Genomic DNA, 116,980 nt, shown 5'->3' on the forward strand with positions numbered 1-116,980 from the left:
GGAAAATTGGTGGGGTGGGGCTAGCGTGTGCTGTGCGGTATAGAAACCGCAGGCTGGGCCAATAGTTTCCATTTCTCTCCGCGCATTACTTACAGGCGCATCCCTATCACACACAGTCGTCTTGTCACTGCAAGTCCCTGCCTCATTCCTCACACAGAATCCCGTGGCTCTATAAATTAGTACTGGGACTAGCACGCGCCTTGTAACTGGTGTTTTAGTTTTGTGCCTGGGACCTACTGTAGGTTATACATTTTATATTGGAGCCTAGGACCCAGAATGTATCATTGAAAGAAGTTTTCAGAATCACACCTTATTATACTATGTATTATACTCTGAATATTGCACTTCATTAAAAAAAAATACGCTGGCTGCAGCCTACTACATTCATTTCACTATCCACTAATAGGCCTGTAACTTCTGACAGTGAAGAAAATCCAGAGGTAAAACCGCCTTTTACAAAGTTACAGTACAAATTAGTAGCCTGCGTCATGTATCTGGACTCCTCAATGCCAACCAAGGCAGATATTCCACGTGGAAGTTCTTGCCCAGACCCAACACCAGAGAGCCAGCAACTGCCACCCAATCTCCTTAAACAATCCCTCCCTCCGCGTTTCCCAGTTCTGACCACCAGAAGGGAAGGGAAAAACCACCCCTAGGACGCATAAGAAATTTACAAACTAAAACAATAAGCATCGAATCCACAACCCCAAGATTGTTCAAAGTGTCTGAGGCATTATATGAAAGAGGCAATCTCTTATCAGTTTAGTACGTAATAACAATTCTGAAAAAGTAGCAAAAACTGTAAGCAAATAATGTTTATTTTTATATTGATGATACACTTAGTATATACGTGAATTCAAGATACAAAATTCATTTACAAGAGTTCACACCTGATGAATGTAGTCACATTCCTAGAGAACATTAATGCAAAAATGTCTTCAATACGCTGACAACAAAAATCAAATATTCTGTAATCTTGTTATTCAATAAACATCAAAACAACGTTTAACTTTCCATCCTCTAGTATTTAAGCGTCCTCAAGGTGGTAGGTGCCATAAAACAGAAGAGAACATTGGAAAGACAAGGGCCTACTGAATCTGCTCTGCAGAATCACAGTGTTTACGCTGAAGTTCATTTAGTGAAGTAGTGAAAGGCTTACTATCCTTTATGACAAATCACACGCCACACAAGAGTCAAAAGTGATGATCAAGAAAATAAAGTATTTCAATAACTTCTCAATTTCTAAAATCTATTAAGTATTAACCATAACAGACAAAGCAGAAAAAGGAACACAATAGGAAAACATCCTTAAGAATATGTATGGCTTAAGCAATTTAGGAACACAACAGATAAGACTTTTACAATACCACAATTGTTCAAGTGATATTGACAATATAATTTCCCCCTTAGTCATTGGTATTAAATAGCCCCTTCAAAATTTATTCTACTAAGAACACATAAAACTAATGAATCCAAATGGTTTGTCTCAGAGCTGAGTTGATGGATTTTGTTCTAAAGTATTAACCCACAATACCCAAAATTTAATACAAATGAACAATAAGATTACGTCTCAAGGATTACAGTGATTTGTGAATAGCTAGATAGGCAACCAAATAGCTTAATTATTTGCACAACAGATTAGCAGCACTTGGATAAGAACTGTTACATGAAAGTTATTGTGCTTCAATCTCTCGAAGAGAGCTAATAAATATAACTCTATAATCCCTATAGTGTTACAATTCTATAACAGTTCAGTTACAGACAAGCACAATTTTTAAAAAGTATTTCACACCACTAGAAAATCAAGTAATTATATTCTCCAAATTTAATTTATGCTATGATTGAAACAAGTGCATTTCTGCCTAATATTCATAATATAGACAAATAGATTCACCATTATTTTCAGGGAAAAAAGATCAAATATAACTTATTTAAACTCCTATTTGATTATCTTAACCTTTAGTGATGATTTGAATAAAGAAAAAGGTATTCAATCTTACAATGGTAACTTCTCAGGGAAAATAATAATGTGGCCTGAAATGACAAAATTCTTTAAGAGTAAAGTAAGAAATAATTTAAAACTGCTTCATCAGATTCAATGATTAATGAAACCACTATTTCTACTGGTGCTACAAAATGAAGATAACCTATTTGGATAAATTCCTTCACTTGTAAGCTCTACTATGAAAATGTTAGGACATTGTGCCTGCCTTTTCTAATACCTAAGACCTTTCTACCTCGACTAGATGAAGCCTCCAAAAAATGTCTTTCTGATTGTTGAATGGTAAGGTTTATGAAAAAACAACAAACAAAAAACAGCTGGAGAACTAGCCATATGATCCATGTGACAAGAGGAATGTAACCAAAGAACTACAAAAAGCACAAACACAAAGTCCTAAAATATTTTACCAATCCATTAAGTAATTTTTAATAAAAAATAAACAAGTTTAAAAAAGCTCATTCTGCAAGAAATAGTAATAAAAATTCTTATTGCCCTAAAACATTTTTCCTGCAGACTTTTAGTGCACTACAACACGTAAGCTGGAAAAAAGTCAGTAACATGTAAAGGAGGGTAGGAATAAGATTTTTTTTAAATAGAATGGTTGGTTATTCCTATATAGTTTGGAAATCTTTACTTTGCAATGATCATAAATGATCATTTCACATTTTACAATGGTCGATCTTACTGATTCGTTGTTTTGAGAAAACCTATGGGTCAATCTGTAATGTTTACAAGTCTTAATTTTCAATCATGGACAAGTGGAGATTCACAACAGTTTCAAAAGATAAAAGAATATTAGTGATATAATATAAAACTTTAAGTATTGTTTACTGCAGACCTATAGGAAGGCTAGCTATAATTCCCTATCTCATTCTGAAAAGTGATATAAACACTCAGTGTATTAACTTTCATTCCATAAAGCCTATCAGAAAACCAAAAAAAAATTCTGAACCTGAAATTACCAATGTCTCAACAGACAATACTACACCTAAAAAGATGATTGTCTTGGGATACAGACTGGAATCATCCACCAAAAATAGGAAAATATTCCCAATGTATAGTTTTTTTCTATGACCAAATTCAGGCTTTATGGTTAAATGAATCTAGAGTGCAGAATTAATATACCTCCAACTGCTTTAAAAAAAAAATCTGAAAGTCCTGTTCAAATGTTTTAAAAAATCATACTGCTCAGAATAGTTGATAATTAATTTAAAAAATAACTTAAAAACACAAAAGAAATTAACAAAAGCATTTTAAAATTAAGAAATGGTGCTTTAATCAGTGATTAAGTAACAATGTTATGCAGAAATGGAATTCTCAAAAGTCAGTATTACACCAAACTAGTAAATGAAAAAATACCAATTTTTAGCTTAAGAAAATATTTCATATCTACAGAATTCCAAAGGAAATATTTTTATGGCACCAGCAAACTAGGTATACTTAATTTAATACATTTATCTTTACCCAATTAAGGGTATGTCCCCCTACATCATTCTGATACCCCTCCCTTCAATAGGTGATTGATTCCATTCACACATCAATTCTTTTTCTTTAAACACAGGGTATGCTCAATAAGTCTCTGTGTTCAAAAATTCAGTGATGCTGGGATATAGTATAATATTATGTTTTGAAATTCTAGTTTAAGGAAAATGAATTGCCTTAAAATTTTTTTTCTTCAGTAAAGTGGTCACAGTATCCAGGAAAGGACTGGAGGTACAGCACGAACAGGTATAAAGTGTCATTTAAGATGACAGGAGAATAGGGGGAAAGGGATGGTTTTCTAACCAATTCTTATTTTACTGCAAAGTAACAAGTTTTACAACTGTTAAAGAGCCAGAGGTCATAGTCACAATGTCAATCTCATCTACTAACTTTTTATTGCTGCTGCTCTCCTCAAATCAATGACTATACTAAGTGTGAATCAGTTCCATGGCTTTTAAATAGCACAACATCTGCTCTGCTACTCACCAGCTGCAATGAATGATTTGGTTACTAAAACAACACAACAGCAGACATTATGGATGCTTTCACTGATTTTTTTCAGAAATAGTACATTACCAAATTTTAATATTTATTTAAGAAAAAGGCTATTATAACTACTTAAATTTAACACTGTAATTGAGAAGTGTTATGAATAATTGGCTGTTACATTAAAAATACAATAAATAGGCAAATGTAACATTTTGGAGGACAGTAAAATTGACTTCTGACTTCTCTCTTTAAGATAATGTAATATTGGATCAGATAGATTTAATCTTCTGAAAAATAATGGGGTAAACAGTTGCTTTGCAGTTATATTTTTATCATGCAAAAAAACCTCTACTTAATTTCTGTGGTAAATGTACTCAAGTGTATCAAGTGTATATTAAACATCTTCTACACTCTTCCATGCAAATAAACATGCCCAGTGAGGGCAGGAATAACCAAACATTGATCTCTGTGATATTCCGTAGGTTCACAAATTGGCACTGCACATATTTACTGTCCTCTTATCCCCCCCTACCTGTCATCCTTGGTAGAAGTTTGAAGGCCCCAATTTTACAGCACACCATGCACCCAATATTAAAAATCCTACTTCATGTGTGAATATATCAATTTGCAGAACACAGTGGTCTCATAGAGACAAAGAAATACAACCGGAGGCATTTTATTCATTGGAAGCATTTTCTCAGATGAGCATACTCATCTGATAAGCAACTCCAATAAGAAAAATCTATAGTTAGAAATGCCAAAACAGGACTAAATAATCATAGCTGCTGCAAATATACAGATTATCAACCTCCTGTTCCTCATTAAATTCCATCCTACCTAGGTAAAGCCTTTCCCTAGCTAATGCCCCTTTTTCTGCCTCACAGAGACAGATATAAAATGAGACACACTGGCGAAAAAAATTATTCCAAAATTAAAATCTGGTATCTGATATTGAAATCGCAACTAGGAACACATTTCCCTATTTAAAGGACATTTTCCTATTTTGAAATGTGACCAAAGTAATTTTTTCCACTGCCCCTTGATTCTCAATGTAAATACATACTTTACTAGTCGGTAATAATACTCAATTATGGTCAAGAAAATAAAGGACTAATATAGCTTAAAAACCTGCTGGTGTCTCAGTTTCACATACTTCAGTTTTTCAGGTTTATATCACTAATTTACCATCAGTTTAAAATGGAAACTGGCAGATGATTTTAAAGCTAAGAATATCCAGCTTTCTGTTAAGATCTTCGTATCCTAATTTCAATTCCAAATTAGCCCACTTTACCCAAACACAAGCCCCTCAAAACAGAGGCTCATGAATGAGATACAGCCACAACCTAATTACAGCAGCATGAACAATGCCACTATGATGTCCTCACAGAACTTAAATAAATTCAGCCCACAATGGGTATGGGTATATAATATACACATACTGTATCATTGCATACCAATATATTTACAAATATGTACATATATACAAAAAGTATACACAGAGATTGCATTTAGCATCACAAAAATATATACATGCCATTGCAAATAAAAAATTTCAAATAAATAAGGACAACAAAAGAGCCCTCAATGTAAATACCCTTAATACTCTCCAAACATACAGGAACATATACACCCAAAATATCACCAGGAGATTCATACCATTCATATTCATATCAAATCTTTTTACTCACTTAGGGTGGGGAGGTGGTTCTGAATCACAGGCAGTAGCCAAGTTTGCAGACCTTCGTACCCAACTATATTTCCTGTCCAGAATGTCCTCTGCACATAAGGCTGATTACAAGTCTCAGTGGCTGACTACAAATCTCTGTGGATAACTAAGTAGAAGATTTTTCAACTGAGTCCAAAACCCTTCAAAGAGACAGAAATTAAATTAAACACAATTAATTAAAACACAGGTCAGAGATTAAATTTGGAGAAGAATGCTAAAGAAAGCTCTATGATTGATATATAAATCAGATTTGTTGCTTTTCCCTTTATCTCAATGAAATTCAGTTCAATCACCACTTAATCTGTTTCAGGGAATTCTACTGCAAGAAGAAAACAGAGTAGCCGTAAGTATGGAAAAGATAAAACCCAGATCTTTACCAGGAAAATTTCAGTCATGACTCTAGATTGCACTTTGCTTTTATAATCTCAAAACATTTCAACTTGGTAAAAACAAAAAGGGTACAATAAATTCTATGTGCTTTGAGAGGTTTTGAGAGCACCACTTCCTAGGAAGAAAACACACACACACACACACACACACACACACACACACACACACACACACAAAGAATATATCCTGGCTAAAATCAAAGATTAAAATGTCTGACTTGTGGATTTTTTGTAATTAATAAATAAAAATTTGCTACGGCTGATTGATTTACTGGTTTTAATATTTGATATGTTAAAAAAATACCATAACCTTTGTGCCAAAATATAAATCTCTAATTATTTCTTTCTTGTTCATTATAGAAAGCAACCTGAGCTCCTGGAAAGACTGGGCGGAGATTAGGAGATCTGAGTTTTAGTTCCAGCTGTACTTTTATGAATAAACTGAAGTTTTTTCGGGGTGGGGGGGAGGTCTTAGCTTTCTCTTCTGTAAAATTGGGAAGACAGTTGCATTACCAACTTCAGAACTACAAGGATAAAGAAAGAGAAAATAATCCCATTGTGCTTAATTTTGTTTAGTACATAACTGACTTCTTGCACTGTTATACTATTTTGTTTACAGTGATTCTTAAACGAGGTGAGAGACTGTATCAGAATCTCCAGGGGGAGTTTGTGCAATTTGAAAATAAAGAAGTGCTCTTTCCTATTGCTTGCTTTGTTCTTAGTCCCCAAATTTAAATCTTTGTGAATTCTAAAGATAAATAAATGAAGGGTTTAACATTTTTATATTCATAAAGGGGAGCAGTATTATTGAGAAATGAGATTCTTTGCCATTGCCATCTTGATCCCAGTGAGTGTCCGTTTTCATTTCCCCTTCCTTGATTAAAGTAAGGTCTTAAAATGTAGAAGCTGGGTAATGGGCCCAAGAGGGTTATTAAATTCTGTGTATGTTTAAAACTTTCATAATGAAAAGTAAAAAAAAAAAAAAAAAGACAAAGAAATATGAAGTGTTTGCACCAATGTAACCTTCTCAATAAGGCCTACCCTGACCACTCATTTAAACATTATTCTCTGCCTAAAAACAAATGAAAAATTTCCCTTACCATGTTCTAAATTTTCTTCATACTACTTAACCTTCTGACATAAATTTACACATTTATTATGTTTATTGCCTGACTCCTCCTACTAGAATGTAAGCTTCCTGAAGACAAGGATTTTTAAGTCTATTTTGTCTGCTTCCCCGATGCCTAAACAAAATCTAGAGTATAGTCGTTGTTCAATACACATATTTTGAAGGCATGAATAAAATAATAATTTAGAATTTTCTAGGTCAGTTTTCTTCTCAAGATCACTTCAGATCTTTAACCACCAGTAAGGAATTACACTACTATTAGCTTAAGGAGCAATGTCATTCTGTAAGTCCCAGCTGTGATTTCTAAGACCCCTTGTTCTTAGATAAACATGTTTCTAGTAACAAAAGCTCTGATTTCTTCAGGAGATTGTCTCTCTGAACCGTTTCCACAACAACTAAGTGGGACCCAGATATTTTCTTGAACAAAAACAAGGTAAACATGATCTAGAAAAGAAAATGTTGTGTATACAAAAATAAGGGAAACTAGCTTTCCAGGTAGCAGGGGTGGGGAAAATCAGTGTCTTTTGGAATGAAGAGTTCAAATTATGGAACCATAGGATTGGATAGAACCTTGGACCAACACCTTCATTTTGCAGATGAGAGTGCTAAAAAGCAGAGACATGAAGACACTTGTCAAAGGGCATAAAGCTAGTTATCAGGAAAGCCAGAATTAGAACTCAGGTCTCCCAGTCCTCAGACCAGTGTTCTTTATGTTAATCAGGTGAGGATAAAGCTCAGGACGATAAATATTGTATTAAGCATCAGAGAACAGACGAATAAGTGTTGTTTGGAACATTACTGGCACAGAACTTCAAGGGAATTGAAACAGGAGGTCAGAAGACTAAGGACAGTCTACTGCTCTAGTCCGGGTGAATACTGCTATGAAAGGAAAGCTATGAAGTTTACTAATGTACTGAGGGAAAAAAGAAAGAAAGAAAGCAGTCTTTATCTGATAAAGACAACCCGCTAGCAAAGGAACTCTCTCTCTGGGGTAACTTTTCCAAAGCTTTCTGAAATAGTGTTTAAAAGAACAAACAAAAAATAATTTTTAAAAATTAACAAAACCCTACAACATCCCCCAAGCCCAAGATGAGTAACTTCAAGAGTTCAGATGAAAAATCAGCAAATTGGAACAAGTTTATGAATAACTTAGACCCAAATAATTCTCAGTGTCAGAAACAAAAACCAAGTTAAAAATGTTACAGTAAAATTTCCCTAGGGACACACGAAAGAGGTACCAAAAGCCATCATCTCATTTCCCCTGGGGCTACCAGAGGCAGAATGTGAGCCTGTACAGAAAATCAGGCAGAAGGACATTTTGATTCATGGATTTATAAGCTTGAATCCTGTGGAGTCAAAAAAAAGGGGAAAAAAGTCACAGCTAGTGCCTGTGAAATTATGAAGGGGATGGTAGGGAATAAAAATACAAAAATCTTTATATTATACACTGGGCCCTATTTGAAATAATTAAAAAAACTTGTGCATGAATATAAAATATTAAAGATAAGGAATTTTAAAAAATCCTATTTCCAAATTGTCAATGCAAAAGCAACTTCCATTTTAGGTTAAATAACAATTCAGTTACCCTCAACTAAAATTAATAACATTTCTGACTTTGAAGTCTCATAAATCTGAACTAGACAAAAGATTATGTATCAACTCTGTACTGTATGCCACAGACTTCCATCTAGACAGTGTCTGAACTTGATCTCCTTAAATAATAAGGGCTTAAATAGGATTCCTATGGAAACACTGTATTATGAAACCAACAATCTGATTTTTTGAATGAAATATTTAAAAGTTGTTCTTTTTCATTTCCAGCATTCAAAGACTACAAAGAAATCAAAATATGCAAACATATCTCATGACAATACAAGACTCACACATTCCAAATAATACATATGAAGACCCCAATTAAAGATTCAGCTTCTCAGATGCAAATCAATCCTACAGTTTCTGAAATTTTGACAGTATTTAAATGAATTAAATGATTTCAAGAACTATCTTGATTATGCTTCAAAGAAACACATTTTTCTACCTACTAAATGGAATGAAAAGAAATATTATGGAAGGGCTCTGTTCTTGATTTTTAGTAGTCCATGCTGGCTAGTTTCATCTTTGTGAACAATTACATATTTTTCAAATCCACACTTTTAATGTCCAAGTATAAGAGCTGGATTTTCCTCATTATACAAAAATAAATGATTTACTCTTCTCAGGGTCAGAATAGTGACTATTTGAACGTAGGATTAGATGTTGGAGGTAAGTATTCATACCTCAAAACCCAAAAATAAAAATTCCAAGATTAATCGAGTTTTTAAAAGACCTGAAATATTGTATTTTAAAACAGTTACCCTAAAAGTTTGAACATTTTTTTCCATTTGTTTTTAAAATGGTGGTCCTAAATTGAAAAATAAAAACTAAGTAACACCACTATGTGTCTCTCATCACATTAGAAAACTGCACCATTTAAAATCTGTGGCAAATGAAAACTTGTTTCAACAAGAGGATTTTTGTTTCAATAGTCATCTATGGTATTCTCAAGGAACACGTTTCGCACATCCAGAATGGATGCTAATTCCAAAATGTGCTTCTGGAGATGAGGGTTCTCCACTGTTTCATCCCTTGGCAGCTGTGGATATGATTCTGGATAATTTCGTGTTTCCTGGTAGGCAAAGAAGAGAAAAGTCAAGTATTACAGTTTAATGAAATAAAATTATACACATTAATAGTATTACTGTTCACATTAACAATATTAAGGAGTAACTTAATACATATTTTTCTCATTTATATTGGTAATAGATTTGTTGAACATATGAAATTGTTGACATTTGACCATTTTGACCCTAAAAAATGATAATTTCATATGGTTCAACCCAATATCTTCATTTAGTGAGTTATTTCACAAATATTTAAAGGTGCCTATCATTTCTGGGCACTATGCTATATTATGGAAACCATATAATTCCTACTTGCTGGGGAGGGAAATCCTAACATATATAGAATTTCAACAAGTATCTCTTAAATGAATAAATAAATAAATATATTGCAGTGGAAATTAAAATGAGACAAAAGACATCATAAGCACAGAAAAGGTAAAAAAAATGGGCTTCGGCAATTAATTATAGGAGAAGGAGGTGTCAAAAATGACTGTAAGATTTCAGGAATGGACAACTTGAAAGAAGAGTTGAGAGCTACCCAGAGAAAAAGAGATGTAAAGGAGGAGATAATTTGGTGACAGTATAAAGCTTCAGGTTTTAGGCATATTTTGTTTGAGGTAAAGGGCTGTACCAATAGGACTGCCCCTCAAGTAGAATTTGAAAATTCAGGGCTGTGTCTGAGAAGACAGGTTTGAGCAGTTTATGTCATATTATATACTGTATACATATACCTATATAACATATACCCTGATATAACCTGCATGGAGATAAATATTAAAGCCAGGAAAATAGATAAGATTTCTGAGAATATTAGCAAAGAGAGTGAAAAAGAGTCTCTAAAAGGAGAGATGAATGATCAGGGGAAAAAACAAAAAAGTAGGACAGAAAAGGAATAAAAGAAAAAAGAAAATAGTTTTTGTAATTACATGGAAGCAAAAGGAAACAATTTCAAGAATCAAGTGATTTTCATTTGGAAATTCTTTTTCATCTGGTCATGTCTATAGACTACAATTTTGCCATGTATTTAAAATTTTCTGAAAAAATAAGTTACTACTTTTCTATGTATCTAACAAGACAGTCCATATATTCAAATGCTGTTTCTATCTCTCTCCTGCCTGTAGGCCTCAATCATTACACATTACAAAGACCAAATTTTTGTTTTATCACACTAAATACTATAAGGAGTGACAATAATAAAATGTTCAAAAATCCAAAAAATAGAGAAAAAAAAATCAAAACCAGAAACCACTAGAGGACTATTTTAAACTGAACAATTCTCTCAGCTCACACAGGGCTGGGAGATGTCTGAATTCTGAGCTAACACCTCCCAGAGTGGAGAATATGTTTTAAAACAGGCAACATATGAAAGACACCCCAGAAAAATCATGCTTCTTAGTATTAGGCTGAAATAAGTCTACATCTGAATGCTACCCTAATAAATCTACCCCTAAAAATTTAAAAACAAGCCATGAAAAGGTCAAAGAGATGTTCAAGTAATTTAACTCCTGCCAGAACAAAGCCCAACACTCTTTAAAGAAAAACAACAAAATCCAGAATTCAGAATCAGAAAATTCACAATGCTCATGGTCTAACAGAAAAGTATTAGACATACAAAGAATTAGGACTATGAGACCCCTACCCAGTATGAAAAACTTTTTAAAAAACCCTATAAATGATAGAGAATATAGTATTAGCAGATAAGGACTTTAGGTATTATTATTCATTCAAGGGCACAAAAGAAAACATAAATATAATGAGAAGAGAAATGGAAAATGTTAAAACAACCCAAAGGAACTTCTATGGATGAGAAAAGTGCAATTCCTGAAATGAAAAATTAAATGGATATAGGATTAAGAGCATATTAGCCACTGCAGAAAAAAAATCAGTAAATTTGAAGACAGCAATAGAAACTGAAACACAGGGAGAAAAAAAATTTTTTTTTTTAAATGAAGACACATCAGTGACCTGTGGGACAATATTAGATTGTTTAATATATACGTAATGAATGTTCCAGAGCAGGAGAAAAAGAGGAGAGATGAAAAAAATATTTAAAGATACAATGGCTGAAAATACTCCAAAATATTTTAGATATCTTGATATTTAGATAGATCCAAAATGCTCAATAAACCCCAAGCAGGAAAAAACAACAACAACAATAACAACAACAAAGAAAACTGTACCAAGGTAGTACATCATAATCAAATTGTAGGAAACCAATATAAAGAGAAAATCTTTAAAACAGTCACAGGAAAATGAAAAGACACGTTATGCACTGCAATAATAGAACACATATTCAGAAAACCAGTAAAGCAATGAAGAAGTTGAACATTATAAACCAACATGATCTAACAGGCACTCATAGAATTCCTCATCCAATAGTCGCAGCATATACATTCACTTCAAGTACCCATAGAACATTTACCATTATAGAACACATTCTGGAAAATAAAGCAAGTCTCAATAAATTAAAAGGACTCATATCACACAAAATATATTATTTGACCACAAAGAAATTAGAAATCAAGAAGATACTTTGAAAATTCCCAATTTTAGATACTAAATAATATATTTCTAAATAACCCATGGTTCACACACACACACACAAATCAGAGTGAAATAAAGCCTGTTTCAGAAAAATAAGGAGAAAATTAATCACCACCAGATATACACTATAAGAAATGATAAAAAATTTTCTGTACTAAGAGAAATTCTCTTACAGATGGAAAATTGACTCTAAATAAATAAATTAAAAGTGCCAGAAATTATAAACATATAAGGTTTTTCCTCCTCATTAAACATTTTTAAAAAAAGATAACTGACTATATACCGCTATGATAACCCAAAATATCTAACAGCATATATCATACATAAAAGTCAAATGAATGATGATCATAGAGATGAAGAGTGAGAAAATGGAAGTATACTCTCATAAGATAATTACATTAACTGTAAAGAGGTGCTAAAAAAGCGAAACAAGATACAGCATAAATCAAGTGTTGTTAAAATAAAATTCTAAAGCAAAACAAAACAAAACCATTCAAATGAAGACGACAGCAGGAAAGAAAGAAGGCACAAACCCCAGACAGGACAAATAGAAAACAAAGAATAGTATATTTAAATAAAACTTTATTAAAATTACATTTAATTGAAATGTAATTTAAAACTAAAAATGTCATGTAAAAGGTAGAGATGGTCAAACTAGATTTTAAAAAGCAGGTCCTAACTAATGCTGTTGAAAAGAAGTCCACTTTAAATACTAAGATGGGGAGGAGTGGGCGGTGGAGGGTAATAAACAGCTCAGTGGTAGTGCGCATGTTTAGCATGCATGAGGTTCTGGGTTAAATCCCAAGTACCTTCATTTTTTAAAAATGGAAAAGAAAAAGGAACAAAACCCTCAGGATCTCAAGAATGACTGCTTGGAAAAGCACCTTGTAAACAAACAAAAATGTACTTGATTCCTTCTGTAAACGAATAAATATTAAGACAGACATAGGTTAAAAGTAAAAGGATAAGACAAGATTTGCCATGCAAACACAAACCAGAAAACAGGCATAGCTATATTAATATTGAACAAAGTAGACTGCAAGTCAAGGACTACTGCCACACATAAAGACAGACATATCCTAATGACGAGTAGGTAACTTCAACAAGAATACATAACAACTCTAAGTATGTATGAACTCAATAACAGCTTCAAACTGCACAATGAAAAAATAGCACGAAACTAACCAATTCACAATTATAATTAGAGGTTTAGATAGTCCTCTATCAGAGAGAGAAAAATCAGACAGAAAATCAGTAAGGATATAGAAGACTTGAAGAACATTATTTAAAATAATTGAACATCAAACTGAATTGCCAATATACATCACTCCATCTAATAATAGCAGAATACACATTCTTTTCAAGTGCAGAAAGAACCTTCATCAAGATAATCCATATGCTGTGTCACAAAACAAGTCTCAATAAATTTAAAACTATTAAAATCAGATAACTAAGGCAGTGCTTAAAAAGGAGGGGCTTGTATTAGAAGAGAAAAGTTTTGGAACCAAGTTTTAAAATACAGGAATTAAAAAAGCAAATTAAAATCAAAGTAATTAAAAAGAAGAAAAACAATAAAGTATGAATGGAAATAAATAGAAAAGAGACAACAGTAGTAAAAAAAAATCAATGAAAGCAAAAGCTATTTACTTGGAAAGATAATTAACATTAATAAACCTTCAGCTAGGCTGAAAAAGAAAAAAAAAGACAGGAAGCATTACCAATATGAGGCATGAAAGATCACCAGAGAGTCCATAGAGATTAAAAGGATAATGGAATACTATCGATGATTTTTTGGCAATAAATTAGACAAATGACTTTCAAGTGATTAAAACTGACTAAGGAAAAAAAATGAATAGCCTTTGACATTGAATGTATAATTTAAAACATCCCAAAAAGAAAACCCCAGGTTGAGATGGCTTCACTGAAGAATTCTTTCAACCATTCAAGGAGTAATGCCAGTCTTAAAGAAATTCTTTAAGAAATACAAGAGAATGAAACACAAGCCAGCTCAATTTATGAAGTCAGCATTACCCTGATAACAAAGCCACATGAAGACATTACAAGAAAAGAAAATTAAATGCCATAATCATTCATAAAAACAGGTGTAAAAATCCATAATGAAATACTAGCAAATTGAATCCAGCAAATGCAAAAGGATAATACATGACCACAAAGTGTGTTTAGCCCAGATATACAAGGTTGACTTACTATTAGAAAATCAATCAATGCTGGTCACCATATTAACAGAATTAATATATATCAAAATCAATTAATGCAGGAAAAAAGTATCTGACTATCTTTCATACTCATTCCTGATAAAAACCCTCAGCAGATTAGGAATAGACAGGAGCTGAGACAACCTGAAAAAAGGTATCTATGAAAAACTAACAATTAACATTGTAATTTTTGGTAAATAATTAATTATTCCCTTAAAACCAGGAACAAAGCAAGGATATTCATTCTTATTACTTCCATTCACCATTTTGCTGGAAGACCTAGCCCTGAAATAAAGCATGTGTGCGCATGTGCGCGCTCACGCTCACGCTCACGCTCACACTCACACTCACACACATACACACACACACACACACACACACACACACACACACACACAATAAAAGGCATACAGATTGCAAAGCAGGAAGTAAAACTATTCTTGTCTGAAGATGACATGATCATGTACATAGGAAATCTTAAAGAATACATAAAGAAAGCTAATAGAATTAATACTTCAATTTAGCAAGAATGCAGGCTATAAGGTTAACTTTAAAAATATCAGTTTTTCTATGTTTAGCAACAAATAATTAGAAAATAAAATAAAAAATATAATTCTATTTACAATCATCCCCAAATTTGAAATACTTTGGAATAAATTTAATAAGACATATGTAAGACCTGTATGATGAGAACCACAAAAAAATTGCTGCGAGAAACTAAAGAAGACCTAAATAAATGGGGAGATATACCATATTAATTGATGACTCAATATTATTAAAATATAACTCTCCACAGATTGATTACATAGATTAAGTGCAATATCAATCAAAATGTAAAGTTGATGATAAAATTCATGTAGATCTGCAAAGGATCTAGAACAATTAAAAGATTTAAAACATTTTGGGGAGGGAGACACACTACAAGGATTTCAAGACTTAATATAAAGCTACAATCATCAAGCAGTAGTATATTGGAGAAAAATGGCATAATTCAATAGAATAGAACAGAGTCCAGAAATAACTCTACACATATATGGTTGACTGTTTTTTTTAAAAAAAGCAGCAAAAATAATTCAATGAAAAAAGTACAATCTTTTCAACAAGGAATACTACAACAATTTTACATTCATATTGGAAAAAAACTTTAACCTATACTTCACACTGTACACAAAAATTAATTCATATCATAGACCTAAACGTAAAAGCTAAAACCATAAAATTCCTAGAAGAAAACATAGGAGAAATCCTTGTGACTTTGGGATAGGTAAAGATTTCTTAGATAAAACATACAACAAAAGAAAAAAATTGATTAGTTGAAACTTTATCAAGATTTCAAAAGTTTAGTTTTCAAAAGCCATTGTTAAGAAAACAAGCTACAGAATGGGGTAAAACACAGCTAATAAGCACATGAAAAGATGTTCAATATCCTTACACATCAGATTTAAACTACAAGATACTACTATAAATCCACCAGAATGGTTAAAATATAAGACTGACAACACCATGTGTTGAAAAGGATGTACAGCAACTTTTATATGCAGCTGCTGAGAATATAAAATGGTACAACTACTTTAAGAAAAAGTGGCGGTTTCTTAAAAAACTAAATATACACCTACTCTATGATCAAGAAAATTCAAGACATGTCTTTGCAAAAGATTTGTACAAGAATGTTCACAGCTGTTTTATTTATAATAGTCAAAAAATTTTAAGTTGCCCAGGTGTTCATCAAAAGGAGAAGCCCTAAATATACTGTGCTATATTCAGGCAATGAACCTACTCAAAAAGAATGAGCTACTTATGCATGAAACAACGTAGATGAAGCTGAACAACAATGTGCTTGACCAAAGAAGATTTACACTGGGTAATTCAAACTCATGAACAGGTGACACTAATCTGTAGTCAAAGTAATAAAACAAGCATTGTCTTTGGGGTAATGGGTGGTGCACTGATCAGAAAGGGGTGTGGAGAGAACTTTCTGGAATGAAGCTGTGTTGTATAACTTGATTAGGCTTTGAGTTACACAGGTGTATGCATTTGTCAAAATTCATCAAATGGTACACTTTAGTTCTGTGCTTTTCACTGCATGTAAACTTTACATTTAAAGAGGAAGTAAATAAATAAATAGTAAATATAAATTCCATTTATTTATATGCATGATGAAGTTTTGGGCAGTGAAATCCACAATTTACTTCAAAATGTATCAAAAACTGAGATGATGAATGAAAAGAGAGATGGATAAATGGACAAATATGTGAGAAAGCAAATACACCTAAATGTTAGCTGCAGAATCTAGTTAGTGTCTACATGGGTATTCACTGCACAATTCTCTCACATTCTAAAATTATAATAATAAAATGGAAAAAAATTGTATTTTAAAACTAAAAGTTGCAGAAGACTTTTAAAAATATTCAAGCATATTTGAAAAAGAACCAAATGTTACTTATAAGAAGTGAAAAATATAATGACTAAACTTTTTAAAACCTCAATGAACAGTGTGACATAGCTACATGAATACACAGAAGAAACAAACTACTTAGAGCAAAACAGACCTGAGACTTGAACACAATCTTCACAAAGAAGAACACAGAATAACGCATATGAAAATTCGCTCAGCCTCAATAGTAATCCCAGAGATGACAATTAAAACCACAGGGAGCTACTGCTTACACCCACCAGATTCACATGAAACACAAAGAATGACAGCAGCAAGTGTTAGCAAGGACTAGAGCAATGGCAACCCTTACACCTGCAGGGCAAGAGTACACTGGTACAACCATGGCTTCAACTATGAAGGCTGAATACACCTATACTGTCGGACCTTGCAGTCTACCTCTAGGTATGTTACCCAGAGAAAATCTTATATATGTGTGCCAGGAAACAATGGAAGATTTTACAATGGCATCGTTTACAATCATAACAAACTTGAAACAACCCAATGGCCATTATCAGTAGAACAGATGAGTAATTTGTGATGTATAGTCAAATAATGGAATCCTACATGGCAGTGAAAATGGATGCATGGATGAATGGATGAGTGACAGTCAGTTATCAACATGGCTCAATCTCAGGAATATAATAGTGAGTGAAAAAAAAGCAAGCTGTAGAAGAATATATACAATATGGATCCAATATGTTGTGTAGGAACAAAGAAATATGTGTCAAAACTATAAAGAAAAGAAAACGATAATGATAAAATTCAGGATTTCAGATTCATTTGAGATGGAGATAGGATCAGGGAGGACCCAGAGGGGCCTCAAAGGTAATGAAAACCTACTTCTTAAAGCAGGCAGTAGGCACTCAGATGTGCCTTATATTGTTCATCTTTATACCTTACGTATTGATTTGTGAATATTATTTTAGATCTATTCAAACTTTATTTAGTATAGGTAAACTGTAACACATGATTCTTAAATGCCTAAAATGGCACAATTGATCTTTAATAATATTCTTGACCTACCCGAAAAATCTTGTGCATCCTCATGGTGGCTGAACAAAAGATAAATCTCGTGAGAAGCAAGCGAAGAAATTCATCTCCAAAAAACTGGAGAAATGCCTGATCTGCAAAGAGGAGAAAAGTGACAGCAAAAGGATATTTAAGTGAAAGATACATTTCAAAAGGGAAGTAAAGTTCAGGAAAACCTTCTTAACTTCCCTGCCTTCAACAAATACCTTAAAAAGTTCAAACATTCGAACAATTGTAAGCAATTGTTAACCATTATAGTACATTCTGTTAAGTGTGCAGTTAGATTAGTAGGGTACCTATTGAACGTGAATGGGTCAATAGCTGGGCAATATCGCGGTTGATTTTTCGAAGATATTCTTGACACTTTTCCCATAGGCCTCTACGCATGCTTGACAATCCAGAGACAAATAGGAAGGCCATTAGAGGATTGTTCAAAAAGAGAGTGAAGAGGCTACCTCGTTGAGATTGATCTGTAATAACAAACAGGTTATATATATATAGAATACAGTTTTGCAAAAGATAGCATTTGAGGAACATTTTAATATACTGACAATGTATAAAATTAAAGTTATATCATTAAGTTGAATTCAACAAAGTAGATTCTTCTTGGAACTACAAAAACATATTCCAAGTATGCTGCTTTCTGCTGAACGTAAACTTAGGAGAAGTAGAAAATGAACATACTCCTTTGCTTTCTCCCCTCCAACTAACAACTTTCACGTAAACATGGCAAGTGTGGGTCATGGGCAGGAGGCCCCCAATGGAACTCTGAGCACCAGAATTGCTAGCCTCTTTCACTCTCCTCTGTTAGTTGCTCTCTCTTTTCCTATCCCTTAAATGTCAGTATTTTCTTTCTGCACATTGCTGATCTCACCTACATCCATCATTTTGATTACCACTTATAAGCCTACTAATTCCCAGTTCTCTATCTGCAGCCTAATGAGCTCCTTAGGTCTAGAGTGGTGCTGTCCTACAGTAGCCACCAGATACTTAAGAGGTGATAGTCCAAACAGAGACACACTATGAAGTATAAAATATCCATGGGATTTCAAAGCCTCAGTACAAAAAGATGTATCGTTCACATTCATTTCACCTGTTTGTTTCTACTTTTTTAAAAATGTGGCTACCAGAAAACTTACAATCACATGTGTGACCTCCATTATGTTTCTATTGGACAGAGTAGCTCCAGACTACTAGATTCAACCTAATTCTCAAAGGTAACCTCAAACTCAACACGTCAAAACTTGAAAGGAGATTCTTTCCCTTGTTGTCTTACAATCCGGTTCTTACCTGGTATCACCATTTCTACCAGCACCTCAGCCAGAAACCTAGAAATCCATCCCTGCCTCCTCCGGCTCCCTCCCTGCCTCTCCTCCAGCCCATCACCAAGTCCTGTTGGTTCTCTGGGATTATTATCTTTTGGAGCCAGCTAACCAGCCATTGTTCTTGCTCTGACCACCATCACCTCCCCATTTCCACCAATACTCCTCTCCAATTCATTCTTCACAAGGTTAACTGAATGCTCTTTTGTGTTACTCCTCTGTTTAAAATCTGATGGCACCCCACTGTCCTCCATTTAAATCTCCTAACAAATCTTAGTCACATGATCTCAAGCTCTACCCTTTAAAACTAGCAGGAACTACTTTCGCTTCTCTAAATGCTCCATAAACTCTCTCATGCCAGAGCTCTTATCTCAGAGCTCACGTGCTGCTTCTCTGCTAGGACACTTGTTCAGCCATTTCCCACCCCTGTCTAATTCTACATGTCCTTCAACTCCACTTTAGACTTCACTTCACCCACTTTCTTCATCCTCAAGGGCTGGTTGGTTGTTAATCTTACTTGTTCCACGTGCTTCCTCCTATGAAACACTAAGAGCACCTATGGTAATCGCCTGTTAGGTTGTCTATACCTTCTACCAGACATCTGGCTCTGTGAGGAACGTTAACTGTGTTTGGTCAGAGTGTGATCACCAGTGCCTAGCACAGTACCTGATAAATAAATGTTGAGTAAGAGCTTGTTGAACCAATGAAGTAACTGTTGGTTAAAGAGAGAACTGTAGACTTGAGTATCAGAGGTGTAGAAATCTGATTTGACACTTCAAATACTTAGGTAATTGCTAGTTTTGTGCCCAGAAGAGGCACATATAAGGGATTGGTCTAAGTTTTATAGCATAAAAGATGGGATACTGGACTAAGACATGTTAAGGACATATATTATAACTAAGCATATTAACAGTAATGATAATTAGCACATATTGAATACTTACTGTGTACCCAGAATTATTTAATGAGGTAGGTACTATTATTATCTCCATTTGATAGGAAAGAAACTGAGGCACAGAATGGCTAAGTAGCTTCCCAAGGCCACACAGCTAGTAAGTGGCTGAGTTGGGATTCAAATACAATCAGTTTGCCTCCAGAGTTTGTGTGTTTTCCCTCTATATAATAAAACCTTTCAGACCAAACAATCTTGGTATTAACCCATTAGTTCATGCGATTTAAAATAAAGCTACATCTTGACAGGAAAAACTGACAGCAAACAGTACTTTCAAATCATCAGAAGGGGTCACACTTCTCCAGAAATGATAAAATGCAGGTTTAACGAAGTCCTCAAAGCAGGAGAATTTTACCGTTGTTTGAAGGTAAGTTCTAACCCTTAGTAATTTGCCTTTTAGATACATGAACTTAGTATTTCGACATGTTTTTCCCTGTTAAATAGCAGAACTTACCTTAAAACAAAAAAGTCTCCAGCTTCTCTTGGGCATTCAAATGCTGACCATCACTTCCTGTGTCAAACTATGTCAGCAGACAGGCCTTCTGGGTGGAAGTAGCAGTAAAATGCCATCTCCCACAGAGACACCAGCACTATTCACAGTTAGGAGATAGTGAAACAGTGACAAGTACTTCCAGAACAGAATTCAGGTTTGTTTAGTATTTTACCTAACATAATGACTGGGAGTTAGAATCAGATTGTATGTGTTGCTTATTGAGGCAAATTATTAAAGACAAAAAGGTTTTCACTTCTTAGCCATCTGAGAAGTAGCAAAACACTGACCTGTCTCTCTGGCACACTGAGAAGAGGTTCTTTTATTTTAAAAATACAAGGTCAAAATGTGAATAAAAGAAACCCTGTAAGTTGTGCCAGCTGGCTTATCCTAACTCTTAGGCATAGACTGAGAAGTGCCAGAAAGCTTCCAGTCTTAAGAGATACCTAAAATATGTCGCCAGAGATGCAGGGAATCATGTTATATACATGAAACAAGCACACCTGCAAAACAGATTTTAAAAGTCACAGATCATGAGTTCCCCAACAGCAAGGGCCCCAAATCATTCCTTTCTCAAGGATGATTTATAATTTCTTTTAGAATTATCTCAAGCCCAGTAAAGAAGTCTGGTTGTTGGCAAGACTTCTGGGTTATTTCAGATTGACATCTGCCACATTAAGCACTATAAATCCACAACTGATCATTACAGGTGGGAGAAACAAAGATCAGGTCAGTATTATTCAAAATGTTGACATAAGTTTATTTGCAACCTATGGATATAGCAGGTAATGACAGAACATACCTTGTAAAGCTTTTGGATATGCTGTAGGAGAAAGCAAGCAGACTAGTGGCTGTCCAAATAAGTTTGTGAAATTCTGTAATATACAAGAATTTAAAACTTTCATTAAAGATTTGACCAATGACACTAATCAGTAACTTTCCGAAGCGTATCATTAGCTCATAGATCAGGCCCTTTTACTCATAAGCAGATGCAGAAACACCAGCTGAAGAGACGGTCATTCACGTATAAATACCCTGCATAACAGACCTTCTTACCATGCTGAAGTTTACTAAGTGAACCACTGATTTTTAAAATAAAGGCATATACTTGGTTGCAGTGTTACAGGGACAGGTTGTCTAGCTGTCTACCAAGAGGCCACTCAATTGGGCAACAAACACTAGGATTTACAAGGGTGAACTTTCCAAGATCTAGGATCTGGCTCTCAGTCTCACAGGCTCTAAAACCTGACTTACTGGCATGTGAAGACTGGATCCATCTCTCATTGTGAATCACGTTAATTGCTCATACAGGATGATGTATAAAACAAGAATGTCAACGTGTTAATTTACAGTGAGAATTAAACTGACATTCACTACTCTTTGCATGATTAAGGATATTTCTTCCCTAAAGGCAGATCTACCTGTGAAGTAAAATCATAAACTGTTTGGTGAAAAAATGAAAGATAAAACTCCTAGGAGTGAACTTACTAAGAAGTAAAAAAAACAAAAATAACTAAAATATATTCCTAAATGATAAAAATGAAGACTTGAACAAATGGAAAGATATACTATGTTCTTAGAGAGAAACCCATTCTAAAGATGTCATTACATTAATTTATTAAAATTTAAACCAACCTCAATAAAAAAGGCCATAGATTTTTTTCCCTCGCAACTGAAAGAAATTCTAAAGTGCATATGGATAAAGTACGTTAGTCAGGAAAACTCTGAAAAAGAAGTGAAAAGAGGGGAAACTAGACTTATTAGATATTAAAACATACTTTAAACGTCAGTAATTAAAAGTATGTGGCACTGGCATATGGGGAGGCAGAAAACCAATGGACAAAAATGAAGATTCCAGAATTAGACCCTGAAATAGACAGGACTTAAGTATATATAATAATGATGACAGTTGGAATTGGTAGGAAAAACTGGATAGCTATCTAGAAAAAAAGTTGACTCCATATTTCACATCAAATCCTAGGATGAATTCCAAATATATCAGATAAATGTAAAAAATTAAACAATAACAGTACTGAAGGAAAATACAAGAAAACAAGGGTTATTTTTGTGATCTAGATCTTCCTAACTATTATGATTAAGACCAATAAACCCAGGTACAAAAATCAAAGGCTCGTGCATAGTAAAATACAGCATAAACTCGCTCAAAACCCAAACGATGAACTGGGGGAAATACCTGCAACTCCCACTACAAAGGATTAATCTCCTTAATATAGAAAGAACTTTTGGGGGTGGAGGGTGGGAAGGGATAGACTGGGATTTCAAAATTGTAGAATAGACTACACTGTATAGCACAGGGAAATATACACAAAATGTTATGATAACTCACAGAGAAAAAAGTGTGACAATGAGTGTGTATATGTCCATGAATAACTGAAAAATTGTGCTGAACACTGGAATTTGACACAACATTGTAAAATGATTATAAATCAATAAAAAATGTTAAAAAAAAAAAGAAAGAACTTTTCCAGATCCATAGGAAAAAGATCACTGACCCAACAGGAAAACGTGTGGACAGTAACAGGGAATTCACAGAAAAGGGGAATACATTTGGGTCAAAAAATGAAAAGATGCTCAACGTTGCTGATAACAAGAGAAATAAAATCAAAGCTACATTAAATGCCATTTAAAAAACCATCAGTTTAGCAAAATTTCCAAAAGTTTGAGAATATACACTATTGACAAGAACATGGGGAAACACTCATACATAGACAGTAGGAGTATACATTGATGCAAATTCTTTAGAAGATAATTTGACAGTATCTATTAGATTCAAATGCATATTCCATCAACACAGCAATTCTACAACTGGGAATTCACCCACCAGTATAGGGCTCTTAAACTTGTGAAATAAGTCGTAAGTTATTCCTTGCAGCATTGTTAGTAATAGTAAAGGACTTGAAACAACCAAGTGATCAGCAATAAGGGATTGGTGGAATAAACTGTGGTACAACCATACAATGGAATACTAAGCAGCTATAAAAAGAAAAAAGAAAAAAGAAGTTCTTTATCAGCGGATATGGAAAATTGCTAACATGTCTTATTAAGTGAAAAATAGTAGATACAGAACAGTTGTGTATAGCATGTTACTACCATTTACACAGCTAAGAAGACTATAAAGACTATGCATTTGTTTGGCTTATATACACATTTAAAAAAATTTCTAGATGGATAAACAAGAAACAGACAACAATGGTTACCTACCAGGGAGAGACAGAAACTGAGTGGATTGGGGCTGGGCGGGATAGAGAATTCACCATATGCCTTTTTGACATTTTTAATTTTGTGATTTTGTGAGTATAATATCAATATAAAAAATAAACAGATTAAAATTTTCTAGTAATCAAAACAAAGGAGTAAAATGAAGATATTAAGGAGCACTCTTCAGATAAGGCAGCTTGAGACATTCTCCCACACTGCAGACAGCCTTCTGGATCCTTGACCATGACATGCTTGCTCTTGCATTGCTGTTATTTATGTCCCAAGGTCTCCTTTTCTTTGCTTCCCTTGCTGACCAACCTTTCCTGACCTTTTTTTTTTTTTTTTTTGTCCTTATTGTGTAGAAAGAGTTAGCAAAACAAGCCTGACTGCTATCCCTTAAAAGACCTGTTTACAAGGTTGGCCACTGGCTGGCTTCTGGGAACTTAGATTTGGGGAGGGTTCCCACCATGCAGAATTGTTAAGAGTGGCTCACTTTACTTAGACTGCAAACAAGATGGTTTATGCTGAACAGCAGCTTTCCTTCTGGGAGAATGGCATTTTGGCACGTGTCAGGCAGAGGCTGCCTACGTGATTATTCCTCAGTAAAAACCCTGGGCACTGAGTCCCTGCTGAACTTCCCTGGTAGATATTTCACCTCTGTTGTCTCACTTGTTGTTGGGGAATTAAGTACATCCTGTATGACTCTTCTGTGAATAGGCTCTCAGAAGTTTGCACCTGCTCTTCTTTGAACATCATCCTATGTGCCTTTTCCGTTGCTGATCTTTTTTTTTTAATGGCTTAGGTGCATTTTATTGGTTTTCTTTCAGATCCTTTGCTGATTTTGCTCTGTATCTCTTCACTGTAATAAATCTTAGCAGTGAATATAACTACATGCTGAGAACCATGAGTCCTCTTAGTGAATCATTGAACCTGGGGGTGACCTTGGGGAGTGCTTATTCCCTTCTGTCAGATTACAGTTAGGTTCTAGGCCTGGGAAATAGTTTCTATAAAGATGCTTCACATGTCTCTGTTTTAACCCATTCAGTAATTAATTTTATAGTTTGATCCCCCACAGGATAACCTTATTTTCTTTATTTGCATGCTTTTGGGACTGTCTCATTATTGCCCCCATATATGGATTATATGATTCAATGTTATTATGTTTAAGAAAAATTATGGCAAATGTTATGTACATGGAACATATATTGAAGAAATTTTAAATTTTTATAGCTCATAAAGATTGCTATTGATTTTTGTATGTTTATCCCATAGCTAACTACTTTGCTGAATTTGTATTCATAGTAATGGTTTTTCTGTGATTCCTTTGGATTTTCTAAATATAAAATCATATCATCTACAGTTAATGATTTTGATCTTTCTTTCCAATATTTACATCTTTTACTAGTTTGGACAGCTTTTTAAAATTGTTTTATTTGGGGCATGTTACAAAATTCTGGTTAGGACTGAGACAAGAATAATCACACGATAGTAGCAGACATTCTCTTTTTCTTGCTTATTTTAATTAAGAATACTTTAAGCGTTTCTCCCGTCTAAGAACAAAGTTGGCTACTTAATATAGAATCTCTTCATCAGAGGCTGAGTTTTCCTTTTTTATTAGGAATGGATACTGAATTTTATTAGATTTTACAAGATGATCATTGAGATAGCATATAATTTTCCTTATTTATCCTATTGACACAGTACCCAATATAGATTAATTTTCATATATGTAACTTTCATGCATCAGTCAGGTAAACTCTTTTGGGAGATTTTTCTATTAATAAGTCTATTTACTAGTATCTTATTTAAAATTTTCTAATCTATAATTATACACTAATCTGGGGTAGAGTTTTTTGTATGCGCTACTTTTGTCTTGAAACAGCATCATTGTCATGATTCCTATCTTTTACTGAATGCTAACTATTTTCCAGGGACTAACCTAGGATTCTTAGCTCCTAACCTGTAATCTTAACAATCCTGCAGAATCAGTATAGAGATGGAAAAAGAGGCTCAGAAAAGACCAAAAGACTTGTATGCTCAAGGTCATACAAGTGTCTTGCGGCCTGTTAGAGAATAAATTACATATTTCTGATCTTTTCCATTGCTCTGGAATTGTGTAGACTCTAAAAGTTTAAAAGAACTTATTGGTGAACTCAGAAGGACTAGAGCCTTTTTTATGGAGAGAAGGGAGATAACTATGATCACTTTCCTCATACTGTTTCATACCCTGTGATTGGGTTTTTCAGATTCCCTTTCTTGCGGCCATTAGATTTTTTTTTTCTCCAGAAATTATCTATTTAACTGAGACTTCAAAACATCTTACAATTTTAAAATAATACTTAGTGCTCTTTTGAAAGATCTCTTTTCTTCAACAGATACTCATTGAATCTAAAGACTAGACACTGTTCTAGGTGCTAGGGATCAAACAAACCTGTCTTCCTGGAGCTGACATTTAAATGGGGGTAGAGGTGGCAGGTAGAGACCCACAGTAAACAAAGTAAAGAATATAACATTGTAGAAGTGCTACGTATGGAAAGACAGCATAGGGTGCAGCGCAGCAAAGACTTTATGATCAGATTGTGCTTAAATCCCACCTATTAGTTCTGTGTGTGTGACCTTTGGCAAATTACTTAACCTTTCTGAGCCTTGGTTTTATCAGTAAAATGGGGTTAATAAAAGTAACATATTGAGTTGTGTGAGGATTAAATGTGTTAATATGTGTTAAGTGCTTAGAATAGTGCATGGCACTATATAGAAGCTAACTATTATGATTATAAGAAAAATGAAGTGAGAAAGGTGGGTAAAGAGTGCTGGAGAGGCATATAATATTAAATAGGGCAATTAGGAAAGACTCTATTAAAAGGCTTCAGTTGATCAAACACTTGGAAAACAACGTGGGTATCTTTGGAAGAGGATTCAAGGCAGGGGAATAGAACACAAAGATCCTAAGCAGATGACTGCCAGGTATGTTTGAGGAACAGCAAGGTCAGTGTGGCTTAAGAGAACTGAGTGATAGACCAGTAAGAGATGATCAGAGATGCATTTGAGGGGAAGGAGGAGGTGTATGAGGGCAGAAAACATAAAGCCTTTACTCAGAGTGAGGTGAGGAACCTTTAGAGATTCTGAGTAGATAAGTGACATCATCAGACTTACAGGCACACGCTGCAGGGGAGCAAGTGCAGAAGAAGGAAGCCTGGTTAGGAAGCTACCACAATAATTCAGCAGAGAGATGATGGTGGCATGGAACAGGATGATGGCAGTGCAGTGGGTAGGATTCTGGATATATCCATTTATAACCAAGAGAATATCCTGAAATGGATGTGGGTGTGAGGGAAAGAAAAGTCCAGCATGAAACCAAGGATTTGGGCTAGGACAACTGTAAAAACATAATAGTCATTAACTGATATGGGGAAAGCTGAATGTGGAAGAGGTCTAGAAATTCTGTCTTGCGCATGTTAGGTTTGTAATCTCTATTAGAATTACCAATCCATCTAGAGAGGTGGAATAAGTATATTATATTCAAGTCTGGAGTAACTGAGAAAGGTCTGGGCTGAAGATATAAATGCGGAAGTTATCAGCATAGAGATAATAATTAAAGCCATGAAACTACATAAGGGCATCGAGGGAGTCAGTTGTAGCTGGAAAAGAAGAGGAACAAGGATGGAGCCCAGGGGCATGCCAGTGATAGGTCAGAGAGGTGAGGAAAACCCACCTCTGAGAAACTGAGAAAGTAAGCTGACACGAGACCTCCTTTGTCCTGAGTCAATCAAACAACTTGAATTTAGGTTTTGAAGGCATTATACAGAGAAGGCAACAGAAGTCAGAGCTCAGAGTCTAATAGAAAACCAGCCTTGTTAAACTGGAATCCTGAAGGGCTACACTCACATAGTACAAGGATGAACCAAACCAAATTTCACAACTTCCTGGCCCCCACAACCACTCCTCATGGGACTGCAAGAAGAATTCTCTTGGTGCTGAGCAGAGCAGAGACAAAGCAAACAAACAAACCAAATAGTTCTGAGGGTTGTAACTATGAGCCAGCCCTCTTGCATGTTTCTAGCCCAAATTCATACCATCTAGCTAATCCCCAAAACCTGGTCTCCAAATGGCAGTGCCTCCAGGTATCTAGCAGAAGCAAATGCAGACCCTCTCTGGATGAAAGTACCATCATTCTAGAGCTCAGTGAATTTCCCACACATAATTTCAAGGATAACAAGAAGAATCTAGTCAAAGATAATCAAGCATACAAGGATATAAAAACAGCAAAGGGTGTCTTGAAGAAGCAAAAGCAGATTTCAGGTATAAGAATTACCAGATAGATAATAAATAATATAGTAAGTATGCTTATTAAGTTTAAAGAAATGAAGAACAAAACTGAAAATAGAAAATAGGGAACTATAAAAAGGGCCATGAATTATTTGAAAAAGAACCAAATAGAACTTCCTGAATGAAAAATATCACAACTAATACAAAACTGAATAAATGGCTTTAATAGCAAGTTAGTTACAGCTGAAAAACTCTGTGAATTGAAAGCTAGATCAGAAGAAATTACCCAAATCTCAATCAGAGAAACAAAAGGATGGAAAATATAGAAGTCAAGAGACGCAGAAGACATACTGAGAATTATACACAAACACACACACACACACACATATACTTATCTCAATATATTTATATTTATATATATATAAAATTAGAGTTCCAGAAAGAGATGAGAGAGGAGCTGGGGCACAGCCAAGATCTGCACAGATAATGGCTTAGAATTTTCCAGCAATAATGAAATCTCCAACCTACAAATTCAAGAAGTCCAGCAAACCCCAACAGGCTACATACAAAGAAACAAAACCTAGATATATTACAGTATAACTGCAGAATGCCAAAAACAAAGAGACGGTCTTTCAAATTAGCCAGAAAGAAACGGATTAAGGCTGACTGTTAGAGGAGCGCTTACATAATCTGCAGACATCAGTCAACACTTTGAGACAAGGCTGTTTAGAGAAATATGACTGTTTTGACAAATGTGTAAGTCATGTTTATTGGCAGGGATCCAGCTCTGTCATAAATCATAAATAACTGAATACTCAAAGGATTTTCTTCTTCCAAAGAAAAGAAAGCAGAACTGAAAGAAGTGTTGCTCAAAATGACAGGGATTTTTTTCCTAATCCCACCAGTACTGTATTACTACAGATAAGGCCTATTCCCTGATGGAAATTTGAGAACCAAAATGTGGGTCATATCTGTTATGTTACAGATCTTGGCATTTCAATCCCTCTCCTCTGAAATGAGGCTCAGACTGGTGTGGAAAGCTCCTCTTTTTCTAAATGTGGAAAGAGCTCGGGCTTAAAAATGAGAAAGACTGCTGGAATCAATTAGGCATGATACTTAACCTCCATGGGCAGTTTCCTCAACTATAAAATAAGGATAATAGTGTCTATCTTCATTTAATCCTTCAACATACAACTATTAAGTATCTTTTAAGCAGGGATATAGCTCAGTGGCGGAGTGCATGCTTGGCATGCACAAGGTCCTGGGTTCATTCTCGCAGTACCTCCATTAAAAATAAGTAAGTAAATAAATAAACCTAATTACCTCCCCCCAAAACAAAAACAAACAGTAAGAATCTTTTAAGTATGAGGAACTGGGTACAGAAAGATACACATATATGCAATTATAAACACACACAGACTTTAGGGAAAACACAGCATAATGCTGATAGAACTTTACATTCCAGGCAGAAGAGCTGAGTCTCCCCCAATGAAAATGACCAGACCACAAAGAAAGGCCTAAAGATACCGGCATCCAAGATGACCCAACTGAATGGCCCGGCAAGGTGGTCACATTGAGCAGCTCACTGTGACAAGCTCTACCCACAACCTCAGAGATTCCAATCATTTTGATAGCCTCCACTCATCAGTCTGAGCAGACAAGCAAAAAGTTTCAGACTCTGAAGAAAACTCTCTAATATGAAATAAACAGGAAAAACACCAGAAACAAATCATCATAGAGGGGAGATACCATGCAGGGAGAATTCTTAAAATGATCATTGATGTTCTCAAAGGTAAGAGAAGATATTTCAACCAGGCTAAAAACCAACTATATATGTGTATGTATATATGTTTTACATACATACACATACATCTATATCTTTATGAAAGAAACATCTGGAGAATAAATGAAACATCTCAATAAAAAGCTTAGAAGATAAAGGCAAGGGAATTTCCTAAGGAGCAATAAGATTGGAAGATGGAAAATAAAGAGGAACAAAAATCAGAGGACTAGACCAGAAGGTCAAATATATAAAAGACAAAAATTCCCAAAATAAAGAATGAAGAAAATGAAAATCATTGAAACAACTCAAGAAAATGGGCAGAATTTCCAGATTGAAAGGATTCACCAAGTACATGCCAAATACAATGATTAAAAGTAAACCCAGACCAGGACACTCTGTTAAGAAGTTGAAAAACACTGGAGGCAAAGAGAAGATCCTATAAGTTTTCAGGGACTGAAAACAGGTGACATGAAAGAATCCAAAATTAAAATGCTTTGTACTTCTTAAGAAATACTGGAAGCTAGAAAGCAGTGCAAAAATGCCTTCCAAATTCTGGAGTGAAATAATTTCTAATCGATACTAAAACCACCAATTAAGTATGAGGGTAAATCAAAGACATTTGTAAAAGTGCAAGACTTCAAATATTTTACCTCATATTCACCCTTTCTCTGAAAGCTACTATAGGAGATGCTGCATCAAAATGAAAGAACAAACTAAAACGAGAGCCTAATGAGAGTGTCCAAGAGGAAGACACGGATACAGGAAACAGGGGATCCAACAGAGAAGAGAGGATATTATTATTCTCAGAATAATAATGAAAAGAGATCCTGGGATGAGAGCTGCACAGTACATGGAGAGGGCATCGGTCCAGAGGCTCTGAGAGATAATTCATCCCAAAGATAAAATTAAGGGAATGATGTATCTGAACAATCTGAAAGAAGATTTAGATAATTGGTAAGGAGGCTGGCATTGAATTAGTGATAAGTTCATAAAAAAACAAGGAGCAAAGAAAAACAATCATTTGCTCCAGGGAAAGCAAAAAGTTGTACAGGAATGAAAAAGGTTACTATGTGGCTTAGCTGTTAAAAGCATTGTATAGTCATAATAATATAAGCACTAAATATTAAGGGAATCAAAATTATGATACAATTCTATTGTGTGACTAAAAGGGTATAAAAGGTATGAATGTGAATTGGAGATCGTAAGAGGAGAGATAGACAGCTAACTCTCTCTTCCATAATGGGGTATCAATACATAATGCTCCAAACTGAAGAATCAAGAAATATCAATACCAGCATGTGATTTTAGAAAAATAATGGTTAAATACTAAAAAAATCAACTGAAAAAGATGTAAATGGTACCCTCTGGGAAGAGGCAAACAGGGGTAGGGTAAGAGAGCAGGAGACTTCTGTTTCTAGTAACAATTCCCGGTGGAGTTGTTGGCTGAGTAGTTCTCCCCCTAGGCACACAAGGGAATTACAGTGACATCTGAGACCCACTCCAGGGTCAAGAGAATCAGAATCACAGGAGCTGCGTCCCAGGTACAAGCGTTTCAAAAAGGACTCTGTTTCTGATACACAGAAAGAGTTGTGAACTGTAGCTTTAAATTATATGTATGAGTTGCTTTCATAAAAAAAAAAGTAATATTTAAATGAAGAAAAAACATACATAAAATGTTTGTATTTATATGAAGGAATATTTAGAAAACACATATATGCTAATAAAACATTCTTATGTATGAAATGTGAATAACAAAGTATGTACTCCAGAAATAATACATCAGTCATCCAGTTCTTTTTCATTAGAAACTTGCAAAACGGTAGTTTAAGACTTTTCATGTGCTTCGTGGGAAAAGTAAATATCAGATACTTCCATATGTTAACAGAGAACTGCACACTTGATTCAGAGGCATCCAATAGTTTTTTAAAAGATCACATGGGTCTGTGTCATGCTCTGATTTGCCTCCTGCATATGGGCTCCCCATTTCATTTTTAGAGATCAATATGTTCTCGACAATTTAATTTTTTAGAGGAGTAGTTACTGCATGTGCCATCAAAAGCAAACAAATACAAAAATCTTTCTATTATTCCACTATAATTCTGGGTGTCAGATACTGAAATCTAGAATTAAATCATGATATATAATTCCAATTATGCACAATGGTGTTTTTTAGAAGTCAGCATCCAACACTCATTCTATATCCAAATACCACTCTGGAAATGGCAAGCATATAACACGAATGATATTCTTGACACTATAAAAGATGGTATCAAATAATGTTCAATTAAATTAAGAGAAATTAACAGCTTGTTAAAATACTCTAAATGCATGCTAGAGCATAGTAAGCAATAGACTTGACCTGGTGCATCAATGTATTGTTACAACATTAAACTGTAACAAACGATTCCTTTTCTATTTATTTATTTTTTAAATGTCAAAATATTTATTTATTAAATAAATTAATAATGATGATAGTATAATTACAAGTTAACATAAATAACATATATTCATGAACAATAACTGTATTTTCCAAAACAACAAACGATTCCTGTTCATTGACAAAGGCACAGAATGCTTGTTCTGAATTCTGGTAAGACACAGAATACCTGGGCTTTCCTGGTTTTATATGTTTAAATGGGGTAGCCAATAAACCTTTTCCTCCCACCCTCTCAAAAAGATTAAAAAATAACAATGCACACAGTTTAATAAAGTACACAACTAATTTTCTTAAAAATCAGAAGTTGCAATGTTAAACTTGATAAAATGGGTAGAGGAAACATGCTGAACAATTCAGGGTGAGCCGGATACTCTTGGAATTCAGACTTTAAAAAGTGAAACTAATCATGAAAATTAGATGGAAAACATATGCTTGGGGTCAGCTCTCTTGGCTACCAGACATCTCTATTGCTCCCCTGAAATAAACCTATTAATGTTTGCTTCTCCATCTAATTCTATATACACCCACAACAGAAATAGTTTTAATTGGCAGATCTGTGTTCCCAGCGTATTTCTGAACATATTGTCCACTAATGAAATATTCCTACCACATACAAACGACTCCAAAAATTGTTTTCATTTTCCTGTAAATTACTATAGTTTGCATTCTAACAATCTTAAAGTGCCTCGCTGCTGCCATTCTTTATATAACCATTGAAAACTACTGCTTCAACAGCAAAATATAAAGCAAAGGATTTTCATGTTAGATCCCCGTTACTTCAGCACTCAGGGTCATCTTTTTTTTTACTTATTGTCACAAATTTTTTAAAAATTAAGTGCAACTAAAACCATTTATGTTGATATTCAATGACTGTCACTATATAGCATGGGATAGACATTTCACTTAAATTATAGCAGCTCTGTGTGCAGAGGGGAAGAAGCTTGAAAACTAGAAAATAAAATTTGCCCATATACTTCTACCTCTGTAAAAGAAAATTATTCTGGGTTATATAACAAAAATAAACCTCCCACCAGAGATCTTGGAAATCTTGAATTTTTTTTTTCCTGCGGGAGGATTTATTATTTTCCACTGAGTGTCCATTCATGCGTTTTCTTCTTGTTTCTATTCATAGCACCAGATCCTGACTAGCATGCACAACCTCAAAAGAAAAGAAAGACTAAATACAAACCGTGTAAAATTAAATAAAATGAAGCAAAATAAAAAGGCACGTGTTCAGACTGGTTACCCCGGGGCGGTGCCATAATGTCTAACACGGGCACTAGCGCTCATGGAACTCACCTTATATGCAACACTGTTGGATGAATCCACAATAATGAACAGGGGCTTCCTTGTGAAGGGATAGAGATCTCCAGGGTGAAGGCTGGGGAAACAACAACAGTCACAGTGAATGGCTGTATAACGCTCAGAAATCTTACTCTTCAGTCTGGACTGCTCACATCTCCTTCTCGCCATAGCACTGAGAGAAAAACAAAGATTAATGAAGCAAAAGACAGAAAAAGTCTGTATTTAATGGGATAGACAAGGTAGCAGTTTTATGTGGAAAAAAAATTCAGACATAATTATTATTCAAGAATATTCAAGGGGGAGGGTATAGGTCAAGTGGTAGAGTGCATGCTTAGCATACACAGGTCCTGGGTTCAATCCCCAGTACCCCCTCTAAACATAAATAAGAAAATGTAATTACCTCCCCCCCAAAATAAAAGAAACAATTTAAAAAAAAGAAAGAATATTCAAACTAAAAAGAAGTCCATATATTTAAAGATGGACTAAATGCACAATATGAAAACCTCAGAAGTCAGCATTTAGGGATTTATTAAGTATTTAAATCTCCTCCTGAGAACATGTTCTGAAAACAAGACGTAATAACACAACCAGATTTGTATTTCAATGAGTCTTTCAAAGTCTACATCAATTTTGAAGACTTTTAATATTTCAAGCTGTATCTTAATATTGCAGACAATAAGCAGGGGATCCCCTTTTACTATTTTTTACATTTCCTCTGGACATCTGCATCAGAATCTCATGGGGTGCTTGTTAAACATATAGATTCACTGGTCCTCAGAACGCAAAGGCTGAAGTCCAGTAATCTGCATTTATTTGAGAGCCACTGCTTAAGGTTGCAAATTTGGGGTGCATGCTCTTTCCTATGGCCTAGTGGACAATGTGTGCATGTTTATAAACATTAATGCAAATGTAGATATAAATATATTAAATGATGTGTCAATGAGCAATATTATCAAACTTCAATATCTTTCAAACACGGGTTTCTCTAATATAAATAATTTACAAAGAAGGTTAACCAAAGCACCAACTATGGCTTAGGGGACTGTTAGCTATCATAATGTAACTTGAATAATTTCTCTCTCTGCTCTCCTTTCCCCATTCTTTAATATGAACAGTTAACATTTTTATGTAAAGTGTTATTAGAAATGCAGTTTCAAGAAAGTCCAGTTTTCTCTATAATCACGTTGCTCTCTCTCAATTAGAAAAATTCTAATGGCTCTAAGCAGTGAATGTGTTGAACAAACTTTCATGGATGAAATCTACCTGAAATCATACAGCTAACTTCATTTATGCTATATCACACCAACAGAATCTTGTAAAAAGTTTACACTGGAGGAACGGTATAGCTCAGTGGTAGAGTGCATACTTAGCATGCTTGAGGTCCTGGGTTCACTCCCCAGTAGCTCCATTAAAAAATTAGTAAATAAATCAACTTCATTACCCCCCACCCAAAAAAAGTTTATACTGATATTAACATGTATCATGTCCTGGCATATTCTTTATTTACGGATATATTTAGTCTCCTCCAACTTGAATGAACATACCTCCAGTGACTGAGTCATGTCTGACATATGATACTCAATGAAAAATTTAAAAATAAATATCAGCCCAAAATTCTAATTGCCTAGGATAGTCAGAGCCTGAAATACTGCTAGAATCCAAGTAAGTGTTATAAATAGTAGTCTCTGGGAACATTTCTAGTATACGAGAAAAAGTCCCCATTTAGTCCTTAACATTTAGAGAGAACTATAATTTTTATAATAGGGGAAGACACCAGAATACATACCAGTGCATTTCCTTGTGGGATTGATTTCGTTTGTGGATGGCATCTCCATTTATAATATCCCGGTTACTATTAGTAAGTACCCCTCCAAAATCATAAGGACCTATAAAAACAAAGGGAAGAATCCTAGACTTCAGTTGGAGAATAATGTTGATCTGATGCTCAAATACAAAGGTATTGTGTGAATTTCTCATTGATACAAGTGGAAAATAATTGCACAACATTTTTATTATTTTAAAATTTAACATTTCTAGTTTAACGTAGCATTTAAACGATTTCAGCTTGTTGCCTGCTTCAACATTTTAAAAGATCACTTAATTATTCATCAGTTCTTTAAACAGATTATAATGAGAAAACAAGAATCTACTGCATCCAATTATTCTGAGTAAAAAAGGAATGGAGATACGGGATGCTCAAAATGATGTTTTCATTTCAAGCAAAATTAAAATCTCAGGTTTAACAAAATTATGTGAGAAAGTTGCAGAACGAAGTCTGCAATAATTTATAATTTCTTAAATATAATTTTAAGTGATCCACTAATTGTAAACTGTAGGGAAATTTTTGAATGGAACTTGAAAATTCTCATTGACAAAAACTTTATTTTTAAGAAAAAAACTGCCAAATAGCAGTGCATGAAAAAAATCCATTATCATTACTATTATATCAACCATTCTAGCTCCAGTTTGGGAATTAGCCTTTCCCAGAAATTCTTTCAATTAATTAAACTCTCATTTTAAATGGAACAGCAACTGTGGGATCTCTCCCAAAGGATCATTCAGTTAGTACCTATTGTATTTTGGAAAAAGTAAAACAAGAGGTTAATAAAGTAGGAAGGGGCCCAGAAAGTCTGATTCAATGGCATATGTTATAAGACATGGAAATAATCATTCATAAATACATTACTAACTTTATTACAAAAAATCAGTTTATGATTTTACATCACTTTTAATGCTAAGTGGTATATTTTATCCCTTAAAACAATCACTGCAATGAAAAGACAGATTTATTTTATTTTGTTTTCATTGTAACACTTTAAGAGGCTCTACAGGTCATGCAAGGAAGATGGCAGGGACATGCATTGTATAAAGGAATGCAAATTTCAACAAACAAATGAGTAGGAAAATGTTAAGGATGTTAAGAAAAACTTTTTTGTCCAGATAAAAATTAAATTGTTTTATTTACATCCAAGTTACTCATCGATTCTGACCAATTTCATATATTCTGGACTCATGTCGTCTGGACAGTTTTAAGTTTTTATTCTGAAATAGCATCCCAATATTCTACAGGTTGAATCCATTAAACCAAAGGAAGGACACAAAACAAAATCATGTCTAGGACTTGAACTTTCACAGTTACAAAAGGCACTGATTTCTACAAGACTTTCAGCCACAATGAAGCCGCTGACCAGATTTCCCCAATGTACTAAAGGATCAGAAAAATTCAATAATGTGAAGCAGATAATTAGGCTTGGTAATAATAATAATAATAACAATAATAATTTGGTTATTCCACATACATATATGTGTGTGTGCTTTTTTAGCAAATCTGTTAGTGAAGCATGCATGTAGTATGCGAATTTGCTGATGATTTTTGAACTTTACGGTATAATATTTCAGCAAATAAAATAGATTGGGGTATCTACAAGATTGCTAAGTCAGCAAATAGACCAGGCTTCAAATTTGGAAGCTTCTCTAGAAAGCTTGAGATGGTCTGTGGGCTAAGGGCCATCGCCTTGTAGAAAATAAAGAGAATTCAAGCCCTGCTCACGACAGGGAGCATTCCTTTATTGTACCTTCACTGTCAGAACGACCTGTGGGGAAAACGCCAGTGGCTGACAGGTAAATCAGAAGCACACTATTGGCAGGCAGCTCCTGAAATTAAAGAAAATCACATATACAAAACAACAAACAGAAAACAACAGTTTTATTGCAAGTTCATGATATTGTAAAGTTGTGGGGAAGACAAGAACCTAATTTAACGTATTACGGTTTTCTCCAAGAGGAAAAGTCACTCTTGCTGGTTCTAACTTACAACTGTCTACACAGCAAAGATTCGTTATTAATCTATAACTACTGCCAAAAGTTTTGAAGACATTCTTTGCTTCAAAAACCCCGTCATTCAGAGAATGCACTCTGAAAAACTTAAAAAGGAGAAGTAAGGATCCTGACAGTAGGTCTAAAAGACAAACTCCCTCTGTGCCTTTGTCTATACAAATTCTGGGAGGAATTCCTGAATCATGGCTCTTTCAGATGACCAAAATGTTTCCCAGAGCTGCCTGAATATAGAACATGCCTGTGTGATCTGCTCCTGTCTTTCAGTTCTGCATTGTTATACCTAAAACAGTATAGTAATAAAAACCTGGAGGAAGGAGAATGAGAATTAATCAGTATTCTCATGAATTAATGGTGGGAAACGTACATAACATCATGAGCAATTTCCATGCTAAAAATAGCTATGATTAGGCTATTCTAAAGGCAGTATTCTTTTTCATATTTTTCCTAAATTCTTGACTCTTAAGAGAAGAGGGACTCTCAGATTTCATTTAAGGCACACTTTCTCCATACAGTAAAAAGTACTGGATGATATATACCTTAAAAGATGCTGCTAAGAATGTGTACAGTTGGCTGAACGTTGGTTTGTAGAGTAGATACTTGTGGGGGTTTTCTCGTCTGGTAGGCTTATCAGCTGATTCCTATATTTACACACAGAAAAGAAGGCACATTCAGTTGGTCCTGTGTACCCATGGGTTCAGCATCCATCGATTCACCCAACCATGAAACAAAAATATCTGGGGAAAAAATTCCAGAAAGTTCCAAAAAGCAAAACTTGAATTTGTGGTATACCAGCAACTATTTATATAACATTGACATTGTATTTACAACTATTTATCTATCATTTACATTCTTTTAGGTATTATAAGTAATCTAGAGATGAGTCAAGATACAGGAGGATGTGCATAGGTTGTATGTAAACAGTACACATTTCATATAAGGAACTTGAGCATCTGTGGGTGTTGGTATCCACGGGGGTCCGGAACCAATCCCTGGTGGATACAGAGGGATGTCTATACAAACTGTACTTGACAGACGAATTATCAATGCCTATTTTCACTACTTTCTTCATCAGATACCTTTCTGTACTACCATTATGCTTATTTATTTCTCCTGTGTCTCATCAGGAGAATTCTTTATTCACATTCATGGCATTTAATGCATAATAGCATTAATGAGGAGCAGAAGCAGCAAGAAGCAGCAAGAAGTAGCAAAATTGCAAATGCAGGTACATCACCTGCATTCCTGGCTTATTCATCTGGGACGCTAAATTCATCGGCTCCCTTTCCAGGGCTTGTAACATCCGGAACATGTCAACAGTTAGTTCACTGAACTTAACCTGCAAGGAAAACAAACCTGACCATTAATGTGGTGTGTAGACCTTGAAGTGTTTAATCACATTGTTACTTCTGACTTTCATGTATACCTAACGCCATTGGATATTTTATTCTCTAGCATTTTATTATGAAAAATTTCAGAAGACAGAAAATTAGAAGAATTATACAGTGACATCCATACGCTCAACATCTAGATCCTGTAACACTAACATTTTTCTATATTTGCTTTATCACATCTCTCTCCATCTATCAATACTTCAATCAATCCATCAATTTCCACAGGAATTTTTAAAAGAAAAAGTAATCATGTAAACACAGAGACCTAGATCCCATAAAACATGCTAACTTTTGGCAAAACAGCCAGGCTGAAATATTGCTGAGGCCTATTTTAAAACTGCTTCAGTACACTTTGGTACTGTATATAATGTTTAAGACTGAATCTTTTTCTATTTTGAATAACACTTCTACAGAACTTCATGCAGGTAGTGTTTTAATTTAGAAATTTGCAAATTAATGCCTATAAAAGCCAAAATTGGAGAATTACACAAAAAAGTTAAAACAAAAATGATAGATGTAAGGGAAGGATCCAAAATTAAAATTTATATAAATAATGCATATCAAAAAATGTATTCACTGGTGACTTTTCCAATATCCCATTATTTCCAGTAAATTACATTTCTAGTATATTAAATCCTCCTCATCATAGGATTATTCTGTCATGAAAAAAAATCTTTGAAAGTTGCTTTTGACAAATGTACTTAAAAATAATTCCTCCTCCATTTTTGCCTGATTGTAAAAGTAATATACAGAAAATAAAAATCACTTAAAATTCTATTTAAACTTTTTATGATATTGGTAAATTTCTTGTCTTTTTCTTGTGCATATATATATGTAGACATTTTAACATATATGAAATAATTCTGCTTATACAGGTCCATAACTGGTTTATTTTCACTTGCCATATCATAAGTATTTTCCTTTGTGATTAAAAACTCTTTCTAAACCATTGAAACGTCTGTAATATAGTCCATATGTAGACACAATGTAATTTAACCATCTGCTCGAGAATGGATGTTAGGATATTTACAAAGAAACAATTCTGTAATAATCAAAAGCACTGTTTTTCCAGAAGCACTGTTTTTCAAAGTGAATTTTAACCATAATTCCTTCCCAATTCTTTACCTGGTTATTACAATTACCAATAATGAGTGCATCAGCCAGAGACAACTGTCCCACAATCATGCCCTGTTCCAGCAGCGGGGCTCCTGTTTCAGCAAGGCGATTAGATGTGATAACAATGGTATTATCATCATTTAGTACCATAACAGGGTCCGCCTGGAGAAAAAAGCAGTAAGTATTGGATGGCCAAGACAAAACACCAACATAAGAAGTTATTCCTTCTTGACATATACACACAATAAAAATGTATACCACTTAGATGTTTACTTAAATAATTATGACAACCTTTCTTGTCAAAAACTGACCTCAATGAAAGCTGCTACCTCTTGAAGTACCAGGTTCCATTCCACTTGATCTTCAGTATTAAAGCGGTGAGTATAATCTTCAATTTCATCTGACAATTCCTGATTTTACAATATCACACACAAAAGTGGTTAATTAAAAAAATAAAATAGATCGCTATAGTATAACGTATTTCTGACATAAACTGATATAGTTTGATTATTATCAACACACACTTTCAATAACCAAAACAAAGAATGAAAATTACATGGTCTTGCTTCAAAATCAAAAACTCCAGAATGATGCATATCAACAGACCCACGGAGATCCAGAGTGATCCATACTCAGTGCTACATCAGCAGTAACTTATGTAACAGGAAATTCTTAAAGGTAAAACCCCAAATTTTTAACATTAAAAAAATGAATACTGTCTAGCTGATTTTTTTGTTTTTGGATTTATATCCTACTGTTTCTTTTGGAAACAATCTTATCAGCATTTGGGATGTGAAGGAGGACAGAATAAGACTTGACAAAACTAGTTTGTTATACTGAATCACTTTGAAAATAATACAAAATTGTAAGTCAACTATACTTCAATTTAAAAAAATAACATGTTATACTTAAGCACTAAAAAAATCAAGAAGTATGTCATTGAAACCACTAATTAAATACAGAGTGCAACCAGAATGCAGTATGCAAAAATTACAGGTATTAAGTGAACCCAGAATGCAGTTAACTCTTAATTATCTGAGTTAATTAAGGATAGAGTGATGCAGGCATTTTAAAGGGATGGAAAAACCAAAACTCATTCCCAGAACCTTTGTGAAATATTACGTACTTTTTTTTTTATAAGTTTTTTTTTTTAATGGAGGTACTGGGGATTGAACCCAGGACCTCATGAATGCTCTATCATTGAGCTATACCCCTGCCCCCCAAAACATACTTTTTCTTGACCTAAATTTTCAATTATTTTCTCTAAAATGAAATATTTTAAATTTTGTTTGCACTTCCCAACCATCCATTGATGAGTGATGAAAAGCAAAATGAATTGAAGGGACAAAAGAAAGAAATTAAGAAAATTATCTCTAGTGTGTTTGAAATATGAAAAGACTTGGAAATTTTTTTTATCATTACCCTTGTCAGAAGTTACCATACTCTGAAAGTTGTAATGATTTAGATATATCACAATTACTTAACCTTAAATCTATTTAAAAAAAACAAAACTATCCATACACAACTAGAGGTTAGGATTCTAATTATGTTAAAGTACACTTACCTTCACCAGGTCCTTCACAACATCCATTTTGTTGAGAAGAAGACAAACTACTATAAATCTTGCATAGTATCGTAGCTTCTTAACTACTAACTCAGGTCTACAATAGATAAATGGAAAATTATTCATTAGATTAAAAAAATGCTTTTTTATTTTTCTGACTTTCTAATAGCTTTTAAACACTTTCAATCCTATTTTGCATGGTTATAAACATTTCTGCATACAGCCTATAGTCTTTGAATACATTTTTTACTCAATGATTCATTATATTGTTCATTCATATATTAATTCATTCAATATGCATCTATTGAGAACTTAGATGCATCAAGTACTATGCTAAGTGCTAGAAGTAGAATGATTTAAAAGAAACTGTAGACATGGTCCCTTCCTAGAAGATCTTACAGACAGAAAAGTATGCAAAATTAGAGGAGACAGATAAATACTTGAAACGGTAGAATGAATATTATAATGATAGGAGAATTAAAGGCTGCTATTTGAGCCCACAGCACTGGTTCTTGGGTGAGACAAGGCTTCCAAGAGAGAGTAATGTTTAAGTTAAGGCTATATGGAAGAGTCAGAGACAACGGGCAGGAAAACACAATGTGAAAAGAGTTCCAGGAAGCTCATTTTTGTTTTGAAATCTTATTCTTCTGTCATTAATATAGCCAGTTTTCTTACGCTTACTGTTTGTTAACCGTATCTTTTTGTATACCTCTGCTTTCAAGTACCTGTGTCTTTTTACTTTTATAACGCATCTTTTGTAGACAGCATATTGTTAGGTCTTACTTTTTTATTCACTCCGACAATCTCTGCCTCGTATCCTCATTTACATTCACTCTTATTGTTGCTTTGGCTGGGTTTGCAACTTCCACCTTGCTCGTTGTTTTCTATTTGTCTCTTCTGTGTCTGTGTTCTTTTGCTGCTCCCTCTTGTCTTCTTTTCAGTTAATCAAATTCATGTTAGTATTCTATTTTATATCCTCTATTGGCTTCTTAAATGTAGACTGCTTTATTATTGTGTGTTTTTTTTAATTGTTCTTTTAGTGGTTGCTAGGAGTGGCAACACACATCCCTTAACTTATCAAGGGCGACTTGCAATCTATCTTGCACATCTTCCCGCCTGACCCTTTATACTTATATCTCTTATCAGTTCAAACTGGACACTTCCAATTTCTACTTCCTATTTTCCACAACCTACATTACAAATACAATAACCTTACAACAGTTTGTTTTTTGTATATGTTTTGCATTTTCCATAATAAAAAATTTTAAAATTCCTCTTTGACCCAGAAATTCTTTAGAAATGTGTCTAATTGACATACTGACTTTTTAAAACTATGTCTCATTCTTAATTTTTAATAGAATTGCACCATGGTTAGACAATATATACTTGAAAAATTATTGAAACCTGTCTTGTGGCAAATGTAAGTCAACTTCACAAGTTTCATATAAGCTTGAAAATTATGTGCATTCACTTATTGTTGTATGCCATTTTATGCACATTACAACAAGTTATTAATTATGTTACTAAATCTTCTTATAATTGTTTATCTTCTTCACATATAAATTATTACATATGTTGTATTAAAAATCCCTGTATATTAGACCATTTTCTGTATATTACATCAACTTCCTGTTTATTAGACCATTTATCAATTTCTCCCTGGAAATACACCACTTTTTTGCATTATTATTATGCTACATTATTGCGTATATACAAGTTTAAAATTTTTTATTTCCCTGAGTTTTCCCTTTTAGCATTATGAAGTAAAACTCTATTCTTAATAATGCTTTCTGCCTTAAACATAAATAATTTGTACATAAATAGAGCAGCATTTCTTGCCCTTAGTATCTGTCTCATTATCTTTTTCTTTGTACCTTATATCTTTGGTGGTCCTCTTATAAACAGTGTATTAATGGATTTTTCTTAAAAAGGCAAACTGATAATCTCTGACTTTTCCCTAGGAAGTTTAGATCACTTTCATTTACTACAATTACCAACAGTACTTGGACTTGTTTCTACTTTGTTATTTTGCGCTATAATTATACTTTTTTCATATATATATTCCTTTCCTACCTTTTATTGTAATGATCATAATTTTATTATTCAGTTTCCTCCTCCTTCTGTATCTTCTCTTTATGTTTTTTAGAAATATTTTTCTTAATATTTTAATATGCAAACTTTACTTACTCTAAGCTTCTTCTGCACAATAGATAGATCTTATTAGTATGGTTTAATTCTTCATTTTCTTTCTCCTTTCATGTTGTTATCCAGAATTTGGTACCACTTTATCTTAATAACCTCAATTAGCCATTATTACAATGATTACTATCTTTTAAAGCCCATGCTGTTTTAGGAAGCAAGGGGATAATTTTTTCTCACCAATCCTGTGTTTCACCCCTTCCTTTTAGTTTCAATTTTCTTCTTCCTGAAGAAATCCTTAGTAGTTCCTTTATGTCACCAAAACCAGCCACCCCCACTGCAAGGCTGTCACAGCACTGGGCAGAGGGTTAATGACCTGGGGATTTCCCTCACTTTCTTGACAGCTAAGCTGTCCATTTAAGGGGATGGTTGATCTTTTTTACCAAGCATTTCTAGGTGTTTCGAAGACAGTATCTTAGATTTATCTATCCTAACACATTGTCAGAAGTGGAATTTTAAAACAGAAGGAAAATCTGTAGCAGGATGATGTCAATTCATACTTAAAATAATAAGACAATCCTTTTAATTTGGGGGGGAAAATGGTTCTGTGAATCTATATGATAAATTATATAATCATGAAACACAGACTTCAGAATTGCAGTCTTGTCCAACCTACCAGGCCTGCTACTTGTAAGATGCCAGCTTTTTACACATCTGCCTGAGAAACTTTTTCCAGGTGGCTAACTGCAACTTCTACCCCCAGTCTCTATGTACTCGGAAACTTCACCTTCTCCATGTCTAACTCTGAACTAGGTTCAGCCTTAGTCATTTATACCTTCGGGGTTTGCAGCTCCCAGGACAAGTGACTGTGTGCATCTGCTAAACGGGATGAGCCCAAGGAACTGAGACATTCTGAGAGTTAGTAATTGTCGGAACATACCACTCCTCCTGGCTTTGTCACAGTCCTTAGGTACTGCAACCATACAGAGAGAACTTGACCTTTTGAGGAGAGATTTTTGCTTTTTAAAGCAGCTGTGAAATTGTGGAACACTTTCTTAGCTTTAATCTATCAGCTGCTGATTTTAGCAGCTGTCACCAACTGGCTACCTTAACTGGCACCCTTGCACTGTGTGAACTAAGAAACAAACCACCAATCCTACCAGCTGGACAAAATCCTTCCTAAAGTACAGGGAACAAGATTTTACATACTGGATTGTCCTTTGATTCTAAGTTAGTGGCGTAAGCCAAGGCACTTGTCATCCTGGTTCCAAATAACTGTACCTCTGTTCATCTGCCCTGCTCTAGGAGGCAGCAAAAGAAACAATTCACATGTGGCATTTGCTATTAGGATAGAAAATGGTTTCGATAAATCAGACTGTTGGGTTTTAAGCCAAGGGACTTAAGTCCAATTTTCCTTTGCAAATTAGAAAATGTAGAAAACTGAATTATATACAGTATTTTACTATTGCTTAAAATAGTTCTTTGCTTTTATGTATTTTCATACTCATAAAATGTTATATAGCCCTTGTGCATTTTTTTAGGGATACAATTTGTCTCACCAAGAAGTCAGACAAACTGTAAAACATGAATGAAAAATAAGGGGGGGTTGGAGGAAATGTATCTGTAGTGAAAATATGTGATGCGAACCATAAGAAAATCTGAAGGAAAAGTAACTGATGGAATGTCTGATAGAAGAATGAAGTAAAGGCATGGCAAAGCGAGTTTGGGAAAAATGTAGAATTCAGCATCTGCATACGTTACTCGTTTCAAGCAAACTCCTCTAGACAAGTTTGAACAAGATTTTCAAGGGAATGAAGGGGATTTACAAAGAGTGGGGTTTTCCCCAAAAATGTTGCTATTTAGCTGGGAAGCTTATGATACCCAACCACAAAGTGTTCCCTAGAAAAAATGCATTAAAACTATGTTTTCTTCTATTGCTAAGAGATTATAATCTTTTCACTTATATAACAATTAAAGAGTTCTGTTGCTGGGAGTAGAGAGAACATTCAGATCTTCTATGCCTGAATACTGTCTTCCAACAATTCTGAGAATGCCAGCAATAAAGATTCTCCAGTAGATCCCTGATTTCTCCTAAACAATTCCATCCTCATCGGGGATCTACCTGCACCTCAAATATGTCTGAGACTCCCACAAAAAGGTAATCGTCTAAAAGGAAAAGAGTAACGTGTACAGCTTCTTTTCTTTTTTCTTCTCCCACCCAAGCACTGATCACACAGCCAGATGCATAATAAGTGCTCAAAAGATTACCATTAGGAATGAATGATTTTGACATGATTTTTTTTTTCCTTACCGTGGAGCAACATGACTGCAAAATGGTATTTTATTTATAAAAGAAAATTCAAACAGCATTACGGTCCTACATTGCAGTTCTTAACAGGTTTCTGAATGTATATGAACTAAGATGACACAGGCTAGCAGAACAAAGGTTATCAACGAAGCCTCACTTTGAAGTTGCTTCTTTTCTATAGAACTTCATGAGACCCCAATCTCTCATAAAGAAATAGTCCACCCCTCCTTTGTGCTCTGGCTCTACCCTGGTATTGTGACATCTGTTACAACAGCTATAATATTTATTGCTTTTAGGTAATATACCTCTGTATGCTTAAGAAGGCCTAGTACATAACAGGCACTGAATAAAACCCATTAAATGAATAAAATTTATAAACAAATGTGTTCTTTCCTGCGTCATTTCCACACAGACTAAAAATTGTGAGTGTTTTATCTTCCTCTTTCTAAAAATAATAGGTACATACCTGTCCTCTTTATTGACTTGAGAATAATATGATCGCTGCCTGATTGCAGAATAGAAGGAGAAAGCCTCATTCAGGTAGCTGGTCTCAGATGTGCGTAAGCTACAAGAAGGAAAAACACGTCAAATTTGACAGTGTCTCAAACTCTTCACCATGATAAATACTTGTTCTGTTATTCCTCTATTTCTCTACTCAAGGGGATGGGAATTACTATCCAAAATTTGAATCAGCAAAGCAACAATCATGTCACCCTTAAAATGTGTAAAACTAATGATAAGGATAATCAAAAAAAACAAAAACAAACAAACAAAAAAAACCCTCCCCACTGCTCCCAAGCCTATTTTGATGACTTTGGGTAAAGCACACATTATTCTCATTCTTCAAAGGGCCTCTCCAAACAGCATTCCACTCAGTTAAATCTTTCCACCCAGGACCACACCTTTCATGACCTTCCCCAAATCCACACATAGTCATTTGTCTTTTGGGTCATTCCTTTAGTTTTTTCATCAGAGGATTCAGAAATGGACTAATCTACATTAATCTTCAGAGGATGCTGATGAATTAGATTTTCTGCTTGTTTTTTTTTAATTGAAGTATAGTCAATGTCAATAACATTTCTAGTTTTACAAGGGACTTCTTAAGAAAATATTTTATCTTAGAGAGTAATTTTAATGGTGGGAATCTGGGTGGCATGCCAAAAGACAAGAAGAGGAAGGAATTTTCTGACCTATTAAATTATTAACAGTCTAAGCCTTTTAATGAAATACGTGATATCACTAAATGCTAATGAGATTTAGATTCCTAAAAGGAGCTCTCTTCTTTCCTCGACTCATGGGTGGGACTATGTAGATGAAACTGCTCTAAGGATATAATCAAAAGTATTTTTATTGACTGCTTGTAACCTTTTGATGCATCCTAAAACAATGAGTTTTAAAGTATTCTCCTGAAAACCACTCATTCAAGCATACAAGTTATATGTCTGTACAGTATTAAGACTCAAGTGAGGCCATTAAGAACCATAAATTCATTGAGCTTTTCTTTTATCTAAAACCAAGATCATACTCCTTTGAGTTTACAAATAAGTCTGACCAAATGAACTGTTTGGAAGGTGAGCCTTGAAGCCAATAATGACACTTTGATTATGAGAGGTCATTTTATAATGCTGTCTTGATCAATATGATCTGAACTACCAGGATTTCATTTGTTACTCCTTAGTTTTCCCTCCTACCAAGTAAGTATCTATGCATACTTCGGCATGCTGGGTTTAAATAAGGACAATGCTTAATTTTTTCCATATGCGATTCACTTACTAATAATGGTAGTATAGCTGCCCAATCTTAGAAGCAATTTCCCCTATTTGCCACCGCTTCAAGCCATACCGATTATCCAAGACTTGTCTGTTTTATATAGGAGATAAGAAAATAGAAATAAGAGACTATAAATTTCAAAAATAACCAAATCTGTTAATTTAATAGGATAAAATACAACCCAATTCATCATGAAATTTTGAATACATGAATTCAAATTCATGAATTTTTCATGAGATTTCAACATAATCATTCAATTAAATTCAAAAAGCATTTATTAAATGTCTATTTAAAGTACACTGAAATATAAAAGAAACTTCTTTGAGCTATGTTCATGAAAATGAGAAGCAACACCCCACAAATAGCTTTGGCCAATAAACAACACCTGTTTTAGAATGAAACCATGAATCCGCCTACCTACGTCAAAGTTAATCTGAACCATTTCAGATATGATATTGCCTTCAGATAAAAACATCACATTTAAAGCCTTAAATAAGTTGGGAAAAATCAATTTGTTTTCATTTAGGTCATGAAGATAAAATACATTAAAATGCATCAAGACGGGGGAGGGTACAGCTCAAGGGCACATGCTCAGCATGCACGAGGTCCTGAGTTCAGTCCCCAGTACCTCCCCTAAAAATAAATAAATAAACCTAATTACCTCCCCCTCAAAAAAATAAAATAAAAAATAAATGCACCAAGAGATAAAAAGAAAGCACTGAGGCAGTGAAAGTCAAAACTGTGACTAATACAAAGTGGACCTTCACTCTCTTTTAACTATAAAAATCCTTTACCGATGCTGCTGCTGGAACTTCCAGAGTTTGGTGTAAACATCAAAAGTTCTTCCAAAATAGGACTGCCACTGCTTCTGCCCATATTGTGGCAAATCTCTGTAATGACAAATAAACAGATAATAATTTTAAATCTCTTACGCTATTTGGAAATTAAGTCTTCTGATGATACAAACTGGGTAGATTTAAATCATTTGCATTCAGGATTTTTTTTTTAAGCTACAACTTTTAGAACAGAAATAGTTCCATTACAAGGGACTCAGGACACATTCTTTCCCGCTCTTCTCTCCTTCCTCTGACAGCTCATTCTTAGTCTCCTCTGCAGATGCTTCTCCCAGGAAGTTTCTAGCATTATCTCCCTTCTAACCTGGTGATCTTATTCGTACTCACTTACATACTGATAACTTCCACATGTCTGTCTTCAGCGAAGAACTCAGCACTTGGAAAAACACCACTTCAGGAAATATATCTAGAAGTGGATGTGCTGGTGGCATTGTGGTTCTCAACTATTCTGTCCCCTCCCTGTAAGTGAAACTATGCATCCTTGTCCTTGGGCCCAGTGAATTACAGTAATCTCTCTCAGAGACACACCTCCCTACCATATACACACCGGGCCTGGCCATGTAACTTGCTTTGCAATGATTGTAAGTTACCTACTACGGGTCTGAGAAGAAGATTTAAGAGGTATTACATGGTTCACCATTTTACTTTCCCTCTGACCTAAGACCAAGATAGGGCTGGCTGCTCCTCAGCCTGGAACACAGAATAAGACACATTTAATGGAGCCTCAGAACTGCAGACAACTTGTAGCTAACATGGGAGCCGGAAATAAATCTCTATTACGGTACGTACTAAAATCTTGGAGTTGCTACAGCAGCCTTATTTAGGAAAAGCCAGTACAGAAACTGTTACCAGGACTGCATTATTGCTGTAAGAAATACGAATGTGACACCGGTGTTGGGACTGAGCAGTAAGTAACTGTTATCCAAAGCTAACACACAATGAATCCCTGTGTACTATCACTAGCTTCACAGATTATAAATTTAAGGCCAATCCTTTCTACTTGGGACTGTCAGATAAAATACAATGCTTTTGTTTTGGGACTCTCTACTCCTTTCTGTAAGACTAACTGTCCATCTCTGTGTTAATATCACTGAATAAATCAGTACCCCAATAATCAATTAATACTCATATGATCAATACAATATTTTTAGTTAAATAGTGCAGACTGTATTTCAGAATGATCCCTATAACCTAACTGTCTACCAAGATACAAAACAGAGAAAACACTTAAGTAAGCAAAAGGGAGGACTTTTAAATATAACTTCTCTCATTTAACTTGGTTTTAACTTTCAAGTATAAAAGAAATCCTTTCTTTACCTCACATAACTAAATAAGCTGAATGTTCTTGGTAAACCATAGAAATTTATAGAAATTTGAGGTACTATTTTATGCTGTTTGGTTGACTTGGGGGAAAGAGATGCATATTCTTCCAGATTTTCTTCACACACACAGGCGCAGTATTTGTCTTGTTTTGTAATGTAAACTTTTTTCAGTTTATATATCATTGACATTTTTCATGTTAATATATATATACATGTGCAACTCTGTGTATAATATACATACATGTTTCAAATTGGCAGAAAGACACCACACACATACAAACACAACGATAAATCTGGATAAATATTTTTATTTACTTAGTAAAGGATACATAATTTCATGGAAATGAGACAAGTACAGAGCAGAAACAAACATAGTTTATGTTTGTGTAACTTTTATCTTGAACCCATGGGGGTATCTTGCTATTGGTGACACTTGTCTTGCAGTTAGGAAAGACGTATTTTCATTATTTTATTTTTTTAGGAAAGGTGTATGTTGAAGACACTGGATGGAAGTAGAAAATCTGGTTACTACATACATAATTCTATCAAGTACTAATTATTATGAAGGCCAGAGAAAGTAATGTGAAATATGATCTCTACAATCAAGGAGCTATTTAGTTAGATAGAAAAAACTAACACATATACAGAAAAAGAGGAAAAACTAAGACATAAATAGTAAATTATACGGTACTGAGTAAAAGGAACAGGAGAGTGTAGAAAAGAGACACATTGGGAGGGCCTGTAGTCAGGGAAAGCTGCATGGAGAAAGCTGCAGATATGCAACAGAGAATGAAGAGGTCATCAGATAGAGAGAGAGAAATTAGATATATAAAAGAAACAAAGGCCACTATAACCTAATGAAAGTGCAGCACAAGTCTCAGCCAGACCTCACTCACGCAGCTGTGGACACCTGGTAATGGATGGTCTCCCTCGAACGTCTAGGCTGGCTGGCGGTTAAGGTGCTTGGTCATGTGTTTCTCATCATCCAGCAGGCTAGCCCGGGTCTGTTTACATGAAGCTGGTTGCAAGGATCCCAAGTGCAGAAAAAGAGAGGACAGCTCTAATGTGCATTTTTCTTTACAAGTCTTTGCATCTTATTTGTACTGTACCATCAGCCAAAGCAAATCTGACAGCCAAACCCAGTGTCAATGTGCAAGGAGGAAGACTCATGGGCGTGGACATGAGGAAGGGGATGACTTTTATGAACACTGTCTCAGAGGCCTTGCATTTTTCTTTCTTTTTCAATTTTGAAAATATGTCTCTTAGAAAATGAAAATAATATACAGTGTATAAAACAAGAAAGAAAAAATACCCTACTGTGCTCCCATCTAGTCCTCAGAAATAACCACAATTAAAAATGGATTTTCTATGCATATTTAAATATATATATGTCAGTTTTTCTATTATTTTACATGAATGGGATCTAACTATACATAATGTTCTGTAACATGTCTTTTAAATTTAATAATACATCAGGTTTCTTTAATGCATATAGAATTGTATCAGTATTTACTGCGTATAAGGTAATATATGACGAACCAATTTACTTAACCAATACCCTCCTCCTGATGGACAGTTATATTGCTTCCAGGTTTTCTTTGTCAGAAAAATGCTGCAATAAACATCTTCATACTAATAAACTTGCATAGCTATGTGATGTGAGTAAAAGGCAAATTTATGTAAGTGGAATTAATGACTAAAAGAAGATTTGCATTTCTGTACCAGATGTTAAGACAGTGAGTAAAAAAGGAAAAGGTTTTCCTGCCCAAAATTTTCAGACACTAGATTACAAGAATGAGCTGATAACCCCAGTTTTAAATCTATTTCCATTATCCTTATGATAAGTAGAAACTCATTTTAGATGACAGAAATACGTTAGCTATAGATACTAGTTAGACATTTATTGCAAATTTTTATCTTCTTTATGTCTCCATGGATCTCTAGGGAGAGGCTGCATTAGGAAGAACTAATCAGTTATTTTTAAATTGAAGTTGCTGCTAGAATCTTGAAGACTCTTCTCAAGTAGCTGCTGCTAGGAAGACTATATTTTATGTAAAAGAGTCAGGCAGCAGCAGCAACAGCAGCTTCATGAGGACTGACAGCTCTTGGGTGCTTCTTTCAAGATAGGATGTAGTCTTTAGGCAAATTTTCAAGTAAGCATTTGCTTACAAGTTCCTCTGCATTTCCAAAACAGACAAATTTAATAAACTTCAGTAATATATCTTGTTAAGGGAGAAAACAGAATTAGAACTCAGTGTTTTATGTCATGAGTATATAATTGCAGGTGTTCAATGAAAAGGGTTTTATGGGAAGGCAATTTTCTATGAGAGCTAAAAGCACATAAAAGATGATCTAAAAAGTTAGAATAAGGCTCCAGACACAAGTTGTAATATACAAGTATTTTCTGATTTATAGCTCTGAACAGCGTTGACTAAATTCTATACTATTTTCGTTAAAAGAATTTAGAACGTCTACCACTCCAGTCCGAAGACTCAGCTATAAAGACAGCAATTTCTTTTTCAATGTAAGGTTTAAGTTTAAAAAAAACAAACAAAAAACTTCTTAAAGGATAAGTCTCATGTTCACCCTTTTTCTAATGAAACATATCACAGAAGCTAATACACAAACCATTCTAATATGATTAGAGTCTAAAATTTACTAAGATACTTTATAAAGAGTTTTAGATGCATTCCTCTACTATTCAGAGCTTGACTCGTTTTAAACTTTGAATATATCATTTGGTCATTATTACCGTCAGTAGAGATGGGAAATTAATGGCCCATGGAATTAAATTAAATGGGGTTGTGTGAATTATCCCGTAAGCTAAATGACCTTATATTTCACATTTTGCAAAGGCACCTACGTTATAAACTGGCTGCTCATGCTCTTTTTCCAAGTCTTTAAAGGAAATTCAAAGTATGACACTCATCTTGCTCTTTTTTAAAATCCTCAACTCTATCAACAAAAGTTGGGAGATTATGCTAGGAAGAGGTGTGGCACAAATGATTAAACCTACTTCTCAGAGATGTTCCAAATGTAACATTGAGATTTTAAAACTTAGGAAATTTCTTCCTAGTTTCTACAAGTCAACCATCTTCATTAAACTGAATAAGCGAAGACCGCTGATGCCTCCCCACAGCTGAAAGCCAGGTCCCACGGCCACTTGTCAGCCTCCGTGTGGTATGACGTGGCTCGCCACTTCCTCACCATCTTGTACCTCTCTCTTCTTTCTGTTCTAATGGTCTGTTTCATTGGCTTCTCCTTCCTTAGTCCAGTCCTGAAATGCTTGGCTTCCCAAGCACAGGTATGTGTGTATGTAAACACACACACACACACACTAAAATGAGGATCAGAGATCTTAGGTGAGTTGTCTGGCAACTCATGGCCAGTAGACTGTAGAGCTTTGATTGAAATCCGTAACTCTTCTAGCCTGTAATCAAATGCTCTCTCCTTTCTACCATTAGGGAAAAACAACAAAGATTCTGATTCTACATTAGTAAAGTCCTTCTCCAGGAGTTCACTCTTGGGATGCCAGCAAGTCAAAAACTCTGACTGGTGTCCTTATCAGCAGGAGATTAGGGCACACAGAGAGACACCTGGGATGCACATGCTCAAAGGGACGACCATGTGATGACATAGCAAGAAAATGGCAATTTGCAAGCAAGCCAAGGAAAGAGGCCTCAGAAGGAATCAATGCTAATGACACGTTGAACTTGGACTTCTGGCCTCTAGAACCGTGACACAATACATTTCTATTGTTTAAGCCACCCATTCTGTGGTATTTTGTTATCACAACCCTAGCAAACTAATATAGTAAGTGATAAGGTAGCCTTCAAATCCCAAAACAGGTGGGTGGGAACAAGTCACCCACAGTCCAAAGACCTGCAGGCTATCAGCATCTGTATAGGAGGGGAGAGAAGAAACAACAGGGACACACGGTGGACTGTGAAGAAGAGACTCCAAAACCGTCAACACATATTCACCAGAGAGCACAGAGGACCATTATGAAAACAGGAGCTAAAAGCAGGAGGAATTTTGCTTAAGCCAACAGCCACATATGGCTACTGAGTACTTGAAATGTGTCTGATTTGAACTGAAATGTGTGAAAGTGTAAAATATTCAGTGTACTTCAAAAACATAGTATTAAAAAAAAAGAATGTAAATGATCTCAATAATTTTTCTATGTTGATTACACGTTGAAAGAAAATATTTTGGGTATATTGGAACAAATAAAAATATACTGTTATAGTTAATTTCACTTTTTACATTTTTTTAAAACCTGGCTACTAGAAAAATTTTAAGTCACATTTGTGGCTCACATTAAATTTTTCAGTCAATGCTTCTCTAGATTATGTGAAGAAGACATCTACTGCACCCTGGTGGCAGTCTACCTCAACTGCAAGTGCAACTGTTGGGAGTGGTAAACCATATAAAATGAGGGCAGGTATCACCAGCTTGTACAGATGGTTTAGGGGATTATCTTTGAACTAGCACATGTTTTACTATTACATGTTCACAGAACTCTGTCTCTATGAAAGTGTTAATTTTTTGAAGAAGGAGAAGAAGGAAGAGAAAGGAGATGAAAAAGAGAGGTAAGAGAGAGGAGAGAGCAAGGGAGGGGAGAAAAGTGACAGTGGAAAAAACTGTTAATTTCTGTTATTCTTCCCTATACAGGAACCAGGGCATCCTAAAAATAGGCTGTTAAAAAAAGCATTGTAGATAATTTCTTCTTTACTTTGAAATATAAGGAACATAGTTAATAAAAATTTCTGCCATTAGTTTTATTTAAGACCACTACACTTCATTTGGGGGCACTGCTGTGTGTGTGTGTGTGTGTGTGTGTGTGTGTGTACATACACATATATATGGCCTCCAACACTCATTTTGGTTTTGGGTATTTGCTCCTCTGGAGTCAACTAATTAGTGATTTGGAGTCCTCTGTTGTTTCAAAAGTCATGGTTATCACTGGTAGGCACAGCTGCATATCTCAAATACATGTCTCAAGATGCTACCTTACATAATCCCACCAAGTATTCCATTCTGCTTCAACAGTCTTAGTCACCATGGTAACAAGAACCCTGCAAACACTCAGGCTTTTGATCATTTTCTGACATTATTCAAAGCTATTTCTAACATCATTCTCACTTCATTACTACTGTAACTACATGCAAGAGCTATTATAAGCAAAACACCATTCATTTTATCCATTTCTCACTCTCTGGACTGTTTTCTTAACACAATGAGTGGAAAGAAGAGCTTATTTATTATGCACATATTATATGAAGGTATTTTCAGTCAAGAAAAATACTCCATTCATGTCTGGGAAAATGAAAAGGCTCTGACAACTTGGATAAACGTCTTAAATGTGTAAGATGAAAAGATATACCTTCAAGAGTAAAGAGAAAGTGTATCGTCCCCAAATAAGACATTCTACAGAAAATCTAGCCTTTCACGCACTGAAATGTACTTTTTCACTCTGCTTATAAACAGTTAAAAAGTCCAAGTGAGGGAATGCAAGGGGGTTGCTGCAGGGCTGAATATTCTATTTCTTTGTACAAGTACAAGCCCCATGGATGTGTTCAGTTGCAAAAAAATATACTTATGATACGTGTACTTTAAGTATATTATCCTGCAATAGTAAGTTTAATAACCAGTTTGTGAACTCAAGAAAGCAAGGAGAAAACAAAGGAAAGCTAACCAAAAGATAAGCACTGCTGGATCATATTTTTAGTTTAAGGAACTGCAGTACTGTTCTCCATAGTCACTGCACCATTTTATATTTCCACCAACAGTGTAGGAGGAACCCGATATAGTTTTAAGTGCTCAAGAACTAAACTGAAATATATATCCTAAGCATATTATAATAAATTTCTCTGACAGTGAATAAACAGTCCTAAAGATGAGATCTCACACAATTTTCCCATGTATTAGGGTTTCCTATTATTCCCACAGACATCATTTTACCCTGCAGTTAGTTTAAAAATAAATAAAATCTGTGTTATAGTTAAAATGGCACATTAAAAATAAAGATCAAAATGAGAATACATCTGAGCTGGTAAAATATATTTACACAACCAAAACAGCATTTCAAAAAGAAGTGAAATAAAACAATTCATTTTTAGGTAACAGGTGTTTTTGGGATGTGGGCCAAAGGATAAAGACGCACCTGAAAGTGATTTATAAACTACAGAATGCTTTGTGGAAACGTGTTCTGTTATTGTTACTGTTACAGCTGTTACAGAGTGATTTTAGACTAGCAGAGTCTCTAGCAGGGTACTTGAACTTTATGATTCATTTATGATTCAGAATCAGATTAGGAAAATAATTCCTTTTTTAGAAGAGAAATGCCACTGCTAAATTCAATCTGTTTCTCAGACACACTACAAATCATTTTCATTCACAAACTCATCAAAATTTCTAGCGTCTGCTTCATTTGAATATATAGGTACAAAGGCTAGTAAACTCTGGGTCAAACACATAACGTCTAAGTTTTAAAAAAGCAGTACAGCGAAAAACACTGATATGAAATGACAAGGCAAAACATGTTGGGCATATGGTGGACAAACTGAAGACATTTTCTACAAATTCTGAGAAAAAGAATAGAGACGAAAATCAAAAGAGAGTAGACGGTTACAGAGGATTTAGATTGGAAATTCAGTCTAAGCTTTACAAGTATGAACAAGGAAGGGAAACAACGAACAAGCAAAAAAAAAAAAGAAAGAAATTCAATAATTAATTGAAAAATTATCTTTTCTGATAAAGAAATGCCTAAGATTTTACACCCTACACAAAAATTAACACAAAATGGTTCACAGATCTAAATGTAAGAGCTGAAACCACAAAACTCTTAGAAGAAAACATAGGAGTAAATTTTGGTGACCTCAGGTTAGGCAATGATTTCTTAGGTACAACACCAAAAGTAAAATGATGAAAGCAAGTAACAATTTGGACTTGATTAAAATTAAAAGCTTCTGTGCTTCTAAGGACAACGCCAAGAAAGTGAAGAGACAGTCCACAGAATAAGGAAATACATATTTGCAAATCATTATGTCTTACAAGGGACTTGTACCTGGAATATATAGAAAATGACTACAAATTGAAAACGAAAAGATAAATGAACTACTTGAAAAATGATCAAAGGATCAGAACAGACATTTCTCCAAAGACATAAACATGACCAATAAGCACATGAAAAGATGTTCAACATCATTTGTCATTAGGGAAATGCAAATCAAAACCATAATGAGATACCATTTCACATACACCAGGATGACTATCATCAAAAAGAGACAATAACAAGTGTTGATGAGGATGTGGAGAAACCGGAACCCTCACACATTGCTGGTGATACAGCTTCCTTGAAAAACAGTCTGGAAATTCATCAAAAAGTTAAATTCAGAGTACCATGTGAACCAGCTATCTCATTCCTAGGTGTACACACAAAAGAACTGAAAACACATGTCCACAAAAATCTCGTACCCAAATGTCCATGACGGTATTACTCATAACAGACAAAAAGTACAAAATAACTTAAATGTCCACCAACTCACGATTAGATAAACAAAATGTGGTAAATCTGTACAATGGTATATTAACCTGTAACAAAAGGAACACAGTACTGATACCTGTCACTCTACAGACAAAGGGATCAAAGTTATTTTAACTATGACAATGTTTTCAGACTTGAGAATAAAAGAGTTTTGGAACCACATGCTAGAAGTTACAGTAGGGATTTTCATGCAAACTTTCAAATGCTTTCTTTAAATCTACCACACCTTTTTTTTATTTGCCTTAATAAACAGGCACATGGAGTTATACAAGAAATTTGCTTAACAGACACAGTAAATCTAAAGCTAGCAAGTAAGTAGAATGTGGCCATGGGTTTGTATTCTTATAATTTCCTCAGATTATTTGAGGGCAGGGACTGTTAGTTTTATTTTCAAATTGTCTGTACCTAGTATAGAATGTGGGACATACTGAGAGTCAAATAAATGCTGAATAAACAAGATATACTTGGATAATAAAGGGGAACAAAGAAAAAAAAAGTCTAAGTACGCAATGTAAAAGTTTTACAACATTCTAGGGGAAAAAAACACTTAAAACCTGGGCATACTAGGGTCGTTTTCTTAATTACAATAGTGAAAGAAAATAGTTATTTAAAAAGATGCAATTAATCTGTATAGCAAAAGAAAAAGATCTTTTCAGTAGCACAAAATAGGAAGGACCAGAGTATAGGAGTTAAGAATGCTGCTTTTGGAATCCTTCATAAACATATAAACATATAACATATAATATATAAACAAATGTTTATGAAGCACCTGTAACACGCAACACTCTGGCTTAGGTGCTAAGGAAACAGTGACAAACAGGGTCTGGCTCCTAGGGACATTTCCTTTTAATAGAGGAGGACATCATAAGCAAATAAATAAGATCACTTGAGATAGTGATGAGTTTTAAGAAGACAATTAAATGAATAAAGAGACAAGAAAGTGACTGAAAGCATAGCTTTAGATAGAGTGGTCATGGAGGACTCATTTGATGACTCTGTATTATCTTTATGATTGTAAATGTTTTTCTCAAAGATAGATTAATGATTTAAAAATAAATTCTGCCAGTACAGTTGTGAACCTAGGGATGAATAATATAGTTATAAAATATGTGAGAAGATTGCATTTTTTACCCAGAAATAAACTTCAAGTTAAAAATTCACTATCTTCACAATTATTTGCTCCTGTAGAAAATATCAAAGATAAAATCTATCCTCAGTATTATATCTATAGTATAAATTTATTTATGACTGAAATTAAGCTAATGAAGCTTTAGGTCTGAAGTAAGTCAATATCCTAGGAATGTCATGAACTGAAATATAGCTAAACTATTTAAACGAAATAAAATGGTACAAAATTATTTACCCACCACACACAAGAATATACAATCAAAGACACATTTTGACAAAAGTGCATTTAGCTTCTGCTACTTATCAGTCAGGGCACATGTAACTAAAGTAAAAATACACTGTCTATAACACTCATCATTACTTTAGTCAACAGATACTTTCTCCTAAGAAAAAGAAAGAATAAAAGAAATATGCAAATAAACAAGCGTACAAAAAGGCAACAGAAGAGAACCTCCAGGTTCACGTGTATATGCATTGTAGGCTCCTTAATCCGTGGCACTGCAGTGTGTAAAATCAGAGGTAAAACAGGTATGATGTGGAATAATATATATAAAACCATCTAACAAAATATTTGAGTAAAATAATGTTATCCTCGTTTCTTACTGTTTTTTCATCTGAGAATGAAGAAACAGTGTTAAAGAAAAAAGAATGATTATTTCTAGTATAGATATTTATATAACATTCTATCCATAACTTTTCAGAAACTTACCAGACATCAGCCATGGGGGTTAAAACACATAACTAGGCAAAAATTCAAGGCACCAAGTGTTCACTAACCTTAACCCATTGAACAGTTGCTTAGATTTATCCAGAAGATAACAAAAATCTGTAACTGTTTTCCTCTCTCCCTGTGGGATGTCATCTTCAGCACCTCCAGAAGACATGATTTCTTTAAGAGCAAATTCAGTCCTGTAAGAAAACACATGTCCATTTACCAAGCAGGTGAAAATAAAAAGAGAAACAGACCTTAGTTACATCATCTGTCAGCATTTGTGTGTGTGTGATAAAGAAATCTTCTGATTACAGTCAAATTCATTAAAGTAATCTAAGTGTAAGATGCTGTGGGAGAATAGACAATCTCACATTGTGGGTGGGAATGAAAACTGGTACCTCCATTTTGAAAAGCAATGTTTATAATATTCTTTCATCCAGTAAATATTTTTGAATGCCTGTTACATTCCAGGTACTCCTCTACATGGTTAAGAATCAAAAATGTTGATCCTTTTAACCTATTTATCTTTTTGATCTATTCTGTATAGCCATCTTGGAAAATGATCCTACAGATGGAAAACGCTTTTTCCATAAAGATATTTATTTCAGGATCATAATATTTAAAAGGTGTTAAGAATCTAAAAGAATCAAAAAGGAAAATGGCTGAGTACTTCACAGAACACTCACAACTGCACTCTATCCTATCACTAACTTACAATTACACTTAACACAATGAGGCAATAATACGGTACACTTCAGTATAAAAGGGATATGGCGGGGAGGGTATATAGCTCAGGGGTACAGTGCATGCTTAACATGCAAGAGGTCCTGGGTTCAAGCCCCGGTACCTCCATTAAAAAAAAAAAAACCTAAATGAATAAATAAACCTAATTACCCTCCTCCCCACCACCAAAAAAATAAAAGAGATATAAAATACACACATATGGGTACGTATATTTTAAAGCTATTTATTATTGAATCCAAACTATCTTCCTGTGTAAGCAATCAGGTTACTCAGCCATTTTAAAAGCAGCATGTTGCCAGACAGTATATAGAGTATGAACCAATACTAAAGCCAAAAAAAAAAAAAAATCTTTTGTGCTCACATACGGATAGAAACTCCTGGGACAACACAAGGAAATCTGGTCCCAGTGCAGGGTAAAAAAAATAGGCAGAGCAGACAAGGACCAGACACCAGAAATGGGAGTTAGGGTGTGGTACAGTTATTTTGGCAAACATTTTTCTCTCCAACATGGTCTTAGACAACTATGGCTGGAAGGCAGGAAATTTGTCAGCAAGTGCAGAACTGTCAAGGGACTGCCCAGCTTCATATGGGTGGCACTGGAGCCAGTGGGTGGGGAAGTATTTACAACATGCATGGACAGCACCAGGTGGTTCCTGCATGTTCTCAAGTTCCCTCCTCCCATCACCTCTTTCCACACTCCATGGACTAGGTGTTTCTGCCAAAGGAAAACAGGCCTTGAAAAGTGCAGAGTCTGGAAGGGATTTCACACACAATGTCCCTGGGTAAGTCGTCTCCCCCATTCAACCCCCAACCCCTTCATTCTTTAAACCCAGAAAGAAAAGCACAAACTAGGCACAAACTGGACTTTCTCTGCCCCTGCTCATATACCTCATGAGCCAAGGTAGCTAATATCCCCAGGACATAGGAGTTCACAAGAGAAAAACAGAAAATAAAGGTTCAAAATAAACAAACTGAGTAAGGAAGAATATTAGATATAAAACAGGAAGAAAACATCATAATGAAGCAAATAAAAATACTGAGTATGAAAACCATAATCACTGAAATAAACTAAATAGATGGATAGATTGAAGAGCAGAAAGGAAACAGCTGAAGAAATTAATAAAATATCAGGTCTAAGGTACTCATCAGGAGGAGATAAAATACAGAAAAGAAAATTCTAGAGATATGGAATAGAGAAATAAAGGAAACCAACATCCGCATCATAGTATATATAAAAAGAGAGAAAAAAGTATGTGAAGGCAATAAAATACTTGCAGAAATAAACTTCTGTAAACTTCCCAGAATGAGAGAAGATATACAGACCTCAAACTAAGAGGACTCAATAATTAAAAAAAGAAAAAGAAATAATCCCACAGCTAGAAACATAAAGTGAAACTTAAGAATCCAGGGACGCCCTCTCCCAGTCCCGAACTGTCCAGTCCTACAGCCATTAGGTGGGGCAGAGCAGTCGGTGTCCACACAGAGGGTAGCCTGCTGAGCATCAGAGTGCAAACTGTCAGGATACCATCCACATCCATACAAAGGGCCACTTTCATGAGATGGTGGAGCCTGTGTGAGGTGAGGAGGGTATCCACAAGGTGGGCACTGGCGGGAGAAGGGAGAGCCTGAGCCGGGGGAGGAGGGTATGTTCATATGGAAGGGTTCACAGGAGATTATATGGGGGATTCATCAAATAAGAAGATCTATTAAGGGAAAGAGAATACAGAGTTCTCTCTGTAAGAGAAAGGGGATACAAATATGGAAAGGGAAAAGGTTACAATGAACCCTGTGGACTGAAACTGGAGATATTACAGGTGAATTAAAGGATTTTTTAAAACAGAGACATAAATGTCGGGGGAGGGCACAAAAGCACATGCATACTCCCCAGCTCTGTAAATCTAGTCTAGTGAGAGGGCCTGGGAGCAGTGACCATCTCTCCCAGCAAAGGTACAAATATACCATACACCTAAATCTTGGCTTTTAATACAATTCTCCAATAAAGGGAACCAGACCTCCTTGGAGAATTGCAATAGGCTAATTACAGCCCTGGGGCAGAAAAAGTACAACATGAATCTGGAATCTCCTGTGCCAGAGAGCAACAAAGTTCTTAAAGAATGATAGGGAAATACCAAAAGGATACAGGACCGAAGTGTCCAATGACAGATGAATGATAAAGAAAACGTGGTATATGTATACAATGGAATATTATTCAGCCACAAAAAGGGTAAGTCCTGCTATCTGCAGCAACAAGGATGGACCCTGAGGGCATTATGCTAAGCAAAATAAATCACATTGAGAAAGACAAACACTGTATGATCTTACTTTTATGTTGAATCTTAAAAAATAAAACACATAGAAATAGAGAATCACAGATTGGTGGTTGCTGGAAGCAGGGGTAGAAAGTGATATCCTTTGATCTGTGAAAGTGATCAAAGGATACAAACCTCTAGTTATAAGATAAATAAGTTCTGGAGATGTAACGTACAGCATGGTGACTATAAGCTAATAATACTATACTATATCTTTGAAAGTTGCTAAAAAAGTAGATCTTAAAAGTTCTCATCACAAGAAAAAAATGGATGGATGTTAACTAAACTTATTGTGGTAATCATTTTGAAATATATAATACATCAAATCATTATGTATATACTTTAATAGAATGTTATATGCCAATGATATCTCAATAAAATTGGAATAAATAAACAAATAAAAATAAAAAATAAAATCAAGCATTAAAAAAAAGGACATAGGCTCTAGTTTGAAGGAGCTCCCACTGGCCAAATTAGGGATAATTTCAGCATCAAAACAAATAATGATAGCAATGAACTATATATTGAAACTGGAGGTATTACAGGTGAATTAAAGGATTTTTTAAAACAGACTTATAAATGGAGGAGGGGCACATAAGCACATGCATACATAGAAGCATAAAGTAAAACTTAAGAATCCAGAGCCCTCTCTCATTCCTGAACTATCCAGCTCGATGAAGCAATACTGATATAAATGAATGAACAAATGCAAAGTTTGCTAGTGAATGGGATAGTTTCAGAGTACTAGCCTACAAAACATGTATCAAATAAATAAAAAAAGTAACATCACAGCAGACATCACCTCGATTAAGTGAGTCGAATGAGCAGCATTTATAATCAGACAAATCAAAATCCTGTACCACCTGACACAGGATAAGTGATGTTCCCGCCAAATACCCACAACTCATATCTAGTCGTGAGGGAACAGACAAAACCAAGTCGAGAGACACATTCTACAAAACAGTCAAACTGGGATCTTCAAAAATGTCAAGGATGCTCCTCCAAAGGAAAGAGAAGACTGAGGTACACACTGCCTAGTTCTGAACTGGATCTTTCTGCTGTGCAGTTGTTACTGGGACAACTGTAAACCATGAATGGGATCTAGGAACTAGATAGTAATACATTGATGTTAATCAGAAAAAAATATGAAACCTTACCGGTAACCAACAAAACCCCCGTAACAACAAAGTTAGCACATTAAAAATACACTAATTATTGCATTTGAGTATGCACTGAAACCAGCACATTTGCTAGGGGCAGTGTAAATTAGTGCTGACCCTTGAGATTCACTGTATATATCGGGGAATACATATATTCTTTCTATTAGACTCAGCAATTATGCTTCTGCAAATTTATCTTGAGGAACATGTTAACTATTATTACTGATAAATTACTCGTAACACAGGGAACTGGTGAAGAACGGCTAGCCACTCCCACCTACCACTCTTCCTCTAGTACCTGTTCTCCAACCACAGTCAAATATGTGCCAGTTTCTGAACCAGTTCTTCTCTTACACAACATGACACTTAACATGTTTTTCTCTTTGTCTATGCTGTTCACCTATGAAATTTATATTCACAGTTTGAGATATTATTCAAATGACACCTTTTCAGTAAAACCTTTCTTGAAAATCTAATCTTTCCCTGGCACTTACAAATGATCAACTTGGTAGAGGCTTCTTCAGTGATACCATCAAAAGCTATACATGTAACAATTAATTGTTTAAAAAAGTTTGTCTCACTCTCTAGACCGACACAGTCCAAAACTGTAGTCTCTGGCCACAAGTGGCTACTTAGCACTTGAAACATGGCTACTCTAAGTTGAGATGTGTTCTAAATGTAAAACACACCAAACTTAGAAGACTTACTATGAAAAAAAGGATGTAAAAATTTTGTTAATTTTTATATTGTTACATGTTGAAATAACAATATTTTGGTTATTCAGTTAAACCAAATATATCATTAAAATTAATTTCATCTATTTATTTTTACTTTTTATTGTGATTTTTTATTGAACAGATACAAAACTGTCAATATTCATAAATGATACAAACCTCTCCACAGAAATTTCAAAAGAAACTACAGATACATTATTGGAATTAACCAGTGGGTTTAGCAAAGTTGCTGCATATAAAGTAAATTATAAAAAGGTCAACTGTATTTCTATATCCCAAGAACAAATAATTAGAAAGTGAAATTAAAGAAAATTATATCATTTACAATAGCACCAACTAATATCAAGTAACTAGGAATGAATACAATGTAAATGTGTAAGACATTACAGAAAACTGTAAACTCTGAGAGGTAAACTAAAGAAGACAACAGAAAATTAAGAATATGCCTTTTTTTCCCATTGGAAGCTTCAAAATTATAAAGACATCAGTTCCCTCTAATTTGGTCTATAGATTTAATGCAATACTAATCAAAATCTTAATAAATTTATTTGTAGTAATGGGCAAGTTGATTCTGTAATTTATATGGAAATCCCAAGAGTCAACAGCGGCTACGAAAACCGTGAAGAACAACAAAATGGAAGGACTTACCCCATTGGATAGCAAGACCTTTGTAAAGCTCCAGGCCTGAAGACGTGGTATCAGTGCAAGAAGAGAAAAATAGACCAATAAAACAGAATAGAGAGTTGAGAAAGGAACCACATGTACATGGATACTTGATTTATAACAAAAAATCGCACTGTAAAGCAATGAGAAAAAATAGTTTATAAAAAAAAGGAAAAAAGAAAGAAGAGCTAGTGTTGGGTCAACTGGATTTCTAAATTAAAAGAAAAAAGATGATCTTGTAGCTTATGGTGAGAAAGAATATGGAAATGAATATATGTACGTTCATGGATGACTGAAGCATTGTGCTGTACACCAGAAATTGACACAACATTGTAAACTGACCATACCTCAATTAAAAGAAAGAAAGAAAGAAAGAAAGAAAGAAACAAACAAACAAACAAACAAACAAACAAACAAACAAACAAACAAAGAAAAAAGATTAATCCTGATTCCTACCTATACCATACACAAAAATAAATTCCAGGTAGACTGTGGATATAAATGTAAAAGGTAAAACAAAATAGTTCTTACATGATAATATAAGAGGCTATCCTTATGACCATGGGGTAAAAAAAGATTTTTTTAAAAAAAAATTTTTATTGAAGTGTAGTTGATTTACAATGTTAAAGAGATTTCCTAAACAGATCACTAAAGTACTCATCATGAAGGAAAAACTGGACAATTTAAAAAACCAAGTATGTATTGTGTTCATCAAGAGACACCATTAAGAAAGTGAAAAGACAAGCCACAGAGTAAAATAAGACATTTGCAACATATATATTTGACAAAGGACTTGTAACCAAAATAATAAATGAAGAATCCCTACAATTCAGTAAGAAAAAACAATCAAATCTATCAATCAAATAAAAATCTATTAAAAAAGGAGAGGGATGGGCAAAAGGCTTGAATAGACACTTCACAAAGGGGATGGCCAAATGAAAGGGTGCTGACTTTCATTATTCATCAGATAAATGCAAATTAAAGCCAAAATGACATATCTACCAGAATGTCTCAAATACTTTTAGAAACCTGACAATCCCAAGTATTGGAAGAGCATGCAGCAACAGGAACTACTAGCAAACTATTTAGCAGTATCTATTAAATGTGTATTCAGCAACTGGGAATATACCAACAGATATGCACCATGTGTGCACCAAAAGACATTTACAAAAATGTTTGTAGAAGTAAAATTTGTAACTGCCAAAATCTGGAAGCAATCAAGTACCTATCAAGAATTAAATAGAGTAGGGTGGGAATAGCTCATCAGTAGAGTGTGTGCTTAGCATGCACGACGTTCTGCGTTCTATCTCCAGTACCTCCATTTAAAAACAAAAAATAATGAAATGGATAAATAAGTGGAATGCTAAGTGTGACGAAAATGATTCCACTACAGCCACCTGCAACACCATGGATGAACCGAGCATAATACTGAGTGAAAGGAAGCAGACCCAAAAGAACACACATCATATGATTACAAAACACAAGGTACAAAACAGATAAAACTAAACTAGGGTATTTGACAGATTGATCAAGATAGTGGTTACTTTCAGGGGGAGAAGGTGGGGAATAAGAAGGGTGCTAGAAATATTTTATTTCTTGACCTGGAGTTAACACTGTGAAAATTTACTATCTATAAAGAAAGAAGAGGGAAGACAAACACCAGACTCAGATGGTTTTACAAGTAAGTTTTACCTAACACTTAAAAAACACGTAACATTGGATACAATTCCCTTCCAACATTCATTTTAATAAAGCTAATAACCTTGACACCAAGGGCAATAGAAGGGCAATACAGAAAGTAAAATTACAAGTCGAAGTCCATATTATATCAACAATTGTTATGGCCTCAAATGCTTGTAATATTAATAGATGATGGGTAATTGAAATTTTGATATAAAGCAGCAAACACAATTTCACTGGTTTTCTAAAAAATAAATGGTATATTAAGACTTAAGAATGAAATGTACATATGTATCTATGTTAATTATGTGGGGGAAGTACATATGGTAATCTAAAAACAAGGTTAGCTCTGTAGACATTTATGGGAAGCGTATGTGTAAAACACAGCACATGGGTAATAATAATAGAGACAGAGAAAAGGACTCATTTTGTTGTGGGTTAAACTGGGTCCTCCCCAACCCTCACTCATAGATATGCTGAAGTCCCTACCCCTTGTACCTGCCAATGTGACCTTATTTGGAAATAGTGTAGATACAATTAAGATGTAAATTAACATGAGGTCATATTGAACAGAGTGAGCCCTTAACCCAACATGACTGGTGTCCTTCTAAGGAAAAGAAACACAGAGAGACTCCTACAGAGAGGAGAATGCTATGTGAAGACACAGACACAGAGGGAAGAGAGTCAAATGAAGAAAGAGACAGAGATTAGAATTAAGTAGCTACAAGCCAAGGAATGTCAAGGAACCACCAGAAGACAGGGAAGAGACATGGAACAGATTCTCCCTCTGAGCTTCTAAAAAGGAACCGATTCTACTAATAAAACTTTGATTTTGGACTTACGGCCTCCTGCAATGTGAGAGCACAAACTTCTGCTGTTTCAACCCACCCAGTTCCTGGTAATTTGTTCCAGGAGCCCTAGGACGTCTCCGTACATGGTAGAGTCCAAACACAGATTACAACACAGGCACACGAGCAAAAGAGCACGAAATGTGGACAACTGCTCAGAGACTTGTTCTGCTAAATACTGAGCATCTGGCAAATTACTGACCTGCCTTGCTGACAATTTTTTTTAAATGTATTTTTATTGAAGTATAGTCAGTCTACAATGTTGTGTCAATCTCTGGTGCACAGCACAATACCCCAGCCACATAGGAACATACATATATTCGTCTCCATATTCTTCTCAACCACAAGTCACTACAAGACATTGAATACAGTTCCCTGCGCTACACAGTATAAACCTGTTGTTTATCCATTTTATATATAGCAGCCAGGATCTGCAAATCTCAAACTCCCAATCCATCCCCCAACACCCACTGGCAACCACAATTTCTTTTTATAGGAAGACTTGATGAAGCAAAAAGAGAAACTGCCACTCTGGATTTAATTCTTAGTAAATGGTTGGCAATATGAAAGTAAGAAAGAAATCTGGACAGAAAATGATATATGAGTACATTACATTATCCCAGGAAGCACAATGCAGAGTCACGACAGCAGTGGAAAGGGCCCCGACTAAGAAAGAACTATTCTTGTTCTGAACACTTCCCAGTTTTGTGATTGTAAACAAACAAAAAAACGTTAGCTAACACTTTGAGTTGCAGGTTTTCAATCCACAAAAACAAGCAATTTACACTTGCTCTGCCTACTCAGGTACCTGCTGTGAAGACAGAACAAGATTATTTAGGTGTGAAAGAGGTCTGAAAACATTACATAATGTATAATATCATCATTATTATTATTCTGCAATTTAGTGATGCTTCAAAAAGACAGGGAATGACTCTGTGATTAGACCTAAAAGGGAAGCAGGCCAAGAAAAGAATGGAAATGAAACCAAAATATAATAAAACCAAAATAGAAAAAAGACTTACTCTGAGAAAGAGGAGATTTATAGAAATCATATGATAGGGAAAAGATCATTTTCTTATGCACTCAGATTTTTTGAAAGACAGGTAAAGAGATGGAATGGCTACATAATTAAGCATCAGTATTAGAGAGAGTCACACATGTTTTTCCAGCTACAAAAATGGAATATTAATAATAGCTTCCTCATAAAACTACTGGACAATAAAATGAACTAATGGATATAAATTGCCCTGTAAATTATAATGTACTTTAAAATTGTTTGTTGTAAAACTGTTATAAAAGCACTCAAAATAGAGCATAAATTGAAGAATACCAAGTACCAAAAAAGCGTTGAATGTGCGTGTGTATGTGGAGGGTGACAATGATGGTTTTGCTATATTCAACATAAAAGGAACAAGAAGCTACTGCTTGGTGCAGAAGGCGTTCCTATAACGTGAACCAAACAGAATGCAAAGCTTCTGCATGTATCGAAGATACCAGAAAACTACCATGAATTATATACAAATTATTTTCTGAAAACAATTTTTCTGACTTACTACAACATGTGATTGCAGTTCAGTTCCAAGCTGTAATAACAATTGTAAGAGAAATGCATAGGTACCAAACTTCTCATGGTTCAATATATAAAGAAATTGAATGAACTGAGGGCAGAGAGATTATGGGGACAAAGGCCAAGGGAGCAAGGGCCTGGAGCAGTGGGGATATAGGTACATATTGCCAGAAGGCCATCTGTAAGGTATTGTCCAGGAGACCTGAAAGATATCATTTGCCTACCAAATGTGAAAAAAGAGATGTGTTTACCTAACACATACACATGGGCAAATTCCAGGCCTTATTCAACTGAGACAGAGCACACAGCCTAACAGAAACGAAAGCCAGTCATTCTGTCAGCCAACTAAAAAGAGACTATCAACAAGACACATGCAAAGACCATTTATGAAGCTAATGGGGCAGGAAACACGAAACTATACAAAGTGCAAAAAAGTGTCAATCTCTGTACCCTGGAGAAAGATGTGAGGAAACATGACTTGAAGCAGCCTGGGGCTAATAATTCATAAAAACGGTCCCAGGTGGAAAAGCCACAGAGGCAGCAAATACATTGTGGCTTGATTTAAAGAGCCAGTTATTCACAACACAAAAATTCAAGAGGGAACAAGAAGTTCAGGCAAGAGTCTCAATTACCAGCCAAGACCCTAGTCCTATTCAGCAGGTAAAGAAATACAAGCCACACAGACTTCTCCTTCTTAATTATATACAAAGATGGTGGCATTGGCAACCAAAGGTCTATGTGGATAGTACACTAAAAACAGGTAACATAAAAATTGTTTGAGGCCACCCAAAACCAACATAGCACACTCTGAGAGAAGGCTGTTAGCCATGCAAATGTTAGGTCATAACTGATCTGTATTAAGCACAATTTAAAAAAAAATTAAAAGTACTTGTGATTTATACTGGAACAATTTTGCTTTCCTAGACTGCATGCTTTATCTGCAATAAGTTGGAAGCAGAAGTAAGACAGTAATAAACTTTTCATCAAAAGAGAAAGGAAAGTTACTGTTTCTTTTAGGAATAACTGATTGGAGATTTATATACATATATTAATATGAATTATGTAACTTTATTGAGATATTAAGATGCCAGGCAATTTACCTATTTAAGTGTACAAGTCAATGGTTTTTAATATAGTCCTACATTATGCAACCATCACCACATACAACATAAGTACACTTTTATCACCCTCAAGAGAAATCCCATATTCATTAGCAATCATATCTCCATTTTGCTCTAAAACCTTCTTCCAACCCTGGGCAACTACTAGTCTACTTTTGGTCTCTATGAATTTAACTTCTGGATATTTTACATAAATGGAATCATATAATATTTGACCTTTTGTGATTGGCTTCCTTCACCTAGGAAGTGAATAATATTTTCAAGGGTGATGTTGTAGCATATATCAGTACTTCATTCTTTTTATGGCTGAATAACATTCCATTGTATGGACATACCACATTTTGTTATCTATTTATCGGGTGATGGACATTTGGATGGATTTCACTTTTTGCCTATTATGAATAATGCTGCTATGAGTATTTGTGTACAAGTTTTTGTGTGGGTGTATGTTTTCATTTCCCTTGGGTATAAAACTACCAGTAAAGTTGCTGGGTTATATAGTAACACTATACTTAATCTTTTGAGGAACTACCAGACTGTTTTCCAAAGTGACTGCACCATTTTACAATTGCAGCAGTGTATGAGGGCTCCCATCCTTGCCAACACTGTCTTCTTCATTCTAGCCATTCCAGCGGCTGTGAAGCAGTATCTCACTGTGGCCTGGGTTTGCATTTCCCTGATGGTTACTAATGTTGAGCATCCTTTCATGTGCTTATCGGTCCTTTATATGTCTTCTCTGAAGAAATGCCTATTCAGGTCCTTTGCTTGTTTTTAAATGGGTTATCAGTTTTTACTGTTACTGAGTTGTAAGCGCTCATTATTTATTCTAGATACAAGTACTTTACCAGATATATAATTGCAAATATATTTTCCCTTTCTGTGGGCTATCTTTTCACTTCTTTAGACTGGTTATATTTCTATTTTCTCTTACATCATTTTAACCTTTATTTTTATCAAAATAATATATACAGAATTAACAATTCAACAGTACCCAGAAACACTTAAATGAAAAGCAACAGTCCACTGGCTCACCCTCCCTCCACCAGCTCCAAACCACCAGAATCAACAACTTTCAACTCTTCTGGCTGATTCACCTGATAGTTTCCCCATAGTCCTAAATAAGCAGCTTTCTTGAAATTGCTTGATTCATCCATTTAGGACATTATAGATTTTCTAAAATGACAAATAAGGAATTAGTTCTCTTTTACTCCTAGAACCCCCTCCTAATATAGTTATATCATTATTTGGGGTTAAATCAATTAATCTTTAAATTATATACCTTCCAGTTAAATCAATAATGTTTAAATAATGAACCTCTTTACTGCTTCATTTTATAGCATACAATAGGGTATTAAGAGGGAGGGAACATCAGCATAGAGTTGAGAAGGATTCTCAGACACTTTTAACTAGGAGTAAGTTGTACTTCTTTTAAATCCCATTTGTCATTTCTTAATAAATAATTTTTCACAGTTGGTAGTTAAATGTTATACTGTTTAATCTAATTTTGTAGAGAAAGTATCTTCATATAAAGATGCCTTTACCTGCCTCGATTACTCATTAGTTGAGGTAAACCCTATTCTTTGGGTCTGTGCATGACACAACTATTCTATGGACATGGTGACAACTGTAGAAGCCATAAGATGGTGCTTAAGAAATTCTCGTAAGTGTCCAAATCTATATGTGTTAGCAAACATGTTGGGCTGGTAACTTTTAAAGCCATGGCATTTCATGGAATATGGGGAGAAAGACGTGGGAAATGAAATAAAGAGGGCTTCCCAGTTATTAACATATACTTTTGGAAATATACACAAAATGTTATGATAACTCACAGAGAAAACAATGTGACAATGAGTGTGTATATGTCCATGAATGACTGAAACATTGCGCTGAACACTGGAATTTGACACAACACTGTAAAATGATTATAAATCAATACAAAATGTTAAAAAAATAAAAGAAAATTTAAAAAAATATAGTTTTCATGCAACATTCAATTACAGAAGCAAGAGTCAGACCCAAAAGTCTGTGAAAGGAGTAAGTGCACAACATTTACATAATAATGATAAACAAAATGACATGCAAATTATAAAAGGTACCTACATACTACCTACCAGAAAACAGCTGAAAACATGGGATTACTTACCTGGAGGAAAGTTACCAAGAAAAGAAATCACACCCTCAACAACCTGGACTTGTAGTCATGCAGCTAAAGGAAGAAAAGGTCAAGAGACTGGAGAAATCCAACTCCCAGGCACCAGAAACCACACCAGGCCCATTACATCTTCACATCTCTATAAGGCAGGCATTGTTTCCAGAATTCAGAGATGAAAAAGCAGGCTCAAATAAGTTACTTATCCAGAGTTACACAGTTGATAAAGTACTCCAAAGTCATGCTCAACAGCAGTGAACAAAACAAGCAAAATCCCTGTTTTCACAGAGGTACTTTTTATTAGAGGGAAAAAAATAAGATAAATATAATATTCCAAGTGCTGAGAAGTACTATGAAGAAACCACAGCAGAGAGTGTGACTGGGGGTAGCATTTTGATTAGAGTAGATAAGGTGACACCTGAGAACATAACACTGGAAGGGAGACCTGGATGAAGTGAGAGAGGGAGCCAAGTCAAGTCAGGGGGGTCAGGTTCCAGGTGGCAGGAACAAGGACAAGGTGCCGAGGCAGGCGTACACTCAGCAGACTGACACAGGAAGAGGCTCTGTCTACAAATACACCACTAAAAAAAATTTTAAAAACAGCTCCTCATAAATAAATATAAATAGGACCATGGCTGCTGCTTTCTAAGCACTACATAAAAGAGGCAGAGCAGAGCCTAAAATCCAGGCACTCATTTGCCAAGCCCAGCATCCTGGTGGGGGCTGAACCTGCTCATTGCAGCTATGCATTTTTTTCTGACTGATCCATCCACCCAAGAGAGAAGGCCTTTTTCTAATTTGCACATAGGTTCCAAGTAAGCCACCTATAGCCCCTACAAGACTTCTGTTTCAGTAGAATTTATTGGATCTACAATCATCAAAGTGGTGTTACTATGCCTGTCAGCTGAGAAATGGAAACAGTCTAGTTATGTTGAACTAGATTCTATAATGACATTCATTAACAAAGAGTTATAATGTGAGATCATCACAACTTTCATTGTTCTTATTTATCGTGATAAAAATTTTAATCTAATTAAGTTAAAATAAGGCTGTGTGATATACACTGGATCTGGACTCTGAAGACCCAAGTACAAGTCTCAACTGTGCCATTTTCCCCAAAGTCACTCAGCTGATGGTTTAAGCTAACTTCGGCTTCCTCACTTGTAAAGTGAGGATAATGAGTACTGCCCTATCTCACCGTTGTGAGAAAGTCTATTCAAATGCAACCATTTCTTTTCATTAACACAGCAAGTAAAAAAAGCAAATGCAATTATATTATAATAAAAATAGACAATATTTTTGTTAAGGAAAAAGACTTTGTGTGTATCACTGGATGTTAAACTAAAAAGGTTTTTAAAAAATCAAATAAACAACCCCAGGCTTCCACATTTTAAAAAAATAAATTCTTTGCTGCTGAGGAGTTCCGTCTGTCCCTGCTGCTCGTAACCCACCTAAGAGGGTCAAAATGTGCCATGATGATGATGTCATAAAAACAGAGCAACACTGCTGACTGAGGGTTTCTCACAAAAGGACCAAGCATCAAATTGACCAGAGTCCTCTCATCCACACTGAAGTCTTATTCTTCTGCAGCCTGGACTCTTGGTAAACTTAAGGTCTGCCTTAGCACAAAGAGGCAGCTATTTTTAATATTTAAATTGGCTAAAGAAGTCACGGGGGGAATTTATAGCTCAGTGGTAGGGTGCATGACTCACATGTACGAGGTCCTGGGTTCAATTCCCAGCACCTCCATTAAAAATTTTAAAAATAAATAAATAAACTTAACCCCTGCCTCTCCCCTCCAAAAAAGAAGGGGGAAAGAGAGAAGGAAAAGGAGAAAGAATGAATCAGGGAAATTGTTAATGGTGTGTGATGATGGCTCAAAAAAAAAAAAAAAAGAGTTCTTGTGTTTTTGAGACAGGTACTGAAAGATTTACCACTGAAATGGTGTGACATCTGCTTCAAAATATTCAGGTATCCCATGAGTGGGACTACAAATGAAATAAGATTGGCCATGAATTCATGATTCTTGAAGCTAAGTGATGAGTATATAGGGGTTAATGATTCTATTTAATTTTCTGTAAGTTTAAAATTTTTCATAAGAAAAAACTTCAGTTCATATACAGTATGGCCTCAATTTTATAAAAGCATTTCTCTATTCTTCTATTGGTATAAAACGCATGGAAAGATACCTGGGGTAATGTTCTCCTAGTATTAGTGACTTCTGAGTGATGAGATCTGGGGTAGCCTCATTACTTTCATCGATGAATTTTCTACATAGTTTGAATTCAAAACAGTAGTTGTGTATTATTTTCCCCAAAATGGAGTAGTATTTCTTAAATCAAAAGCCTAAAATCAAACATAACAAACATGTTAACACTGGTTAAATACGATTGGTACGAATATGGATGGTTGTCTTCTATTTGTATTTTGTGTATTACTTTTAATTTAAAAAGTAATCAAGTACTTGTGAAAATTCTAGTTTTCTCAACCTAGGCACTACTAACTTTTTGAGCCAAATAATTGTTTGTTGTGAGTGGCTGTCTTGTGCACCACAGAGTGTTCAGCAGCATCCTTGTCCTCTACCCACTAAAAACAGACAACACTACCCTACCTGTCGTGACAACTAAAAATACCTGCAGATATTTATTACCAAGTGTGGCCTGGGAGGAAAAATCACCCCCGGCTAAGAACCACTGCTCCAACATATCATATATGTTATCCAAAGCATTCTTAATTCTGCAAAACACAAATTACCCAATCCTTAAGTATATCCTGCATAATCTAAAACATTTTTTCAACATTATATGACTTCCTTATTCTTAATTCAGTTACTAATACTCTACTTCAAGAAGATAAATCAATTTTGCTGCTGCACATTTAATGATTCAATAAAAATTACACTACTTTGACACTTCTTTTATTCAGTTCCAAAGCCTGAAATTAGAAACATTAAACTATACATAGTACTATAACCTTCAAGAATATGGGAAAAAGCACTAGAAGGTTATATAATCCAATATCCTTAAAAATGTACTACTTAACATTTGGCCAAACTAAACAGTCCCAAAGCGTGCCCCAAAGCGTGCCCCAAAGCAGAGTAACTCACACAAAAATGAAAGCTCAAAGGATCATACAATTATCATCTAGCCTCTTACTACTCAAAATGAGATCTGCAGACCAGAAACAGCAACATCACACCAGACTTCATCAGAAATACAGAATCTCAGGCTCCATCTAAGAACTACTAAATCAGAATCTGCATTTTAACAAGCTCTCCAGGTGATATACATGTGTATTAAGTTTGAGGAGCTGCGACCTAGCTTTACACAAACTTTCTTGAAGCCGAAGTTTAGAGGGCTACGTTCTTGGGATACAGAGAACAAGTTCCTTAGGGAGAGAAAATAAAAACTGTATAATCAAAAAATAGCCACAGGGTAAAAGAAAAATTAATGGAATCCACCTCTACCACTCCCCCCAAAACTATCTCTAATCTCATGAAACCAATCTCAAAGATGACACAAATGCCTTATTTTAAAATCAAGCTGAGAAATCTGATTAGTCACTTATAATGGATCCTTCCTATTAAGAAAGAAGAATTTTACTCTCCCCATAAAGATTAAAGCTAGTGTAAATAGCATAAAGCTATGGTTCTTAACCTGGCTGATTATTCTGGAATTTTGTTTTTAAAATGAAGATTTCCAGGATCTACTTCCAGATATAACAATTTAGGAGGACTGGGATTCTTTTTGTTGCTGTTGTTTTTTAACTACTTTAGCCATTTCTGATGATTAGTTCCGTTTGAAAATCACTGTCTTAGGAAGATTTTTAAAATACTGTTTTCTTTCTCATTACATTTTTTAATAACGGATATGCATTTGGCTTATTTCAAACAACTGACATGTGAAAGACTCAAAAAAAAAAAAAAAAAAAAAAAAAAGCAGAGGTGGGACTTACAAGTTCCAAGGAAAAAAGTTGAAATGAAAATGAGATCACGTGGTGTCAATCAGTAACACCTAGAAAAAGACTGGTCAGCCTAGTCAGCAATCATGTAGCGCCCTGGAAGAAAGGACTCATTTCTGAGTGTCTAGACTGGAACTCAATTCTAGAATGACTGCAACTAGCAACCCCCTTTAGTATTTTAGGGTACATAGTAGGAGCTTAGATATTTTTTCTTAATGAACAAATGAGGGATTTTATGACATATCTACTAAATATGTAACACTACCCCGGGCAAGATAAGACTATAAAGGCCTCTAGAAAGGTCTGGAATTTGAAAAAGAAAAAGGAGGCAGAGAAGTAGGAAAAGAGGAGGAGGAGGAAGAAGAACAGAAAAAGGAAGAAGAGGATGAAAAAGAATTTTTCCCAAAACAAGAATTTCAGTAGCAACCTAGTAAGCTATTTCATGACTGTCCTTTGTCACTACTCTAATCTCAGTATCATTAATATTGGAGTCTCATGACTTGTTCTCCCTACTTTTTTTGAGGGGGGTTAATTAGGTTTATTTATTTATTCTTTTAATGGAGGTACTGGGGATTGAACCCAGGATGTCGTGCATGCTAAGCATGTGCTCTACCACTGAGCTGTACCCTCCCCGCCGTTCTCCCTACTTCTACTGAGCCCCTTACTTCATTCTTTATGGAGCAGCCAGAGCGATCTTTCTAAAGCTCTCTGAGATAGAGCTGGTGACTCAAATAAGAAATGAGAAGTTCAGAAGCCCTTCCTCTAACAGGTGCAATAGCAAGGTCCGGAAGTGGCAGCAGCAGCATCTGTCTTAGCTCACGTGGGATGCTATGACAAAATGCCACACTTTGTACAGCTTATAAAGTTCATTTCTCAAGGTTCTGGGGGCTGGAAGCCCAAGACCAGGGTGCCAGCGTGGTCGGGTGAGGACTCTCTCCTGGGTGGACACTTCCTGAGGTACCCTCACATAGTGGAAAGGGGCTTACGGATCTCTCTGGAGCCTCCTTTATATATGGCACTAATCCCCTGAGGTTCCACCCTCATGACTTAAGCACCTCCCAAAGGCCCCACCTACTAATATCATTACCTTGCAGGGTTAGGCTTTGAACATGTGTATTTTAGGGGAACATACTCAGACCGTAACAGTATCCTTAACCGCACATTGCTAACCAAGGTCTCCAGGTGGTATGACTTTGGCAGGAATTCCAGACCTTTTGATTCCCCTGTTCCTGCTTGTTTTCTGAAGCAGATTCTCTAGTCTTTCCATCAGTGCTATGAGGTACTTGACAATCTTCCAACAAATTCTTTTTCTGCTTAAGTTGGCTGGAATTAGGGCCTGTAATTCTCAACCAAGAACCTTTCCTGGAACAATGCCATGCCTTTTCCCTTTTTTAAAAAATGACCTGTCACTCACTAAGTTTAGCCTTCCCAAAACAGATATAATTAAAAAGCTGAAATTCTAAATACCATCCATGTTACCAATCTCCTGAAGACAGCTTTCAAAGTGAATAATTAGTTTTATTTACTACTTCATTAACTATGTACTCTGAGCTTGCATCTGAGCAGCTAAACACAGCTAAAGAAACATGGACAATAATGCGGACTGGTCTCATTTTCAATTCGTGACCTCAAACTTGGCACTTCCGCCACATTTTCCTAGTCCATTCACTCTTCACCTTTCTAGGACACTTTCACACCTTCTTGCTCTTCAGCATCAAAAATCTCCTCCCCATCCTCGCTTTCAGCTGATAGCAACAGTTCTATATTTCACTGAAGAAACAAAGGCAATCAGTAAAAGTCTTCCACACACTCCCAACCACACGTGTACCAACCTACTTGCATCTGTAAACATATACACTGTCTTCCCTCCATTACCTTGATTGCAAAATGATCCTATCTAAGGCCAACTTCTCTATACATCAGCTCTCATATCCCCTACTATTACTCAAGGACATTAGTTCAGCAACTGCTCTCTATCTATTGCATCACCAATCATTTCTTCTATATGGCACAATTATCATCATAACCTCCCAACTTAAAAATCCTTAGCCAAAGCAACTTTGAGAAAGAAAAACAAAGTTGGAGGCATCACATTCCTTAGTTTCAAACTGTATTACAAAGCTGTAGTAATTAAAACAGTATATTTGGCATAAAAACAGACATATAGGTCAATGGAATAGAATAGAGACCAGAAATAAATGCACATATATGGCATACATATACTCCTTATGACAAAGGAGCCAAGTACATAAAATGGAAAAAACATACTCTCTTTAATATATGATGTTGAGAAAACTGGGCAGCCATATGCAAAAGAATGAAACTTGACCACTACGTTATACTGTACACAAAAATTAACTCAAAATAGATTAAACTTGAACGTAAGACCTGAAACCATAAAACTTCTAGAAGAAAATTCCTAGAAGAAAACAAGCTCCTTGGCATGGGTCTTGGCAATGATTTTTTTCAATCTGACACCAAAAACAGAAGCAACAAAAGCAAAAATAAATAACTGGAACTTATCAAACTAAAAAGCTTCTGCACAGCAAAATAAACCATCAACAAAATGAAAAGGTAACCTATTTAATATGAGAAAATATCTTCAGATCATATATCTGATAAGGAGCTTATATCCAAAATATATAGAGAAATCATATGACTCAATAGCAAAAAAAAAAAAAAAAAATCCAATTACAAAATGGGCAGAAAATTTGAATAGATATTTTCTGAAAGAAGACCATGGGCAACAAGTACATGAAAAGATGCTCTGCATTTAATCATCAGGGAAATGCAAATCAAAACCACAATGAGATATCACTTCACACCTGTTAGAATGGCTGTTATCAAGAAAGACAAGAAGTAAGGGTTGGCAAGGATGTGGAGAAAAGGTAACCCTTGTGCACTCTTGGCTGGAATATAAATTGGTGCAGCCACTATGAAAAACAGTATGGAGGTTCCTCAAAAAATTAAAAACATAACTGCCATATGATCCAGCAATTCCACTTCTGGGTATTTATCTGAAGGAAATAAAAACATTAACTCAAAAAGACATATACCCTCATGTTCACTGCAGCATTATTTACAGTAGCCAAGATGTGGAAACAATCTAAGTGTCCATCAATGGATGACTAGAATAAAAAATTGTGGTGTGTATATATACAAGTGAATATTATTCAGCTATAAAAAAAAAAAGAAGGAAAGCTTGCCATTGGCAACAACATGAATAGAACCTGAGAGCATTATGCTAAGTGAAATGAGTCAGACGAGAAAAATAAATACTACCTATTTAAGTATATAACCAAGCTCACAGATACAGAGAACAGACCGGTGATTGCCAGAGGCAGATGGTTAGGAGGGTGGGAGAAATGGGAGAACTGTTTTTGGTTTCTTTAGTTTAAATAAACTGAATTTTTTTAATTAGAGGAAAAAAATTCCCCACATCCTGCTCTAGCTTTCATGCCATTTCACTACTCTCCTTTCTCTTCGTAACTCTTTAAAAGATGTGCCTATATAGTGGTTTCTAATTCATCTCTCATTCTCTCTCCAACTCGTAACAATCCACTTTGTTCCAATCGTTCCACTGAAGCACCATGTTTCAGTACTAATGATCTCCATGCTGGTAAATCCAAAGAGCAATTCTCAGGCCTATTTACTAACAGATTGGATACAGTTGGTCATTCCTCTCTTCTTGACTATTCCTACTTGTCTTCTAAGACATCATTTTCTCCTTTTACCTCACTGGCTACTTCTTCTCAAGTCTCCACTGGTGGTTCACCTCATCACCCAACCTCAAAATGCTGGAATGCCCTAGAACTCAAAGCTCTGAATTATTCTTTTCTCTACTCATTCCATGGGTGACAGTATGCACTCTCATGGCTTTTAATACCAACTATATACTGAGAGGTCTCCAATTGTTTAATGTAGAGATTGGACCTCTCTCCCAAATTCCAGTCTCCATTATCCAGCTTCCTACTTGACATCTCTAGATGGTTGTCTAATTGGTATGTCAAACTTACATCTTAAACTGAATCCCACCTATCCCCTCAAAACCCACACTATTCACAGTCCTCTCCTTCTCAGTTAAAGGCAACTCCATCCTTCTAGTTGCTCAGGTACAGTTCATTCCAAACATAGCAGACAAAACGATCCTTTCAAAACGTAAGTCAGATTCTATCACATTTCAGCTCAAAATCTTCAAATGGCTTCACATCTCTTGCTGAGAAGGCCTAAAAATCTTTACAACGGCTGACAAGGTCTCCCATGATCTGATCACCACTCTTAGGTCCAAAACTCTCTCTCAGTCATTCTGGTCTAGCCACAAAGGCCTCTTTGCTGTATGTCAAGCATGCCAGTACACTATACAATCCTGCCACAGGGCTGTCTTGGCATTTGGTATAATCTCAGCTTAAAATGTTCTTCCCCTAAATATCTTCACAGCTAGTTCTATCATCTCACTTCTGCCTCTGGTCAAATCTCATCAGAGAGCCTTGCCTGCCCACCCTACTTAAACAGAACTCCCCTCCTTATACTGCAATATTTTTCTCCAAAGTAATTAACACCACCTGATATATCATACATTTACTTATTTATTTATCATCTATCTCCAAATACAATATAAATTCCATGAGGGAAGAAACTTTGCTTTGTCATTTCCCTACCTCCAGTGCTTTGAACAGAGCCTGGCACACAATAGTTGCTCAAGAACTTAATCTTTAAAAAAATTATAAAATGGATATATAAAATTAAAATGTTTTCATTACTTTCACACACAAAAAAAGTTGTGACAGACACAGTGATTTGCTACCGAGATCTCCCCTTAAGGAAGGATTTGTGTCCCAGTTACTAGAAGTGCTGTCAGCTCCTTCAGGGATCACCTCTGCAGAACTGTCCTGTCCAAGGTCACATTTCTCTCAAGGTAGCTCACATCCAGTGACGAATGGAGGCTAGGGTATAAGGGTCCAGCCACTTCCATCTGATGCAAGACAACTCTAAAAGGCTACTTTAGCTCCAGAGCTCCCTGTGGAGTCAGTCAAGACTGTTGTTCAGGACTAAATCACAGTTTCACTACTCCTCCTGTTCAAATCCTAACCCTTTCCCATCCTTTCCACAAGGGTCGAACATCTGAACACTCCTTAACATCCCACATGCTAAACTCTGTATCAAATTCTGCTTCCAGCCGACTCCAACCTGTGATATGGTTAAAAAAAAAAAAAAGCTTGTTGTTAAAACTAAAAAACAAGACAGTAACTCACATCCCTATAAAGTAGAAATGAACATCCTTGCAATAGTCCTACAATATGTATTCTCTCCTCCTCCAGAAATGGGTGCATAGTAACAGAGTCTCCTATGTTTAACTGGCCATAAGGTCAACCAGTAAAAATGAATCGTCCTTGCATCCAGTTAAAGCCATGTAACTAAGTTATGGCCAATGGGATTTGAGCTGAAGTAATGTATATAACTCTCAGAACTTGTCCTTAGGGGAATTAACGTGCTCTCTTCCCTCTGATCTTTCTCCTTTTTTTGAATGGGAATATGGACAAAATATTGAGCACCTTGAGCCACGCAGATGTGGGCTAAAGCCTAGTGATGACAGAGCAACAGAACAAAAGGAGTCAGGAATCCTGTGGAGCCACCACAGTAGCTCTGGACTGCTTAAACTGGATTATTACATAAGAAAGAAACCTCTACCTTGTTTAAATTTTCTATAGCGTTGAGTGACAGCTACGAGTGCTTTCAGTCCTCCATCTACATCTCACGCAACCCTGTGCTCTCATTCCCAACAGCCAGCACCTGCAGGTCTAGTAGGAGGGCTACCCTCAGCTTACCAGCACTTCCTGGACATTCATGCACCTCTCCCCATCAGGAGGGTCCATAAGTAATGACTGATAGGGCTGGGTGAATAAAGGTTCTACCCTCTCTCTCTGTCCGTGATAGTGGCAGCTCTCAGGTAAAGGCTCGAGGACTCCCCTGCAGGACTGAGACAAAGTTGTCTTCCTTGGGGCTTTGCTTGATACCTACTTGGCTTCCAGCCTCCTCTTCCTCACTCCCTACCGGGTTTCCCTGAAACTACTCAGTAAGTCACTTTCCCGTGAAACCTCAACCCAAGTTATGCTTCTGGGGAATCCAAACTGAGGCAGTAATCACTGAATGTAACCACTGAGTACCATCTCATTCCTCAGGGCTCATCACAGCTAACAATGGTACCCTGCCAAACTGTTTTCTCTGCATAACCAAATACATGATGATTCTCTTAAATGAAAATGGAATTATATGATACAAACTATTTGCCTTGTCTTTTTCACTTAAATATTTCATAGACTATGTTCCATGATAGTAAATATATGTACACTTCAGCATTTTAAGGACGCATAGGTTGCCTATAATTTAAAGTACACATAAATATCAAAAACATTCCTGGAGGAGAGAAGTAAAGAAGGAATTTTTTAAGGGGAGGAATTCTTTGGTTTACCCCTGTAGTTCTGCTCATCAGTGAAAAGATTATATATACATTGACTTTTAGGAACATCAAGAAGAAGCAATGCAACATTTATTAAAAGTAAATTTTATTTTCTTTATTCTATTGCTTTAAACCCCTGAAAAGGTTTAACAACCTGAAAAAGATTAATATATATGTATATATAACCTTCAAAATATTAATACTTAAATACATGTAATTAGATACATATAAAATTCATGTTAAAAGTCAGGATGTTCTTTCTTAGAGTCTTGTGATTTAAAGAGGTAGGAAGAAGAGAAAGAACTGTATGAATCGTATGTGTATTGTTAGTCTCTCTAACTCCTGTTTGAAGTTTGTTGCTTCCAAGGAATATCCTTTTCTTATCAGCAAAAAATTGATGGATATTTCAGAAGGGTATGTTGCTTGAATATACCTAAACTTCAAGGAAGAAGAGATCACAGATGCTTCGTGAACCTCCAAGAATTAAATAACAGTCAACAAGCAATAGAAATTTCAGTATTTCAAAACGAACATTATTTAAGAATATAAACATATTTAGAACATAATTGAAAATACAACAATTAAAATGATCTCCTATTGAATGTTAAATCTGGATGAAAAGAGATTTACTAAAGTAACATAACATTTATTTACCAAAAAAATGATTATACTGGTGCATAAAATCAAACATAAGCCTTCAAAAGATAAACTCTTTTGAATGACAAGATTGTTTTAAGCTCATCTGGCACTGTTCAATGTCACACATCGAAAAAATCTGACAGGCCAATAACCCATAACATTACAAATGACAAATGCTAAGATGAGGCATGGCAGTGAGGTGCAGTCATACGGCTGGTAAATTAAGAAATGGAGGTTAGATGTGGAAGAGAACTTCTTCGGTGGTGTTTTTCCTATTTGCTACTGCCGAGGAAACCTCCAATCTAGCTATTAAATTTTCAGCCTGCCTGAGGTAATAGCTATTATGTCAAAAGCAATTACCCAGCCTAGAACTGGAGATCTGAGGGTTTTGTTGTTTTAGTAGAAGGAAGATAATTCCTGGGTTTGTGTATATGTGCTCTTACCCCTTAATCAGTAAGTATATCTACAATTTCAAAACTCTCACTCCTTTTTCCATTTCTTCTCCACTGGCATATCACAAATTAAGAAAAACCATTACCCTAGATAAATGAGGCCAATACTGCCTTTGATGCAAACATTTTTAGACAGTTTTTAAAAACAGATCGAGTAAATCATGAACATGGGAAAGTCACATGCCTATCAGTAAGGGGTATTAAATTTATATTAATCACTGATATAATCAAGAAATATATTTTTTGTTTATGTATGTTTTAACTGTCTCACTGGAACAGTATCTGTGGTTTAAAACTAGCTCTGCTGACCTTTTTTTTTTTTACTTTTTTTTATTGAGTTCTAGTCATTTTATAATGTTGTGTCAAATTCCAGTGTAGAGCACAATTTTTCAGTTATACATGAACATACATATATTCATTGTCACATTTTTTTTGCTGTGAGCCACCACAAGATCTTGTATATATTTCCCTGTGCTATACAGTATAACTGCTGCCCTTTTTTAAAGCTCTATAAAAACCATCAGTAAAGCTCATGGCTGCTAAATGTCTAATGTGAGATTTTTTTTTATTGTGGCTATACATAAAATTTTACCATTTTTACCATTTTTAAGTATACAAATCAGTGGCATAAAATACATTCACACTGTTGTGCAAACATCACCACCACTCATGTTCAGAATGCTTTATCTGCCAGAACTGAACCTCAATACCCACTGAACAACTCTCCTTCTCCAGCCCCTAGCAACCACCATTCTTCTGTCTCTATGAATTTGAAGAATCCAAGTACCTCATGTAAGCGGAATTACATAATATTTGTCCTTTTGTGTCTGGCTTATCTCACTTAGCATAACGTCTTCAAGGTTCATCCATGCCATAGCATGTGTCAGAAGTTCGTTCCTATGACTGTTGAATAACACTCCATTATATGTACAGACCACATTTTGTTTATCCATCCAACCATAGATGGACATTTGGGTTGTTTCTACCTTTTGGCTATTGTGAATAACGCTATGAACATTGGTGTACCCATATCTGTTCATGTCCGTGCTTTCATCCGTTGGATACACACCCAGAAGTCAAACTATTAGAGCATGTAGTAATTCTATGTCTAAATCTCTGGGGAACCACTACACTCTAATGTAAGATTTTAAAGCACAATTACCAGTGTATTCTCCAGATCTACAAGAAGTAGCTCTTACCTCTTGTTGATTGTTCACGTTGCCTACATTTACCTTAAAATTGCAACCTGTAGCGCATTTGTCAGAAGTGGCCCAGGATTCCACATTTGAAAGGGAAAAAATAGTAATAATAGCAGTTACCATTTACTGACTGTTTACTATAGGCCAGATTCTGAGCTAACAGCTTTACATACAAGGATGAATACACAGTACCAGCCAGTCAAGAAATTAAAGTACAATCTTTTCCTAAATGTATTTCTCAGAATGTTAACAGTTGTTATCAAAGGGGTTGGGGGGAGGCAGTCAGTTAAACAGTTCAGATTTTCTCCTGAAGATTTTTCAGACTTTAATTAACTAATACATACTGTGACTTTCTAAGAGGGGATATATTGAGCTGTTACTCAAATTTTTTGGCTTCTGTTGAAGATAATGTTGCAGAAGTGTTCTGGTGTAGGAAGGGCAAGGTTCTCAACCGCAGCACTCGGCATTTGGGACCAGGTCATCTTTAATGGGGGAGGCTGTCCTGTATGTTGCAGCCTGGTCAGCATCTTCCCTCTTCTCTACACACTAGATGCCAGCAGCACATTCCCCAACTTAGGACAATCAAAAATGCCTCCAGATATGGCCAGGTGTCCCCCGGGAGGCAAAACTGTCCTCAGCTGAGGGCCACTGGTCTGTTACTATCTCAGTAAGTTCACTGTCCATTTCCCCATGGACAAATAGAGGCCATTAAGACATGAGTTTCCTCATTTTCCCCTCCTGCCTCCAACTTACTTGTCCTCCTTTCCTCCTCTTCTGCCAAAGAACAGCTGCTCCTCTCAGCCTCCACCTGCGCACTGGATCCCGTTCCCACTTGCCTCATTCCACAACCTGCCCATCAATCATCCTCTCGTCAGTATGCTTCATTCCTCTCAGGCTCCAAACATGCTCATTTTTTTCTTTCCTAAACAAAACAAACCCAAGCCCTTCTCCCCTCACCCCTTAAGTTATCACTCTCCTTCGCTAAACAACAAAATTCTCATAAGGATCCATCTTATACTCACGGCCTCTACTTTTACTCTTTCACTTTTACAACTTTTACACATTTACTCCCCCTACCCAATAAAATCTGGGTCTGCAGCCATTTTTGTATTCTCTCCAAGATCCTACATGCCCAGTTCAGTGGTTTCCTCAGGGTCCTTCCATTACCTCATATCACAGGGTGTTTAAAATATTTTTGGATGCACTTCTGAAGAAAATATTTGACCTGGTGAGCAACTTACCTCTTGAGTTCCATGACCTTATTCTCCTATTTTTTTTCCCCCTTACTGATGGCTTTCTCTATTTCTCTGTTTCTTCTGCGTCCTCTAATTAGAGGTACTCCTTTGGGGATGGTTTTCAGTACTCTTCTAAATGATTTCTGTAACTTCAAATACGCTTAGGAATTCCCTGTATATCTCTGACCCCATATTATATCCTGAGCTCCAAATTAAGGTTTTTTAACAGCAAAGTGGCAGAATTTTGAATAAAAGAAACCAGAAGTAATATTAACATGAAAAATAATAACTCCCATCAAGAAATGCCTTCTACATGCAGGCACTGAAAAAAATTATTTTTTTTTAGTACTTATTAACTCTAATTTACTCCTCAACAACCCTATGAAACAGGCCTTACTATTCCAACATTATAAATGAGGTTATAATCTCAAAGAAGTTGAGTAACTTTCTCACATAGCTAGTAAATTATAAATACAGGATTGGACCTAGACTTTACTTCAAAGCCAATTTTCTTAATCAAGTGTACTGTTCCATCTTATCTTTTAAATTTCTTCTCAAAATTCAGTTCTCTTAGCTCTTTCTGATTTTCACAAATTCACAGGATAATTTAAAGTCTGTACTGCAAACTGTACACTCTTGGTCTCTGTATCAAAGAAAACAATATTTTTCTAAGAATCCTACTGCTAAAAGAAAGCATTATATAGTTCATCTCCAAGTCTGTAGGCAGAACTGTATCTAAACCATTCCAGACAGATGGGTATCTTCTATTTTTAATGACATCTAGGAAAGGAGATTCTCGCCTACTAAATTTAGATTGTGAGCCAAAGGAAGGAAGTATATCTAATTTTATGCTCCATATAGCTACACCTTCACATACAATTGGCAATATGCATCCTAACAGGATTATTACCACAAGCAGAAATGAACACAAAATCTACAATCAAAAAATAAAGCCAGTCACTAGAAAGAGGTTCAGCTGTACTCTTCAAGTTGACAAGAGAACAAAATCATTCTAGTCCAAAGTACAAAAGAGCTGACATCATATTCTTCCTAGTATATTAAAATCCACCTGGCAGAGTAACTGGAAAAATAACAAAGGAGTTTCTAGAATGAGTTATACCTGTTACATGACTCAAGTTTCAAAAAGTTAACTCCAAATCTTAATACAGAAGAGTCATGAATGCATCTTAAATCAGTAACATTTTGAGGTTTACAGTTCTACCCTTGCCAATACTTCCTCTAGGCTCCTGCCTTGAGGATCCAAACACTTCACAATCCCCTCCAAAGATTTCAGTCTAATTCTGCCTGTCAGGTCATCTTTGCCAGCTCCCAATATATCAAAGGAAAAACAAACAGAACAAAAATTTCACAAAAGCTGCAAAATGAAGAGATTTCTGGCAGTGTACTTTACTTAAAAAATTCTTAGCAGGGAAGGGGAGGGAAAAAATTCTTTGTACTGTTACAGCAGAAAGCTAAAATCACTTTAGGCTAATTATCTCGAAGAAGCTACTGGCTAGAGCCAACACAAAAATTTAATTGGCCCTTAAGTCAAATACTTTCCCAAATTAACCATCTGAGCATGCATCTTCACAAAGTTAGGAGGGCTTTATAGCATTACTTCAAATGACAACCTCCTGGGTCAAATCATACTGTAAAATTAAGTTCATCTTTCTTTAATGACTAAAGGAAATTTAAAGTGGAAAATTACATGAGTATAAATTCTAACCTCCATTATCACACTGAAATCTAGCATAGGCCAACAATAAATGAACGTTAACAAAGCTAGGGAAATGTTTGTATAAAATTATAATAGTAGTGTTGGTACAATTCCAAAAACCCAGGTCATGGCTCAGCCATTTTTAAAAACAAATATTCATCAGAAATAGCAAATGTCAAGGATAAGATAAAAATATTGACCTTACCCAATCAGGCAAATCACCAAATATCTTTTTGAAAGCAATTCAAGTTGTTTCCCAGAAGAAAACATCTATTTCTATCTAAGCAATAATGAGGTAAGACATTTGTGGCCAAAACAATTCTATTTGTTTGGCGAATGATTTGACAATGAATTGGAATTAAGGATACAAGATTTTATTTTGTCACATTCTAATTTTATAATAATTGTTCTAACCCACCTAAGTAAAAATCTGTTACAAGCACAAAATATATATTTCAAACTAACAACCATCTTCAAATTTAAATCAAAATGGCCTATCCCAAAAAAAGTCTAAACAACAAAAATGCTACCTTACTTTTGGCCATACAGTAGCAACTCTGTAATGCCAAGTTTTATTTGGTGTCTGCTCGAGGCTCATGCAATTTTTTTTCTCAACTGCTTCTCAGTTATCACCACATCTGGAGGTAGTTAATTATGATTCCAATTCATATTTACCACAAACAATCTTTTATTAGTCATTACAGTAAACTATACTACTTAGGGCCCTGTTAATAACAGCTGAATTGAGATATAATCCACATGTTATAAAGCTCACCCCTTTAAAGTGTAAAACGCAATGGTTTTTAGTATATTTACAAAAATTCTACTTCGATCACCACTATGTAATTCCAGAACATCTTCACCACCCCTAGAAATCTCATACCCAGTAGTAGTCATTCTTCATCTTCCTCTACTGCTAGCCCTGGCAACCATGAATTTACTTTCTCTCTACGAATTTCCCTGCACAGGATATTTCACATAAATGGATTCACACAGTATGTGGACGTTAATGACTGGCTTTTTTCACTTGACATAACGTTTTGAAGATTCATCAATAATCAATATTGTAGCAAGTATCAATACTTGGTTTCTTCTATGACTGAGTAATCGTCCATTGTATAGAAATACCGTATCTAATTTAACCATTCATCGGTTGATGAACATTTGGGTTGTATCCACTTTTTAATGCTGCCTTGAAAATCTGTGTACAAGTTTTCATGTGAACATATGTTTTCATTTTTTTTGAGTATATGCCTAGAAATGGAGTTTCTGGGTCACATGTTAACTGAACGTCCTTAACTTTTTGAGGAACTGCCAAACTGCGCCAAAGCAGCTGCATCATTTACAATCCCACCAGCACCGTGGTGAGGTTTCCAGTTTCTTCATATCTCCACCAACACTTGCAACTGTCTTTTGTAATAGCCATCCTAGTAGGTACAGCGTGGTATCCTGTTGTTGTTTTTTGATTCAAATTCCCTACTGATTAATGATGTTGAGCACTTTTTCATGTGCTTATTGGCCTTTTATGTATCTTCTTTGGAGAAACATCTATTCATATACTTTGCTCATTTGTAAATTGGGTTATCTGCCTTTTTATTATTTAGTTGTAAGAATTTTTTAATATTCTGGGTGTAAATCCCTTATCAGACATATGATTTGCAAATGAATTCTCCCATTCTGTGGGTTATCTTTTCAGTTTCTTGAGGGTGTCCTTTGAAGTAAAAAAAGCTTTTAATTTTGATTTAGTCCAATTTATCTATGTTTTTCTTTTACCACTTGCACTTTTGGTGTTACATCTAAGAAACCATTGCCTAATCCAAAGTCATATTGATTTACTTCTCTCTCTCCTAAGAGTTTTAGTTTTAGTTTTTACATTTAGGTTCATGACCTGAGTTAATTTTCACATATGATATGAGGTGAGGGGTCCAATTTCATGCATTCGCATGTGGATATCCAGTTGTCCTAGCACATTTGTTGAAAAGACTATTACTTCACCATTGGCTTCTCTTGGCACCATTATGGAAAATCAATTGACCACAGATGTACAGGTTTTCTTTCTGGACTTCCAATTCTATTCCATTGTTCTATATGCCTATCTTTACGCCAGGATCCCACTGCCTTGATTACTGTAGCTTTGTAGTAAGCTTTGAACACTTCGGTTTTTAAGGACCAAATTAAGAATATTTTTGGCTTAGAAACTCCAATTACAGGAAGACTCAAACTTTTTTCTTCTGATTTCAAATTTATTCTCAGCAAATTTCAAGATAAATCAGCATGCTCAGCTGTTTACACAACATATTTCAGAGGTATGGCTTTTATGAAACACTTTTATTAAACACCATACTCAGTTTCATATACAAAACTTTATTTCCTTTTCTTTTTCATTTCTTTACTAATAAGTCTTCATCATAAAAACATCAGAGTCTCGGCTTTTAAGTTCTGTTTCAGTACTGCCTCTGCTACATATATAGGCTATAATGCAGCTGCAATCTGAGCTCAAAATAAAACTTTTCTGCAAAAAGAAAATTTTCTCAAATTACATGGCAAAATTTCTTTGTTTCTTCAAAAATTTATTTAATGCTGTTATGAATTTTTAAAACAATTTTAAAATGTATTTTTAAAATAATTAATCTCAACATTCTATGACCCAGAAGTGAACCAGACTGATTTTAAAGTACAACAGAGAAGGGAAGATTCCAACATACAACAGAGTTACAAGGACTACGTATAACTGAAGTTACAGAACCATCTCTCTTCCTATTAGTGTTCCATAATATTAGTCTAAAACCTATCTGTGAACCTCAAGGGGCATTTATAATCAAAGAGAGGAAAATGTGTCACCAACATAGAAGCAGCCCAGAAAGCTTAAATTAAATAATTTCATATAACCTCTCAATTCTAAGAACCCAAAGCTGTCAACACTGTTTTTGTTTCCCGAATGATGACAGTTTTCACTTATGTTGGCACTGAACTAAAAGCAATACATTAACTTTGAGAAGTCAACTGGTGGTGTGAAAATCAAACCATCACCACACATAGAAAATTTCAAATAACTCACCAACACAACAGTAATTAAGGTAAAATTCTACTTCCCCAAGTGCTAAAAATGTTCCTACTTCCTTCATGACACTGGGCAAATTACTTGTATCTCAACCATACCTGCCTCATTTCTCTTCCCCACAAATTAGAGAAATCCCAAAGTCCTTTAGGCTCAAAATTCTTATGATTCTGTACAGTATATCTGAATGTGTACAGTGGAAATGGGAAATGTTGTATTTTAGAAATAAAGAAAACCACAAATAAATACCTAGGCACAACAGCTTATTTATGTTTTCTGTATTTTCCACTTTTGGTACAGAAAAAAAAAAAAAAAAAAACTGCTTTAACTACTTACTGTATTTTATCCCCAAGAACTTAAAGCCCTTTTCTTAACACATTTCCAAACCTTAATCTCAGAGAATAAAAACTTTGTAGGAAGAAGATATAAATAAGTTAATATTTATTCAGCATGATCTTAGAACATTTCTTAAATTTTGGTTTAAATTACCTAAGTTAAGTAACTCTGTCTACTCAACATAAAAGTGCATTAAAAAACACAAGCATTGGAAGATTCATTTCCAATGGCCTAGCCATCCAGCAAAGTTTTTTAGCACGGTAAGCTTTATTTCCTGCCTGACACCCTCAGGGATCTAGTTTGACAGCTCTCCTGTACAATTTCTACTACAATACTTTTCTGGCCTCTTGGAGCATGTAAACTGCTGCTAGGTAGTATTTCTTTTGGCAACAGACTACATACTTTACAGAAACAGACCTTCCATTGAACGCTCTCCACTTCACATTCTTCCCTAACACGTGAATCTTAAACCAAGTCTACTATAACAAGGTGGACACATTTTACAGTATTGAAATGTTACATATTCACTAAATTACCCTGATAACAGAATTCAGTTCAGGTTACAATCTCTCTTGAAAAGAAAGAAAAAACGGTTTTGGTAAATCATATTCTGAACTAGTTATTTTTCTCTATTTCAAATGCCCTAGAATTATAGACAGATATCGATTCTACTACGACTTAGGAAATAAAAATAAACTGAGTGAAATCTAGAAAAATAAATACAATAACATAAATGGTATTTCCAAAATTTAAGAACTATATTTTCAATTCACTATCCCAATCTTTTTATTCAATACATATTCTAAACAATAATACCCACTGCCAAGGAGGTAAAATGTACATTTTAGGGACTGAGTGAGCCCAAATGAAGTATTAAAACAACTACTTAAACCAAGGTTTCTCCATTTAAAATCTCAATACAAACCCCAAGTATGCTTTAATTCAATTCAAGCATCTATTTGACAGTGAGTTTTATCAGAGACAGAATCTGCTTGCTAGCTTATAATCTACCGGAGAGGATAGAAAAGGTATACAAATTTAAAAGTATATATTATGATATGACAGTTTGAAAAAGCACAAGATGGGAATATTCATTCATTATTAGATGTATGACCTTGAACAGGTCATTTGTGTTCTTAGAAATACTGCTGATCAAAACTGAAACAAAAACAAAATCAACAGTCCTATATCTATTAAAGACATAGATCTGTAATTAAACAGTTTCCCAAATAAAATCATCACATAACTCCACCAGAGAATTTGTCTAACCATTTATGGAAGAAAAAGTATCAGTATTATAAAATCTTTTCTAGACAAAAAGATGAAACATTTCCCAACTCATTTCATAAACCAGGATAGCCCTGATGTCAAAACCTGAGGGGGAGTATATACACATAAAAATAGATGCAAAAATCCTAAAAAAAAAAACAAAACCCAGTAAATTGAATACAGCAATATATAAAAGAAGATTATGTATCATAACTAAGTATAATTTATTCCAGAAATGCAAGGTTGATTGAACATTAGGAAAAATCAATCAAGGTAACTCAACACATATTAACAAGAAAAAAAAAAGAGAAAAAAAATCACATGATCATCTCAAAAGACACAGAAAAAGCATTTGACAAAATTACATAACCATTCAGGATTTAAAAAAGGATCTCAAGGACTTCTACTTCTGGCGAAGACATAGTAACAGGGACCAGATTTACCCTCCTACATTAAACAACCAAAAGTAAGCAGACAAAGTAGATAAATAATGGTTTTCAAGACACTGTATATTAGGCAACAAAGAACAGTGGTCTCTGAAGACAAAAAAGGTGAGTTCTGTAATTGCTCCAGCTCACTGCCTTGAAAGCATTTCCAGGGTGTGGGGCAGGGAAGTGGAACCTAGGCAGAGCCCAAGGGATATTATAAGTTGAAAAAACAGAGCTGAGAGCCCAGAGAGACCAATGCATTTAGAGTTTACAAGGCAGGATAACATAGAGGGAAAAGCTGCCCAGAGAGAAAATGCTGGAGATTTGTGGGGAGTTCCTCCCAAATACTCCATTAAATATGCACCCGCCCATGAATGGGAGAAAACTACTGAAGACAGAGGAAGAATCATCCAAGAGGATTAGAGGGAACAGTGCCTGGAGCTTACACAGGGCCAAAACTGGTGTCTGTTCCCATCAGCTAGACTTGGAAAACGTTATAATTCCTTAGTAGTATACTCAGAAGAGTCTTGCTACAGCAGAAGAGAATGATAAGCCCAAGTGACAGTAGCGCTAACTGCTGTCCTGGTCCCACTCAACAAAGCTTAAAACCAAGACTCAAAAGGATCAAAATATTTCCAAATAATTGAACTGCATCCCAGGAAAAAGCTCCAGAAATTTAAGAGAAAACCAAAACAAAACCCCATTCCTCCACAATATCTGGCATCAAATCAAAGATTACCAGGCATCCAAAGCAGCAGTAAAATACAACCACAAATAACGAGAAAAATCAACCAATCAAAACCAACCCAGAACTGACATTAAAAAGTTGTCATAACTATAGAGGTAAGCAAACTTTTTCCTGAAAGGGTTAGATAGTAAATATTTAGGCTTTGTGAGACACATGGTCTCTGCCACAACAACTCAATTCTGCTGTTGGACAAAAGTCTTAAACAGACTTGTTATATAACAAGCAAGATATACAAATGACCAATAAACACATATAAAGGTGCTTGTGATCACCAGTCATCAGAGGAATACAGCACTGTATCCCAGCAGCAAACACCATTCTCCAATAAAAGGAAACGATGTTCCTTGGAGAAATGTATGATTCTATTTTCTAAGGCAAGAAATATACAAGATGAGCCTGGAACATCTTGTAGTGCTAGAAATAGGGAAGTGTCCCCCTCTCCAAAATTTTTTTTTTAAACTCACACTGACAGGAGTATGTCAAAGGGATACAGCAGCCAACTGAAGAGCTCTCAATGGCCAAGCTGGAACAATTTTAGCAACAACAAAGAATAAAGCAATAATAGATTATAGCCCAAAGTATAAAAAAAAACCATGAGTCCAATTATAACTGATTGAATATATAAATAGGTAGGTAATAATTTCAGTAAATAAATGAGAGAATAGAGAAATCTCCTATGAAGAAGAATGTTAAGATAATTTACGTACTTTGCCTGCAAGGAAGTGGAGCATAACTCCCATTCTTTGAGTGTGGACTGCACACAGTGACTTCCTACCAAAGAATACAGTATGAAAGGGGGGAATAAAGGAGTAACTTTACAGTGAAGAACTCTGATGAACATTACGTCAGCTAGGTATCAAGGTTAACATGACCAGTGATATGTCACGCGGAGAGCACGCACCCTTGATATGATGTGATGAAAATGGCATTTTACCCTGTGGTCATCCCCAGTTCAAAGACACTTGAAAAACTACTTCCCTCAAAACTGTCAAAGTCAACAAAAATAGGAAAGATCTGAGAAACCGTCACTGTCAAGAGGCCTCTGAGGAAATACGATGATTCATGTGGTATCCTACATGAAACAGAAAAAGGACATTAAGTAAAAACTTTAAAAAAGGCAGAATAAAGTATGGACTTTAGGTAATAATTTCTTTTAAAAACAGTAAATATATGTAATATTTTCTCTGATCTCTCTTAAGCATTATATGCTCATTATAAAATAAATGTAGAAAATCCAGAAAGTATAAAAAATAAGTAAAAATTCTACTCCCTAGAGATAACCACGATTAATACCCCAAGGCCATGGTTCCCAAACTGTGTGTGCTCATGCACCTGAGGGCATGACAGCAAACTCACAGGGATGCTGTGGGATATTTTAAACTTCCAAGGGAAACACAGTGACACCTGTTGGCTACTACACAAACTACAAGCTCAGTGTTCAGTTCTGTGTTAACGTTAGCTCACTTTACCCTCCTTTCAATAATGTCGTATCTTTGTAAAGCTGGTTTTTTCAGTGGTTGCTGTCACAAAAACCATGTGACAATCATGTGGTACAGGAAATGAGGTGATGACATCCAATATGATCCCAAGGTCTGAGAAGTTGTGAAATGCCCAAGTAACTGTAGTTAAGAATAAAATTTTTTTTAGTGTTTTCTTTAAAAAAAAAACAAAAACCCAAAACCCACATGCATAGTAATATTATTACACACCTACCACAATGGTTAAAATTTTAAAATACCAAGTGCTGGTAAGGAAGCAGAGAAAGAACTCTTACTCATAGGAGAATAAGTTGGTACCACCACTTTGGAAAACAACTGTCAATACTTAGTTGACGAAATCTAATGACCTAGAAAGGCTTTTGCTATAAACCCTGAAGAATCTCTTGCACATGTACATCAGGAACTTTTTAAAAATATCTGTGGTTACAGAGTTTGTAACTTAGAAACAATCCGGTTATAGATCTAAGAGAATAGATCGATTGTGGCATAGTCACGTAACTGAGTGCTATGTAACACTGAAAACGAATGGAACACATCTGCATGCATCAACATGAATGAATCTCAGACTCTTAATGTTGAATGAACACAGCAAACTGAAAAAAATACAAGCAGTATGATTTCATACATATATAAAATTTAACAAATCCAAAAACAGGCCAATATATTTACAATTACATCTACATGTATGAAATCATGAAGAAAATACAAAGGAATGAAAACCATTTCAAAGTAGTTCTTTCCTCTGATAGGGAAAGGAAGTGAATGTCATAAAAGGGGGCGTATGAGGAACTTTCAAGATACTGATAGTATACTATTTTTAAAGTTGGCCAGTGGGAACGAGGATGTTTATTATTCTTCTTTAAAATACACATATGTCATATATGCTTTTTTGTTCATGTATCAGATTACATTTTTAAATAATTAATTAAAATAAACATTATTTATTCAACAAAATATTTCCCGAACACCTACTGTGTTCCAGACATTTTCTGTGCTTTCTGAACAAAGAGACATCCCTGCCCTCACAGAGCTTATATTCTAGTTTTGGGAGAAGAAAAAGCAAAATGCAGAATGAATGTATGTGTACACACACTCTCTTTTTTATTTAAAAACTGTAGAACAGAGAAAGGGATATCAAGAGTATAAGACAAATTGTAGTATGAAATACTCACTGGATTTAACCCGAGATGTTAAAAAGGAAAAATCCCAGCCTCTTCCTTCCTATGTAGGGAAAACCCAGTTCCTCCCTACTATTTCTCTCCTGTGAGTCTCCTTTACCGCTCACACAAAACACTTCACTTCTGATCACCAAATATGTGGACACCACCAAGCAATTCTCAGACACCAGCAGGAGTTCAACTCAATTCTGACACTATCTACCTGGAGGGAGCATCAGGTTTCACAGGTTAAAGGTTCAGCCCCACAACTGCTGCCTCCCCCTACTTCAGATGCCAACTGCAAACCCAGGTTATTCCCCGTGCTTCTGGCCGACCAGCTACAGGGTGGGGGGTTCCAACAATCCGTTCCATAAATTGGATTAATTTGCCAGAGTGGCTCACATTTCACTTACTAGATCAAGTTTATTATAAAAGGATATAACTCAGGAAGAGCCAGATGGAAAGATGGAAGGTAAGCGGGAAGGGGTGTGAAGCTCCTATGAACTGTCCAGGCACACTGCTCTCCCAGCGCCTCCCAGTGTTCACCAATCTGCAAGCTCTCTGAACTCCGTACACTTCGGGAATTTATGGAGGCTTCACACTTCGGCATGATCAATCATTAACTCCACTTTCAGCCCTTCTCCCTTCTCAAGAGAATGGGGGGCAGGTCTGAAACGTGCAAGTTTCTAATCGTGGCTTGGTCTTTCCAGTGACCAGCCCTGTCCAGGAGCCCACCCAGAGCCACCTCATTAGAACAAAACACTCATTACCCTGGAAATTTCAGTTTCAGGAGCTTTTTGTCAGGAATTGAGCACAGAAACCAGTACATCTTTTCAATTATCTCACAGATGTTTAAATTTTTTAATTACAAATAAAAACTTTTAGATTTTTACCAGTTTATAAGAACCTAGGGAAAAATCTAAGAGACGAAACCATCAACAATATATTAAAAGAAAATCATTTTCTGTTTTCAGTATTCTTGAGAATGTCGAGGAGACTATCCATTAAGAGTCCTCAAAATAATAAAAAAAAACCAAAACCTTAGCATATCTAGACGCTTTTGGAATATCCGCTGAAGAAATGATTGCTTGCACATGAAGTCTGTCTTAATTATCTCATTTTCTGTGCTGGTATTTTTCATAAAATAATATTTTAAAAAAGAATTTATAAAAATGGCCTCACATTTACCCTTCCACCTATCATATTTATTTCTTTATCTGATATCAATTTTCAAATAGAACCAAAAAAACATGCTGCAAAGAATAGAGAAATCTAAAATATGAGAGAGGAAAGAAAAATCTGAGGCCTTCAGATTTTTGCTGTGCTGACTGAATTACAAAGACTACATTCCTGTACCTGAATATCTTTTTCACTCAGTAACATTTCAAATTGCTTGTCCATCATCTAGTCTCAAGCATGATGCTTTGGTTGTTATCCAGTAAAATTCATTAACATCACTTAAACATTTCTGCTTTTAAATCTTGTATCTAAAAGACCTGTGTTCACATGAACTGTCTAGAAACAGAATTCTCTTTGTTCTTAATGGTCTTTACTTTCTTTGATACTTAAAAAGTAAAAATGCACTAGGTTACTCACAACAAAACTACTTTTATCTAACTACCTGAACCACTGGAGAGGAATATCTGCTAAAACCACACTATCTCAATTATAGAAATTAGTAAAACAGAAAACACCAGTTTTAGAAGCTTTAAGGAAGTTTAAAGCATTTGAAACCAGAAGACATCCACATTAAGAACTGTTTTCATTTCACTTCTGGGACTTTAATAAAACCCACATAGGAAATTATCTCCAGCAAAGTTAAAAATAATAATAAATTCCAACGTCACTATTTAACCCTGTAATAGCAAAAATCTTACAGAGCCGAACAAAAACTGTGTTTTGTCTTGACTATGCCACTTTCTAGCTATGTTACTTTGGGTAAGTCACTTTATTTTTGTGAGCCTCAGTTTCTCTATCTGTAAATGGGAATAACACACCTGTCTTCTAACGAAGTAACAAATACAAACTTGATCTGCTAATGAGCACCAGCACCTGAGGGACTAAATTATCTTCCCTTGGTCTCCTCCTTCCATTTAGTTCATTTACTCTAATCAACCTAAACATTAAACAATTAAGAACTGATAAAAACACACAGTGAGCTGAACACTTCAGATCTATACATTTTATTGCATGTAAAGTGTTCATCAATAAATTTAAAGGGCTTGCTAAAAAATAAACTAGTGACAACAGGTAATATATTTGAGACATCACTGCCTAATCTATCAGTAAATGCCAGTCATTATCAAGAAGTCTGAAAACCAGCACCAGCCCACCCCTGGTTTTGAAATTTCTCCCTTACCTTCTCCCTAATCCTTTTCCCCAAAGAGGTCATTCTGCTCTTCACCTCTTAAGTAAACCCTTAAGCCTTGAAAAATCTAAAATGTGTTTATTAATTCTTTAGTCCCTTCAGATTTTCCAACATCTCTCTATCCCTAACTTCTCGGGAGTATTTATTCCAACAGTTCAGACTGCAACTTTTCTACTAGTTATCCTTCCTCTCCCTAGTCTGAAAATAATAAGGCCAATAACAGCATAGTGATCAGCATAATAATGAACAGCCAACATTCTGTGACAGGCACTATCACTTAATATGTATCATTGAAGTCTCTCAATAACCCTATGAAGTCGATACCATTTTATAGATAAAGAAACTGACTTACAGAAAAGGATGCTGCTTTCCAAGGTCACACATCTGGCCTGAATCATTCTAAAGTCACTGTTCATTATTAACATGGACACAGCCTTCTAAATCAGAAGGACATGAGAATGGAGTTATCTGGGCAAGGATATCATTGCCCAGTTTTTGTTGTTTTGTACTACTCTTTAATATAAAAAACCAAAATTTAATAAGCATGCAAGATGAAAGTCAGTGAGATAAAAATCTATAAAGAAGACACAAAATTTGCTTTTCTATTTAATAATAACAACAGTGCTCCTGAAGGTAGAAATACATCTTTTTCTTAAAAGTTGAGGCAGTTTAATATATAGTAGTCTCTACTCTAAAATCTGGCAAAACGGAATGCCAATTCCGTTATCGTCTGTTGTACAACTTAGTGGCTTAAAACAACTTTCCATTGTTCTTGTGAATCTGCAGTGTGGACAGAAGTTGGCAGAAACAGCTCTTCTCTGCTCTACATGGGCACCCAATGCAGCAGCACGATGAGGATCTGGAGGATTAGGACCCACTTTTAGGACAACCTAGTCACACGGCTGGCAAGCTGATGCCGGATGGCAGCTGGGAGCTCAGCTGGGGCTGAGGGTCAGGAGCTTCAGTTTCTCCCTTACGTGGGCCTCTTACCTAGGCTGGTAGCCAGGTTCCAAGCACATATCCCAAAAGAAGGTGGAAGTACAGGCATTTATGTGACCTAGCCCCAGAAGTCACATGGTACTGCTAGAGCTACGCTCTACTGATGGACACAGTTACAAAGGCCTGCCCTGTAGGAGACGGGGACATGAACCTCATCACTACGTGGGAGGAATGTCAAGGTCACAATGTAAGAACATGTGGAATGAAAGATACAATTGCAGACATCTTTGGGAAACACAATCTATCACACCAATGGAATGGTTATGTTCAGAATATATCAAAGTTGACTTTTTGTTAATAGTGTTTATTGGTTTTTATTAAGTAGACTTCTCCTGCAAAAAAAGCAATGAGTAAAGAGAAAATAAACTGGAGCTTCTCCTCTGCTGTGATAAAATGAATTCATGGGTCTACAAGTAATTATCTTCAGGGCCAAATGATAGAGAAGAAGAGAAGGACTGTTAGGTACTTCCCAGAATAAAAAGATGAAAAAAATGAGGAAACTGAGCAATTTCTCACTAAAAATTAAACACATTTGAGTTGGAAGCAACTACCAGGAAATTGAGCTTTCTTCATGTACCTTACAATGAAGATTAGGGAAACCTCTTAATTTTATTAAAATTCTAAATTCTAAAATGTATAAATTTTTATTTATTCACTTCACTACCTATTGTCAGTAAAAACCCTTAAAAATGAAATGCATCATGATTGGGACATTGTGCTGCATACCAGAGATTCACACATTGTAACTGTACTTCACTTAAAAAAAAAAATTAAATGCATCAAATATTTTCAGAGTTAACAGGGTAAGGGAAAAGCTGAAGCACCTTCATCCTGTTTCAAACCCTTTCAAGAAGAGTTTACGGGCAAAGAGAACAACAGGTTACATAATAGATGTGGGGGAAAAAAGAAAACTCAAACCCCTGAGGCCTATAGGGAAAAAACAGGGGGTGGCTAGAAACCAAAGCTCTGGGGATCCCACCAGCATGCTATGCGATCTGCTCTTTACACACATTCTTAGACAAAGACTCCATCCTTAAATCACAGTCCTTTCTACACATACTAGGCTCCAAGATATCTAATCCAGTGGTTTCCAACATTTTCAAAATGTTTTTAAGAGCAAAAATTTTGGGACCAACTATATGAAAGTTGTTGTGATTTTATTATCTGTGTACTGAGAAAAATCAGTGAAAGAAGTACCACAAACTCACTGACACCTCTACTAAATGCTACTGGTCTTTTGTTACAGGGGCATTTATATGCAATATCATGTAGATGAGACATTCAATTTAGGTAACATTCTTAGGAAGCATGGAATACATGTCAAGTACTAGTAAATACAAAGTAAACCATATTGGAAAAGACTGAGACTGAGGAATTTTTAAGAACTTCCTTTTCAGGTATGTTACAGTAGGATTTCTCTTGCTGTGTTTATGGTTGGACTCAATAACTAGTCTCCTCCTGTATAAATTCTGTAATTCTCTTATAAATTATTAAAAAAGCATTCCTCTTTTTTTAAACTTACATCTTAATGATTTAAAACTGGTTTGGGGTGGGGAGGGTATAGCTCAGTGGTAGAGCACATGCTTAGCATGCACAAGGTCCTGGGTTCAATCCCCAGTACCTCCATTTAAAAAATAAATGAACTTAAATACCTCTCCCCAAAATAAAAAATTAAAATAAATAAATAAATAAAACTGGTTTGAGACAATCTAGATGCACGTTACTATTTTACAAAAAAGTACAAATCCTCTTACTTGTTGACGACAGTTTTATTATCACCAGCCAGGGGTTACCTCAATAGATAAATGGTTTGCTTATCTATCAGAAAGACAGGCTAATGGCAGCAATTCTAAATATAAAATCTTTACTTTTGGCAGTTATTCTCTAAAAATCCACATGTGACCAGTCTATAGGTTGGAAATTATCACAGTAGTTTAAAAGTTCTGACAGCCACTTTGCAGGCGTTTGGGAAACCACGTGCGAGCACTTTCAACATGGGCTCCCCATCCCAGGAAGGGCTCCCAGGAGACTGCCAACAGGCACAAATGCTTTCAAGGCCCACGGAGTACATGGTGAGAGCTTGAGAGAAAGAAACCCAAATGCAAAACAAGAATATAAAGAATGGTGCCCAGGCTTAGAGTGAAATGTTTCCAAAACAGCCTACAAGTTTATGAAAACACAAGAACCTCTCCTGTTTAGCTTGTGGTGAAGATGGCCATTTCATAGCAGACTGCACCCATGAAGGAACCTGCAGCTAATAATGCAGAAGTTATGGCAGCTTTAGGAGCACTATGGAAAACCAGGAATGAAATAAAGGCCATAAAAAAGACTAGGCTTATGTATTAGACAAGGGTCTCCTGAGAAACAGAATCAACAAGATGTGTGTGTGTGTGTGTGTGTGTGTGTGTGTGTGTGTGTGTAAATACACAGATAGATAATAAGGAATTGGCTAACACAATTATGGAGACTGACAAGTCCCAAGATCTGCAGCTAACAAGCTGGAGACCCAGAAGAGCCAATGGTATGGTTCCAGTTCAACTTTGAAGGCATAAGAAATAGGAAAGTTGATGGTGTAAGTTCCGTTCTGGGAGCCAACGGGCTCAAGACCCAAGAAGAGCAAGGTTTCAGCTCATGTCCAAAGGCAGGAAAAGACTGATGTCCCAACTCAAGCAGTGAGGCAGGAAGAGCTCCTTCTTGCTCAGCCTTTTTGTTCTTTTCAGGCCTTCAACTGACTGGGTGAGGCCCACCCACACTGGGGAGGACAATCTGCTTTACTCAGACTACCAATTCAAATGTTAATCTCATCCAGAAACATCTTAACAGACACACCCAGAATAATATCTGACCAAATGTCTGGGCACCCTGTGTCCCAGTCAAGTTGACACATAAAATTAACCATCACAGCTTACTTGACTAATTTGCCCACTCTTTCCAGACAACCAATAAGGTTGAAAAACTGTTCAAGACCTGGTGACAGGTAACAGACAAAGGAAAACTGATCCTTCACTAGGCAAATACCTTTTGGCTCTTCCCTTAATAAGAGTGAACATGAGTAGGGGACTACCTCTCAGTCTATGGGACAAAAGACCAGATAGTGAGCAATGACTCTGAAGACGATGTGCAAATGGCCAGAGATTCAGTTATTAGCACAGGTGGGAATCACTGCTTGAAAGCAAAATGTCCTTTAATCCCTTTAATCAAAAGACAGCTGCTTCCAAAACACACATACATTAACACACACACACACACACACACACACACACACACACACATACACACACAGGCCATCAGAGACCTATCCAGAAGGAGAAAAAGCTTAGCCAGGGATTGAGCCCTTTGGGTACAATGGAGCCAGTGCTGGAAGAAAGGAGACTCTCCAGAAAAAAAAAAAAGAAAAAAAAAAAATCACAGGCTCAACATAACTCAGCCCTTGTGAAGCCAAGATAATAAGTCAAGCTGCTGGCAAGGGTTGTAGTCATCTCAAGGCTCAACTAATGTAGGATCCCCTTCCAAGCTCACTCATGTGGCTGCTGGCAGGCCTTGCTTCCTTAACATGTGGCCCTTCCCTCAGGCCGCCCAAGTGTCCTCACAACATGGCAACTGGCTCCCCTCTATTCAGGGCTGCCTCACATCACGGCAGCCAGCGATCCAGAGGTAATGATCCCAGAGGGAGAGAGTACACCCGAGACAGAAGCCGAAGTCTCCTTATAACCTGATCTGGGAAGTAACATCCCATCACATCTGCATTCTATTCACTGGAAGTGAGTCACTAAGTCCAGCCCACACTCAAGGGGAGAATTAAGCTCCATCTTTTAAAGAAAGGAGAATCAAAGAATTTGTGGACAGTTCTTTAAAATCACCATAGGGACTAAAAGAATTATTGAGGGGAGAAAGAAAAAAAAAGTAGCTAGTTAAGTTATTAAGACATCAGTGGATGTTCTATTCTCAATGGATTCGCCCAGCCCCCAAGAAGACAGTCCTTGCCTCAAGGGAGGTTTGTGTTTGGTTTCTGAAAATGTGAACTCCTTGAGGAGATTACGCTGAGGGAAGGGTGGAAAAACAGTGTCTTTGAGGGCAGAAAGGTAGAAACAAGAAGAAAAAAGGGAGTAATTTAACTGGAAAGGGGAAGTAGTTCTTTGGTTCTTACAAAAAGAGGGGGCTTATAACTCCACCTTCTAGCAGTGCCCTAGATGAATGACAAGTCTTTGCAGGGAAATGGGTGTGTGCTGTACCTGGGAAAACAGGAAACCTTGAGACAAAAATCCCCACATCTGGCAAATGTGCTTGTGCCTCAAGTTAGCCGTAAGGATTAGAGCCACCAAACATCAACATGCCCTCTTAAATCAACTCGCTTACCAGTCAGAGGCACAGTGCACTGAAAACCAGCCAAATGAAATTACAGATACTAATTACTGTGACTTCCTAACATTTAAGGGAAAAAAAAAGAGGCCTTGATAAAAGTGCACACCACTCCTACTCTTTCAAAAACAACAACAACAAACCTGAATCTCATCAAGTCTCTAGAAGTAGTTCTAACTATCAACTTAGAAGACACACAGGGAATAGAGAAACATGCCAAATGATACCATGCGGACAGAGCCAGCAAAATTCAGACTATGGAAAAGCTGGTCAGTGTTTGCCAATTCGTCAGCAGGGACAGAAGGAAATTTTGGGGAGTGATGAAAATGCTCTATATTATGAGTACAGTGGTGGTTCCCCAACTGTGTGCATTGTCAAAATTCACAAAACTGTACACTAAAATAGGCATACGTCTTCATTATAAATTATATCATAAATTATACCTCTACCTTTTAGAAAATTAAAAATTCAGATTGTGGGAAACTTTTAATAGCAAGCATGTTTTCTTTAACAAATAAACATCATGGAGAAAAAGAGACAGAGTAGGGGAACTATACATTTAAAAAAAAAACTTAAGATCTAATCAACAAATTCCGAGTCTCAACTTTATCTGGATCCTGACTTAAGCAAACATATTTTTTTAAGTGATTAGTCAACTGTGAATATCTGAACATTGATGAGATAGTTAATGATAAGGAAATATAAATTTTTAAGTTATTGTTAATGGAATTGTGCTTATGTGCTTTAGAAGAGTCCCTATCTTTCAACAATACATACTAAAATATTTACAGATGAATAATATGCATAGAATATGCTTCAGGTGGAGTAGGGGGGTATACAGATGAAATGGGATTGAGTTGTTAATTATTCAAGCTGTGTGATGAACAATTCAGGTTCACAGCAGTATTTTAAGTTTATCTGTATTTGAAATTTTCCATATTAAAAATATACATACATACATACATACATAAAAGTAGATACAGCACCTGAGAGGCTAGCTAGCCTACTTCACCTTCTTCTGACTACTCCTGGCTTCCCACCCCGCTGGGAGCCCTTGAATTATTGCCAAGGAACCTGTAGGCTCTTTTTGAACACCCCTGAAAACCACCACTCGAGCTAGCCTAGGTTTAATTCTTGAATAAAATATTGTCATGAAAATGCTGAATGATTTGACCATGCTCTCATTGGTCCCCATAGAGTCTGCTTTTACAGAATTGAATTCTTGCATTTTGCCCTAGGTTTTCACTGACACATGCTACAAGAAACAGCTTTACTGAAACCACTGCCTTTCTGTAGGGATGCTGCTGAGACAGACACTATTCCAAAGAAGCTCTGTAAGTGGAGGATAGTCCTGTGTTTCAGTGTAGATTAGAAGACATTCCCCTAGTTTTCTCCATAACTACCTGTAGAATTTCAGTTTCTCACCAAAGAGTGTACTATTTGTGTAGAGATCTGTCTTCCAGAGATAAACACTACGTGTTTGATGACTACCTACAGAAAGACTGCAGTGGACAGATAATCCACACGACAGAACATCCAAAAGACAGGAAGCTGTTTGGTCTGTTTCCACACCATGCCACTCTAATGTTCTACTGCTTTCTGCACATTCCACTCAACATGGTCTCTGAGTCATCTCACTCTTTTTAACGACTTAGATCACTAAGTGTCTGCTGATGACTTCTAAATCTGTATCTCAAGCCCTAATCTCTCTTCTCAGCTGCAGACCCACATTTTTATCTGCCTGGTTAAAGATGGTACATTGAAACACTTTATACTCCATATAGCCAAAATAAACTCATAATCTTACCCTTCCAAACTTGCTCCTGTATCTGCTGTCTCAAGTAGACATGTTCTCTTCCAACCTACTATTCAAGCTAAAAGCTCCTCAAGATACTGTGAAGAAAAGGAAAAAGCAAGCCATAGACTGGGGGAAAATACCTGCAAAACATATACCTGATAAAGATTTGTTTTCAGAATATACAAAGAACTCTTATAACCATATAAGAAGACAAAAAAACTGATTTTTAAAAAATGGGTAAAAGATTTGAACAGGAAATAACAAAAGAAATTGTAGGAATGGCAAATAAAAACATAATAACATTACACACCTCCAGAATGGCAAACAATGGTGATGGTTTCAAGAGGATACATAAGTGTCAAAATTTATCAAATTGTACTCTTTAAACATGTGCAGCTTGCTGTATGCCAATTACATACATCAATATAACTGCTAAAAAGAAAAAGAATACCAAGTATTGGTAAGGATGTGGAGCAAATGCAATCCCATACATTGTGCTACTGGGAATGCAAAACAGTACAGCCACTGTGGAAAATTGGTGTAATTTCTTAAAAAGCTAAACATACACTTAACCCCAAGACCCAGCAAGTCCACTCTCAGCCATTTACTCAAGAGAAATGAAAATATATGTTTGCACAAAGACTTAACTGTTCCTAACAGTTATACTCACACTAGCCAAAAACTAGAAACAAGACAAATTTCCATCACTTGGTGAATCGATAAATAAATTGTGGTAAAACCATACAATGGCACTAAGCAATAGGAAGAAATTAACTACATTACAAACAATAATATGGAGGACTGGTCTCAAAAGCATTATGCCAAGTGGAAGAAGCTAGACACAAAAGACTATATCCTAAATGATTTACTTATATGAAATTCTAGAAGACAAAACTATAGTGATAGAAGAAAAAAAAAAGATGAGTGGTTGCCACCGCCACAACTGCAAGGAAACATGAGGGTGTGTTTGCAGGGGGAGTGCAGGACAGTGATGTTCTGTATCAGACTTGCAGTGGGTGGTTACACAACTGTATACCTTTGTCAAAACTCCTCAGACTGTATACTTAAAATTGGTGGATTTTATCATATGTAAATAACACCTCATAAAACTTGATTTTTTTAAAAACACTGGAAGGAAAAGCAAAATTAAAATCTTTAAACTAAGGATAGCCACAGCTATCATTTACTGAGCTCTTAATGTATGTCAGATAACTGTATTTTACATTATTTCAATAAATCCTCTCAAGAAGTCATTCATTGAATCATCCAACAAAGAGCTACTGAGCACCTATTACACGTGAGGCGCTGTTCTAAGTGCTAGGACTAGAATAGTAAGGAAAATAGACAAAAATCTCAGTCCTCATGCAGCTTATATACCAATAGAGGAGAGTGATAATTCTACAAGGTGGGTACTAACATTACCTGCATTTGGCAAAATAGAAAACAGGTTTAGAGGTTAACTACTTTGTCCAGGAGCCCAAATAAGTGTTAGGAAGAGCTAGGATTCAAACTATAGCTCAGGAATCTTCAACCTCAGCATCACTGACAATTTGAGCTGGAGAATTCTCAGGCTGGGAGGCTGTCCTGTACGCTGTAGGTGTTTAGCATTCCTGGACTCCACCCACTAGCTGCCCCCAGTTGTAATAATCAAAACTGTCTCCAGACATTGCCAACTGCCCCTGGGAGGCGAAATCGCCTCTCGTTGGGAACTACTGCCTAGCTTCTAAACTGACAGGCCCAAGCATTTAAAAACATCTTTCTCTCCACATCTAACACTGTCCTGGTTCAGGTCCTGAATCCAGCTCACCTAAGACTTCGTCATTAGTCAGTTCACATGCAGGCTCTACTTTCTGTCATTTCAAAAGGCATGCTACTGCCAAAATTCACCTTCTAAACCTTCAGGGCCTAGATAAAATGTCTGCGGAAACTGCCCTCACTGCCAGTATGAAGAATTACCATAAACATTATGTATACACACAAAGTCAATTACGCCATCTCATCTCTGTGTGTGTATCTTCCCCACTAATACACTAGCTACTCCCCAGCAGGGGCCACACATCATTCATGTCTATATCCTTAGTATCCAGAACTAGAAAGCATTAATTCAAATGCAATTCAGACAAATTACATACACCACCAAAATGTCTGGATCCCTTTACTTTAAATACATCACACACACAAATCATACAGTAAAGCTTTAACCAACAAATGGGTCTTCTTCCTAACAGGGTCTGAAAGGATTCTCCAACTCGTAACACAAACTTTATTAACAAGCATACTGAAGTTTTCAGAATTTTCTAAAACCACATAGAGATCAAGTTCCCTAATCTTAAAACTCCTTTCAGTCTAGTACAGTTTATCAGGGGCACTAAATAGTACATATCATTTTGGACCACCGAAGTCCTATCCCATACTAACTCCCTCTCACCACCAATTCATTTATTAGTTCACTACGGTTTTATTGAGCACCCCCTCATTACAGGGGTACAAAGATGAACTATGACAAGGAAATAAACATTTTAGTGGGGGGAAAAGACACAAAGAAATGATAACGATAGGGTATGAGTCACTTATCTCAAATTATCTTAGTTCTTCTTAAACTGTCTTACAGTTTGATTCCCTAGGAATGTTCTCAGAAGATAACTCAGCCACTAACTGATATCTATCAAAACGAATGACTTAACAGTAACTATCCTAAAATAAAAATCATATTTTGGCAACTGTTTTCCAAAATGGAATTGGATATACAGTATAATAGTCAACAACTCTACACAAAAGGCCAATTTAAAGGGATACTTAAGGCTACATTCAGCAATTAATTCATCTTGCAGTGTTCACCAGGAAGCTGTATCATTTGATATCGAGAATTTTATGGCCACAGTATACAAGTCATAAAAACGGCTATAAATAATTTCTGGCTACAACCATTACATCCTCTCTCTATAATCCATCTTCAGAGTTTTATCTGGCCCTTATTTTTTCTATTTTTAGAGCAATCCCAGAGCTGTTCTCTGAGGAATATCTTGCTGTTGCCCACAGGACCTCTTCTGAGATGAATGCTGGCTGGCCTTTCAGGTCAAAATCCTGACTTGATCAGGATCTGACCTTAGTCAGACATACAGAATACATGCGCTCATGACTCTTGACTGAGAATATAAACTTCAAACTCATTCCTGCCTCATGCTTATCGAGACTTAGTTACAAGAAATGATATTCACGGAGCAAATTATTTAAGGACTTATTCATTCAATAATTCAGTCGAATGCTCTCTACGTGCGAGGCATCATTCTAGGTGCTGGGGATATGCAGAGTCCCTGCAGTTTATTCATCTCTTTTCCTCTCTGAACCAAGCCAAACCATCAGTGAGCAGTATACCTAAATCCAACTGCTTTGGGTCTTGGGAGAACGTTCACTGGAATTACCTAAATCTGGATTGAGACACAATATATGAAGCAGTCTTAAAAAAACACATTAATATATTTATCATGGGGGAGTTTCCCCCTACAAAACCAGTGTCCCCGTTATGAAAACCAGTGAGAGAAATTTTTCTCTCCAAGTCAAAAAAGGTGTGCCTCTCTTGAACATGTGCTTGATTTTACAAGCACCATTAATCAGGAAGTTGAGCTTTATTTTCTCTCTTACTTTTGTCCTAGGAAACTCAGAGCCAAATATGGAAACCACCTATAGTAACTGCACAGTACTTTCTAGTCTATATACTAACTTTGCCACTGATTTTTTATTCTTCTTCTCTCATTTCTTTGCCTTAATCTTTATTTTTAATCATTTAGATTACATACATTTTGAAAAGAGGTTGGAAATAAAAGGTATTTAATAAGTGCTATTTAACCTAAAATTTATTGTATACTTTCTATGTGCCAGGCACTATACTAAGCACTTAACGACCCTATACGAGTTGAACTATTATTATTCCCATTGTACAGATGAGGAAACTGGGGTTCCGAGAGGTTTATTAACTTGCATGTGATTGCATAATTTGTATTTGACAGAACTAGGATTCAAATTCAGCCACAACCACTGCACTTAGGTGTATCTACAGGCTATTAAAGGAGCAAACAAAGTAGAAAAGAGGCAGGTGAGATGGAGAGGGTGGAAAGTCCGCATGGAGGATGTGATGTCTGAGGGAAGTCTTAAAAGGGGGAGCTTGCCAGGGAGCAAGGAGAAAGTATTCCAGAGAGACAGAAAAATCTCGTGCAAGAACCTAAAGCAAAAAGAGAACATAAGTTCTGGTAATGGCAAACAACACAGAGTTACATTCAGCAATTAATTCATTGTGAAGGGGTCACCAGAAAGTTAAGTCATTTAATACTAGACGTTTCAGTAGACCCATTATTGAGAACTTCCATGGCCACAGTACTGAACTGTGGCTGGAAAGACAGGTAGAAGTGAAAAAAGGCAGTCTCTTTTTACAATTAGACTAAAAAGTCTGAATTATGTTCAATAAACAACAGGGAACCACAGAATGAGCTTAAGCATGAGAATTATAAGATCAACTTGCATAGTGTGGTGAATGAATTACAGATTCAATGTAGGGAACCCAGTCAGAAAGCTACTCCAAGAGTCTGGCAGTGGGGAAATGAGAGTTAAACAAGGGCTGTTGAAAAGAAATATAATACAAGCCATGTATGTAATTTTTAATCTTCTAATAGTCATGTTAGAAAAGGAAAAGAGTGAAAATAATTTGAGTAAAACTTTTACTTAATCCAATGTTCCTAAAATACTATTTCACAATGTAATTAATATAAAAATTAGTGATCAGAAATTTGACACTCATTTTTTGCACTAATCTGAAATCTGGTGTGCTTTTTATACTTAGAGTACATCTCCCTTAGGACATTAAATTTTCACTGGAAAAATTTGACCTGTATCTAGATTTCATAAAATTTACAGATGAAAAAGTTGCTTCACATACCCAAGTTGTTCCAGACATACTTAAACATTTTCCAGTAAGTATCAGTGTTTAAATTTAAATTAATTATAATTAATAGTATTAAAAATTCAGTTCTTCAGTTGTGTGAGCCACATTTCGAGTGTTCAACAGCCACATATGGCTACCATAATGGACAGTATAGGCCTAAACAGTGACAAAGGAACTTCGGCCACTGGCAACTTCCACCAACAGCATTTCACATCTACCTACTGCCAAGGGCTTCTGTGTATTAACATCAGTAACTCTGTAACATCAGTAACCAGTAACTACTGGTCACAGTCCTCACTACTGAAACTTACTCTGTCTAGTCAATGCCTACATCTGTGAAAAAGGAATCTTCTAATGACTACATGGACTTGCTATGTAGTTCCTGACACATGGAAAGTGCTCAGAAATGTCTGTGGAATGGACACACGCTCTTCCTCATTACTTGCTGCAGACTACTTAAGCCCTTTGTCTCTGTTTTCCTATGGTTCAACTGTTTATTTGACTCTATGTACAACGGAAAAAGAAAAAGCAATAAGAAAATCTATTTTCAATGGATTATTTATTAGAAGTATTATAGTATAATGGTTAAGAGCTTAAGCTCTGGAGTCAGACTGCCTGGATTCAAATCCTGGTTCTATCACTTATTAGATGTGTGATCTAGGGTAAATGCTCAGCTTCTCTTGTGCCTTATTTCCCTCTTCCTCGGGGTGCTTCAAGAATTACAGAGGATAATACAAATAAGGACTTGCACATCATTCTTGGCACATAGTAGATGTTCAATAAACATCAGTTTTTAAAACAGAGCTGGTGCAAAAGTTTAAATTAGGGTTTAAGTAAAAAACTAGGACTTCTCAATTACCCACATCTTTTTCCAATATAATTTTAGATTTAAAAAATTAAAATAATTTTTATAATTAAAAAAAAAAAAAAAAGCGTACAGGTAGTATTTTGAAGTCCTCAAAAAAGAGATCCTACAGATAGCTATATTCATTAAGAAAGGAGCTAAATAAAAAACTTCACCTACTGACAGTGTGTAATTATGCAGTATAGCATAGGTGCAGCCAAGCAAATGGAAAAACACGAAGCAAAATTAGGAAGGCATTTTGCCTTACCTGCTTTTCCGTTTTCGGGGTGGTTTCTCCACTGTGCCAGTCAGTCTACAGACCAAACAGATAATATGATAACTAAAAGTAACATACAAAAACACATCTGAGAGCCCTACTGTGCCAGTCAAGAACTCGATGCACCACCCTCTGGAACAACAGGCTCGCTAAGCCCATACCTGACCTTACAAATGCCTTATGCTGTTCTCCCATCTACCAAGACCAAGTAATCCTGGTACTCACTATTCCTCTAAATGTCTGCTTAGCCCAAACCCTGCTCTGCCTCCTGGTCTCTCACTCCATCCTCAGCTCCTATTCGTCAGAGCCTAGCTCCCCAAAACCACCCACCACCACCTACTCATTGTCTGCCTCAGCACCCCCGCAAGCCCCTCCGGCTTCCTCTTCCCCCTGCCCACTACCTCCGTACCGAGAACTGCCCATCCGAACCCCGCCCCTCCAGGCCCCGCGCCCCCCGCATTCCACGGCCCCTCCAGCGGGCGCGCGCGCCCTGCCACTCCCGGCCCAGAGACCCCAGTCTCACCCCTCGGTGCCCCTTCGCTCACACGCCCCTCTCACCCTGCCTGGAGGATGCGATCACCGCCCAGCCCGCTCCGCCGCCCCCAGGCTTCCCCCGAATCCCCCGCAACCTGAACCCCCGCCCCTCCAGTCTCTGCGCCCCAAATGCTTCACGGCCCCAAGCTGCTGCCCCTGGGCCCGCTCCCGCGCCCCCGCCCCATCTCCAACCCCGACCTCCACCCAGCCCCTGCCCACCTGGGGGCCAGGCGACTCCGCGGCTGCTGGGGCTGCCGGGCTCCTCTGACCATCCGGCTCCTGCTCCGCCGCGGGAGCTGCTCCGGCGGCCGCAGGGCTCGCTCGGGAAGCTGAGGCGGCGGAGGCTGGAGTAGGCGGAGAGGAGGGAGGAGGGCCTCGCGCCTCTGCCAGGCTTGCCGTGGGGCCCGCCTCCCCCGCGCCTCTCCTCGGCTCCTATTGGCTAGAGCTGTAGGGTGGCCAACAGCCTGGTGGTCGATTGGACGCTCCGGCCGTCACATTCCGCCACCTAGAGTTTGGTTGAGACTGCAGGTGGCGGCGGAGGTGCCTTAGAGACTGCTAGCAAGACCGGGGAAACCTAAGTGCCACCGTGCGGACGAAAGCGGAAACTGCACCTCCGGAGCCAGACACCTGCGGGCAGGTTCTCCCGGCTCTGCGTCCCGCATCCCACACACCTGCTGGCGCCCCGCAACGCTGCACCACTCCAGTACCAACACCAAGCACGACAATTTCCCAAACTCCTCAGGCAGGTGAGACAGTGAGGCAAGTATCCAAAATGAGCTTCATTTTGAACCACCTCATATCCGGTCCCTGACTACACCATGCTGGAATGGTCAGAGCCCACAGATACCCTTCACAGAGGATGCAGCAAGAAAACTGTAAGAATCTATCAAAATAAAGCAGGGTTTAGATACTCAACCCTCTGCAGAATAAGTCACAAGCTTGGGTGCAGGCTTCCAAGAAAGCAAGTGATTTTTTAAATTACCATGAAAGGAAAATCAACCTTGCAAACAGAATTGATGCCATAACTAAAAGAAATTTGTTCCGTTTTCTAAGGCCTAAATAGAATTGACCCCGGAATGTGCTGCTAGCCATCCTGTGATACTGCAGATGACTGTGAGTTCCACTCCAGCTAATCAATTTTAGAATAAATTTCCTTCCATTTTTAGTGTTGGTGACAGACCTAGGCATGCAAAACTACCAGCACATGAGCACAATTAAGGTTCTCTTCTACTTCAACAAGGTCAGCCCTGAAAATAAGACATAGCTTATTAACATATTAACAAAATTCCTCCTGTAAGGTGGAATCCCCTTCAGCCTTTCTGCATTCCTGTTTAGTTTGTTCCGTAGATCCCTGGCATCTATTTGGAGCTGGGAGGAGGCATAAACTTTCTCTTAAGCTCCTTCCATTTTATTATAACACATTTTTATGCATCACTAATGTGACAGCTTACAGTTGTACACACCAAAAGGTTGGGGGCCAATCTCTTACTGATCTTCACATATGGCAAAAATAAGAATACTTCAGTTTTTCACAAAACCAAATTTATTTAGTGTAGACAGCTGTCCTTTACCCTGAGAAGGCTCTTTTTACATCTTTAATTTTTAAAATGACCTTCCTATTAAATTATAATGATAAACTGTAATGGGATTTTTTTTAATGGCTTTGGCAAGGAAAAAAATTGAGCATGTTGGCTCCCAAAATTAATATTTTACATAATCCCCAAATCACAGAACCACAATCGCCTCAATCCCAACCAACAATACCCACGTTTATTATCACCAACCCAGAAAAGGGAAAGAACCCCAGAATAATTTGTCAGAGAAGACTGGGGAGGAGGAGTCTTGGGGGAATCAACTTACAAGGGTACTAATCTTGAATATCACTCATTATGTTTCTTAAAATATAAATTAAAATCATCTGCCTGGTTTTCAAGGTCTTTCACAATCGACCAGGGCCTTTCCGATACATGGTATTGTCAATAGAGCTACTCTTTTCTTAGGCTTTCCCAAGTACCCTCAAGTTCTATCTGCATATCATGCATGTCCAAGATTTAATAATCTCTGCTTCTGTGCTTTTACTATATAAGAAATGCATACCCCATCATTCTAGTCCATGTTTAATTCACTCTTCCTTTTTTAAGCCTTCCCCAATTACTCCATCCTACGTCAAACGTTTCCTTCTCCAAATCTGTTATACTTACATAAACTACACTATGTCAGCAATCATACATTGCCTTGGATTATTCTTACTTCCCAACTACACTGAATTTGGGCAAACAGTGTGTGTGTGTCCTCAATAAATGGCAGCTTTAGGCCAGGGACTGGGCATTTTATGTGTGCTATTTTTAATCCTGAGATCAACGTTGCATGGTATCCTCCTTCTTTATAGACACAGAATTTTAAGATTTTGAGAACCCAGCTTGCTCAGTGTCGCACAGCTACAAGACCAATATTGCTTAACATGTACTATTATGGGATGCCCTAAAGGGGTTCAAGTTCCAGATCTCCTGTGTAACCTTGGGCAAGTTACCTATCCTTTCTAGACCTGTTTCCTCATCTGAAGAAAAAAGAAGGAGAGAGAGAGAGAGAATAGTCATAGAGCCATAGTAAGGACAACATAAAATAGGGCACATACAGCATTTAGCCAAGAGTGCTCAATAAAGGTTAGCTGCTATCACTGCCTGGCAGAACTGGGGGTTTTACCTAGATTGATCCTAAACCCTATATTCTTTCCACTATTCCATAATGCTTCCATGCCATCTTCTATATCCCATTCCCATTTGTATAAAAAAGCAAAATGCTGAGAATAGTGAGTGCCCAGGAATTGAGTGGAATATACTTACATAATAAGTATTTTTGTTGACACACACACAAAAAGTTAATAAATTTCATGCATTTCAGAATCAAGAAAACACTTGAATGATCCAAGCCAACATAAGCTTACTATCATGAGGGTAAGAAAAGCACATATTCACCAACTGATCAAAAAGGAAATAGAAAATTAGTAAGAGGGAAATAAGGAACTAACCTTCCCCAAGCATCTCCCGTGCTTGGCTTCATGCTAGGGGATTTTCCAAATGCTTCTTTTTGATGTTTTACTACTGTATATTTCGTTAACATGACTGCACGCTATTTAAATACACAACTGAAAGAGTTGAGACGATCTCATGCAGCATGGTTCTGGGCACTGGATCCAGGACATAACAGTGAATATTGCTTTAAAAGAACTGGAACACTCATCTGAGTCAAATGCAGAACAACAAAAAGTTTCATTTCTGTTTACTAGTCAAGCAACCAAGTGAAGGAATAAGCATTTTTTAATTTAAGCTGTTATATAAAATGCTAACTTCTTGTCGGGAAATACTACAGACTATGCATTAGATAAAAATTTTTGACAAACTTCCTATAATCTTTTTATTAATTTACACTGAGAGAATATAGCACCTTTCATTCAAAGAACTGAAGGTGCTTTACAAACATCAGCATTTAGAAAACAAGTACATTAAAAAAAATCTGGACTCTTGCTGTTAAATCTCTTTGACTCCAGATACACAATTTTTTGGAAGCTGATGGAAAGGAATTCTATTTCCGACAATGAAAGAGGCTCAGAAAGAGTTCGGATTTGCTTTCACAGTACAGGCATTTTCCAAAACCTGGTGCTGGGCTTACAAAGCAAAAACACACAAATCTTAATGCAATGAACAATACTTCAAAACTTATTTCAAAATCAAACTTCAGGGTTTAAGACATCAAAATCTTCCAACAGTTCTAGACATCCAGATGCAGTAAGAGCTGGTGCAGGTTGCATATCAGAGATGTGCTCTTGATCCAGGCTTTTTAGGATCACACCCAAATGAACACATTTTAAGTGTTGAGGTTTTTCAAGAAAAAACATTAACCTATAAAAAGCTAGCCAAGAGCACATCACACAAATGAGAAAAAGGGAGTAATTGGCAATTAAAAGTAGACAGTTCTCACTAAAGCCTAGGACATTTTATTAGAAACCAAGTATATCATAGGCAGATAAAAATAGTTATTACTCCCATTAATACAACAAAAGGGATTTTACATTCAGCCTAGATACAGGGAGTAACAGAGCCTCCTGCCTACAAATCTGCGACTTGCAAGTACCTTCCGCCACATGATTACTCTGTATAGTACATAGCCCTTAT

General features: G+C 35.9%; 1 protein-coding gene across 4 annotated transcripts; it reads right to left on the reverse strand.

The window, feature by feature from the left end:
* Positions 1 to 799: 799 nt before the first annotated feature.
* On the reverse strand, positions 800 to 113,209 carry SCAI (suppressor of cancer cell invasion). Of its 4 annotated transcripts, XM_032478423.1 has the most exons (19): positions 113,028 to 113,207; positions 112,266 to 112,310; positions 65,160 to 65,195; positions 59,630 to 59,761; positions 48,794 to 48,889; positions 48,003 to 48,089; positions 46,696 to 46,794; positions 41,783 to 41,879; positions 40,530 to 40,628; positions 40,228 to 40,380; positions 38,946 to 39,047; positions 38,248 to 38,349; positions 37,450 to 37,528; positions 35,661 to 35,760; positions 33,869 to 33,950; positions 21,667 to 21,739; positions 18,397 to 18,570; positions 18,095 to 18,195; positions 800 to 9,882 (listed from the first exon to the last, which is right to left on the reverse strand). In XM_032478423.1, the coding sequence occupies exons 1-19, from the start codon at positions 113,078 to 113,080 to the stop codon at positions 9,736 to 9,738; spliced, it is 1,857 nt and encodes a 618-aa protein (XP_032334314.1). In that variant the 5' UTR covers positions 113,081 to 113,207; the 3' UTR covers positions 800 to 9,735. The 4 variants fall into 4 exon arrangements, with proteins under 4 accessions (XP_032334314.1, XP_032334313.1, XP_032334315.1 ...); XM_032478422.1 differs by lacking the exon at positions 65,160 to 65,195 and having other exon boundaries at positions 33,869 to 34,046; positions 113,028 to 113,209; XM_032478424.1 differs by lacking the exon at positions 65,160 to 65,195 and having other exon boundaries at positions 113,028 to 113,205.
* Positions 113,210 to 116,980: the final 3,771 nt, after the last annotated feature.

The sequence above is a fragment of the Camelus ferus genome, chromosome 4, assembly GCF_009834535.1.
Source record: "Camelus ferus isolate YT-003-E chromosome 4, BCGSAC_Cfer_1.0, whole genome shotgun sequence".
Lineage (NCBI taxonomy): Eukaryota > Metazoa > Chordata > Mammalia > Artiodactyla > Camelidae > Camelus > Camelus ferus.

Excerpts from the sequence above, each read along its gene's own strand:
- SCAI (XM_032478422.1), bottom strand. The coding sequence starts at position 113,080 with ATGGTCAGAGGAGCCCGGCAGCCCCAGCAGCCGCGGAGTCGCCTGGCC. Across the intron at positions 46,795-48,002 it reads CAGCTATACTACCATTATTA|CTTACGCACATCTGAGACCA; the intron begins GTAAGTGAATCG and ends TCCTTCTTGTAG. Across the intron at positions 41,880-46,695 it reads CAAGTCAATAAAGAGGACAG|ACCTGAGTTAGTAGTTAAGA; the intron begins GTATGTACCTAT and ends TATCTATTGTAG.